Source organism: Oncorhynchus nerka, linkage group LG4 (genome assembly GCF_034236695.1).
Source record: "Oncorhynchus nerka isolate Pitt River linkage group LG4, Oner_Uvic_2.0, whole genome shotgun sequence".
In the NCBI taxonomy this organism is placed as follows: Eukaryota; Metazoa; Chordata; class Actinopteri; order Salmoniformes; family Salmonidae; genus Oncorhynchus; species Oncorhynchus nerka.
In genome coordinates this window covers 59,237,461-59,381,639 of record NC_088399.1, presented here as the reverse complement: position 1 = coordinate 59,381,639, position 144,179 = coordinate 59,237,461, and the positions used below count along the sequence as shown (strand labels likewise).

Sequence of the window (144,179 nt, the reverse complement as noted above, 5' to 3'; positions counted from 1 at the left end):
GGCTTTACCTAGCAAAGACTTATAGATGACCTGGAGCCAGTGGGTTTGGCGTCGAATATGAAGCGAGGGCCAGCCAACGAGTGCATACAGGTTGCAGTGGTGGGTGGTATATGGGGATTTGGTGACAAAACGGATGGCACTGTGATAGACTACATCTAATTTGCTGAGTAGAGTGTTGGAGACTATTTTGTAAATGACATCGCCAAATTCAAGGATCGGTAGAATTGTCAGTACAACCTCATGCTAATCGCATTAGCCTACATTAGCTCAACCATCCCGCAGGGGACACACCACTGCTGAAGAAGTTTTAACTCTGGACACATGAAAGGTGGAGTGTATACGAAGTGTACGGGGCAACAGAAGACAAACAGCAGAGGGGCTAATGATTTTAGAAAGGGGAAACGGGCCGATAAACCGGGGGGAGAGTTTGCGGGATTCCACCCGGAGGGACAGATGGTGGATAGCCATACCTTCTGCCTGAGACAATACCGGGGAGCCAGGGTTCGCTAGAATCCTGTGTTTCAGACATAAGGAAGTGGATGGCTGCAAACGTTATACTTTTACACTCGGACAAAACAGAGATGTTTGTTCTATGTCCCAAGAAACAAAGAGATCTTCTGTTGAATCTGACAATTAATCTTAATGGTTGTACAGTCGTCTCAAATAAAACTGTGAAGGACCTTGGCGTTACTCTGGACCCTGATCTCTCTTTTGACGAACATATCAAAACTGTTTCAAGGACAGCTTTTTTCCATCTACGTAACATTGCAAAAATCAGAAACTTTCTGTCCAAAAATGATGCAGAAAACTGTATCCATGCTTTTGTTACTTCTATGTTAGACTACTGCAATGTTCTACTTTCCGGCTACCCAGATAAAGCACTAAATACACTTCAGTTAGTACTAAATATGGCTGCTAGAATCATGACTAGAACCAAAAAAATGTGATCATATTACTCCAGTGCTAGCCTCCCTACACTGGCTTCCTGTCAAGGCAAGGGCTGATTTCAAGGTTTTACTGCTAACCTACAAAGCATTACATGGGCTTGCTCCTACCCATCTCTCTGATTTGGTCCTGCCGTACATACCTACACGTACGCTACGGTCACGTAATTTTCCCTAGAATTTCTAAGCAAACAGCTGGAGGCAGGGCTTTCTCCTATAGAGCTCCATTTTTATGTAATGGTCTGCCTACCCATGTGAGAGACGCAAACTCGGCCTCAACCTTTAAGTCTTTACTGAAGACTCATCTCTTCAGTGGGTCATATGATTGAGTGTAGTCTGGCCCAGGAGTGTGAAGGTGAACGGAAATGCTCTGGAGCAACGAACAGCCCTTGCTGTCTCTGCCTGGCTGGTTCCCCTCTTTCCACTGGGATTATCTGCCTCTAACCCTATTACAGGGGCTGAGTCACTGGCTTACTGGTGCTCTTTCATGCCGTCCCTAGGAGGGGTGCGTCACTTGAGTGGGTTGAGTCACTGATGTGATCTTCCTGTCTGGGTTGGCGCCCCCCCTTGGGTTGTGCCGTGGCGGAGATCTTTGTGGGCTATACTCGGCCTTGTCTCTGGATGGTGGTTGAAGATATTCCTCTAGTGGTGTGGGGGCTGTGCTTTGACAAAGAGGGTGGGGTTATATCCTTCCTGTTTGGCCCTGTCCGGGGGTATCATCGGATGGGCCACAGTGTCTCCTGACCCTCCTGTCTCAGCCTCCAGTATTTATGCTGCAGTAGTTTATGTGTCGGGGGCTAGGGTCAGTTTGTTATATCTGGAGTACTTCTCCTGTCTTATCCGGTGTCCTGTGTGAATTCAAGTATGCTCTCTCTAATTCTCTCTTTCTCTCTCTCTTTCTCGGAGGACATGAGCCCTAGGACCATACCTCAGGACTACCTGGCATGATGACTCCTTGCTGTCCCCTGTCCACCAACTGCTGCTCCAGTTTCAACTGTTCCTGACCTGTTCACCAGACATGCTACCTGTCCCAGACCTATTATTTGACCATGCTGGTCATTTATGAACATTCAAACATCTTGGCCATGTTCTGTTATAATCTCCACCCGGCACAGCCAGAAGAGGACTGGCCACCCCTCATAGCCTGGTTCCTCTCTAGGTTTCATCCTAGGTTTTGGCCTTTCTATGGAGTTTTTCCTAGCCAACGTGCTTCAACACCTGCATTGCTTGCTGTTGGGGTTTTAGGCTGGGTTTCTGTATAGCACTTTGAGATATCAGCTGATGTACGAAGGGCTATATAAATATATTTGATTTGATTTGATTTGATAGCTTGTTGTCGATACATGGAGGTCGTCTTGAGGAGGGCCAACCGGACTCTCCTCCAGGTACACCGGCGGTCAAACATCTGGGCAGAAGGTATGCCAACCTCTTCTTCCTGCTCAGGGAAGAGCGGGGCCTGAAACCCCAGGGAACACTCAAATGGCAATAGGCCCATGGCAGAGCAGGGAAGGGTGTTGCGGGCGTATTCCACCCACACAAGCTGCTGGCTCCAGATGGTGGGGTTGGTGGAGACCAGGCAGGGCAGAGTAGTCTCAAGGTCCTGGTTAGCTCGCTCCGACTGGCCATCGAACCAGGGGTGGAACCCAGAGGACAGGCTGGCTGACGACCCAATGAAGGTGCAGAACGCCTTCCACAACCGGGACGAGAACTGAGGGCCCCTGTCGGAGACCATGTCCACGGATAGTCCATGGATTCAGAAGATGTGCTGCACCATGAGCTGTGCAGTCTCCTTGGCCGAGGGTAGTTTGGGGAGAGGAATGAAGTGGGTGGCTTTGGAAAACCGTTCGACCACAGTCAGGATGGCAGAGTTGCCCTCAGATGGGAGGAGACCCGTGATGAAATCCAGGGATATGTGGGTCCAGGGACGATGAGGGACAGGCAGTGGTTGCAGAAGACCAGCCAGAACTTGCCAAGGAGTCTTGTTCTGAGCACAGACCGTGCAGGCGGTGACAAACACGGTGACATCTGGAACCATAGTAGGCCTCCAAAAGCGTTGTTGCACGAAGGCCAGGGTCCAACGGGATCTCGGGTGCACGGCAAGCCTGGAGGAATGGGCCCACTCCAGGACCGCGGAGAGGACAGTGTTAGGCACAAACATACGGTTACCTGGGCCCCCCACCCAGGGTTCGGCTGGGACCACTGCACCTCCCGGACCTGGTTCCCTATACCCCAGCTGAGTGCCGTCACCGGGAACGAGGTGGGAAGGACTGTCTCGGACTCTGGGGTGGTAACCGTGGGGCTATATCGGCGAGACAGGGCATCCAGGTTGACATTCTTGGACCCCGGCCGGTAATAGAGGGAAAAGTTTAACCCGGTAAACAGCAGAGCCCACCTCGCTTGCCTGGAGTTGAGGCGCATGGCAGTGTGAAGATGCTCCAGGTTTTTGTGGTTGGTCCACACAATGAACAGATGTTCCGCCCCTTCCAGCCAGTGCCTCCATTCCTCCAATGCCATCTTCACCATGGCATTGAGGCGGTGGGAGAAGAAGGCGCAGGGATGCAGCTTAAGGATGAACCAAGAAAGTAGCAGTGGTGAAGCGGTGTTTGAGGTCCTGGAACGCCTGGTCAGCGGCAGAGGACCACATGAACGGAACCTTGGTCGAGGTGAGTGTAGACATGGGGGAAGCCAGGGTGCTGTAACCCTGGATAAAGCGGCGATAAAAGTTGGTGAACCCCAGGAAACGTTGCAGCTGCACCCTGGACATAGGCTGAGGCTAATCCACCACCGCTCTCACCTTCCCGGGATCCATCTGGACACTCCCAGCAGAGATGATGTAACCCAGAAAGGGGATGGTGGAGCGATGGAACTCGTACTTTCCGCCTTCACAAACAGCTGATTCTCCAGAAGGCGTTGAAGAACCTGCCAGGACGTGGAGCACGTGTTCTTGGGGGGAGGATGTCATCAATGTAGACAAAGATGAACCAGTTCAACGTGTCGTGGAGAACATAATTTACCAGAGCCTGGAACACAGTAGGGGCGTTGTTGAGGCCAAAATGCATGACCAGATACTCGTGGTGGACGCTGGCCATGTTGAAGGTGGTATTCCACTCGTCCCCCTCTTGTATCCGCACCAGGTGGTAGGCGTCCCCACAATCATGTCCACATCACTAAGGCATTATCTTGGTCCACACACACCAACAGAGTCATGAAGAAGGCAGCACAACATCTATTCCCCCTCAGGAGGTTAAAAAGATTTGGCATGGGCCCTCAGATCCTCAAAAACTTCATCAGCTGCACTATTGATGGCAACTGCTTGGAATCCGCCCGCAAAGCGCTTACATAGGGTAGAGCGTACGTCCCAGTACATCACTGGGACCAAGTTCCCTGCCAACCAGGACCTCTATTACCAGGCAGTGTCAGAGGAAGGCCCTACTAGAGCCACCCAAGTCATAGACTGTTCTCTGCTATCACATGGCAAGCGGTACCGATGCACCAAGTCTGGAACCAACAGAACTCTGACCGGCTTCTACCCCCAAGCCATATGACTGCTAAATAGTTCGTCTGGGTACCTATTGGTTAACTATTTAACTACAGTGCATTCAGAAAGTATTACGACCCGTTGACTTTTTCCACATTTTGTTACATTACAGCCTTATTCTAAAATGGATTAAGTTTTTTCCTATCTACACACAATACCCCATGATTTTTTATTAAAAACAGAAATACCTTCTTTACATAAAAATTCAGACCCTTTGCTATGAGACTCGAAATTGAGCTCAGGTGCATCCTGTTTCCATTGATCATCTGTCATGAGTTTACTTTCATTAATCTGATGACTGTTATTTATCGAATCAACTAACTATGTTTAATAGTTACCCGATTAAATGAATCATGTAACAATTAACTCATTAGGAATTTGGGATATTTTGGGATGAGTCGGACCACAGAGTGAAGGAAAAGCAGCCAACAGGTGCTCAGCATATGTGGGAACTCCTTCAAGACTGTTGGAAAAGCATTCTGTTGGGGATGAATCAGAATAGATGGGTAACATAGATAAGATGTTTTATTTTCATTATATGCTTGTGAGTTACTTCTCATTTAGAATGTATCTTGTTGTACTATAGTGGTGGCCATTTGCAGTTATCCTTTCTCTGTCCTGGGTTCAGTTACTTGGGCCGCGGAGAGGGGAGAGGTCAAGCTTGTCTTCATATGTAAACATATCTTTTAAACCATGCGAAGGGGTGATTGAGGGGGAACCAATTATTTCTTGGCTCCACAATGTCTGTGTGCCAGTCACTGTGTCTCTGTGATCTTGTCCAGGAGGGGTGTATTTGATATATGCTAGTGGATGAGGTTTTGTTTTTGGTCCTGAGTGGTACCAAGAGCGAAATAAGAACATAGTTTAGGAGACAAAGCTGAACGATAATTTATAGCCAATGCTGTCTGGCTATGTGTGTCTTTGCTATAAAGGATCTCAGTTGCAATGTGTAAGCACTCTCAGAGAATTCATTTATAGACACTGAATTAATCTGAGAGTCACAGGGTTGTGATGAGGCTCATATAATTAAAGATGGACTTTATGATAACTCTGACTTGTGTGTGGTTTGCTCTCATGATTTGGTAATACAGGAAATTTCCACTACAATTCCAGGTAAAGATGGTTGAGAGAATGCCAAGAGTGTGCAAAGCTGTCATCAAGGTAAAGGGTGGCTATTTGAAGAATCTCAAATATAACATATATTTAGATTTGTTTAACACTTTTTCGTTACTACATGATTCCATGTGTTATTTCATAGTTTTGATGTCTTCACTATTATTCTACAATGAGAAAATAGCAAAAATGACAAAAAACCCTTGAATGAGTGGGTGTTCAAAAACTTTTGGCATGTAGTGTATATAAGGTCCCACAGCTGACATTGCATGTCAGTGCAAAAGCCAAGCCATGAGGTCGAAGGGATTGTCCGTAGAGCTCTGAGACAGGATTGTGTCCAGGCACAGACCTGGGGAAAGATACCAAAAAATGTCTGTAGCACTGAAGGTCCCCAAGAACACAGTGGCCTCCATCATTCTTTATTTGTTTTGATTTAGAATGGACCATTATCATGCACCTGTCTCGAAACTCATTAAATTCATAAAAAATCCTACAATGTGATTTTCTGGATTTTTTTTCTCATTTTGTCTGTCATAGTTGAAGTGTACCTATGATGAAAATTACAGGCCTCTCTCATCTTTAAAGTGGGAGAACTTGCACAATTGGTGGCTGACTAAATACTTTTTTGCCCCACTGTATATGGGGCGGCAGGGTAGCCTAGTTAGAGCATTGGACTAGTAACCGGAAGGTTGCAAGTTCAAACCCCTGAGCTGACAAGGTACAAATCTGTCGTTCTGCCCCTGAACAGGCAGTTAACCCACTGTTCCTAGGCTGTCATTGAAAATAAGAATTTGTTCTTAACTGACTTGCCTAGTTAAATAAAGGTTAAATAAATATGCACTTAAATAGCAAATGGAGGATGCATTTCACGTGGTTTATTTTTATGACAGCCGGGTAGGCTGTACTCCTGTTGTAAAGACAAACAATGTGCTTAATATCAGGAAGGTTGATAAATAAATATAGTCGGCCTAACCTATAGAAAGCTGATGGGATCCTCCTCTTTTTAATAGAAGCAATCATTCTGTTTTCTCACGCAATTGCATAGCCTATAAAAATGTTGGGCATGAGCTCATGGGCTCTCATTAAGTGTTTGATTAGATTTGACGATCACATTTGCATTGCTATCAGAGTGATTAGAAGGACAATAGAGTGCTGAGTACCAGGCAGTTGGCACGTTTGGTAGGCTACTAATGACCATCAGCAGCATCAGAGTTTAGAGAAGCCTAATTACCTTAGTCACGTGGAATTTGACTGCCTTAATGACTCTTGACTGCTGGGTAACAGCCACTCAGTGGTGGTGAGATAAGAGAAATTATATCAGACTCATTTTCAATTGAGTGTCATAGCCCCACATTTAAAAGTATTTGATTGTGAGTTCAGAAATACAGTTATAATGTTTTGAAATGTACTGCCAATTACAAAAGTAAACATTGGCTGTTAATTACATAATCATTTTTTACATGGTTGGGGTCATCAGAATTTCCAGATATCAAAATAGGGCCGTAATCACTGCCAAAGGTGATTCTAACATGTGTTGACTCAGGGGTGTGAATACTTATGTCAATTTATATTTCTGTATTTCGTTTTCAAAATATTTGAAAAAAATTCTAAAAACATGTTTTCACTTTCTCATTATGGTTGTATTGTGTGTAGATGGGTGAGAAGAAAAAAAATATTGAATCCATTTTGAATTCAGGCTGTAACAACAAAATGTGGAGTAAGTTGAGGGGTATGAATACTTTCTAAAGGCTAGCTATTTAAAGGTTAAAAACAGACTTATTTTTAGATTAATTTTTATTTAAACTTAGTGCATGTTTTATTTTTTTCTAACACAAGTCACTGTTTTAATAGGCCTATTTTAAATATGGAGGATGTATTATATTTCTGCACTTACGGTACTTTCTAGTTTTTACATTGACGAAGGTCTCATGAGTTTCTAAAGGGAAAACAGACAAGTTGAATGTATTTCATTGTGGTTTTTCATACAGTATATGTGAATTTGTATTAGAATATTGGAATAGTAATTTGTACACGTTATTTTTTTGTAAAGAAGATATGATTGAGTGCTTTATCAAATGAAAAAATTAGAAACACTAGAGAAAGACGTCTGTGACAATTTTAACCATTTCCTCCTGTCTCCCTTTTATTTCTTGTGTTAAACAGAAAACACAAAATGATTTATACATTAGTCCCCACCACCTGGGACCTGTAACACATGCTTGGGTTTTGTTTTGTTTCCAAATGCATTTATGGCACAATTCCAATGCATGTCATGGTATGGCTCCGTATGCATATTAACAAATTGACGCTCTCCTACATATGGCAACCACTTATCAGATTCAAGGTCACTGAAGAGAGGAGAGGACGGACTTTTTGAGAATTTCCCCATGGTGAGGGTTGAACCGTGATATGGACATGAAGCTAGGGTTTGGGTTGTGGTTAATGCTTGGGTTATGGTTGCACAAGGATGTGGACATGAAGCTACAGTATGGTTAGAGATAGTGTTAAAGTTTGAGTGAGAGTTGAACCGGGATGTGGGCATGAAGGTCAGGTTGGGATAGTGTTAGGGTTAGTGTCACGGATCCCCCGGTACTGCTGCTCATTCCGTTCACCAGCTCCGGAGGTCTACGTCACCGGCCTTCTAGCCATCACTGAACTGGATTCACTACCACCAATCCCGTCTGTTTTATATGTGCCCTCTGTTCCCCATTGTCCTTGTCGGTTATTGTTACCATGACCGTTGTTCTAGTGAGTACCTGTGCTGTTGTATCGGCTTCCATACTACGTGTTATTGTGCACTTGATTTCCAGGTCTCGTCCAGTGTATGTGTGTTTTACACCTCTCTTTTTTATTTGGGTGGATAACTATAAAACTATATCATATTCCTGCGCCTGTCTCCAATCATTATACAACGTGGCAGAATAACCAACCCACTAAATGGTAAATGGAGACAGCAGGAAAGACCGAACTGTTGACCATCGTAAAGACAGTCCAGCATCAATTGGACTGTCTCTCCAGACTCGGCAGTGCCATGGACAGCGTGTTGGCAACCATCCTGCGTTTGGAGGGGAATGTGCAGTCCCTCCAGTCTCCAGCACCGGTTCCGGCACCAGCCCCCACACGACTACCTGCCTCCATCCCATCTGAGCCTGTCCGCGGAATACCCCTGGCCCTCCTGGAGCGCTTTGACTGAGCGCCAGCGAGATGCAAGGGATTCCTTCTGCAATGTGACCTGTACCTCGCTTGTTACGACAACAGCCTCGGAGAGACAGGGAGAGACAGGGATGCCACCGTCATCTCGGCACTGACTGGACGGGCCCTGGACTGGGGTGCCGTGGTCTGGGAAACGGGCAGACCCGAGGTAGAGTCCTACGAGCGATTCCCTCTCCTTTTCCGCTCTGCGTTTGAACATCCTGTGGAGGGCCGAGAGGGGGGTGAGCACCTACTATGACTACGCCAGAGATCAAGGACTTGCCTTGGAGTTCGCCCTGGAGTTCCAGACCATTGCGGGCCTCCCCCGGATGGAATGAGTCAGCTCTGGTCACCGTGTTCCGCAGTGGACTGAGGGAGGAGGCACAGATGGAGTTAACCTGTCATGATGACAACCTGTCACTCGATCAGCTCATCAGCATGGCGATTCGTTTGGACAACCTCCTGCTGTCTCGATGAAGACCTGCGCGGAATCCGGAGCCCATGGCTACACCTGTTCCGTGGCCAGAGCCGATGGAGGTGGGCTCTGCATGTTTGCCAGAGGCAGAGCATAGGACAAGGAGAAATCTGGGCCTCTGCTCCTATTGTGGAGAAAGGGGTCATTTCTCCCTGACCTGGCCTCTATCTACTAATAGAAGAGGGGGTGACAAGCCAGGGAATTCTCCTGCTCCAGCCAAGTTAGGATGTAAGATTTCCCTTCCTTTTCTGTCAACTCAACCAGTGTGTTTTCCCATTAAATTCCCAGAATACCCTAGCCCCTCACTTCCGTTAGCTCTGATTTATTCCAGAGCTGCCGGGAATCTCTTAGATAGCGCACTGGCCCCTGCATTACGCAATTCCTTTCGTTCCCCTACAGTCACCCATTCCGGTCCAATAGGGACAGGGCTCGAACATCACATCACTATTCTCTGCTGACCCATGACACCCATTTATAACAGATCACCTTTTTGATTATAGACACCCCCACCCCACGCACCCCATTGTTTTAGGTCTCCCCTGGTTGAGTTGGCATAACCCCGTCATTTCCTGGTCTGAGAGGAGACTGCTGGGTTGGTCGCAGGAGTGTCAGGGGTGGTGTCTCGCAGTGTCTGTCAACACAACTACGGTGGAAAGGCCGGACCACACACCTCAAGTGGAGTTACCAGAGGAATACCAGGATCTGCACCAGGTTTTCTCTAAGGCCCAGGCTACACACCTGCCTCCTCATCGCCCCTGGGACTGTGCCATTGTCCTGCTGTCTGACGCTGCCCTCCAGAGAAGACACGTCTATCCCCTCCTATGCGGAGACCAAGGCCATGGAGACCTACGTACAGGAGAGCCTCCAGCAGAGTTTTATCCGCCCCTCTACGTCACCATCCTCCTCAAGCTTCTTTTTGTTAAAAAGAAAGATGGGTACTAATGCCAATCTTAGGCAAAGCCATACTATAAAGCTAACAGAAATATTGCTAGCGATTGCCAAGAAATGTACTGCCTTGAAATGGAAATCGGATTCCCCCTGCCAGTTGCAATGTGGCTATCGGAAGTTAGTAGTTGTATCCCATTGGAGAAAATCACTTACTGCTTGAGGAATAAGCGACATTTTACAGAATTTTTTATTGACTATCAGAACCTTTTATTGACTATATGGAAAATCTCCCCTCATTTCACATTGATCCTTATATAACGTTTCACACATAATGTATAATATGTAGCTTACGGCAGGTGACCATTTGATCCAATGTCTCATTATTATTATTATTATTTATTTTAATCTTTATTATGACTTATTTATTGTATGCTTGAGCGTCTGCTAAATGACTTAAATGTAAATGTAATATCTTTTTACTTTTGTTTTGAATGTTCTTAATTGGAAAATGCAAAAATAAAATATATATACAAATTTAAAAAAGAAAGATGGGGGACTGTGCCCTTGCATTGATTATGGAACTCTGAATAATCCTAACTATCATTGAACAAATGCACGGTGCGGTGCGCAGTACTTCATGAAGCTGGACTTGAGGAGCGCCTACAGTCTGGTGCGCATTTGTGCAGGCGACAAATAGAAAACAGCCTTTTCCATGTGTAACAGTATAACTTTCATCTGTCCCCTCGCCCCGACCGGACCCGGGCTCGAACCAGGGACCTTCTGCACACATCAACAACTGCCTCCCACAAAGCATATTTACCCACCGCGCCACAAAAGCCACGGGCCTTGCAGAGCAAGGGGAACTACTTCAGGTCTCAGAGTGACGTCACCGACTGAAACGCTATTAGAGCGCACAACCGCTAACTAGCTAGCCATTTCACATCGGTTACACATGACCACGGGCCATTACGAGTATCTCGTAATGCCTTTTGGCCTGCCTAATGCTCCTTCAGTCTTCCAGGCCTTTATTAAACAAAGTGTTTCGGGACACGCTGGGAAGGGGCGTAATGGTTTATATAAACGACATTTTGGTCTATTCTGCTGAATGCGCCCAGGCATGTCTTGTTAGGCAGGTCTTTGCAGGAAGACTGTTGGAGCATGATATGTTAAACAAGAGAAGTGTTTGTTTTTCCAGTGTTCCGTGTCCTTTCTGGGCTACATCATATCCACGGAGGCAGTGGAGGTGGAGGAGCAACGAGTCAGCACAGTCAGGTCATGGCCCATCCCCAACTCTGTGAAAGAAGTCCAGTGATTCCTGGGGTTTGCCAACTATTTCCGGAGGTTCATCCAGGGCTTCAGTAATGGTGGTCGTGCCTCTTACCTCCCTGCTGAGAGCAGGTCCCCAGCGGCTTCGTTGGACAGCAGAGGCGGAGAGGACGTTTGAGACACTGAAGACCTGCTTCACCACAGCTCCCGTGCTGGCACATCCCGACCCCTTCACTTCATCGTTGAGGTGGATGCCTCCGAAGTAGGAGTCGGGGCAGTACTGTACCAGTGCACCGGAACCACTCCAAAGCTGCGGCCCTGCGCCTTCTACTCCAAGCAGCTGAGCCCCTCCCAGAGGAACTACTACGTAGGGGACCGGGAACTCTTGGCAGTCAAGAAGGCTCTGAAGGCGTGGAGGCACTGGCTGGAGGTGTCCAAGCACCCTTTCCTGGTGTGGACGGACCACTGCAACCTGGAGTACATCAGGGCAGCGAAGAGGTTAAACCCGAGACAGGCCAGGTGGCCTCTATTCTTCGCCAGGTTCCAATTCATGCATTCTTATAGGCCAGTCTCAAAGAACGTGAAGACGGCCGCCCTGTCTCGCCTCTATGACGCAGAGGAGAGGGAGGGAGAGGAGAACCCCATCATCCCTCCGTCCCGTATCATCACGCCAGTGGTGTGGGATGTGGACACCGACATACAGGCCCTGCGCACGGAACCCGCACCTGCACAGTGCCCGGATCACCACGTCTATGTGCCCACAGCTGTGCGGGACCGCCTCCTTACATGGGCGTACACGGCGCCTGTGTCGATTCATCCTTGGATAAGCCGTACCATCGCCTGCCTGACTGAGAAGTACTGGCCCACCTTGGCTAGGGACGGAAAGGTTTATGTCTCTTTCTGCTCCAGCTGTGCCCAGTTTAAGACACCCAGACACCTCCCTTATCGAAAGCTCCTTCCCTTGCCGGTTACACAATAACCCTGGTCTCACCTCTCGGTGGACTTTGTCACTCCCAGCGGAACACCACTGTTCTTGTCGGTTCCCCGGTACTGCTGCTCAATTCATTCACCAGCTCCGTGGATTCACTACCACCAACCCCAGACTGTCTTGTCTCATTACGCACACCTAGTTCCCATTCCCCTGATTAGTATGTGTATATATGTGACCTCTGTTCCCCATTGTCCTTGTCGGTTATTGTTACCATGTCCATTGTTCTAGTGAGTACCTGTGATGTAGTATCCGCTTCCATGCTACGTGTTATTGTGCACTTGATTTACGGGGTTTCGTCCCGTGTATTACTTAGAGGTTTACACTTTGCTCTTTTATTAGGGTGGAGAAAATTTCAAAAACTAATTCGTATTCCTGAGCCTGTCTCCAATCATTATACAACGTGACAGTTCGAGTTGAACTGGGAATGTGGACACCAAGCTACGGTTAGGGTTACTGCTGTAAATACAGTGTAATAATAATGAGTCCTTACAAAAAAAGAAAAGTATGACATAAGCTTATAGATCATTTGCTAAGCTTCTGTATATACTGCAGGGTCTGAATTATTGATACCCTTGATAAAAATGAGCAGTAATGACTGTAAAAAAATTAATCATTCAAATACTGAGCTATATTGTATGCAACAAAAATATACTAATACAAATGCTCAGAGAAAGAGTTTTTGTTTAACAATTACTAAATATTTTTCTCAAAAAAGGTAAGGCTCAAAATTATTGACACCTCTAAAGATTGTTATAAATAAAGTAGTCAAAAGGTTTTGTATTTGATCCCATATTCCTAGCACGCATTAACTACATCAAGCTTGTGAAGCTACACACTTGGATGCATTTGCAGTTCGTTTTGGTTGTGTTTCAGATTATTTTGTGCCCAATTGAAATGAATGGTAAATAATGCATTGTGTCATTTTGGAGTCACTTTCATTGTAAGTAAGAAAATGTGGATGCTAGCATGTTACCATGACTACAGATCATCCTGAATGAATTGTGAATAATAATGATTGAGTAAATTACAGATGGTCAAAGATCATACCCCCAAGACATAACCTCCCCTGTTATTGGTAATGTATGCTACACTACATGACCAAAAGCATGTGGACATCTGCTTGTCGAACATCTCATTCCAAAATCACGGGCATTAATATGGAGTTGGTCCCCCCTTTGCTGCTATAACTGCCTCTACTCTTCTGAGAAGGCTTTCCACTAGATGTTGGAACATCTGCGGCTGCGGGACTCAGCCACAAGAGCATTAGTAAAGCAGGCCACTGATGTTGGGCGATTAGGCCTTGGCTTGCAGTCGGCGTTCCAATTCATCCCAAAGGTGTTCTTCCACACCGATTTTGACAAACCATGGACCTTGCTTTGTGCACGGGGGAATTGTCATGCTGAAACAGGAAAGGATCTTACCCGAACTGTTGCAGCAAAGTTGGAAGCACAGAATTGTCTATAATGTAATCTTATGTTGTAGCGTTAAAATTTCCCTTCATTGGAACTAAGGGGCCCGAACCATGAAAAACAGCCCCAGACCATTATTCCTCCTCCACCAAACTTTACAGTTGGCACTATGCACTTGGGCAGGTAAAGTTCTCCTGGCATCCGGCAAACCCAGATTTGTCCATCTGACTGCCAGATGGTGAAGCGTGACTCCAGAGAACGTGTTTCCTCTGCTGCAGAGGCCAATGGCGGCAAGCTTTACACCACTTCAACCGACACTTGGCATTGCGCATGGTGATCTTAGGCTTGTGTGCGGCTGCTCGGCCATGGAAACCCATTTCATTTTGCTCCCAACTAACAGTTTCTGTGATGACGTTGCTTCCAGGGGCAGTTTGGAACTCTGTAGTGAGTGTTGCAACTGAGGCCAGACGAGATTTTTACGAGCTACAGCACTCGGTGGTCCCGTTCTGTGAGTTTGTGTGGCCTACCACTTTGTTGCTGAGCTGTTGTTGGTCCTAGATGTTTCCACTTCACAAAAACAGCACTTACAGTTGACCAGGGCAACTCTAACAGGGCAGAAATTTGATGAACTGACTTGTTGGAATGGTGGCATCCTATGACTGCCACGTTGAAAGTCACTGAGCTCTTCAGTACTACTGCCAAAGTTTGTCTATGGAGATTCCATGGCTGTGTGCTCGATTTTATATAGCTGAATCCACTATTTTGAAGGGGTGTCCACAGACTTTTGGACATACAGTGTATATAAAGCCTTTATAAATTGTAGTTCGTTGAATGAAATGGAACCAGAATTTTTATTTTCCTGTGTGTAAAGCAAGAAATGACCAAAAGGTGGCGATAAAACTCTTCAGTACTCTCACCAAGCAAGCGTTCTGCTGTCTGCAGCTAGACTCTACTACTCCTCAAGATCCTAGTCATTTCTGTCAGATTAGATGGGAGAACCAGGGTCTTAACATTTCAATAGATCCTGTTCACCAGTGCAGGACCACAGCTTTAGTTTAATCAAACAGAATCCCTTGTATCCTGTAAAACTGTAGGCTATCTTGTTATATATTATATATATCCTATATTACCTAGGATAGGATAAAGTAATCCCTCTCACCCCCCCTCCCCCTGAAAAGATTTAGATGCACTACTGTTCCACTGGAGGTCATAAGGTGAATGCACCAATTTGTAAGTCGCTCTGGATAAGAGCGTCTGCTAAATGACTTAAATGTAAATGTAAATGTATATCCTGTATTTGTTCTGTAAGAGTCCAGAACAGAGTTAAGGAACACATTTGAGGGCATGGGGGTGGGGTTTCAAAATGGTTCAGTGACTTGCAATAGCTTAGTTCTTCATATTACACAATATGTCCCTGGTGATCTCACATTCACATTGTAGTGACAACACCTACCAACCTTATCAAGAGGTTGGAGCCTCTTGGTGTAATGGGTAAAAGGTGTTGGACTGACAGTCAGTCAGGAGTGGGATGGTCTATCATCTCATATCTGAACAACGGTACATCTGCCTCATGTTACTCACAAGAAAATGTTTACTTTTTTTAGTCTGGAGATGCCTATGTTGTTTGATGGTCTACAAGTGTAGTGAATGCAATTCTAAGTATAGGTGCAGACATGTCAAAAAATATTTTTGTCAATTTGTCTGGATTTGCAGCTTTGTTTGTAAGGGTTGCTAGCTACGTCTGTGTGTGTGTGTGTGTGTGTGTGTGTGTGTGTGTGTGTGTGTGTGTGTGTGTGTGTGTGTGTGCGCGTGCGTGCCTCCTTTTTCTCCTCCTCCTCCTTCTTCCTCCTCCATAGGTGGAGTGTGTGTGTTAAAAAGAGACCCTCAAATGATAAACAAGCTCTGGTCAAAGAGCTGACATCACTCCTGCTGCATCATACTAACACATGACTGACAGCACTCCACTGTCCCACAGAGGAGGGGGAGGAAAACAGAGGAGAACCTCTTAAGTTTCCAGTCCAGTACAGAACTACCACTGATATGAGAGAGGACACAAGGAAGTGAGAGCAGTGAAGCAGAAAGAGAAGAATTCTCCAGAAAACGCTGTGTCTTGCTACAGCCGAGAGAAGCTTAGACCAAACATAGATTCTATAGGGACACTGATTGTATTTTAGCTCAGATTGTAGAACTTGAAGCCTATCATGATGGAAGTGGTTCTGACTAGACTGAGAGATTTCTCCTCTAAGGACGCCACCTTTGATGCCTGTAAGTCAGCCGGGCCCGTTGTGTCCAGGGACCCACGGACCACCAGAGACCCCTGCCTGGAGATGGAGGGCTGCATTCCCGGAGAAGAGGGCAGCTGCCCCTACATTGGCGAGGGCCATTTAGTCCCTCGCCAGTGCCTCGTCATGGCAACCAAGTGTCCCGAGCACACAAAACACACCAAACCTCTGCGTCAGACGGGACAAAGACACACTGGTTAAGGGAGAGAGCTGAAGACTATAGGCTACTTTACTGGCATAGCTCTGGCTTAATTGATTCAACAGAATAGGCATTGGACTACAAAACATACAGTACGGTGCATGGACAACATATTTTACATTTGAGTCATTTAGCAGATTCTCTTATCCTGAGTGACGTACGGGAGTTTTTAGAGTTAAGTACAGCACATTGACAGATTGTTCACCTAGTCAGCTCTGGGATTTGAACCATCAACCTTCTGGTTACTGGCCCACTGCTCTTAATCGCTAGGCTACCTGCTGCCCAATGGCCAAAACATTTTATATAGATCCACTGGTCCATAAAGAGACCATGTTATGAAACCATCTACACTGTCAGATCCACTGCAGGTCTTCGTCCTCTTTTCATTTTCAGACCACCAACACATAAGACACCCACGTAAAGTCTATCCAATTACTTCCACCTCCCAGTGACCAATGATTGCTGGCCTTTGATGTCATGAGACGATGGTTTGTGCAGATGCAGTGGGACCGGCCCAGTTCCAGTCCCTGTGTCCAGTATTCAGACAATAATTGTGCCATAGCTGCAACACAGCACAAATAGAAGTGACCTCCACCAATTATAACCCTCGCCTCTCATCAAGTTTCATGACCCAATATTCAGCGGTTGTCATAAAAGAAAAGGCAAGAACTCCAGCAGGAACAAGCGCTTGTTTACTGTGTATCCTCCATGGGATATTAGGCATACTTTGATCTGCTGCAATGGCTGGAATACACAGAAAACACACACACGTCAAGGGGGATATCATCCCACAGGGAGCCCACTGTTCATACTTCACTCAAAGGAAATGTTTCTTTTTCTAAAGTGTTTCAAGCCACATCACATCCTTTCAGTCGGAGCCCAATCCCAGTCTGATGCTGTAATTAACAGAGAAAGAAATGCAGATCTGATCATGGTCGGTTTTTGTTTGAACATTCCGCTCCCTGGGACAAACTTGGACTTGGCGATTCAGGGGAATTCCCGAATATTCTATTCTCACAATGAGGGCAATTAGACTGGTTTTCATGAATAGAGAAGAGAGGGGGGGGGGGGAAGCATTTGCATCTGAAAGAGGCAGCGCTCAACTGAAATGGTTTGACCAGGCCTCATGTCAGGGAAAGGACATGAACTTCATTAGCTAAAAGAGACTAGAGGAAGCCGCAGCGCTGTTCGAAAAGAGAGATTTAGGCCTGTAAATCAGTAGCTTACAGATGTGTCCTGCACTGGTTATTTTTGTTACGTGACATTTGGTTCTGTCTTTTGAACAATTTTTCTATACTACTTGGCAATTGTTTCTGCTATCTATTTCTTTCTCTGTAATAGTTAGTATTTGCCTGTGAATACTATATGTCACAGCCGACTAACAGTATTTGCTTGTGTCTGTTTCAGTGTATGTTACGTCTGTGTCTGTCGTTCTCTTTTATGTCTATTCTTATTTCTTTATTTGATGTGTCTGTGTCTTTGTCTCTCTGTTTAAAATCCTAACACTTTTGTGCAGATGGAGATGCAATCTCAGGACCAGGCCTTGATTACAACAGCTGATGGACCGCCAGGAAGAAGAGGAGGAGAAGGAGGAGTAGGAAGAAAAGGAAAAGGAGGATGAGGAGACAGAGGAAGATAGGAGCTGGGACTTTGAGAGCGAGGCAGGGGGCAGTGGTAGTAGTGTTTACTCCAGCTCAGGGGAAGTGTGTTTTTCCATATTCTGCCTGTCCACTAGAATGACACCATCTCTACCAAAAATGACTTTCAGCAGAAGAAGCTCTGTGCCTTAATAAAACTACAAAAAGTATTATCTTATGGACTGACCACATAGTCAATGTTAATTGGACAAAATCGTTTTCTTTGTATCTTTTAGTTGTCACAAGCATAGGTTATTTGAGGATGTTGAAATGTTGAAGATGAAATGGTGCTGGAATAGTGAAGGTAGCTCCTGTTTTATTTGCGACTTGCATTAACTCTCTGTGGTTCTAAATCAATATGTTTAGTGGGTCGAAAATGTCGGAAACTTGCTTGACTATGCTGTAGGTTATGTAACTTGTTTGTTACAGTCAATATATGCTTTGTGGACTGGTTTATGGACTGACAGAGGTTGCTCTATGGTTTTGTGATGAAACAAAGGTGTGGTTGAATTTATTCTGCCATTATGTCTTCTTATCGTCTTGACCTTTAGGCCTATACTGTATATCATGGTCGCAAGGCATATGAACTAACAGGTTAAAGAGCAAACAACGAAATTATCACAATACATAGGTTGTAATTGTAACGGTTTTCTTGACTTGAAGGAGAGGCGGACCAAAGCGCAGCGTGGTTATTTTGATTCATGTTTAATAAAGCACTTCACATGAACAAACTAACAAAAACAAGAAACGTGAAAACCCAAAACAGCCCTTTCTGGTGCAAACACAGAGACAGGAACAATCACCCACAAACACACAGTGAAACCCAGGCTACCTAAGTATGATTCTCAATCAGAGACAACTAATGACACCTGCCTCTGATTGAGAACCATACTAGGCCGAAACATAGAAATACCCAAATCATAGAAAAACAAACATAGACTGCCCACCCCAACTCACGCCCTGACCATACTAAATAATGACAAAACAAAGGAAATAAAGGTCAGAACGTGACAGTAATATGGCTTTTTTCTGGCTCCCCCAGTGATTTTACCAACACACTACTACCGGTCTATAGTAAACACTGTGCAATACTGTATAATAATATAGATCAATACGGACCTACAGTATCAGCCTCATATACTATGTGAAGCGCCATTGGTAAAGAATGGCGCCGGAGAGGATGGCTGCCGTTTTACTGTCTCTTAACCAACTGTGTTATTATTTTTTTTTCACATTGTTTGTAACTAATTTTGTACATAATGTTGCTGCTACCGTCTCTTATGACCGAAAAGAGCTTCTAGACATCATAACAGCAATTACTCACCACTAATAATTTTTCTTTAATGAGTCAGACGGGAAGGATATACTCCAAACACCTGAAAAGGCCCTCATCCCCGTAATTTGCAGGAGAAAGAAACTGAGATTTTGCAGAAAGAGATTGGGGTGCCTTGTGAGGATCTGGCAATCAGTGGCTAATCTGTCTTGGCCATCCGTATTGTTAGCCAACGTTCAATCGCTGGAAAATAAATGGGATGAACTGAAAGCACGTATATCCTACCAACGGGACATTAAAAACTGTCATATCTTCTGTTTCACCAAGTCGTGGCTGAACAACGACATTAATAACATATAGCTGGCGGGTTATACACTCTATCGGCAGGGTATAACAGCAGCATCTGGTAAAACACGGGGCGGCGGCCTATGTAAACAACAGCTGGTGCACGATATCTAAGGAAGTTTCAAGATTTTGCTCACCTGAGGTAGAGTATCTCATGATAAGCTGTAGACCACACTATCTACCTAGAGAGTTTTCATCTGTATTTTCCGTAGCTGTCTACATACCACCACAGACCGCACTCAATCAGCTGCATACCGCCATAAGCAAACAGGAAAACACTCATCCGGAGGCGGCGCTCCTAGTGGCCGGGGACTTTAATACAGGGAAACTTAAATCAGTTTTACCTAATTTCTATCAGCATGTTAAATGTGCAACCAGTGGGGAAAAAACTCTAGACCACCTTTACTCCACACACAGAGATGCGTACAAAGTCACTCTCCATTTGGCAAATCTGACCATAATTCTATCCTCCTGATTCTTGCTTACAAGCTAAAATTAAAGCAGGAAGCACCAGTGACTCGGTCTATAAAAAAGTGATCAGATGAAGCAGATGCTAAACTACAGGACTGTTTTGCTAGCACAGACTGGAATATGTTCTGGGATTCTTCTGATGGCATTGAGGAGTACACTGGCTTCATCAATAAGTGCATTGATGACGTCGTCCCCACAGTGACTGTACGTACATACCCCAACCAGATGCCATGGAATACAGGCAACATTTGCACTGAGCTAAAGGGTAAAGCTGCCGCTTTCAAAGAGAGGGACACTAACTCGGAAGCTTACCAGATGAGCTAAATATCACTTATATGCTTGCTTCGAGGCAAGTAACACTGAAACATGCTTGAGAGCATCTGCTGTTCTGGACAACTGTGTGATCACGCTCTCCGCAGCCAATGTGAGTAAGACCTTTAAACAGGTCAACATTCACAAAGCCAGATGGATTACCAGAACGTGTACTATGAGCATGCGCTGACCAACTGGCAAGTGTCTTCACTGACATTTTCAACCTCTCCCTGTCTGAGTCTGTAATACCAACATGTTTCAAGCAGACCACCATAGTCCCTGTGCCCAAGCACACTAAGGTAACCTGCCTAACGTCTCCAGCCATGAAATGCTCAAATCAACACCATTTTCCCAGAAACCCTAGACCCACTCCAATTTGCATACCGCCCCAACGGATCTGCAGATGATGCAATCTCTATTACACTCCACACTGCCCTTTCCCACCTGGAAAAAAGGAACACCTATGTAAGAATGCTATTCATTGACTACAGCTCAGCGTTCAACACCATAGTGCCCTCAAAGCTCATCACCAAGCTAAGGACCCTGGGACTAAACACCTCCCTCTGCAACTGGATCCTGGACTTCCTGCTCCCAGGTGGTAAGGGTAGGCAACAACACATCTACCACGCTGATCCTCAACAGGAGGCCCCTCAGGGGTGCGTGCTCAGTCCCCTCATGTACTCCCTGTTCACTCATGACTGCATGTTCAGGCACGACTCCAACACCATCATTAAGTTTGCAGATGACCAACAGTGGCAGGCCTGATCACGACAACGATGAGACAGCCTATAGGGAGGAGGACCGAGCACGTCCCCATTCTCATCGACGGGGCTGCAATGGAGCAGGATGAGAGCTTCAAGTTCCTTGGCGTCCACATCACCAACAAACTGACATGGTCCAAGCACACCAAGACAGTCGTAAAGAGGGCACGACAAAACCTATTCCCCCTCAGGAGACTGAAAATATTTGTCACAGCTCCTCAGACCCTCAAAAGATTTTACAGCTGCACCATCGAGAGCATCCTGACGGGTTGCATCATTGCCTGGTATGGCAACTGCTCGGCCTCCGACCACAAGGCACTACAGAGGGTGGTGCGTACGTCCCAGTACATCACTGGGGCCAAGCTTCCTGCCATCCAGATCCTCTATACCAGGCGGTGTCAGAGGAAGGTCCTAAAAAAGGACAAAACCCAAATGAGATAGCACAAGCCAAACCGAGTGGGGAGACAGCAGAGCACCCAGATGGAGAGGCTATCTAGCTAGCTTCTCGAGGATATTGAATAGGTGCGGGTATACTTCTGTGCTTAAATTTTCTAGCCCAATGACCTCTGAAGGCCTGAAAACTAGCACCCAAAAAATGTTTGTAGCAAGAGAAGAGTTGCCACATTTATCCATGAAACTCTTTTTCCATAACATTATCAAGCGAATTAAGAAGGAATACTGATAGTCAGAAGCAGCAGGTTACAGTTAATATATATATCAGTGGAGGCTCCTCAGAGGAGGAAGGAGAGGACATCCTCCTCAGTGAATTCCATAAAAGTAAAAATGGTAAACATTTAAAAATGTATGCTTTTTAGCTAACACTACACTAAATATAATCAAGTCACCAAATAATTGATTAAAACTCTCTTGTGACTTGACTTCTAACATTAATTTGAAGACTGTTATTTATCAATTCAACCTAAATATGTTTAATTGTTTCCCAATTAAATTAATCATGTAACAATTAACTAATTGGGATGTGGGGCACCATGAGAGAGGTTCTTTAAAGAGTTACCATCTCCTGAATTAAACTCTAAAGGTCTTTACCTATCACATCCATAAACAGTCAACTTATTAATCAAAACCTTGTATCATATCATCATTCTGAACAGTCGTAATGTCACGCCCTGACCTTAGTATTCTTTATTTTCTTTATAATTTTGCTGAGGTCAGGGTATGACATGGGTGATGTATGTGTTTTTGACCCTGTCTAGGGGCTTTGTATGTCTATGGGTGTTTACTAGTCTAGGTGTTATGTATGTCTATGGTTGCCTAGATAGGTTCTCAATTAGAGGCAGCTGTTTATCGTTGTCTCTGATTGGGAACCATATTTAGGCAGCCATATTCCTTGGGTATTTCGTGGGTTATTGTCTATGGTTAGTTGCCTGTGTCTGCACTTGTTTATATATCTAAAAGCGACACACACATATATATATGTCGCTTTTGTTTAGTTTGTTTAGTGTTTCTTCGTTAATAAATAGAAGAATGTTGTCACGCCCTGGTCGAAGTATTTTGTGTTTATCTTTATTTATTTGGTCAGGCCAGGGTGTGGCATGGGTTTTTGTATGTGGTGTGTATATATGGGGGATTGTAGCTAGTGGGGTGTTCTAGATAAGTCTATGGCTGTCTGAAGTGGTTCTCAATCAGAGGCAGGTGTTTATCGTTGTCTCTGATTGGGAACCATATTTAGGCAGCCATATTCTTTGGTTGTATTGTGGGTGATTGTCCTGTGTGTCTTGATGTCCTTGTTAGAGGTTAGTAGACACTTGTATAGGCTGTTTTCGGTTTTCGTTTCGTTTCGTTTATTGTTTTGTAGTGTTAGTGTTTTGTCGTGTGTTACGTTTGTTTATTAAAGATGAATCGAAATAGACACGCTGCAGTTTGGTCCGACTCTCCTTCACCATTAGAAAGCCGTTACAAATGTATTCACATCTGCTGCGCCTTGGTCTCCTCCATTCAACGAACGTGACACGTAACCTCCTTGCATCTGCAAAAACCTGAGCCTTACTTGTGATTCAGTACTACACATAGGCTCTGAATGTCCAAAAGGGGTTCCTCTGTTGTTCTCCTCTGCAGTCGTCCGGTATCCGTGATTTTGTTGTGTAGTCCTGAACAGAACTACAGAGTTTATTCTACTTCCATGAAATGAATAGCAATTAATGTAATTGCTTCTTTGAAGATAGGCTAGCCAGCAGAGTAGCGTAATATGATGGTTTGAAAACAAATAGAATGGTTCCACTTAAATTCACTTTCTTAGATACTTTACTTCGGACAGCTAATCAGCCGTACCAGTGATTGTCCAGGAGGTGACTTTATCATCGCTACCTTGTGTTGAGATTCATAGTTCAAACTACTTTAAACGTGAGCTGCAACTCTACATCCCTCTGGTCTAATATGTTAATTCTTAACCTCGGATGGGGCCACAGTGTCTCCTGACCCCTCCTGTCTCAGCCTCCAGTATTTATGCTGCAGTAGTTTATGTGTCGGGGGGCTGGGGTCAGTTTGTTATATCTGGAGTACTTCTCCTGTCCTATTCGGTGTCCTGTGTGAATCTAAGTGTGCGTTCTCTAATTCTCTCCTTCTCTCTTTCTTTCTCTCTCTCGGAGGACCTGAGCCCTAGGACCATGCCCCAGGACTACCTGACATGATGACTCCTTGCTGTCCCCAGTCCACCTGGCCATGCTGCTGCTCCAGTTTCAACTTCCACCTGACTGTGCTGCTGCTCCAGTTTCAACTGTTCTGCCTTATTTATTATTGCAGTTTGGACCATGCTGTATTCACATCTGCGCCTTGGTCCCTAACCACTGAGGACCTGAGTGTGATTCAGTACTACACAGTTCCAAAAGGGGTTCCTCTGCAGTCGTCCAGCCCAGTCAAAACTGTTAATATGATGGTTTGAAAACAGAAATAGAATGGTTCCACTTAAATTGCTTAGATACTTTCTGGCCCCCAATCATCGCTACCTGTGGAACAAACTCAGTAGTTTTGTGTCCTCAGTTTGTTATATCGACTGTCCTACGGTGTCCAGGACAGCGGCTCAGTTTCAACTTCTCCACCTGACTGTGCTGCTGTCACTGTTCTGCCTTATTATTATTCGACCATGAACATTTGAACATCTTGGCCATGTTCTGTTATAATTCCACCCGGCACAGCCAGAAGAGGACTACCACCTTCCGGAGACACCTGAAACCCCACCTCTTTCAGGAATACCTAGGCTGAGTTTCTGTACAGCACTTTGAGATATAGGATATACAGTTTGTTCCATCAAGTAATCCTTCTCACCAGACTCATCTGCACTCCATCCTTAAAATAGTGTTTCTTGTTTTGTATTATTTAGATGCACTGGAGGAACGACGAGCCGCTACAGGATCTTGTCAGACAGATCGCCAGGTGCCTCCGCCAGCTGTTCCACTGGATGTCTTAAGGTGAACGACAGGTTCCCAAGTATCAAGGGGTTTGTGAAAGTCTGGTGTCCTGTCTGGACTAAGAGCGTCTGCTAAATGACTTAAATGTAATGTAAATATGGTCATTTATGAACATTTGAACATCTTGGCCATGTTCTGTTATAATCTCCACCGGCACAGCCAGAAGAGGACTGGCTCATCTGCACCCATCACTTCCCTGATTCCTTCCCTATTGGTTTCTTCCTAGGTTTCAGGCCTGTTCTAGGAGTTTATTTTACTAAAGCCACCGTGCTTTCTACACCTGCATTGCTTGCTATATATAAATTATAAATTTATTTATATAGCCCTTCGTACATCAGCTGATATCTCAAAGTGCTGTACAGAAACCCAGCCTAAAACCCCAAACAGCAAACAATGCAGGTGTAAAAGCACGGTGCCTAGGAAAAACTCCCTAGAAAGGCCAAAACCTAGGAAGAAACCTAGAGAGGAACCAGGCTATGTGGGGTGGCCAGTCCTCTTCTGGCTGTGCCGGGTAGAGATTATAACAGAACATGACCAAGATGTTCAAATGTTCATAAATGACCAGCATGGTCGAATAATAAGGCAGAACAGTTCTAAAATATATTCTAAAATAACATCCCTCTCTCAAAAAAATACTTACATAATTTTTCAATATAGCATGCACATTCCAGAGAATGGAAACTTTGTACATGTAGTGTGTATACTTTTCAAGTTACAGTATTTCCTTAATAGCATTTTTAATGACCTCACAAAATGACACCCAAAACGACATTAGTGTTCTTTTAGGTCGTCTCTGACCATTCCCCAATAAATATTGTTCCAGTAGTCATATTTAAACATGTTAGAGTTTCAGCGAGAAAAGTATTCTTAAAACAAAACACATGGGTGAATGGAATATGAATGACAGTCATCCTACATGCTGTAATAGAAATAAGGCCATGCTCATGAAATGTTTTTTGTTGCTGTCCTCCCTTATCTTAAACAGCACTGACCGCCACTGATATACAGTCCCAGTCAAAAGTTCGGACATACTTACTCAGGGTTTTTACTTTATTTTGACTATTTTTTACATTGATTGTTTAATAATAGTGAAGACATCAAGCTATGAAATAACACATATGGAACCATGAAGTAACCAAAAAAGTGTTAAACATCTCAAAATATATTTTTTATATTTGAGATTCTTCAAAGTAAGCCACCCTTTGCCTTGATTACAGTTTTGCACACTCTTGGCATTCTCCCAACCAGCTTCATGAGGTAGTCACCTGGAATGCATTTCAAGTAACAGCTGAACCTTGTTAAATTAATTTGTGGAATGTCTTTCCCTCTTGATGCGTTTGAGCCAATCAGTTGTGTTGTGACAAGGTAGGGGTGGTATACACAAATATTTGGTACAAGAGTCCATATTATGGCAAGAACAACTCAAATAAGCAAAGAGAAACAACAGTCCATCATTATTTTAAGACATGAAGGTCAGTCAATATGGAAAATTTCAAGAACTTTGAAAGTTTCTTCAAGTGCAGTCGCAAAAACCATCAAGCGCTATGAGGAAACTGGCTCTCATGAGGATCACCACAGGAAAGGAAGACCCAGAGTTACCTCTGCTGCAAAGGATAAGTGCATTAGAATTACCAGCCTCAGAAATTGCAGCCCAAATAAATGCTTCAGAGTTCAAGTAACAGACACATCTTAACATCAACTGTTCAGAGGAGACTACATAAATTAGGCCTTTGTGATCGAATTGCTGCAAAGAAATCACTACTAAAGGACACCAATAAGAAGAAGAGACTTGTTTGGGCCAAGAAACACGAGCAATGGACATTAGACAGGTGGAAATCTGTCCTTTGGTATGATGATATTATCGGTTCCAACCGTCGTGTCTTTGTGAGACGCAGAGTAGTTGAACAGATTATCTCTGCATGTGTGGTTCCCACCATGAAGCATGGAGGAGGTGTGATGGTGCTTTGCTGGTGACATTGTCAGTGATTTATTTAGAATTCAAGGCACACTTAACCAGCATGGTTGGCGATACGCCAATGACCCAACACACCTCCAGCTATTCTGCAGCGATACGCCATCCTATCTGGTTTGCGCTTCGTGGTACTATCATTTGTTTTTCAACAGGACAATGACCCAACACACCTACAGGCTGTGTTGGGACTATTTGACCAAGGAGAGTGATGGGGTGGGCAGGTAGCCTAGTGGTTAGAGCATTGGACTAGTAACCGAAAGGTTGCAAGATGGAATCCCTGAGCTGACAAGGTAAAAATCTGCCGTTCTGCCCCTAAACAAGGCAATTAACCCATTGTTCCTAGGCCGTCATTGAAAATAAGAATTTGTTCTTTAGCTGACTTGCCTAATTAAATATTGGTAAAATTTAAAAATTAAATGGAGTGCTGCATCAGATGACCTGTCCTCCACAATCACCTGCCATCCACCCAATTGAGATGGTTTGAGATTAGTTGGACCACAGAGTGAAAGAAAAGCAGCCAAGAAGTGTTCAGCATATGTGGGAACATCTTCAAGACTGTTGGAAAAGCATTCCAGGTGAAGCTGGTTGAGAGAATGCCAAGAGCGTGCAAAGATGTATCTGCGGCTATGTGATATAGTATGTCATTTTCAGGCAGGCACTTTTGGCTTGTGAGTGATACTTTCTAAAAAGTACAACCAAGTTCAGAGAATCTCTTTAACATTTTGGTCAAAAAAGAAATACAAGTATTATCAGAGTCTTCAAGGGTGGAGGACCACTGAGACTGTCCAAAATGTGCTACCATTACGTAGCACTATTTTGGATCACTCTAACATGGCATTCCTCCGCACAGCAGGATAGATTCCGAGAAGGATTTCAGATTAGTCTCGTGTACATTGTAGTGCTGATGCTGCCGCTGCACTACTTCCACCTCCTAGTTTTGGTGAGAAAAGTTGTGTGTGTCAACTGTAGGGGTGCTCATGTTGCTGGGGATTGGAGGTGTCCGGTGCGTGAGGCAGGTTGAGGTGGCCAGGTCAGAGTAGTGTCGAAGGTGTCATAAGCTTGGCTTCTTAGCATTCATAGCAATGGTTGTCAACTGTACCACAGAGATGGAACATCAGTCAGAGAAAATTGATTTATGTAGAGTAGGGTGGATCAAAGGTGAGGGATTCTGAGAGGATCCCTGTGAGTAGTAGATCTGTGCCAGAGCAGAGGGATAGACCAATGAGTAATATATGTTTCCGTAAGCTTGGCTTCTTAGCATTCATAGCAATGGTTGTCAACTGTACCACAGAGATGGAACATCAGTCACAGAAAATTGATTTAGTGGTGGCAGCTGCAGAGAAGTACTTGGGGGTATGAGATTTGACTTCAGAAGAATTACAGCGTGTGTTGAGTGGTAATGTCCAGTCCTATCAGGCTGTTCGCCTGTGGTAGGAACAGATAGGGATAAGCTCCACCGAAGAAGAGGCAGACTTCCACCTCTTCAAGGATGACATATTTCTCTTAAAATGTATATACAGTTCCAGTCAAAAGTTTGGACACACCTACACATTGAAGTTTAAAAATAATAATTTTTATAGCTATTTTCTACATTGTAGAATAATAGAGAAGACATCAAAACTATGAAATAACACATATGGAATAATGTAGGAACCAAAATTTTAATCAAATCAAAATATATAAGTAGCCACCTAAAAACCCTCACAAACCTTTACAGATGCACAATTGAGAGCATCCTGTTGGGCTGCATCACCGCCTGGTACGGCAACTGCATCGTCCATAACTGCAGGGCTCTCTAGAGGGTGGTGCGTTCTGCACAACGCATCACCGGGGGCAAACTACCTGCCCTCCAGGACACCTACAGCACCCGATGTCACAGGAAGGCCAAAAAGATCATCAAGGACAACAACCACCCACTGCCACCCACACACTGCCTGTTCACCCCACTACCATCCAGAAGGCGAGGTCAGTACAAGTGCATCAAAGCAGAGATCTTCTAGCTTCTATCTCAAGGCCATCAGACTGTTAATATATCAGACTGCCTATTACAGACTTGAAATCATTGGCCACTTTAATAATGCCACTTTAATAATGTTTACACATCTTGCATTACTCATCTAATATGTATATACTGTATTTTTTACAATCTATTGCATCTTGCCTATGCCACTCGGTCATTGCTCATCCATATGTTTATGTATATATTCTTATTCCATTCCTTTACTTAGATTTGTGTGTGTTAGATAGTTGTTTTGGAATTGTTAGATTACTTGTTAGATATTGCTGCACTGTCGGAACTAGAAGCACAAGCGTTTCCCTACACTCGCAATGACATCTGCTAACCATGTGTATGTGGCCAATTTGATTTGAGTATGTGCACTATGTCATTGCTCTGTCTCGTGCTCGCTCTTTCTTCTTCTTCTTCTTCTTTAAAGTTTTAAGGCAGACTATACCTATTGGTGTACTGCCACCACCTACTGTACGGGGTATTGAAACAAAACAAAAATAATATATTCAATTGCAGGAAGGTGGGTCGATCCGAGATAATACAAAATTAAATCAATCAACCATCCCACTCCTCCAGTCACATTCAAATCACATCCCTACTACAAAGGCTCATATTGTACGAGCTTTCATTGTCTGCTTATATATTTGGGTTCCCGATTGGCGCAGCGGTCTAAGACACTGCATCTCAGTGCTAGAGGTGTCACTACAGACCCTGGTTCAATTCCAGGCTGTAGGGAGTCCCATAGGGTGGTGCACAATTGGCCCAGTGTCGTTAGGGTTTGGATGGGGTAGGCCATCATTTTAAATAAGAATTTGTTCATAACGGACTTGCCTAGTTAAATAAAGGTTAAACAAAAATATACCCCCTTTATTTATCCTACGCTTCTGACTTGGTGTACAAGGAAAATACTGTAAGAAAGGCCCATGTTCTGAATTGTGTCGCTGTACATTTCAAAAGTGCTGAACAAATAGTTATATTGACTACATCCGTCCTAGCTTGCTGTCTTAATCGAAATTGCGGATTGCCACTTACCCGCTCATCGTCCTCTTATGACATAGTTTGTACATCTCAATTGTCAGTAGAAACCATATTTGTTTAAGCAAGTCAGCCATATCAGCTATGTTTTTTTTAAAGGAAGGTCAATTTTAAAGGTAAATTAGGCTTAATGAACTGTTTCGCTGCCAGATAAGGCTCTGCTATTAGCCAGGTGTAAGCAGTGGTAAGGATTCACTCCATGGTGCTGAAAAGAAAGCTCTGCTGTTAGAACAGCTTTATGTAGGGCCAAACAGTTAGTCACCGTTGTAGTGTAATTAATATATTGTTCAGTGGCTTTGCTGGCATGCATCTAAATACAATTTTAAAAAATGAGTTTTCCCCACCAAGATTTACATGCTAAAATCGGCAATGGCCACAGATAGACCAAGGAAACAGATATTTCACCGGATGTAGACATGTGAAGCAACTGCATGGAGTTTCCACTACCTATCAAATATGGTAGTGAGAGGAAGTCCAGTGGCCAGGAGATGGACTTTGAGTGACATTCTGCAAATGTTCTCATCCGATTAAACATTTTATCTCAATACGGTTTTCTGTTCCCACAACTAGAATATGTTTTGAACAGAGTGGACTAAGTTTTGTAGACTTAATTATTTGCCAAAGTTTAAAAATATCGTTAGCTCGTGTTTTGGCTCTGCCTACCATGACTCATTTGTTCCGGTTGGAAACGACAGGTTTTGTTTGATCTTGGTTAAGATATTTAAAAAAAAAATCGCTATTGCCTGACCCCACCCGCTTACTTGAGTCGTCACTAGTAACCACAGCCACAAAGTCATAAACCCCGCCTATTTCAGAAATATATCTGATTAAAATGTGATTTAAAACCTAACCACATAGTAAGACCTAAAAACTCATTTTTGTTTTCATACATTTTTACCAAATATACCATTTTGACTTCGTGGCGGTAACTAGTAGAAACCGCTGACGGTCTTGTAAACATCCTGTGGATTTGAAAATAATCTTTGGGCGGGCGGAAGAAACTAAAAAGTCAGCGCCATTATGTTTGTTTTTAGTGGGAGGATGAGTGGAAAAAAGTAAACTACGGCCGCCAACAAAAAAAAACTACAATTGGAGCGTAATTGGTGAGTTGTTTACATTTTAAATATATTTTCATGTACTGGAATGAAGCAACATTTTTTGCATGTTAGATTCCGATTTTGTAGACACTAACCAACAAAAATCATATCACAATACGCGCTCTGTTTTGGAAATGACAGGAGGTTGTTGATTACTGTACGTTGCACACAGTGTCACCGGTCGATAACATTAGTTAGCATATTATGCTAACTACCTACCTGTTATACTGTGGGTATTTAGCTACAGTACATTCACATTGGTTTATTAAACTGGAACGCTATACTGTACCAATATGTATCGAAATTAATTCGGATCACTGTGGCGTGCGCGTCTCCTGCAAAACCTCAAAAGATTGCTGGTTACGGTTAGCTAGTTGGGTTCGCGCCGAGGTCCCGGATCTTTTATTTTTCTTTATAATTCAAACTATTGGCTTCCTAACTAATTTAAGTAGGTACTCGAGTTTTTTATTATCATTTTTGACAACTGAGCTAGTTGTCCATTGTTAATAAATGTTCCGATGTGTTTAAATACAGTATGTGGTTCAATTTACGAAAACCAGCTCTGTGCCAACCTACGCCCCCCTCCACATGGACGGTGTTAAGATAATGGGCATGATGCCAACCCAGATGGCGTTAGGGGGGCACCTATTTAGGATATATAAACAGGTGCATTATGAGTGTCTGATTAGGATGTTGTGCCCTGTAACATGTTATTCCAGAGTAAAGGATTATGCTTGAACTTTACCAAACTCTCCGACGTGAGTTATGCACATAAGAACAATATGCTACCAGTTCGACACGAGGACAAGGGCTAACATAAGATCGCCCCTGCGGTATGGGGACTATGTCCCCTAAGAGATGGACAATCATGTTCACTGTGGAATTAAAATGGTATGAAGTGCTCAAGCTAATTCTATATGAAAATGAAGATGTTAAGATAATAGGCATAATGCCAACCCAGCGAGTAGTATAGTGGGGCACCTATTTAGGCTATATAAACCGGTGCATCAAGAATGTCTGATTAAAACAAACAGTAACCGAGTCAAGATCAGGACAGCGCTCATATTGGGCCTCAGTCGCTAACGTAAACTCGTACATCGCCTTGGTCCGTACAATTACCCTTATTTTAGCCCCCAAAAAACGTAATACTTCCAGATCAACTGTAATGTCAATACCATTGTAAAGCACAATTTCTCCCCTTTCCAACGGAATAAATTACATGACCTAAACGCTGCCCGTTTCTGCATAATTCAAGCAGGCAATGAGCCCCGTCGGGACTTTAAAAAAATGGCGGGTGGGGAAGCGAAACTAATGCGCGATAGTGAGAAGGAGAGATGTTGTGTGGGAAAATTGCTTTTTTTTCACTCGATCTGCCCAACTTATCACCTTATCGCCTCTAAAATGTAAATAAAACACTATAAAGAGTTTATATAATGTATCATTACATACCCGTTTGAAGGATTGTGTCGAATTTGAATCGGGTTTTTAGGGCGGTGCTAAAGTGATCTTAGAAGTAAAACAGCAGCTTTGAGAATGATGATCGCATGCAATAATGACTAGGTATCCCCCCCTCCTTACCCCCATCACTGTCCATTTCTTGTTTTTAAAGGATGATAGAAGTGCTACACCTGGTGGAGAGAGATTGTAAGACATAAATAGTTGCTTTATGCATGCTGTATGTTACGACATGACACGTCAAGATGTAACGAAGGGTCAGTTTTATCAACTTTTCTCCAATACTATAGAGCCATTATCATGTCGATCAACGCTTGAATAGAAACCTAGTTCACACCCCCGATTTTGACGTCAACACAGTCGCTACAGTGCCATTAGTTTTCTTTGTAGCCTCGTTTGAATGTTGCGGTTGCGCACATTTGTATGGAATGGGGTGAGTTTACGTTAACTAGTTAGCTTGAGTAAAGAAATTACAAAATTACCCAATTGTTATTGGTTTAATTACTTCATTTAATTTCTTAGTATTCAATCATTATTTGTTCATTTTATTAGCATTTATCCACAACGCACTTTCCTCATGCAATGTAGTGTGAGTTTTTTTGGTCTGCCAGCAGAGAGGACTGATAACACAGTCAAATTGACTAATGCAAAGTGTAAATAAATCAAATGTATTTCTCAAAGTTCAATCTTTCCTTATTCAATATGACCATCAAAGTGTATCACTTCTTGTGATTGGATGTTTTTTTCTAACCTTTGTCCCTGCAGGTTGGTGTCCCCCCCTCACCCTTAGGTGAGAAGGTGCTGGGACAATGTTTTATGCTCACTTTGTCCTCAGCAAACGTGGGCCGCTGGCCAAGATCTGGCTAGCGGCCCACTGGGATAAGAAGCTCACCAAGGCTCATGTGTTTGAATGCAACCTGGAGAGCAGTGTGGAGAGCATCATCTGCCCCAAGGTAAACAAGTGATCATTGATACAGGGCTTCTATTATGTGTTTGTCATGTGTCTAGTCTCTATTAAAGTAATGCTGCCGTAAGGGTAGTGTTGTGTAAACCAGTAGATGAGGGTCAATTTTCAACTTGCTGGCTGTGGGTCAAGACCAGAGGTCGACCGATTAATCGTAATGGTCGATTAATTGGGGCCGATTTCAAGTTTTCATAACTATCGGTAATCTGCATTTTTGGACACCGATCATGGCCGATTACATTGCACTCCACGAGGAGACTGCGTGGCAGGCTGTCACGAACCGGCTCAAAGCCCGTAACAAAGGGAGACAACGTGGAGATAAGGAGTAGCAAAATATATATTTATTAACTAAAGCAACTAAGTATAATATACAATGGTGTGTGTAATCAGTAATCAGTAGTGTAAGTGAGTGTTTTGCATGCATGAATGTGATAATGCAGGGTGTTGAAAGGTGCCAAAGCAAACAAACAAAAGGCCACCAAGAACCACAACACAATCTACAAAAGGTGTCTGCATGGAGAGAGTCTCCTCCATGAATGTGGAAGAGGTCTATTTATCCTGGGAGACACCTGGCCCAGGTGTTTCCCATGTAGCTGACGACCCTCTCAACTCCGCCCACCGGCATCCTAATAAGGAAACAAGAACAAAGACAGAATACGGCAGACAGAGTGGGAGGGTCGTCACATTCCCCCCCATAAAACCGGGGACCAACAAGGACCCCGGAACAACATACTGGCCTCCCGCGTCCCAAATTGACACAGGCCTCTGCGTCCCAAATTGACACAGGCCTCTGCGTCCCAAATTGACACAGGCCTCTGCGTCCCAAATTGACGAGGGGTTATGTGTTCACACCTCCACCTGCACCAACCAACCTCCCCAGACCTCAGCAACCTTTGTGCATAGGAAGCAATATTTTAAGAGGAAAGAAGAACACAAGACCAGGAGGGAACAGACAGGAAAGATAGAACATGACAACCCGAAACAATGGTCAGTCATGTAAACATTCAGGAACATGGCACAAAAGACCAACAGCTACAAGCTCCAACGAAAAGAACATCAGGGTCCTTCTTAATTTTTACAACTCACAACGATTCATAGTCACTTCCAGCGATTCATAGTCACTTCCAACGATTCATAGATTTCACGTGCCCTACTCGTCAGTGGCACCTGCCAATAGCCTTTTAACAGGTCAAATTTGCTCACAAACTTAGCTGCACCGACTTGATCAACACAGTCCTCCATCCGAGGAAGAGGAAATGAATCTGGCTTTGTGACACTGTTTATCTTACGGTAGTCCGTACAAAAACGGTTTGTTCCATCCGGTTTCCTGATCAAGATACAGGGAGAAGCCCAACTGGAGAAAGAAGGCTCTGCTATCTTACTCTCCAGCATGTACTTGACCTCAGCATCCAGACAACGTAGTTTCTCTGAAGAAACTATAGAACCGCTGAAGAATGGGGTCAGCACCTCCAATGTCAATATCATGTTCTATTAAGTTTGTACGTGTAGGTGTATCAGAAAACAAACCTGGAAATCTCTGAATCAGACCAACCATCTCTTTCCGCCCATCAACAGGTAGGTGAGTGAGAAGACTGTCTAAAATATCCAGTGTTTCTGAATTTTTCAATCTACCCTGCAATATACAATCGTCAGGACCAGGAACATCTTCCTCCTCATGCACAGATCTAGCACGACAAGAACCCAAGGAAACAACGGTATCAGCCAAAAGAACAGGTTTACCGTCCTCTGTAGAATCCCACTGTTCAGTCTCAGAGGAACGTGCATAATAGGGTTTTAACAGATTTACATGGCACAGCTGGTGTGCTTTCCTCCGTTCTGGAGTGGCAACTAGATAATTTTGCTCAGTGTACTGGCGCACCACTGTATATGGACCTTGAAACTTGGCTTGAAAAGGAGAACCAACAATTGGCAGCAGAGCAAGAACCTGGTCACCTGGACTAAAGTGACGAGGCTCAGTTCGGCGATCAAATATGCCCTTCATCCTCTCCTGTGAAGATGATAACTTCTCTTTAGCCATTTCACCAGCGGTGTACAGCCGTCGCCGGAAATCACACACATACGATAACAGGGACTGAGGAGGCTCGGGAGACTTCCAGTCATCCTGGAGAACAGATAAAAGTCCACGCACCCTATGTCCAAACACAAGGTCATTTGGACTGAAACCTGTGCTCTCCTGTGAAACTTCCCTAGCGGCTAACAGTAAACAAGGCAACCCCTCCTCCCAATCCTTATCCATCTCAGTACAATAAGCTCTCAACAAAGACTTAAGTGTTTGATGGAAACGTTCCAGTGCTCCTTGACTTTGCGCGTGATAGGCGCTAGACAAATTGTGTTTAATATGGAGCTGTTGAAGAACCTGACCAAACAGATTAGAGGTAAAATTAGATCCTTGATCACTGACCTTTGGGATTCCAAACAATGAGAGAAACTGAGTCAAAGCTTTTAACACCGATTTAGTCGTGATAGATCGGAGAGGATAGGCAGCAGGAAACCTAGTGGTCTGACACATCACAGTGAACAGGTAACTGCTACCCTTTTTAGAACGAGGCAGAGGACCCACACAGTCAATAATCAGATACTCAAAAGGTTGGCTGAGTACAGGAATAGGAAATAATGGTACTGGTTTAATAGCTTGATTAGGCTTACCAGTTAATTTACAGGTGTGACAAGTTTTGATAAAATCAGAAACATCCCTCTTTAATCTAGGCCAAAAGAAATGTCTTAATATGCGATTGTAGGTTTTCCTCACCCCCATATGTCCAGCAACGTCGCTGTGAGAAGTTTCCAACACCAACTCATGAAGCTTAACTGGTACAACAACCTGACTAATTGCCTCCCCCAGAAAAACACTATCATGAGACACCCACTTTCTCATCAGGACATCCTCTTGGAAAAAATAGCCATGGGCGACATCTCCCAACTGTTCTATAGGCACAATTTGATCACGCAACTCTTCCAACGTGGGGTCATCCCGTTGCGCATTGATTAGATCTGAGCGGGTTACAGATAACGGGATAGCAGGGAAAACAGTGACATACTTTGTATTATTATCATTAGTCGGCGCAGTGACCAGTTCGCCACGGCTCATAGAACGTGTCACTGCACACGCAGAGAACACCTCTGGGAAACTCTGTACACTCTCATCAGGAATCCCAACAAATGACGGCTTAGTGGAAACCACTGGAGATGGAAACACGACAGGCCATACACGCTCACCAGCCAAGTTATTCCCAAGGATAACATCGATACCCTCAATAGGCAACGAAGGACGCACACCCACAACAACTTCACCCTTCACCAGCCCACAATCCAACATCAGTTTATGCAATGGAACTGACAGAGTGTTCAAACCTATTCCCCTAATTAGAACACTATTCCCCGAATCAGTCTCAGCAGAAAAGGGTAACACAGACTCCAACACAAATGATTCAGAGGCACCTGTGTCTCTCAGGATCTTCACTGGCACAAGGTCTTTACTTCCTAACATAGACACAAAACCTTCCGTAATGAAAGGTAAATAGTCTGGATCAATATGGACTTTCACATTCTCCTGGGCCTGAGGAAATGAGTCATGAATGAACTGATGTGGAACAGGTGCAGCTAACGCAGTAGGCTTAGATTTAGCGTAAGCACCCCTTGACCTGAGAAGTGGACATTTGTTTTTCCAATGACCTGAACCTTGACAGTAGTGACACTCCTGCCCAAAGTCAGCTTTACCATGGGAGTCAGGTTCAACCCTAGTTGAATAGAACTCTGCCCGAGAACCAAAGTATCTCGGTGAGCGAAGCCCAAATCTATCCGAACGCCCCCACTCTTTCCGAATACGGGGTTCTGCAAAGACACTTTTGTGAGTCAACACATACTCGTCTGCCAAAACTGCAGCTTCAGCAACATTCTTTACTTTCTGTTCATTAATATACGTGGCAATACGATCAGGAATTGTGTCCTTAAATTGCTCTAACATAATCAGATCACACAGCCCTTGGAAAGTCACAACTGCAGAGGCGGAACACCAGTGATTAAACTGTAAAGACAACTGTCGCGCAAACTCAACATGAGTTTGGTTATCATCCCTTTTAAAGTTCTAAATCGTTGGCGGTAAGCCTCAGGGACCAATTCATAAATCTGTAACACAGCTGTTTTAACTTTATCATAACTGGCACTATCGTGTACACTAAGAGCTGAATATGCTTCCTGCGCTTTACCAGTCAGCACACACTGCAACATTAAAGTGCGGTCAGAATCAGGCCAACTCCTAGCGTCAGCAACCCGCTCAAACAACGAAAAGAATGTCTCGGGGTCCCTTTCATTAAACCGAGGCAATAACCGTAAGTTCCCAACAATATCAAATGTCTCTGGGGCACGACCAAAAGCGGAACTACCCCTAGGTAAATCTGGGTCACCTTCCCAAAACAAACTCTCCCCTGAGATCTTTCCTTCCCTAACCAACTTTATACGTTCTTGTTGCAATTTGATTTTAGCACGCTCCATATCTTGTTTAAATGCCAATTCCTTTTCATATTTTACACGATCATGCTCTAGCTTCTCACGATCATGCTGCCGATCATGTTCTAGCTTCTCACGATCATGCTGCCGATCATGCTCTCTCTTCTCACGATCATGCTCCAGCTGTAACAAAAGCAGTTCTTTCTGCTGTTCAAAAGAAGGCTACTAGGACTAACCGATGGAATGTCCATTGTAACGTTATGGGGAGACGACAAATCCTCAGCAGAGGCTGGCCCAGTGGTAACTTCAAGAATACCACTCTCCATCAGATTGGCCTTCAATATCAACCTAATAGAATTCTTTAGACGTTTATCACTAATCTCAACCTTGTAGTGTTCCGCGACCTTCAACAGCTGTTCTTTATTACCTAAATCTAACAATTCCTCTGATGGAGAGCGAATGAACTTATCTACATAAGACGCCATAATCACAAAAAAAAAATTCTCGCTCTTCCCTTCTGCTGAGCACACCAGACCACAACCCGAGAATTGACAATCACCCTGAGTACCACAGAAGAGAGATGAGATACGGAGCTTCCCCAAAACCTACAATAACTCAACCCTAGTCTTCGTGCAGATTTGCGGTGGGAATTTACGCACTGTAGCCCGCTGGCAAGGAAATAGAACTCCCCAGCATGCTGGCAAATTCCACCAAGCCACGGATGTGCCCCCGAGACAACTGCTCAGTCCACAGACACCACACAAAAATAACAAACATTAACCATGCCCAACATATTCCAAAAAATGAAACACGTCGCTAAACCTATCAGGGGAAAAAGGCTATAGCTCCGGGTAGCAAGTTTCACTACCCTACACAATCTCCTACCGAGGTACACAGCCGATTTACTCACCTCCTCAGACTGACTTCCCAACAGAAAGTAGAACAAGAGTTTCCAGGCTACGCAAGGCCTGGAAACTAACCATTATACTCTCTCCAACGCAGCACACAAACCAAACAACAAAGGCAACCAATACTGGGCCGATCACACTCAAACACCATATTCAAACCAAACACGTACCTCCACGGTCTCCCAAACCAATAGTTCAAAGATCCCGGACGAGCCCCCACTTGTCACAAACCGGCTCAAAGCCCGTAACAAAGGGAGACAACGTGGAGATAAGGAGTAGCAAAATATATATTTATTAACTAAAGCAACTAAGTATAATATACAATGGTGTGTGTAATCAGTAGTGTAAGTGAGTGTTTTGCATGCATGAATGTGATAATGCAGGGTGTTGAAAGGTGCCAAAGCAAACAAACAAAAGGCCACCAAGAACCACAACACAATCTACAAAAGGTGTCTGCATGGAGAGAGTCTCCTCCATGAATGTGGAAGAGGTCTATTTATCCTGGGAGACACCTGGCCCAGGTGTTTCCCATGTAGCTGACGACCCTCTCAACTCCGCCCACCGGCATCCTAATAAGGAAACAAGAACAAAGACAGAATACGGCAGACAGAGTGGGAGGGTCGTCACACAGGCTGACTACCTGTTATGAGAGTGCAGCAAGGATCCAAGGTAAGGTGCTAGCTAGCATTTAACGTATCTTATAAAAACAATCAATCTTAACATAATCACTAGTTAACTACACATGGTTGATTATATTACTAGTTTATCTAGCTTGTCCTGCATTGCATATAATCAATGCGGTGCCTGTTAATTTATCATTGAATCACAGCCTACTTCGCCAAACGGGTGATTTAACAATCGCATTCGCGAAAAAAGCACTGTAGTTGCACCAATGTGTACCTAACCATAAACACCAATGCCGTTCTTAAAACCGATACACAAGTATATATTTTTAAACCTGCATATTTAGCTAATATTGCCTGCTAACATGAATTTCTTTTAACTAGGAAAATTGTGTCACTTCTCTTGCGTTCTGTGCAACAGAGTCAGGGTATATACAGCAGTTTGGGCCGCCTGGCTCGTTGCGAACTGTGTGAAGACCATTTCTTCAAAGACAGCCAACTTTGTCAAACGGGGGATGATTTAACAAAAGCACATTTGCGAAGAAAGCCCAATCGTTGCAGGAATGTACCTAACCATAAACGCCTTTCTTAAAATCAATACACAGAAGTATATATTTTTAAACCTGCATATTTAGTTAAAATAAATTCATGTTAGCAGGCAATATTAAACTAGGGAAATTGTCACTTCTCTTGCGTTCATTGCACGCAGAGTCAGGGTATATGCAACAGTTTGGGCCACCTGGCTCGTTGCGAACTAATTTGCCAGAATTTTACATAATTCTGACATAACATTGAAGGTTGTGCAATGTAACAGCAATATTTAGACTTATGGATGCCACCCGTTAGATAAAATACGGAACGGTTCCGTATTTCACTGAAAGAATAAACGTTTTGTTTTCGAAATGACACTTTCCAGATTTGACCATATTAATGACCTAAGGCTCGTATTTCTGTGTGTTATTATAATTAAGTCTATGATTTGATAGAGCAGTCTGACTGAGCGGTGGTAGGCAGCAGCAGGCTCGTAAGCATTCATTTAAACAGCACTTTACTGTGTTTGCCAGCAGCTCTTCGCAATGCTTCAAGTTTATGTTTATGACTTCAAGCCTATCAACTCCCGATATTAGGCTGGCAATACTAAACTACCTATTAGAACATCCAATAGTCAAAGGTATATGAAATACAAATGGTATAGAGAGAAGTAGTCCTATAACTACAACCTAAAACTTCTTAACTGGGAATATTGAAGACTCATGTTAAAAGGTTTCATATGTTCTCATGTTCTGAGCAAGGAACTTAAACGTTAGCTTTTCTACTTTCTTCTCCAACACTTTGTTTTTGCATTATTTAAACCAAATTGAACATGTTTCATAATTTATTTGAGACTAAATAGATTTTTATTGATGTATTATATTAAGTAAAAATAAGTGTTCATTCAGTATTGTTGTGATTGTTAGATATCGGTATCGTCTTTTTTTGGTCCTCCAATAATCGGTATCTGTGTTGAAAAATCATAATCGGTCGACCTCTTTCTGGACACAGTGTTCTTTCTTATTCTTTAATTGTCCAGGTGAAAATGGCCCTGCGTACATCAGGTCATCTGCTCCTGGGGGTGGTAAGGATCTACAACAGGAAAGCCAAGTACTTGTTGGCTGACTGTAATGAGGCATTCATCAAGATCAAGATGGCCTTCAGACCAGGTAATGTATTGTCTAGGGGGCTTGACTGGTCCAACATATTCTTAGTTTTTTTTACATTCAAGACTCCGAGTTACAGTTTGGCTCAACCTCCATCTCATTTAAATCTTGATTTTGCTGTTTATATTTGGCATTTTCATACACTGTTGAATGAACTGAAATTGGGGGCTCCTGAAAGAGTCCCAATATGAAACTTGTAAGAGGCACACTGGGCTGCTAGACTGTACTGACATTGTAGGACGATGTTATGGTTGTGTATTATGTGGGTCTGTGCTAGCCTGACCCCTGTCTCCATCCCTGCCCTCTCAGGTGTGGTGGATCTACCAGAGGAGAACAGAGAAGCTGCCTACAACGCCATTACCATGCCAGAAGAGTTCCACGACTTCGACCAGCCACTACCAGACCTAGAGTGAGTCCTGCATGTCATCAAAGGAAATGTGTTTTTTGAGATTTTGCATGTAGCATCGACGAGTTCTCTGTCTCCATTGATGTATATGTTCTGTATGCTCTTACGAGTATTGATTTGCTTGTATCAAGTGCATTAGATGTTCCTTCATTCGGTGTTAGTGATTTATGTTGTCTTTGCAGCGATATCGATGTCACCAAGCAATTCACATTGAACCAGAGTCGAGTGGAAGAGATCACCATGAGGGAGGAGGTGGGCAACCTGAGCCTGCTGCAGGAGAATGACTTCGGTACATAGCAGGCCTCCTAGGCCAATCCTTTCACCACCGCACTCCTCAAATTAAACCTTGGCTGCATCTCAATAGTCTGTAGTGGCTTCCTTTCTTCAACTCCTTCACCTCATCCGCATTGATCTGGATAGGTGATAGCAAATGCTTGGTAGTGGTCTACCATGTTTTTACCGTGGTTTCATATCCAGGCAGATGCTTGAAATGCACCCATACTCCAGCCTATCTGCTCCCTTCCTAGTGCGACAAACACTGCCACTCATTACCGCTGTATGTACACTTGCAAAAATGCATTCTAAACATACTCAATGTTCTCCCCCTTCAGCTGACTTTGGAATGGATGACCGGGAGATGATGCGTGAGGAGAATGCCTTCGAGGTGGACATCATCCACGGGGCGTCAGCCTCTAACCTGCTCCTAGACCCAGAGACCTCGGTTGCCCAGATCCCAGACAACTCCAACCACCTGGAATACGACGACCAGTACAAAGATGACTTCGGAGAGGACCCCATGGCTGAGAGCGAGGGAGGCATGCTGGGTAAGAAGGAAGGATATCCTGGGTTGTGATATGTCAAAATTATGTTACAAGCTTTTCTTTCCTTGTCTCTTGTGTGTGTCCCAATAATATATCCTTCCTCCTGAAGTGTGCCCAGGTGTGGGAGGAAGGAGATGTAATTGGGACTAATGTGGCCAATTAATTGTTTACATTAATGAATGTGTCTGGTGTAAAAACCCTGTTTGCTAAGGTTTTAACTCCTGCTGAGCATTGCTACTCCTGTCTGTCTCTAGTTGACAAGCTCCTCAGTAACGAGGATGGGGATGGCATTTTCGACGACCCTCCCGTCATCACCGAGAGCGTGCTGAGACTGCAGGACCACGATGACGAAGATGACTTTGATGCCCTCTCACGTGAGTTGCAACACTTACCATTTGCTGTTCCCAAAAGTGACTTTAAATTTTCAAGCTGCAATATGTAACGTTTTCAAATGGACATAGAAATGTGTGTTACAGCTGTCGTTCTCATTGAAAGCAAGTCTAAGAAGTGGTGGATATATTCTATGTGCGCTATTTCTATGCTTTCTGTACTTAAATTTCGTACACCAGCTTCAAACAGCTAAAAACACTTTGTGGTTATGGAAAATATATTTCACACCGATATTTAGATGGTACAAAAAGGTCACCAACCTTTTTTGAGTCAAGATAACTTTGTGTCAAACTGCAAGCTGAGATCTACTGTTCAGATTTTTAAAACATGACTTAAAAAATGTGAGCCTATGCAACATTAACCTATTAAAAACAGTACTGTAGTAATGAGGTTTGTGCAGTAGGCTATAGGCCCAAAACATCATTGCATATGGTCTTTGCTTGTCTTGCCAATGCATTGTTCTTCTCAGAATAATTTTTGAGGTAGGCTATATGATCAGTTGTTGTATTACTTGTTATGCACAGCTGAGTGTGCATACATTTTTTATAATTAGCTTATTTATTTTACTGGGCTGATGAAGCCTGCATCAGATGGTCTGTCTCGGCAAAGGGAGCAGACAGGGTCCGCCTCTCATCGTCCCTCCACTGATACTGACCGAAAAGGGACACCGTCTTCCAGCTGATGGCGAAACTCGAGTTGCACCGCATTATTTCTGCCTCATGCACAAATTGATGATGTTACTCCTATGACCAGAGAAAGTGAAATGTTCATATATGTATGTATTTATATATGTGTGTGTGTATATGTGTGTGTGTGTGTGTGTATGTATATATATATATATATATATATATATTACACACACACCTGATCAAAAGTTTGGGGTCACTTAGAAATGGTTTGTTTTTGAAAGAAAAGCTATTTTTTTTGTCCATTTTAAAATAACTTCAAATTGATCAGAAATACAGTGTAGATATTGTTAATGTTCTAAATGACTTCAGTAGCTGGAAACGGCTGATTTTTAAATGGAATATCTACATGGGTGTAAGAAGCGATAAAACTGGCCTTCTTTAGCCTTCATTTCTCAGAACAAGAATAGACTGACGAGTTTCAGAAGAAAGGTCTTTGTTTCTGGCCATTTTGAGCCTGTAATCGAACCCACAAATGCTGATGCTCCAGATACTCAACTAGTCCAATGAAGGCCAGTTTTATTGCTTCTTTAATCATCAGGACAACAGTTTTCAGCTGTGCTAACATAATTGCAAAAGGGTTTTCTAATGATCAATTAGCCTTTTAAAATGATGTGCCATTGGAACACAGGAGTGATGGTTGCTTTTATAAATCTGCCGTTTCCAGCTACAATAGTCATTTGCAACATTAACAATGTCTACACTGTATTTCTGATCAATTTGATGTTATTTTAATGGAGGGAAAAAGTGCTTTTCTTTCAAAAACAAGGACATTTCTGAGTGACCCCAAACTTTGAACGGTCGTGTACATATAAAAAAGACCCACTCCGCTAATAATAACACAAGCCTATCAATACACTTTCCTACGCATTCATTACCGCTGCAGTGCTGGTTTGTAGGTAGAATGTGGCTTTTTTTTATGGCTTGTAAGTTTTGACTAGAAAGTGTTGACAGTACTGAGTAAAACTTAAACATGAACTTACTCATAAAAACAGTCTCCTCCCCCTCATCTACGTTTCTTATGTTTTGTACACTGTGTGTGTGTGTGTGTGCAGCGGGAGGTCCAGACAGCCCAGACTCAGGCCCAGCGGAGCTCCTGCCCGCCATGCAGGACCAGACAGAGCAGACCACGCTGGTACACAACGAGGAGGAGGCCTTCGCCCTGGAGCCCATCGACATCACAGGTCTGCGCACAACCTCAATAAATATTGATATTCATGTTATGTCTGTCACTACATCAGATAGGCCTGTGCCATAACATACTCAATTAGTAGCATCACTGCTCTTCTTTGAGTTTAGCAGCACTCGAGACATTTTCAACACTTTGAGGTCTGCTCGTCTTTCAAGGCATCCCTTTCACCCTGGATCCTACTTCTGCCACCAAATGTCAATATTCACTTAAGTTATCTTTCTCTTTACAACTCACAGTGAAGGAAACCAAAGCCAAGAGGAAGAGGAAGCTAATTGTGGACAACCTGAAGGAGCTGGACAGCAAGACCATCCGTGCCCAGCTCAGCGACTACTCTGACATCGTCACCACGCTGGACCTTGCGCCGCCCACCAAGAAGCTGATGATGTGGAAAGAGACTGGAGGCGTGGAGAAGCTTTTCTCCCTGCCAGCACAGCCCCTCTGGAACAGCAGGGTTCTCAAGGTAACCCAGCAACTGGTCTGGTAGTTAGACAAACAAGGGCTGTTTACTGTGTTATTGTTCTCAATCCAGCACCTGGAAATGGCTTTCTGGTTTCCCCCCAGATGTGTGCATGTTAGTTCCTGAACCTCTTTCATTAGAGCTTTTCTAGATATGTTTCTATTCTCAACAATTAGTTTGAGGTCAATGTAGCCACTACTTTTAGGGGCTTGTGCATGTTGTTGCTACCTCGCCTCTTCATGTTTTCAGCACTGACTCTATCCTCTCTTTCTCCCCCTCTCACTCTCTGTCCCTTTCTTTCTGTAGATGTTCACCCGCACCCTGACCCCCCTGGTGCCAGACGAAATGAGGAAGAGGAGGAAGGGAGGTGAGGCAGACAGCCTGGATGAGTTCCTAAAGGACTTGGAGAATCCTGAGGTGCCCAGAGAGGAGGCTATGCAGAGGGACATCATCGGTGAGATACTCCGTTCAGTTAACGCACTACTGAATGACAACAGTTCAATCCTCTACATTGGATGCCATTATAGGCTAGAGGGCCAACTCTCATCATGGATATAATATCAAGATATAGGATACTATTCAAAGTAGACACATGGATAAATTCAAAGTAGTAGACACATTCAAAGTTGTACACTTGGGTAGAGACCTACGCCCAATCTGACACAAGCACCTCATCCATAACAGTCATGTACTTGTACTCAATTGCCCTTGTTTGGTATAGTTTTTAATGTTCTTTCTGTGTGTAATTGTATGTGCTCCAGACCAGACCATCCTGGAGGAGCCCAGTGTGCTGCAGGCATCAGCCATGGAGGGCAGCAGGACCACCCTGGACGAGTCAGTCATGCCCCTACCCTCCTCCACGCACGGCCAGAAACGCAAGGCACAGGACACAGAGCCAGGCTTGCCCGTAAATGCCTTGTTGCTCCTCTCTTCGCTCAGGCCGTTTAACCATGGCTAGGGAAACTTTAAAGACTGGCTTTTGGGATTTGATATTGTATGTACTGAGAGATCTCATTAGTGGTTTTTGATAGTAGAAGTTTGACCTGCTTTTACCTTTTTGCCCATACTCAACCCCCTACTCAATCACTCACTTAAACATGCTTCCTCTCTCCATCCAGATGGGTACTCTGGAACAGGCCACCAACCATTCAGGCGTGTCCCAGCAGTTGGACATAACAGTGTCGCTGCCCCCCGAGGACAGCACCAACCTCAGCCAGTTCCCCGAGCTCGACCTGATAGAGGAGAAGAAGGACAAGGAGGACGGCTCAGACGAGGTGAGATAGACACAAAGATTTTCCAGAGGTCACCGCCAACCCTGGTCCTGGAGAGCTACAGGGTGTGCAAGCTCGTGTTCCAAGCACTAAACAGCTGATGGGATTGCGTGCGCTAGTATAGGGCTGGAGGAATAGCCTGGAAACTGGCTTTCTTGGGACCATGGCTGGTGATCACTGACCTATTCTGTCTTATGTTCCTTTGGAAGCTAAATATGTAGGCCTACTTCCGGTCTTGTGTCGCTTGTACATTGGCTAATGTGTATGTAGAGTTAATGTTATGTGTGTTCAATGACAGGATGAGGAGGGTCAGGCCGGTGACCAGGACCGAGAGGAGAGGAGGTGGAACAAGAGAACCCAGCAGATGCTCCACGGCCTGCAGGTATGTCATAGGAGAGCTTTTACGAGAGAACTTGACTAAACGTTGTGACACACCAAGTGAACAACCCCTACATTACTAACCAGAACCAGGTCTTACGCCATGCCCAAACCGGACGACATTGTGCGCAAATTGATTTTGTCCCCCCACACCAAACGCGATAACAACACGCATGTTGAAATATCAAAACAAACTGAACCAATTATATTAATTTGGGAACAGGTCAAAAAGCTTTATACATTTATGGCGATTTAGCTAGCTAGCTTGCTGTTGCTAGCTAATTTGTCCTGGGATTTTACCTGAAATGCACAAGATCCTCTACTCCGACAATTAATCCAAACATAAAACGGTCAAATTAATCGTTTCTAGTCATCTCTCCTCCTTCCAGGCTTCTTTTTCGTCTTTGGACTTTATATGGCGATTGGCAGTTAACTTTCATAAGGTGCATTACTACAACCGACCTCAGTTCATCTTTCAATCACCCACGTGGGTATATGCTTCTAAAAACCAATGGGGAGAGGCAGGATTTACAGCGCTTTCTGTGTCACAAATTCAATCAACTTCCATTTTATCGACTGGCAATGCAGATGCTCACGAGCAGTGCGGGTGCAATGATTGAAAAACATGTGTCAATTTATTTTTGCAACGCACGTGACCGGTGTGGTCAGCATGTTAGCTGTGACCTAACAGTTCTCTCCCTCCCTTCAGAGGGTGATGGCCAAGACAGGAGCCCAGCAAATTAGCCTGCTGGATTTGTGCAGGAACAACAACAAGAAGCAGGCTGCCGCCAAGTTCTACAGTTTCCTGGTTCTGAAAAAGCAGCAGGCGGTGGAGTTCAACCAGACCGAGCCATACAGCGACATCATCGCCACCCCCGGAGCCCGCTTCCACCTCATCTAGAGACTCAACACTGGCTGCTTTTACTCTGAAACTTTTTTATTTTTATCCTCTTACCTATGTGTTTTTGTCTTTCTTGAGATAAGAATGTTTTTTTAAAGGTCAAGTGTGGGGATGAGGTCTCTGAATCATGAATGGTGGGATTGTAATTCTGTGTATTTTGGGCTTTTATCCAATGAAAGCGCTTTGTGTTTTGCTAGAATGTGAGAGTGTTAATCCAATCATGTTGCTTTCCAAGGTTCTATTTCTCTCCCATTAAAAAAGTTATGTTTTATACCCTTTAGCTAAAAGGAGCATGTAGTATTGAGCAAGTTTCTGAAACACTCGACTGAATTGCATCCACCAGCAATCTTATTTTGAAGACCAATAGTATTTTAGTAGCTTCAAGCATTCCAATGGGTTTGTTCTTAATTCTGCTTTTACAGTCCTTGACTGTAATTTGTTTTTATATCGGCAGACATTTAGGTCTCCATTGTTGTGGGATTTGAAAATGGGCTCCAGAGTGGCGCAAGGCACTGCATCTCAGTGCAAGAGGCGTCACTACAGTCCCTGGCTCGAATCCAGGCTGTATCACATCCGGCTGCGATTGGGAATCCCATAGGGCGGCGCACAATTGGCCGTCATTGTAAAGAAGAATTTGTTAACTACTTGCCTAATTACAGGTTTAAATCATGAAGATTTTTTAAAATAGAAACTGTCTACCCTCATTGCCTGCTCCAGTTTCAAATATTTTTTATTCCAAGTAATTCCTCCTGAATTGCATTTTATGGTATTACTTGAATAATTCCCTTTTAAGTCACATACTGTGTCAATGAAAATACTTGTATCTATGTTAATGGTTTGACCAGAATAAGACTTTTTTCACATCAGATATTTTAAGCTATTTAACAAAATCTAAATTTCAATTGTGGGTGTCCAGAAATGACATTTCATTCATCAACTCTTTGATGCAGCTCAATGTCAAGTAATCTCTGGCAACTAGAGAAACTTTTATTTGGTATTAATAATCTAAAAGATAGTTGATGCAATGATAACTACTGGGAAGTCTTAATTCACTTATGTGCTTAGGTGTTGTGAGAGTCATTCTTCGAAAGCTCGAATACGATATTGCTCATCTTATGGTTCATAGCTACAAATGCATTGTTTTGATACCCACAAACTTCTGAAATTGTATATCATGTAATGTTTCAGCTCATCCCTTTAACTGCACCGGTAAACTTGCATTCTCCTTTTTGTAGAAAACCCAAAATGACACCTCTTGTAGATACTGTTGCTGAAGTGTATTATGATGCCATGCCTGTAGTCCTGAGGCCCACCAACTTGTTACTTTTCTAATAAAATGAATACTGTTTCAACAGTTTCATGTCAATGAATCCTTTTCATAGCTGGTTCATTGAGCCAGTGAATTGGGTGTAATTGCTATGGACTTACTATAATGACTTAGATCAATACCTTTGATGTTCAACAAACAAGATTGAACTGTTTAAGGATACATTTTTTTAGAAGCATGCTGACATGGCTGTGTGCTTCTGCAAAATATGTTCTCCAGACATTGAATTGGGATACCTTTAAACTGGCAAATAGAGGAGCAAATTGGTTTAGTAGAGATTATGTATATATATATATATATATATATATATAAAAAGATGTCTTTCTTTTATTCAGTTCAACTTTTGGAGAGGGAAAAACATTGGTTATATCCTGCCCTCAAAACATACATCTCTTCCTACCACTAGGGGTTTGGGGTTGGTTTTAGGGATGGACCCTCCCTCTGGCTTGCAACTTTCCTTTGCCGACTCTTCTTTTTACCCTCAGTCTTAAGCAGCTGTGTCTGTCTGTTTTTTCTTCTTCAGACAGCTGAGCGGGTTGGGGTTGGAGATTTTCCTCTTACGCTTCTTGCCCTGGCGCTCTCCATCCTGCCCAATCCCCTGCACCTCCTTCAGGTTGTTGATGCTCTGCTGCTGGGCTGGGGTGACCATCTTTCTCAGAGCCACAGTCTGCACATGGTTCACAGAGCATAGGCTGGGCTTGTCCAACACTGGTGTTGAGGATGATATACAGGAGTGGCACGTCTGGGATCTTCTTCAGGCCTGATGTCACCTCTTGGTCCTGAAATGTAAACATTAGACAAGAAGAGATGACTCAATGCATCTGGTATAAACTGGATGCATGCAGCTAGATAGGGGGCACTATTGGTTGTTGATGCTGACGAGACAAGTGTCTAGCACAAGGATAATCAACTAGATTCAGCGGCGGGACAATTTTTTCTTGAGCGGTTGGAACATAATTACAAATCATTTATAGACTGCAAATTGACCACAAAAAGCCCAAACATAGAATATTAGACTAAAACAATAACTTTAATCCTTGCTTACATGAGTCTCTCTTATACGTTGGAACAGATTTTCAAAATTAAAATGACTTGTTCAAAACTTGGGGGGGCCAAATAAAACCACCCGGGGAGCAAATTCAGCCCGCAAGTTGGGGAACCCTGGTCTAGGACATTGGCCGTGTTCCTCTGCTCAAGCGTTGCTGACGCATACCAGGTCTCAACGCCTGGATAGGTATTTCACGTAGCAGCTAACCACATGGTTGCGTTCCCCTGCTCAGATGTTGCATGCATCAACCAATGGTTGCTTGCCACGTCATCAATTGTGCCATTGGGCACCAGATTGCTATAACATATGTGGTTAGCTGATACCTATCCAGGGTTGTAAGATCTGGCATGTGTCAACAACATCTGAGCAGAGGAACACAAGCCCGTGTTATAGCAATCTGGTGCCCAACTACAGTCAATTGAGGTAGCACACAACCATTGGTTGATGCATGCAACATCTAAGCAGGGAAACTCCATCATTGATTGACCCAGGTACATAAAGAGAAGATATAACACATACCTGTGTGACAACAAAGTAGTGGTGAGGATTAGTCCCTTCCAGCATTGACAGCTGACACAGAGACGGGGTTCTTGAAATGCTTGCAGTTCCTAACCTGATACCGCTGCAGGATGAGTTTGGCACCAGAGGTCCTTCGTTGATTCAAGTTCCTTCAGAGCACAACTGTATGACATAAAAACACATATTTAAACTGAATAGTAAAAAAAAAGTAATTGGGTAAAACTCATGACAGTGTGATATTGACTAACACAACAGGAACCCCCACTCACTTTGTAGTACAAAGTTGCACCTCTCCCATGAGGTATTTCGGCATCTGTTCTTTGATTTGGATCTTATTCTTCAGTGCCGCCTGGCAAAACGTCCCGTCGATCAGAATTTGAAAGGGCTCTCTAAAACTGAAGTTGTGTTTGTAGAAATTAGTGTTTTTTTTGGCTTGCTTTTGTCGTTTGATCTTCATTGTAACTAACGTAGCTTGCTAGCCCAATAGTGAGCTTTTTCTGACAGGATTAACGTTACTTGCTGAAAAATCCCACTCAAATTAACGCAATTGCATATTGGGGAGCATTATCTATATTCTGTAAAGGTTCGTCAGTAGCGGTTTACTAGTACACACTATTCGCGGATTCATAACAAATCAAGCAGCATGGAAAATATAAACACACGTTTGCTCGATTGAGTAACAGCTAAATATGCCGTCTGGAAACAGAACGTCAGAAGCAAGACTTTCGTTGCTGTCTCAAAGCCAGTTCCGTTATGTGCTGTGATACCACGTTCACAAACTAGTCAGAACTAGGAAACTGACATTTCTGATTTGCTAAATGGTGTAGTTATACACGTGCGGCGTTCAACCAATTAGTAAGTTGGACATTTCCGAGTTTCGACTAGTAGAAGAACGCGGCATCTAGTACTGATGATTAAATATGCCTATATGAAATAAAAACATTATTTTGTGAAACGTAACTTTTAAAAATCGAATCTTATGGAGAATAACATTTTACACAATTAATACATTATTACCTCACTGAGCTACATGGGTGTGAAAAGACCCTTCATCCAACTTTGTAAATAACATAAATAAATAAATACTGTATGAAAATACTTCTGCCATTTGTAATCATGTCTAACCATTCAAACCATTGTGTCGGCAAATTATTATGTGCAAAGGTAGATGGCAGCCTGGCAGCCATGTGGGCTATCAGTGACTTTGTCAGAGCTAGATATGGCTCTGTACATCCATCCCTTTGATGCATAGACCAGTCCTGTACCACCCTTTATTTTCACAAGCATCTGTACCACCCTTTATTTTCACAAGCATCCATGTCAGTAGCATTGCCTGTCTCAGTCAGTAGTTGGCTTAATGATGTAATAGTACTGGATTGCTAACTGTAAATAGTTGTTTTAAGCACTGTTTAGGGAAGGTATTCCCAAACTGGGGTGCAATGCCGTCGGGGTACGACAAATAAAAAGTATTCACATTTTTTTTCACATTTTTTTCCTTCACATTTTCAAACGGTTCATTTATATTTTCTAACGGGGTTATACATTTGAGTGAGGTTTTTTTCTCGCCTGAGAATCCTCGTTTCACTGCAAAAAATAATATTTAACCATCTAGTGTTCAGCGAAATAACAACACAATGTCAAATACAGGTAGCCTAGTCAAATAATTAACATCCAATCACATTAACTGTTACGCTCTCATGGGAATTCCACTAAAGGTCCGTATGTAGCCAAACGTAGCTGCTGCTCATGTTGGTATCTGTACTGATGGTGCAAAAGCCATGACAGGGAGACAGTGGAGTGGGTACACGCGTGCAAGCAGTTGCTCCCGACGCCACTTGGGTACACTGCAGCATCCACCCACTTGGGTATACTGTAGCATCCACCAAGAGGCTCTTGCTGCCAAGGGAATGCCTGACAGCTTGAAAGACGTTTTGGAAACTACAGTGAAAATGGTTATCTTTGTTAAAGCAAGGCCCCTGAACTCTCGTGTATTTCCTTCACTATGCAATGATATGGGCAGCAACCATGTAACACTTTTACAACATACAGAAAGAAGTGTGCTGGTTATCAAGGGGCAAAATGTTGACACATTTGTTTTTAAATTGAGAAATGAGTTTAAAGTTTTCTTTACTGACCATCATTTTCACTTGTCTGACCGCTTGGGAATCTCATGATGACGAGTTTCTCACACAACTGGCCTATCTGGGTGATGTTTTTTCTCAGCTGAATGATCTGAATCTAGGATTACAGGGACTCTCCGCAACTATATTCAATGTGCGGGACAAAATTGAGGCTATGATTAAGAAGTTGGAGCTCTTCTCTGTCTGCATTAACAAGGACAACACACAAGTCTTTCCATCATTGCATGATTTTTGTTGTGTGCAAATGAACTGAAGTTTATCGACATGCTCAAATGTGATATAGCGAAGCACGTGAGTTGGGTGCGCAACTACGTAGGTATTTTCCCGAGCCACTGCCAGATTTCTGGATTGGGCTGCGCTCAAAGTATCCTGCCTTGGCAAATCGAGCTGATGCCTTTTCAAATCACATTCCTATGTGAGAGTGGATTCTCGGCCCTCATTAGCATGAAAACTAAATACAGGCACAGACTGTGTGTGGAAAATGATTTAAGACTGAGACTCTCTCACCCAACATTGCAGAGTTATGTGCATCTTTTCAAGCACACCCCCTTCTCATTAACCTGTGGTGAGTTATTCACAATTTTTGACGAACGAGTAAGGTTTTATATGTAAGATGGTGAAATAAAGAGCAAAACTATTGATTATTAATATATTATTACTTGTGCCCTGGACCTATAAAAGCTCTTTGTCACTTCCCACGAGCCGGGTTGTGACAAAAACTCACTCATTCTTATGTTGAATAAATGTATCGTATAGTGTGTGTGCTTACAATGATGGTAAAAAGCAACACGTGAGAGTACGCTGACCCTGGTGCTAGAGGGGGTTTGCAGCTGGAGGTTAAATGTTTGAAGGGTTACAGGACTATAAAAAGTTTGGGAACCACTGGTGTAGGAGAAGTGGAATTTAGATAGCATCCACTTCGTCGGCAATAACAAAGGCGAATGCCATTGTCTGCCATTGTCGCATTTCATAGAAACAGCAGAAGTTGTCCGACTTTTTATATTATATTCTTTATTTATTTTTTCTTTGTTTAATTTAGGGGGTAGGCCAGCTTTGTCGTGGAAATGTTCACTCAATCACATTTCCCAGATCCCGGAATTTGTGAATTCAAATATACTTTATATTCAGTGCCTTGCGAAAGTATTCGGCCCCCTTGAACTTTGCGACCTTTTGCCACATTTCAGGCTTCAAACATAAAGATATAAAACTGTATTTTTTTGTGAAGAATCAACAACAAGTGGGACACAATCATGAAGTGGAACGACATTTATTGGATATTTCAAACTTTTTTAACAAATCAAAAACTGAAAAATTGGGCGTGCAAAATTATTCAGCCCCTTTACTTTCAGTGCAGCAAACTCTCTCCAGAAGTTCAGTGAGGATCTCTGAATGATCCAATGTTGACCTAAATAACTAATGATAAATACAATCCACCTGTGTGTAATCAAGTCTCCGTATAAATGCACCTGCACTGTGATAGTCTCAGAGGTCCGTTAAAAGCGCAGAGAGCATCATGAAGAAGAAGGAACACACCAAGCAGGTCCGAGATACTGTTGTGAAGAAGTTTAAAGCCGGATTGGGATAAAAAAAGATTTCCCAAGCTTTAAAAATCCCAAGGAGCACTGTGCAAGCGATAATATTGAAATGGAAGGAGTATCAGACCACTGCAAATCTACCAAGACCTGGCCGTCCCTCTAAACTTTCAGCTCATACAAGGAGAAGACTGATCAGAGATGCAGCCAAGAGGCCCATGATCACTCTGGAGGAACTGCAGTGATCTACAGCTGAGGTGGGAGACTCTGTCCATAGGACAACAATCAGTCGTATATTGCACAAATCAGGCCTTTATGGAAGAGTGGCAAGAAGAAAGCCATTTCTTAAAGATATCCATAAAAAGTGTTGTTTAAAGTTTGCCACAAGCCACCTGGGAGACACACCAAACATGTGGAAGAAGGTGCTCTGGTCAGATGAAACCAAAATTGAACTTTTTGGCAACAATGCAAAACGTTATGTTTGGCGTAAAAGCAACACAGCTCATCACCCTGAACACACCATCCCCACTGTCAAACATGGTGGTGGCAGCATCATGGTTTGGGCCTGCTTTTCTTCAGCAGGGACAGGGAAGATGGTTAAAATTGATGGGAAGATGGATGGAGCCAAATACAGGACCATTCTGGAAGAAAACCTGATGGAGTCTGCAAAAGACCTGAGACTGGGACGGAGATTTGTCTTCCAACAAGACAATGATCCAAAACATAAAGCAACATCTACAATGGAATGGTTCAAAAATAAACATATCCAGGTGTTAGAGTGGCCAAGTCAAAGTCCAGACCTGAATCCAATGGAGAATCTGTGGAAAGAACTGAAAACTGCTGTTCACAAATGCTCTCCATCCAACCTCACTGAGCTCGAGCTGTTTTGCAAGGAGGAATGGGAAAGAATTTCAGTCTCTCAATGTGCAAAACTGTGCAAAAAAAATAGAGACATACCCCAAGCGACTTACAGCTGTAATCGCAGCAAAAGGTGGCGCTACAAAGTATTAATTTAAGGGGGCTGAATAATTTTGCACGCCCAATTTTTCAGTTTTTGATTTGTTAAAAAAGTTTGAAATATCCAATAAATGTCGTTCCACTTCATGATTGTGTCCCACTTGTTGTTGATTCTTCACAAAAAAATACAGTTTTATATCTTTATGTTTGAAGCCTGAAATGTGGCAAAAGGTCGCAAAGTTCAAGGGGGCCGAATACTTTCGCAAAGCACTGTAAAGTAACAAGCCGAGCTGGCCTACAAGTTTCATAGTCCCTCCACTTTATGCTAATAACCATATCCCCTCGGCTTTACTCCACCATTGTTTCCAAATCAAAGTTATTTCCTCTAGGCGGGGTTTCACCTTCCTAGTTCCTTGGATCAATTATATTGATGACGCACCTATACATTATTTCCAGAAAATAATAAGTACAGATTACTATAGGCAATTATAAGATTGCTACATGCCATTATCGGACTATAATATTACTACGGGCCATTCTAGGATTAAGTACAGATAACTATAGGCCATTATAGAATTATACCAATAAATACACTTAATCCCAGGATTACACATAGGGCCTTTGCTTACTCCCTTTAGTGCTATTTAGTCTTTTAACAAGAAACACATTCTCTTAACAGAAAACACCCATAGCTTTAATATTGCAGATAGATTGTAGCTTCCATCAATGTAATTGTCTGCATCACTTCCAATCCCCCATATATTTTTTTGCAAATATAAATATATATATACATACATACATATCTTTAAAAATATATATATATTTCCTTTATTACCCAACCACCCTACCCCCAATTGGAGCAAACTAGTGAACAACAACGCTTAGGCCTGTATTTCCAGCTTATACATGCTATATACATTTTATGGACACAGTCTATTTTACAATAGTTTTATTTGGTTTGTTTTTAAGTCTTGTCCTTCCTCCACCCTCAACCTCTCCCATACATGTATGATGTCCCTCCGGTTTGATTTCTATTTGCTATATCTTTCAAACAGTTCGCTTTCAAAAAAGTTCTTAACCTATATACGTATTACGGGCACAGCATGTTTTATATGAGTTATCTTGTTGTTATTAGTCGTTATTAGTCCCAACCTTCACCTGTTAACACCATCCATATTGGATTTCTATTTGCCATATATTTTTCAACTGTGCTGTGATGTTTCACAAAAGTTCTGAACCTTTCTATTCTCATTCTTTTTACAGATTGTAAATTGAAAATGTAATTTTTTGCTAAAATAATTATTATATTATTGATCGATTGACTATGACTTTTTAGATCGCCCAGTAGTGCTATCTGCAGGGTTAACTGCAGGTAAATATTGCAATTCTTCAGCCATTCCTGGACCTGTGACCAAAACAAAGCTACATGTGGACTGTACCAAAACAAAACAAATGAAGTTGTCCGACTTACTGTCGGTGCATATGTAGGCTACTTCCCCCGACTTTCGTCTACAGTCGGCTACTTTCTCCTTACCACTGAAACGCGCCAGTGTCTTTCTCCCGCTTCTCAAGTACTGAGGTCCCGCAATTGTGTGGGAAGTACCTGGGCTAGTTGGTGCTTTCAAGACAACTGAGATCTCGAAAAAAAACGAGGTCAAATCATGACGTCAGTGATTTTCAGGCCGAAAAGTCAAAGCTCGAGAAAGATGCACAAGACTCAGACTCGTCCTCTGGCTCCAAAACATTAAGTACAACTCTAGTGGTAGTTAAACTGTAGATCTCGTCTGTAGCTGTAGGCTATTCCATCTAGTCACAAACTTTAAAGGTCATGAACAGTGAAAATCATGTTTTTCATGAAATTGGATGATATTTGGACGAAACCAGATTAAAGTATGATGATCAAAGTATGAAGAATACTGTTGCTTCTACATTTTTTAAAGTTTGATCATAAAGTTACTGGTCCTCTCCATGTTAAACATTTGGATACATTTTTAAGAGTAAAGGGTGACATCACCCTAACTCTCATTTTAATACACCAATGGTAACATGATGATATTCTCTTACCTAATTTTAATAAGTACTGTCTTGAAACCTTGAAACATCGGAGAAGGTGTGTTTGCAAAAAAATGGATGTAGGGTGTCGGCAAATATAATAAAACGTTTACACTATTCATCTATGGCAAAGATACTGATATATTTCTCCTTTCTAGGGGCTCCCAAGAGGCGTCACTGCAGTACCTTGTTCGAATCCAGGCTGCATCGCATCCGGCCGTGAATGGGAGTCCCACAGGGCGGCACAATTGGCCCAGCGTCGTCCGAGTTTGGCCTGTGTAGACCGTCATTGTAAATAAGAATTTGTTCTTAACTGACTTGCCTAGTTAAATAAAATAAAAATGTGTCTGGCTAGCTAGGTCTTCAACCAGCAAGGACCAAACGGGAAAGGGGGTCGTTTATAACAATAATGCAGTTGGTATGTCAACACATCAGTCAGCACTTCTGTGAATCGCATCACAAGAGACATGCCAAATGGGAGATTTGCAATTTCAATGTTGTGTGAGTTGCTTTGTGTATTAATGCAACACTGCTCACTGCATCATTCACATAGGCGTTTCATAGGGTTGCCAGTCATCAATATAAGCCCACTCACCCACTCAGCCTGTTTTTAAAACTTTCTGGTAGTTAGCCACGGGAGAAAAAGCACGTTTTCTTATATTTTTAGCATTTCTATCCCCCCACAATATTATAGGTGATATTTCAGTCACAAACGTCTATTTTACATGGGAATCCGAATGACTGATCAGGACCTTTAAACTCCTCCCAGTTGTTTATTTTTTTTACGGAAACGGGCGGGGTGGTGCACAGGTACGGTGAAATCTCGAAGCTAGCTCTCGTCTGGCGGAGTTATTACTTTTTCAGTAAACAATTATGGCGGCCGCGGATCCCTGGTCCTCGAGTGACGGCGGGCCTGCAAGCAGAGGAGGGTTCCCGGATGGTGAGAACAGCAACGAGCGAGATGGCCCGGGAGGAAGCGGCGGAGAGACAGAACGCAAGCCAGATCGGGCCACATTCGAATGCAACATTTGTTTGGACACAGCAAGGGACGCTGTCATCAGTTTGTGCGGGCACTTGTTCTGGTACGAGGCGGGGATCCTTTTGATCAATCGTCGAGTAGGGAATGTTATATGCTGCTAGCAGCTTGCTTACATACCTAGTCATCTGGCATTGCCTTGTTTATCTTTTCTAACAAATTCCAGCTAGCCAGTTTCTCTACGATAACAAGCTGGTGGTTTGTTGGTTCACACCCATACTTCGATGACAAATGCATACACAAGGCTTATTTTTTATATAGTTAAATGTTAGCTAGCTAGAAAGCAAGATGGCTAACTTGGAGGTCTAGTTAATAGCGAACGTTAATCATGAATGAGTGTTGTTGGTCGGCTGAGCTTCATACATTAGCCAACCCGTCGAAATAAAGTGGATTTGACAATGGTGTATGCTCATCACCTCATGCCTTTACAAAAATGTTCGCACATTTTATTAATATTAATTCAATGTACAGTTTGTTACATTTGATGTTTTTTTGTGTGATATGAAAGTAGAGTGTTTTATGTTTCTAGAACATTACCGCAATTGAGAATCGATTCACTTTTAGATGGAGTATTTAGCTGTTTTGGCTTCCAGAATTTATTCGCTTTTCTGAGGGCCAGTCTCTTTATCTTACGTTCCACTCCTTGCCATCGGCACATGACATGGAGTACACGGAGTGGATTAGCTAAAGAGACTAGTACCCAGGCTACCAATTCGCCGCTAAACAGAATATGTAACGTCATTGGTCTATAAGGAGTAACGTTAGGCTTTTTTAGTCCATTATTGGAAGTTGCTTAGCCATCAGCATCTTGCCAAAATCATTCTTATGGAATTTGATTCATGTCCCATTCCAGCTTCACCTGTGCTACACCAACATTGTATCAATCTGACGTTTGCAATGTAACAGTGAATGCCTCTCTGGTACACACCTGGTTGCTGCATGGAACTCAAGTCAGTGTTTGAGTTTCTGCGTTGGGTGTATAAATAGCTATTAGACACTGCGCAATGGATAACTTTGGTGACTCACACTAAACAATCATTGATTTTTACTAAGCACGTGTCATCACTGGTTTAGATTTTCCCAATATTGCCACCTGAATCATGTATTACAAACGGCAGGCGTTGACCTTCAAATTTCTGCAAAGTTGTTGGCTACAGTTGCATTGTTTGTAATGTAAACATGCATGCATTGACTCATTCGTGTGGAGTTCAGTTACATCTCCGGGGTTAAGAGTGGGATTGGTGTCAGAGGCACTGTCACTATAGAGGAGTAAGAATAGACTGTCCTCGACAGAAAAAACTCCAGTTCAGATGATGAATGAGACTTGATGGAACACATATTACTGAACTGAAAAATATAACTAGATATTTTATGTATACTGAACAAAATATAAACGCAACAATTTCAATGATTTTACTGAGTTAGTTCATATAAGGAAATCAGTCGATTTAAATCAATTCATTATGCTCTAATCTATGGATTTCAAATGACTGGGCAGGGGTGCAGCCGTGGGTGTTTCTGGGAGGACATAGGCCCACCAACTGGGGAGCCTAGCCCAGCCAATCAGAATGAGTTTTTCCCCACAAAAGGGTTTTATTCCAGCCAGAAATACTCCTCAGTTTCATCAGCTGTCGGGTTGACTAGTCTCAGACGATCCTGCAGGTGAAGAAGCCAGAAGTGGAGGTCCTGGGCTGGCGTGGTTACACGTGGTCTGCGGTTGTGAGACCGATTGGACGTACTTCCAAATTCTTTAAAATAATGTTGGAGGCAATTTATGGTAGAGAAATGAACATTTGATTCTCTGACAACTCTGGTGGACAGTCTTACATGCCAATTGCACGCTCCCTCAACTTGAGACATCTGTGGCGTTGTGTGACATAACTGCAATTTTTAGAGTGGCCTTTTATTTTCCCCAGCACAAGGTGCACATGTGTAATGATCATGCTTTTTAAAATCAGCTTCTTGATATGCCACACCTGTGCCGTGTTACTGTACATGTACCATCCTTCTCTTCCACAATGCATTATTCTGGCCAGCAGCGAGGTGAGACTGTGCTAACGAGCGATGACCAATGGAGCTAATTAACATTAGCGATGGGGAGCCCGGATGATTTTAATCACTCACATCGTTAAGGTCAGAACAGGGTAACCAGATGCATCCTGTAGGTGGGGGGGCCTACTGGAAAATAAGGTGAATATGGATTCCAAAATCTAGCACACTAACTAGGCCTATGGGAGAGTTTCAATTGCATACTCCTTGTGTCTTCTCTCCTCACCACCTTCTCAAAAACCATTGGTCAGAGGGGCAGGACCTCAGCTTTCTCATCCAATGGGTTTTGAGAAGGAGGCGAGTATGCAATTGAGAATCTCTGTGTATCAATTCAGACTCGATGAAGTAGGCTGCTAGGAGGTTGCTCCAAATGTCACCATGTTTCTAGGTGACGCCATTCATAATACCCACACTAATCTTTCTCCTCTCTTTCACAGCTGGCCCTGCCTTCATCAAGTAAGTATGCCATTTTAAAGGTGTTGTCTTTAGTTTCACAGTGGTGGTAAATATTAGGCTACACTTTTTCTACTGGTTGAAACCAGCTCCAGGTCCGATGACATGACCTGAGACCACCTTGGTCAGTCAGTTGACTCAGTGCAGCTTAAAGTTGATAATGTTCTCAAGCTCCCATTCATTACACCAGTGTTTTATGTGAACCCCCTTTTTGTCTTTGCGGTGCTTTAGATTATAGCACTAGCTGTAACGTACATTTCACCATGCATAGTATTGCATATTCTTCTCCTTTGAGAATCAATGTTTTTCGTTCATTAGTTACTGCGCTAACTCTGTTAGAATAGTGTCAACATTACTTCAGTGCCTTGTGTTCCCAGCTGTTTGTATTTGACACTGTTTTGTGCTATATTGCACAACTCTCTTATATTACCGACACAAAGTGCATGGTATAATGTGGGGGGTTTTCTCCCCCAATTTGTTTTTTTTTAAATAAATATTTCTACTACAGTATATTGACTCATAACATAACACATACATAACACAGAACAGCACGTAGATCTACCCTGTGTGTGGCACGTTGCAGTAAGTCAGTGCAAGCCAATAGACTGACGGAATTGAACAGACGGTACGGTATGGCGTCTGTCTCACCTGTCATATGATCTCTCTTTCTCTCCCTCCTCGGTCTGTGTCAGTGGTTGGAGACGCGACCCAGCCAACAGCAGTGTCCTGTGTGTAAAGCAGGCATCAGCAGAGAGAAAGTCATCCCCCTCTATGGCAGAGGGAGCTCCAGCCAAGAGGACCCCAGGTACACTGTGTGGTTTTTGTCTGTGTGTCATTATTTGTGAATGTGTGACACTGAGAAACTGCATTGGTTAACTGGTGTTTCGTCCTCCAGGTTGAAAACCCCGCCTCGTCCTCCGGGACAGAGAACAGAGCCAGAGAGCAGAGGGGTGAGTCTTCCTCTCCTCTTCATCGCTTAGATTTTAATTGATGTTTAAAGGGATACTTCTGTATTTTATCATTCTAGCAGATACTCAGAGACTTCCAGTCATTGCACTGACGCTAGATAGCATTGGCTTTCAAAACTACATCTAACGTCCTTCATACTGGACAAAGAGACATAAAAATGGTATCCAAGAGTTCATCGGACTCTGGGGAAATAGATACAGGGCCTCATTGCCAAAATCCCGAAGTATCCTTTTAATATGTTTATTTTCTGTGTTTACTCTATTTGTAATGAGAGACCACTATTCCTTTCTGTCCTCTTCTTGCAGCCCTTCCAGGGGTTCGGGGACAATGGCTTCCACATGTCCTTTGGGATCGGTGCTTTCCCTTTCGGCTTCTTCACCACAGTCTTCAACACCAATGACCCCTACCACAGAGCAGGTACACACACACAACCATCCATTTATTCCTTAGCTGTTGACTAGTCATTGCAATGTTATCACTGTTCCCCCAGACGCATATGCAGCCGATCACCAAGGCAACGGCAACGGCAACAACTGGCAGGACTCTCTCTTCCTGTTCGTGGCCATATTCTTCTTCTTCTGGCTGCTGAGCGTGTAAGGGAGAGGGAGGGAAAGGAAAGGTGCTCACACTCATACACACATCAAAACACCAGAAATTACCCACTTACTCAATAGTGGCTGAGTGTCTGTGGGTTTATGCTCTTCCTTTGTACGTGATTGATGGATTAAGGTCACTAATTAGGAAATAACTCCCCACACCTGCTGTCTAGGTCTTTATTTAAAGGAAAAAACACAAACCCGAAGACACCAGGCCCTCCATGAAATATTTGACACCTCTGCTTTAGACTATAGATGGGTGGTGGTGGGATGACTGGCAGTTCTCTTAGCAAGAGATATATAGTTCAGGAAACACAAACCAGTCAAAGATTTGTGTATCCAAATTATTTACGAGATTCACTTGGATAGGGAGAGTACACAGACACCACTCTGGTGGTGGATGATACCCAAGCGTGAGGGTGAGTAAAACGAAGACACTATCGCCCTCTTTCTGTGGAATTTGTACATAAATGCACACACACACAGGGGTGGGGGCTGGCTGACTTTTTTTTAGGGATGGGACTAGTGGATAGTCAAAATTAAATGATTGGAATGATTTAATAGTAAATTAGGGGATGATCTAAGTAATTTTACTGCACCACAAAACCTATGTAACATGTGGTTAACGTAGAACTATTTAGACAAAATGGAATTACTTGTTTTTGCCCCTTGAAGGAATTTCAGGTTTAATTCCCCAAATATTAGAGCTTGTTTGAGTTGTAAGGGAGGGTGAGAATGGGATTTACCTGATAACATCGATGTTTTTCTTTAATCACTATAGCCACTTTTTTTCCAAGCCAAAGAGTAACGTATCACTGTCAAGTACAATTTGAAGAAAATGTATTTGGATATTCCTGTTTACAATTTAACAGATTTAATAATTTGTCCGTAGATTTACGAACCAAATTTATGAATATTCTTTAGACTAGTGTACAGATGGATACACTAACAACTTTATATATAATCTTAACAAACTGCCATTGCACTGTGAAGTCATATAGAGAAGACAGACCTAATAATGTGGATTAGAGCTACAGTGTATTCAGGCCCCTTCACCTTTTCCACAATTTGTTAGCCTTGTTCTAAAATATTCAATTATTTTTCTCAATCTACAGTCCTGGCCAAATGTTTTGAGAATGACACAATTATTAATTTTCAAAGTTTACTGTTTTCTTTAGATATTTTTTGTCAGATGTTACTATGGAATACTGAAGTATAATTACAAGCATTTCATAAGTGTCAAAGGCTTTTATTGACAATTATATGAAGTTGATGCAAAGAGTCAATATTTGCAGTGTTGACCCTTTTCCAAACCTCTGAAATCCGCCCTGGCATGCTATCAATTAACTTCTGGGCCACATCCTGACTGATGGCAGCCCATTCTTGCATAATCAATGCGTGGGGTTTTGTTTGTCCACCCGCCTCTTGATGATTGACCACAACTTCTAAATGGGATTAAGGTCTGGGGAGTTTCCTGGCCATGGACCCAAAATATCATATGTTTTGTTACCCAAGCCACTTAGTTATCACTTCTGCATTATGACAAGGTGCTCCATCATGCTGGAAAAGGCATTGTTCGTCACTAAACTGTTCCTGGATGGTTGGGGGAAATTGCTCTCGGAGGATGGGATGGTACCATTCTTTATTCATGGCTGTGTTCTTAGGCAAAATTGTGAGTGAGCCCACTCCCTTGGCTGAGAAGCAACCCCACACATGAATGGTCTCAGGATGTTTTACTTTTGGCATGACACAGGACAGATGGTAGCGCTCACCTTGTTTTCTCCGGACAAGCTTTTTTCAGGATGCCCAAAAAAAAATCGGAAAGGGGATTCAGAGAAAATTACTTTACCCCAGTCCTCAGCAGTCCAATCCCTGTACCTTTTGCAGAATATCAGTCTGTCCCTGATTTTTTTCCCTGGAGAGAAGTGGCTTCTTTACTGCCCTTCTTGACACCAGGCCATCCTCCAAAAGTCTTCGCCTCACTGTGCGTGCAGATGCACTCACACCTGCCTGCTGCCATTCCTTAGCAAGCTCTGCACTGGTGGTGCCCCGATCCCGCAGCTGAATCAACTTTAGGAGACGGTCCTGGCGCTTGCTGGACTTTCTTGGGCACCCTGAAGCCTTCTTCACAACAATTGAACCACTCTCCTTGAAGTTCTTCATGATCCGATAAATGGTTGATTTAGGTGCAATCTTACTGGCAGCAATATTCTTGCCTGTGAAGCACTTTTTGTGCAAAGCAATGAGGACGGCACGTGTTTCCTTGCAGGTAACCATGATTGACAGAGGAAGAACAATGATTCCAAGCACCACCTTCCTTTTGAAGCTTCCAGTCTGTTATTCAAACTCAATCAGCATGACAAAGTGATCTCCAGCCTTGTCCTCGTCAACACTCACACCTGTGTTAACGAGAGAATCACTGACATGATGTCAGCTGGTCCTTTTGTGGCAGGGCTGAAATGCAGTGGAAAAGTTTTTGGGGGATGCTGTTTATTTGCATTGCAATTCATCTGATCACTCTTCATAACATTCTGGAGGATATGCAAATTGCCATCATGCAGACTGAAAATTAATGTCATTCTCAAAAGTTTTGGCCACTACTGTACACACATTACTCCATAATGACAAAGCAAAAACATTTTAGAAATGTTTGCAAATTTATTAAAGAAAAAAAGTATTACATTTACATAAGTATTCAGACCCTTTACTCAGTAGTTTGTTGAAGCACCATGGAATATTTGACACCTCTTGTGTTTTGTCCATCATATTAAAGGGATACTTCGAGTGTTCTTGGGTATGACGCTACAAGCTTGGCACACCTGTATTTGGGGATTCTTCTCTGCAGATCCTTTCAAGATCCAGGTTGGATGGGGCGCATCGCTGCACAGCTATTTTCTGGTCTCCAGAATTGCTCGATCAGGCTCAAGTCAGGGTTCTGGCTGGGCAACTCAAGGACATTCAGAGACTTGTCCCAAAGCCAGTCCTGCATTGTCTTGGCTTTGTGCTTAGGGTTGTTGGCCTGTTGTAAGGTGATCCTTTGCCCCAGTCGGAGGTCCTGAGCGCTCTGGAGCAGGTTTTCATCAAGGATCTCTGTACTTTGCTCTGTTCATCTTTCCCTCGATCCTGACCAGTATCTCGGTCCCTGATGCTGAAAAATATTACCACAGCATGATGCTGCCACCACCATGCTTCACCGTAGGGATGGTGCAAGGTTTCCTCCAGACATGTCGCTTGGCATTCAGGCCAGAGAGTTCAATCTTGGTTTCATCAGACCAGAGAATCTTGTTTCTCATGGTCGGTCTGAGGTGCCTTTTTGGCAAACTCCAAACGGGCTGTCCTGTGCCTTTTTCTGAGGAGTGGCTTCCGTCTGGCCACTCTACCATAAAGGCCTGATTGGTTGAGTGCTGCAAGGATGGGAGACCCTTCCAGAAGGACAACCATCTGCACAGAGGAACTCGGGAGCTCTGTCGGTGACCATCGGGTTCTTGGTCTCCTCCCTGACCAAGGCCCTTCTCGCCCCATTGCTTAGTTTGGTGACAAGCTCTAGGAAGAGTCTTGGTGGTTCCAAACTTCCATTTAAGAATGATGAAGGCCACTGTGTTCTTGAGGACCTTCAATGCTGCAGACATGTTTTGGTACCCTTCACCAGATCTGTGCCTCGACACAATCCTGTTTCGGCGCTCCACGGGCAATTCCTTCAACCTCTTGACTTTGTTTTTGCTCTGACATGTACTGTCAACTGTGGGACCTTTTTATATAGACAGATGTGTGCCTTTCCAAATCATGTCCAATCAATTGAATTTACCACAGGTGGACTCCAATCAAGTTGTAGAAACAAAGGATGATCAATGATTAGAGTCTCATAGCAAAGGGTTTGAATACGTTTTTTGGTTTTATTGAATACAGTTGCCAAAATTTCTAAACCTGTTTTTGCTTTGTCATGGGTTATTGTGTGTAGATGAGGAAAATGTAATTTTTTATCAATTTTAGAATAAGGCTGTAACAAAATGTGGAAAAGGGGAAGGGGTCTGAATATTTTCCAAATGCACTGTATAGTGGATATAATCATATGATTTAAGAGTTCTTTATCATATAGGTTAAGACAAACTATTGTATAGAGTCATGAGGATAGTGTATGGGAAGGCTGGAGTGGGCAATATTGTGTACAGTTGTGCTTTGTGGAGAATTGGCCACATATGAGCAAATTTGTAACATTTAAATCTACAAAGCAAAATGAGCTGAACACACAGGATCATTCAATGTGGATTAAGTGTTCTGAAAAACTGGCCCTGGGGGTTTTGTTGCTGGGCACTGTGCTGCACAGGAAAAGATGACAGCAGGGTCACGTTCATTAAAAAAACATTTTGCAACGTGTTTTTTGGACAAATTCAGACCGTTTCCGTTTTGTGCCTACTGAACACGGCCCAGGTGCAGAAGTTAATACAGTGTTTGCCAGAGCCTTTTTGACTCAAGTCAGAATGAGTATTTGTCATTATCTGCAGCCAAGAAAATAACATGCGGTGAGAAACAAACTGTTCCCAATGTGACATGGACTATTATCATATTTCTATTGCAATGAGTGTTTCTCTTGATTGTGTTTGTATCGGTCTGTGTATACATTTGTATATATGAATATTGTAAATGCTGTTTTTTCCTTTTTCTGAACGACCAGCCATGGGATTGAGACAAATGTGAGAGACCTCGGGTTTAACCAGGCAACCTGACATGTGGCGGAGTCCCCCTCTTCCACTAGTGAAAGACAAGTTACTCTTTTGTACCATTCAGTGAGCATTGTACAACTACCCATTTAATTATGATAAACTCCTGTGAAGTATATGAAATGGGCTCAAGAGTCCAAGAACTCTGTAGCACCTTACTAAACAACACCAGCCATGCAAGGGGTTGAGGAAAGGAAGGGCACAAGTTGTCATTTCTTGCATATCACTGTCTGATCAAGCTAAGCATTTGTATTAGGAGTTTATTTTTGAAATGACATTTGTATTGAGTCTTGTGCAAGACAACAGTGAGACATTGTGCAAAACCAAATGGTCACAGCAGGAAAACAATTTCCAAAGCTCTGTCTGAATAAATAGTTGTTTAATACATTTAATGTGGCCGGTGTTGTCTGTTTATGAAATGTCCAAATATGCTGAATTGTTAAAGGCAATGGGTGAGGCAGAGATGGGATTCATTCAACCACAAAGAACACTAGATCCATGTCAAGAATAAAATAATTACTCAGCTTCATTGTAACCTAAATTAGCTGGATCAGGTGTAGCCCATCTAGTAATATGATTGCAGTCGAGATGATCATATGGTTGCACAGGTTGTTTACCCCCAACTGTTCTAGTAGCATTACAGCAATGTAATGCTACTAGAATTTGGCTCAACAGTAGAGGCACTTGCTCTTGTACTGGACTGTTGAATGATCACGTGATTAGTCTCTCCTTTAGTAGATCACATGATTGCTGACTCCCACATGCATTCCCTCTCTGGGTCTCAGGAGACAAGATGTTGAGGAATGTAGTGAGATTATGACATATTGGGTAGTACAGTATGTGAGGTAAATGAACATTGATACTTGACAACTGAAAGTACTCTGTGTTGAGTGCATGCAGCCAAATGGATGGATGTGCTCACTCTAGACTGAATTTGATTTGTTCCAGGGTCCATACTTAATAACAAGAGAAATATAGGGGACTAGACGTAATATAGTAAACTTACATCCGGGACACTTAAATTAGTATGATATATTATATTTGTTATGGTTACATAAGACAGAAGGTTACTTAAGGCAAAAATAGGGTGGGTGGGCGTATAACGTGAACGTCTAGCAAACCAAAGGTTGCGTGTTCGAATTTCATTACGGACAAGTAACATTTTAGCTAATTAGCATGTTAGCTAACCCTTTAACCTAACCTTATCCACTAGAGATAGCTGACGTTAGCATTAGCCACCTAAACATTAGCACCAACAAATTGGAATTCGTAACATATTGTACATTTTTCAACATCTACTAATTGGATGTAAGCGAGCCACAAATAAACACATACCATTCACTAAATGGAGTGTCTCGGATTTACGTACAGAATAATAGGAAATGCTCAGATCACGTTGAGACACCTCATACCTGACTTGCTATTAGTTCTGCTAAACAGAGCTGTGTCTTCAGCTCCCATGTACAAGGGGCTGCAGCCTGCAAGTGTCTCAAGAGTTTCAGAATATTTCAGAAGGTCACATGCACCACTGATTCAAGCTGTGTGAAATAAACCAGAGGTATATTCCTGTAGAGCAAGGCAAAAAATTGTAATAGTTAGATAAAAATTTAAAAAAAATATCTACAATATTACATATAAAAAAAAAAAGACCTTAAACTGAAACAATATACAGAATACTGAGGATCATTAAAAAAAAGTATTTAAAACAGTTATGGCGGTGATTTCTGTATCTAATAAATCATTTGCTCACTTGAGAAAAAGGTATATTTTTTAAAAACAAATAAGCACTGGGAGAGAATAAACATTTGGTTTTGGTTAGAGTAATAAAAAGCCCTAGTTTTGGTAAATTAAAATTGTTAGCAGTAGCTGGAATTTAAGAAAATATCTAATCACACTTATAAGCGTGGACACATGTTATCTCAAGTTGAAAGTACATTATGGGTCAACTTTGACATGTCAGAAGGAGAGAAGGCTGAAAGATCTGAAAGGAAAAACATGTCATTTATAGGATGTTTCTAGGATATTGAAAGTAACTGTGGTTCTAATTCGTCTAAAGGCACTACTTCATCAATCCTTTCCTTTGCCATTTTTAGGTCCCCTGTTCTTTTTATTGAGGATTTTCATCAGGTTCTTGGACATGTAATATGGCTTCTGCATCGTTCCATCATGTCGCTCCAAGTCCTCCACTGTGAGAAAGGGAGAGAAAATCAACAGGCATGTTGGGGAAAAAAATGTTGTGCAATGAAGCAAGATATGTAACAATGTAATGCATGAGTGTTCAGTATTTGATACAGTAATATTTGTTGCTGGAGGTGCTCTACTCACAGAAGCAGAGGAAAAGTGTGTCCACACACATGCTGTACACACTGAAGAATCCATGAGCAATGAGGTATGCTCCCACCACAACCACCTGTTACCACAAAGACATACACACCACTGTCAATTTCTTTCTCTAACACACATTTAATTACCTGTATATATGACTGTCACTTACAATAATGGGCATCCAGTAATAGTTGAGCATTTCAGTATGGAAATTGCTGCCTGGTAGTCTTATTCTGCCAGAGAAGAAAAAGAAGGCCAGGACACCTGAGAAGAGAAGAGTAGAGTAGAGTAGAGGATTGGTTAAATATTAGATTAATTTAGACCGGTTATTCAATCACTTCTGGACTGTAAAATGCACCAAAGGAGCTCCCATTCATTCAGAACTACCACCAATGATAACACAATAATTATGTTGTCCTCTTACCTACTCCTCCCACCACTAGCATCTTCCCAAAGAACAGCAGCAGGTCCGTCACTTTATCTAGCACCACCACCCTGAGTGGAGATGCACAGTCAGGAAAACACGTCCCCACCACTCAGCTTTGGTTCCACAGCAGTCAATCAAATCCATGCAAAATGTTCTTATGTAAGAGGGAAAAAAACATGTCTACACCTTCCCACAGGCATACCAACCATTACTAGAGCACATACTGTACCTGACAATGTTCCTCATTAGAAGCATGAATGCGTTTTTAGCGGAGACACAGAAGTTTTTTCCATATACGGCAATCTGTGGGAAAAAAAGAGGAGTGTGTATTAGACATTGCCTACCAGAAATATTCTACACTGGGGAACTGAGGGAGCAAGATTGACTGCCAGGGACTTTGAGTTAACAGGTATTAGTGATGATGTTATGGTGACGTAGTGGAGACTGACCATGATGTAGGCGTTTCTATTGAGGAACTTTATGAACTTCTCCAAACACCAGAAGCAACACTTCAGACAGCACATGAGGAACCGAGAACAGGGGTTTTGAGCCGCTAGAGAGAAAAGACACATGCATACATACATAATAGATTGATAATAATAACAGTTTAAGGGAAGTCCAAGGCGGCCTCCAGCCTTACCTCTGGTCTTGTGGTCCAGGTACTCCAGGATGATCCGGATTATCTGGATGAGGGTGAGGATCAGAGCACCAAATGCCAGGGAGCCAACATGGTATCTAAGAGACACAAGAAAGAAAAAAGACATAGGGGGAGAGATTGAGTTAATTGGAAATGGAAAGCAAAATACAACATTTGATTCTGGCTCAGATTATAGAGTGTACAAAATATTAGGAACACCTGTTCTTTCCATGACAGACTGACCAGGTGAATCCAGGTAAAAGCTTTGATAATAAGGGATTATTGATGTCACTTGTTAAATCCACTTCAAATCAGTGTAGATGAAGTGGAGGAGACAGGTTAAATAAGCATTTGTAAGCCTTGAAACATGGATTGTGTACGTCCGCCGTTCAGAGTGTGAATGTGGAAGACAAAATATTTAAATGCCTTTGAACGCGGTATGGTAGTAGGTGCCAGGCACACCGGTTTGAGTGTGTCAAAAAGTGGTTAGAGCGTTGGGCCAGTAACCGAAAGGTTGCTGGATCGAATCCCCGAGCTGACAAGGTAAACATCTGTTGTTCTGCCCCTGAACAAGGCAGTTAACCCATTGTTCCCCAGTAGGCCATCATTGTAAATAACAATTTGTTCTTAACTGACTTGCCTAGTTAAATAAAGGTTAAATAAAAAGAACTGCAACGATCAACAGTTTCCCGTGTGTATCAAAAATGGTCCACCACCCAAAAGGACATCCAGCCAACTTGGAGCATTGGAGTTAACATGGGCCAGCATCCCTGTGGAACACTGACAGGTTGTAGAGTCCATGCACTGACAAAGTGAGGCTGTTCTGAGGACAAAAGGGGGTGCAACTCAATATTATGAAGGTGTTTATAATGTTTGTACACTCAGTATATGGTCTGTGGACACTAGTGGCCAGGCAAGGAAAGGCACCACCACACCCCTACTGTTGAAGCGTTGGTCTACTCCCTTACCGTATTGTGCGGATGAAGGCCTGGGACAGCGGGAAGGTGGGGATGTCCGAGGGCTTGTTTAAGGACCAGTAGTAGGAGGCGAAGGCCCCGGACAGACTGCACTGGCCCATGGCGATGACAAAGTTGACGCACCACAGGAAGGCCACCACGTTGTAGATCTGCAGGTTGAACAGGTTTCTCTGCAGCAGGCCCTCGTTGTTGTACTTGATGAAGATGCAGCGCACCGATCGGCACCACGAGTAGTCTGTAGAGTTGTAGAATGTCTGAGGGAAAGATAAGGGGGAGAGATGAAAGGATGAGATATGAATAGAGAGATGGAAAGGGGTCAAACCTTTTTTTTCTTCTCCCTTTTAAGTAGACGGCTGAACTAAGTAGACACATTTTCTGTGTATTTCTGAGTTGGGCTTTCTGCATGTATCTCTATGGGGTCAAAGTTAATCAGGGACACTTACCTGTGGGTCACAGGTCTCATTGCCGCTGATTTGACCACAGTTATCCTGAGTAGAGTTGAGAGCCACCACTTTGTACACTGGAATACCTGAAGTGGCCAGATACCTAAACAACCTCTGTTAAGTGGGTCAACCATACTGTGGAGTCTTTGTAGATGCGGAAAACAGATACAAAACAGACCTTTTGTCATAAAACTATAATAGGCACTGTAAATACCCACAAATATTTAAATGACAGAGGATACAGAGCAGTGATGCCCCAATAGGTCACACACACCACCAAGAGAACAAAGGTGATGAGAGGGTAGAACAGCGTAGACATCATGTGACTGACAGCCCTGTGATAGAGAACGACAGTTACAGGACGTGTGCTGAAAAGTTAGGTTGTATCGCAATATTGGTAGAATATTTGTCACAAAACATGGTTGTGTGTAAGTATGGGCCAGTATGTGTAATCCTGGCTCATATATCTAACATGACTCACTTGCTGGACTCCTGGATGAGAGCGATGGCGATGAGGATTCTGGTCCGCAGAAAGATCAAGGTCAGGAGAAGAATGCCTTCTACTACAGACAGGATTATCACTGAGCGATAAAGAGAGAGAGAAAGATGTAGGGTGGAAGTAGATGGGTCAACAATGGTACAAAGTTGTCATCAGAAAAGAATGTCTGTCAGTCTGTGTACAGAAGAAAACAGAGACATAAAATGAGCATGTGTAATATCAGACTCACAGAAGGCCAGCCAGGTCTCCTTGACATGAAGGTAGACCTTGAAGTCGGTGGTGAAGCCTATGTCAGTGATGGAGACAGCCGACTTTCTGTAGTTGTCGTACTCCCACCAGCAGTGATATATGCCTACAGATAGTCAGGCAGAGTGCGAGGGAGAAAAAAAAATGCTTTAACCACCCTGAAAAGTCCATGTTCTTAAACCAATGTGAACTACATACACTATATATACACAAAAGTATGATGACACAACTTCATATTAGTGGATTCAGTTTTTCAGCCCCATTCATTGCTGGCAGGTGTATAAAATTGAGCACACAACCATGCAGTCTCCATAGACAAACATTGGCAATAGAATGGCCTTTCGAGGACCAACGACGGCTCAGACGTGAAGTGGTAGTCCACACAAGCTCACAGAACGAGACCGCCGCGTGCTGAAGTGCATAGCATGCAAAAATAGTCTGTCCTCGGTTGTAACACTCACTACCGAGTTCCAAACAGCCTCTGGAAGCAACATCAGCACAATAACTGTTTGTCGGGAGATTTATGAAATGGGTTTCCACAGCCGAGTAGCCGCACACAAGCCTAAGATCACCATGTGCAATGCCAAGCGTAGGCTGGAGTGGTGTAAAGCTCGCCGCCATTGGACTCTGGAGTGATAGATCACACTATACCATCTGGCAGCCCGACGGGCGAATCTGGGTTTGGCAGATGCCTGGAGAACGCTACCTGCCCCAATACATAGTGCCAACTGTAAAGTTTAGTGGAGAAGGAATAATAGTCTGGGTCTGTTATTCATGGTTCCGGCTAGGCCCCTTAGTTCCAGTGAAGGGAAATCTTAACGCTAGAGCATTCAATGACATTCTGTTCTTCCAACTTTGTGGCAACAGTTTGGGGAACATCTTTTCCTATTTCAGCATGACAATGCCCCCGTGCACAAAGCAAGGTCCATACAGAAATGGTTTGTCGAGATCGGTGTGGAAGAACTTGACTGGCCTGCACAGAGCCATGACCTCAACCCTATCGAACACCTTTGGGATGAATCGGAACACCGACTGCGAGCCAGGCCTAATTGCCCAACATCAGTGCCCGACCTCACTAATGCTGTTGTGGCTGAATGGAAGTAAGTCCCTGCATTAATGTTCCAACTTCTAGTGGAAAGCCTTCCCAGAAGAGGGGAGGCTGTTTTGGCAGCAAAGGGGGGGGACCAACTCCACATTAATGCCCATGATTTTGGAATGAGATTTTCAAAGAGCAGGTGTCCACATACTTTTGGTCATGTGTGTTTAGACCTACTAGAGAGAGTACACGACATACATGCTAGTAGACATATTATTACCACACCTGTTATTATCAATGGACTTACCATAGGCACCTACTGCCAACACTCCAAATATAAGGACCCAGACCATAACAGGGGCAATAAACCGCAACAGAAGGAGGAACAGAAAACTGACCACCATGGCTATGACCAGTGCACTGACGGAGGAGAGGAGAGAGGAACACAGCAGGGCAAGAGAGTGGATTGGAAGAGCGGAGAGAGAATAAAGTTAAAAGGAGGTGGAGGAGAACAAAAATTTGAAAGAGACATTTCTGGTCATTATTAAAATATAAGGCCGGTGTCACAGATGAAGGATTATTACATAATTGACTTGTAAATATGATTTGTAAATATGTATCAAGCCACCGGATATACATGTCAAAGCCATGTATATAAAGATATGGGTCTGATACAGGTGAAACACATACTTTGACACCTACAGGTTTGTCCAGTTTTATAAGCACTTAAGCATTAGGGCTGTGACGATACCAGTATCGCAATATTATTTTCTTGGCAAAAATGAAAACACGAAGCAGCCCAAGCTCGTCGGTCCTTTAAAAACCGGCTGTATGTAAAATATTGTTTGCTGTAGCTTGAAAAATATATAAAATCTGACTAGATGACATGTTTGTTTCCAACATTAGGGCAGTTTCCTAAAGTGAAATCCGCTTCGTGTTTTGTTTCCTTGAAGTAATACTGGTATCGTCCCAGCCCCAATAAGCATTTCTTATCAATGTTTGCTGCAGAAAGAAGCTCTCTCATATTTAATAAGTTAAATAAATTAAGTGTAACATGAAATATAGCGCGACCATGCAAACTTCTCTGGTTTCTCCTGATCTAATACCACAGCACACTGGAAATTGTGCATTGACAAGTAACTGGCAGTAGGGGGTGGTCTGATGAGAGGTGAAAATGAACTCACGCTATGATCCACTGCCATGACGACGCAAAGTCCTCAAAGATTCTCACTCCAATCTCCTTGGCATTGAAGCCGTTTACTATGTCACTACAAGACACACAGGGAAAAGACATGTTAATGCTAGTAATTACTGACAATGTCTTTGAAACAAAACAGCAAAGAGTCCTACAGGATAAATTAAGATAAAAGCAGAGACGATTTAGAAATAGAGAAGGAGATACAAGGAACAAAGAAAGAAATGTGAAGTTTGTTTTGTAATAGTACATTCCTGAATTGGTGGCATTTACAGAGCTCAATAGAAAGAGAGGGTAACATTAGAAGCTTTCTTTGACTGCTGGTATTCAGTAGCAGTAAGTGTATTGATTACTACAGCACATTGAGGGATAATTTGAGAGGTTGTACAACAGCTCACTGACAGTTCCTTGGGTTGTTTGTGTATAAAATACTAACTATTACACCTGTTTATGTGTCAAAGGATGAACATAAAAGTCTAAGCCTAGTCATCTAGTTGTCTTATTCCTAGTTTATTACATTTAAAAAATGACCACTCAGGTCTGGACATACCCGTAATTACAAAACACAAACAGGTTTAGAATTGTTTACTCATTTATATCTACAAAAACTGAAATATCACATTTACATAAGTATTCAGACCCTTTACTCAGTACTTTGTTGTGTACTTGTCCCGAAGCCACTCCTGCATTGTCTTGGCTGTGTGCTTTGGGTTGTTGTTATGTTGGAAGCTGAACCTTCGCCCCAGTCTGAGGTCGTGAGCGCTCTGGAGCAGGTTTTCATCAAGGATATCTCTGTACTTTGCTCCGTTCATCTTTACCTCAATCCTGACTAGTCTCCCTGCCACTGAAAAACATCCCCACAGCATGAGGTTGCCACCACCATGCTTCACCGTAGGGATGGTGCCAGGTTTCCTCTAGATGTGACGCTTGGCATTCAGGCTAAAAAGTTCAATCTTGGTTACATCAGACAAGAGAATCTTGTTTCTCATGGTCTGAGAGTCTTTAGGTGCCTTTTGGAAAACTCCAAGCGGGCAGTCATGTGCCTTTTACTGAGGAGTGGATTCCGTCTGGCCACTCTACCATAAAGGCCTGATTGGTAGGGTGTTGCAGAGATGGTTGTAATTCTGGAAGGTTCTCCCATCTCCACAGAGGAACTCTGGAGCTCTTTCAGAGTGACCATCGGGCTCTGGTCACCTCCCTGACCAAGGCCCTTCTCCCCCGATTGCTCAGTTTGCCAGGGCGACCAGCCTTAGGAAGAGTCTTTGTGGTTCCTAACTTCTCATACTTAAGAATGATCGAGGCAACTGTGTTATTGAGGACCTTCAATGCTGCAGACATTTTTTAGTACCCATCCCCAGATCTTTGCCTCGACACAATCCTGTCTCGGAGTTCTACAGAAAATTCCTTCAGAAAATTCCTTCAACGTCATGGCTTGGTTTTTGCTCTGACATGCACAGTCAACTGTGGAAACTTATATTGACAGTTGTGTGCCTTTCCAAATCGTGTTCAATTAATTTAATTTACCACAGGTGGACTCCAATCAAGTTATAGAAACATGATCAATGGAAATAGGATGCACCTGAGCTAAGTTTCTTCAAGTGCAGTAAATAAGGTATGTGTTCTGTATTTTTTTAAATAAATTTGGAAAACATAAACTTTTCGCTTTGCCATTATGGGGTATTGTGTGTAGGTTGCTGAGAATGTTGTTTTTTAATCCATTTTCGATTACGCCTGTAACATAACAATATGTGGAAAAAGTAAAATGGTCTGAAGACTTTCTGAAGGCACTGTATATACAGTACCAGTCAAAAGTTTGACACCTACTCAAGGGTTTTTCTTTATTTAGACTATTTTCTACATTGTAGAATAATACTACAGACATCAAAACTATGAAATAACACATTGTATCAAGTAGTAACCAAAAAAATCAAAATATATTTAACATTTGAGATTCTTCAAAGTAGCCACCCTTTGCCTTGACAGCTTTGCACACTCTTGGCATTCTCTCAACCAGCCTCACGAGGTAGTCACCTGGAATGCATTTCAATTAACAGTTAAAAGTTAATTTGTGGAATTTCTTTCCTTCTTAATGCATTTGAGTCAATCAGTTGTGTTGTGACAAGGTAGGGGTGGTATACAGAAGATAGCCATATTTGGTAGAAGACCAAGTCCAAATTATGGCAAGAACAGCTCAAATAAGCAAAGAGAAATGATGGTCCACCGTTACCTTAAGACATTGAAGGTCAGTCAATCTGGAAAATTTCAAGAACTTTGAACATTTCTTCAAGTGCAGTCACAACAGCTGGTCCACGAAATCTAAGTATCTAGATTTTGCTCACCTGAAGTAGAGTATATTATGATAAATTGCAGGCCACACTACTTGCCTAGAGAGTTCTCAGCTATACTTTTCGTGGCTGTTTTATTTACCACCACAGACAGATGCCGGCACTAAGACCACACTCAGCCAGATGGATATGGAAATAAGCAAACAGGAAACCACTCACCCAGAGGCGGCGCTCCTTAAGGTCTAGTGGCCAGAGACTAATGCAGGGAAACTTAAATCAGTTCTACCAAATCTCTATCAACATGTTAAATGTGCAACCAGAGAGAAAAAAATTCTAGATCACCTGTACTCCACACACAGAGATGCGTACAGAGCTCTCCGTCGCCCTCCATTTGGTAAATCCGACCACAACTCTATCCTCCTGATTCCTGCTTACAAGCCCAAATTAAAGCAGGAAGCACCAGTGACTCGGTCTATAAAAAAAAATGGTCAGATGAAGCAGATGCTAAACTACAGGACTGTTTTGCTATCACAGACTGGAACATGTTCTGTGATTCTTCCGATGACATTGAGGAATACACCACATCAGTCACTGGCTTTATCAATAAGTGCATTGAGGACGTCGTCCCCACAGTGACTGTACGTACATACCCCAACCAGAAGCCATCGATTACAGGCAACATTCGCACTGAGCTAAAGAGTAGAGCTGCCGCTTTCAAGGTGCGGGACTCTAACCCGGAAGCTTACAAGAAATCCCGCTACACACTGCGACGAACCATCAAACAGGCAAAGCGTCAATACAGGTCTAAGATTGAGTCATACTACACCGGCTCCGACGCTCGTCGGATGTGGCAGGGCTTGCAAACTATTACAGACTACAAAGGGAAGCACAGCCGAGAGCTGCCCAGTGACACGAGCCTACCAGACAAGCTAAATCACTTCTATGCTCACTTCGAGGCAAGCAACACTGATGCATGCATGAGAGCATCAGCTGTTCCCCGGATGACTGTGTGATCACGCTCTCTGTAGCCGACGTGAGTAAGACCTTGAAACAGGTCAACATTCACAAGGCTACGGAGCCAGATGGATTACCAGAATGTGTGCTCCGGGCATGTGCTGACCAACTGGCAGGGGTCTTCACTGACATGTTCAACATGTCCCTGATTGAGTCTAATACCAACATGCTTCAAGCAGACCACCATAGTTCCTGTGCCCAAGAACACAAAGGCAACCTGCCTAAATGACTACAGACCCGTGGCACTCACATCCGTAGTCATGAAGTGCTTTGAAAGGCTGGTAATGGCTCACATCAACACCATTATCCCAGAAACCCTAGACCCACTCCAATTTGCATACCGCCCAAATAGATCCACAGATGATGCAATCTCTATTGCACTCCACACTGCCCTTTCCCACCTGGACAAAAGGAACACCTATGTGAGAATGCTATTCATTGACTACAGCTCAGCGTTCAACACCATAGTACCCTCAAAGCTCATCACTAAGCTAAGGAACCTGGGACTAAACACCTACAACTGGATCCTGGACTTCCTGACGGGCCACCCCCAGGTGGTGAGGGTAGGTAGCAACACATCTGCCACGCTGATCCTCAACACTGGAGCTCCCCAGGGGTGCGTGCGCAGTCCCCTCCTATACTCCCTGTTCACCCACGACTGCATGTTCAGGCATGACTCCAACACCATCATTAAGTTTGCTGACGACAACAGTGGTAGGCCTGATCACCGACAACAAGACAGCCTATAGGGAGGTGGTCAGAGACCTGGCCGGGTGGTGCCAGAATAACAACCTATCCCTCAACGTAACCAAGACTAAGGAGATGATTGCGGACTACAGGAAAAGGCGCACCGAGCACGTCCCCATTCTCATCGACTGGGCTGTAGTGGAGCAGGTTGAGAGCTTCAAATTCCTTGGTGTCCACATCCACAACAAACTAGATTGGTCCAAACACACCAAGACAGTCGTGAAGAGGGCATGACAAAGCCTATTCCCCCTCAGGAAACTAAAAAGATTTGGCATCACTGCCTGGTACGGCAATTGCTCGGACTCCGACAGCAAGGCACTTCAGAGGGCAGTGCGTACGGCCCAGTACATCACTGGGGCTAAGCTGCCTGCCATCCAGGACCTCTACACCAGGCGGTGTCAGAGGAAGGCCATGAAAATTGTCATAGACCCCGGCCATAGACTGTTCTCTCTACTACCGCATGGCAAGCAGTACCGGAGTGCCAAGTCTAGGACAAAAGGCTTCTCAACAGTTTTTACCCGCAAGCCATAAGACTCCTGAACAGGTAACCAAATGGTTACCCGGACTATTTGCATTGTGTGCCACCCCAACCCCTCTCTTACGCTGCTGCCACTCTGTTTATCGTATATGCAGTCACTTTAACTATACATTCATGTACATACTACCTCAATTGGCCCGACCAACCAGTAGTTCTCCCGCACATTGGCTAACCGGGCTATCGGCATTGTGTCCCACCACCCGCCAACCCCTCTTTTTACGTTACTGCTACTCTCTGTTCATCAAATATGCATAGTCACTTTAACCATACCCACATGTACATACTACCTCAATAAGCCTGACTAACCAGTGTCTGTATATAGCCTTGCTACTCTTATTTTCAAATTCCTTTTTACTGTTGTTTGATTTCTTTACTTACCTACACACACACTTTTTTTTCTCCGCACTATTGGTTAGAGCCTGTAAGTAAGCATTTCACTGTAAGGTCTACACCGGTTGTATTCGGCGCACGTGACAAATAAACTTTGATTTAAGATTGAAAAACAATCAAGCGCTATGATGAAACTGGCTCTCACGAGGACCGCCACTGGAAAGGAAGACCCAGAGTTACCTCTGCTGCAGAGGATAAGTGCATTTGAGTAAACTGCACCTCAGATTGCAGCCCAAATAAATTCAGAGTTCAAGTAACAGATACATCTCAACATCAACTGTTCAAAGACTGTGAGAGGCCTTCATGGTTGAATTGCTGCAAAGAAACCACTACTAAAGGACACCAATAATAAGAAGAGACTTGCTTGGGACAAGAAACACGAGCAATGGACACTAGACTGGTGGAAATCTGTCCTTAGTCTGGAGTCCAAGTTGGAGATGTTTGGTTCCAACTGCCGTATCTTTGTGAGACACAGAGTAGGTGACCAGATGATCGCCGCATGTGTGGTTCCCACCGTGAAGCATGGAGGTGATGATGCTTTGCTGGTGACACTGTCTGATTAACTTAGAATTTAAGGCACACAACCAGCATGGCTACCACAGCATTCTGCAGCGATACACCATCCCATCTGGTTTGCACTTCGTGGGACTAGCATTTGTTTTTCAACAAGACAATAACCCAACACACCACCAAGCTGTGTAAGGACTATTTGACCAAGGAAAGTGATGTGATGGAGTGCTGCATCAGATGACCTGGCCTTCACAATCACCTGACCTCAACCCAACTGAGATGATTTTGGATGAGTTGGACCGCAGAGTGAAGGGAAAGCAGCCAACAAGTGCTCAGCATATGTGGGATCTCTTTCAAGACTGTTGGAAAAGCATTCCTCATGAAGCTGGTTGAGATAATGCCAAGAGTGTGCAATGCTGTCATCAAGGCAAAGGGTGGCTACTTTGAAGAATCTCAAATGTTAAATATATTTGATTTGTTTAACACCTTTTTGGTTACTACATGATTCTATATGTGTTATTTCATAGTTTTAATGTCTTTACTACTATTCTACAATGTAGAAAATAATAAAAATAAAACCATTGATAGTAGCTTTGTCCTGTAAATATAAATAAAATATATTGCCCTTTAATATTTTCCCCGAACCCTGATTTATATTTGCCATATATTTTGACTGTGCTGTGATGTTTAAAAAATAAAAAAAACAATCTTGAATGGAGTAGGTGTATCTAAACTTTTGACACACACAGAAACACCCCCTACCCTTTTGCGTTCCTGATGCCATTGACTGTATCATTGATGCTTGATGGCAAGCCCCACGTATTGGCAAAGTCATTAGGAATATTTTTCAGAGCGGTAACATCAGGTAGGCATCTTCCCAGCACTAAAGGAAAACATAAAAAGAAAACATAATTCATTTGAAATGTTTATATTTAACGACTTCTCGATACAGTGCATTCTGAAAATATTCAGACACGTTGACTTTTTCCACATTCTGTTACAGCCTTATTTTAAAATGGATTAAATAGTCCCCCCCCCCCCACTTCAATCTACACACAATACCCCATAATGAAAAAACAAACAGGTTTTTAGAAATGTTAGCAAATTCATAAAATAATCTAAAACTGAAATATCACATTTACATAAGTATCCAAACGCTTTACTCAGTACTTTGTTAAAGTGCCTTTGGCAGCGATTACAGCCTCGAGTCTTCTTGGGTATGATGCTACACGCTTGGCACACCTGAATTTGGGGAGTTTCTCCCATTCTTCTCTGCAGATCCTCTCAAGCTCTGTCTGGTCGAATGAGGCGCGTCGGTGCACAGCTATTTTCACGTCTCTCCAGAGTAGAGGTCGACCGATTATGACTTTTCAACGCAGATACAGATTATTGGAGGACCAAAAAAGCCGATATCGATTAAATAGGCCGATTTAAAAAAAGATATGCATTTGTAATAATGACAATTACAACAATACTGAACACTTATTTTAACTTAATATAATACATCAATAAAATCAATTTAGCCTCAAGTAGATAATGAAACATGTTCAATTTGGTTTAAATCATGCAAAAAGTGTTGGAGAAGAACGTAAAAGTGCAATATGTGCTATGTAAGAAAGCTAACGTTTCAGTTCCTTTCTCAGAACATGAGAACATATGAAAGCTGGTGGTTCCTTTTAACATGAGTCTTCAATATTCCCAGGTAAGACATTTTAGGTTGTAGTTATTATAGGACTATTTCCCTCTATACCATTTGTATTTCATTAACCTTTGACTATTGGATGTTCTTATAGGCTCTTTAGTATTGCCAGTGTAACAGTATAGCTTCCGTCCCTCTCCTCGCTCCTCCCTGGGCTCGAACCAGCAACACAACAACAACAGCCACCACATCAAAGCAGCGTTACCCATGCAGAGCAAGGGAAACAACCACCCCAAGGCTCAGAGCGAGTGAAGTTTGAAAAGCTATTAGTGCGCGCTAACTAGCCAGCCATTTCACTTCGGTCACACCAGTCTCATCTCGGGAGTTGATAGGCTTGAAGTCATATACAGCGCAATGCTTGACGCACAACGAAGAGCTGCTGGCAAAACGCACGAAAGTGGTGTTTGAATTCATGTTTACGCGCCTGCTTTTGCCTACCACCTCTCAGTCAAGATACTTGTATGCTCAGTCAGATTATATGCAACACAGGACACGCTAGATAATATGTAGTAATATCAACCATGTGTAGTTAACTAGTGATTATGATTAATTGTTTTTCATAAGATAAGTTTAATGCTAGCTAGCAACTTACCTTGGCTTACTGCATTTGCGTAACAGGCAGTCTCCTTGTGGAGTGCAACGAGAGAGAGGCAGGTCGACTAGTTAACTGTAAGGTTGCAAGTTTGGATCCCTCGAGCTGACAAGATGAAAAATCTGTCTTTCTGCCCCTGAACGAGGCAGTTAACCCACCGTTCCTAGGCCGTCATTGAAAATAAGAATGTGTTCTTAACTGACTTGCCTAGTTAAATAAAGATGATATATATATATATAATAATAATAATAATAATAATAATAATAATAAATAATAATACGGCAAATCGGCGCCCAAAAATACCGATTTCCGAGTGTTATGAAAACTTGAAATCGGCCCTAATTAATCAGCCATTCCAATTAAATCGGTCAACCTCTACTCCAGAGATGTGATCAGGGTTTAAGTCCGGGCTCTAGCTGGCCACTCAAGGACATTCAGAGACTTGTCCCGATGCCACTCCTGCGTGGTCTTGGGTGTGTGCTTAGGGTTGTTGTCCTGTTGGAAGGTGAACCTTCGCCACAGGCTTAGGCCTGAGTACTCTGGAGCAGGTTTTCATCAAGGATCTCTCTGTACTTTGCTCCGTTCATCTTTCCCTCGATCCTGACTAGTCTCCCAGTCCCTGACGCTGAAAACCATCCCCACAGCATGATGCTGCCCCCACCATGCTTCACCATAGGGATGGTTCCAGGTTTCCTCCACATGTGATGCTTGGCATTCAGGCCAAAGAGTTCAATCTTGGTTTCGTCAGACCAGAGAATCTTGTTTCCTTTAGGTGGCTTTGTCAAATTCCAAGCGGGGTGTCATGTGCCTTTTACTGACTAGTGGATTCCATCTGGCCACTCTACCATAAAGGCCTTATTGGTGGAGGGCTGCAGAGATGGTTGTCCTTCTGGAAGGTTCTTCCATCTCCACAGAGGAGATTTACCAAATCATGAGAGCAAACCACACACAAGTCAGAGTTAGTTATAATTAAAGATGGACTTTGTGATATGAGCTCTATCACAACCCTGTGACTCTCAGATCAATTCAGTGTCTATCAATGAATTCTCTGGGAGTCCCTTACACATTGCAACTGAGATCCTTTCATAGCAGAGACACACATATCCAGACAGCATAGGCATAATTTATCGTTCAGCTTTGTCTCCTAAACTATGTTATTTTCTCAAACTCAGAACCATAAACAAATCCTCCATGTCAACAGCCATATATCAAATCCATCCTATCTTGACAAGATCACAGACACACTGACTGGCACACAGACATTGTGGAGCCAAGAGATACACGCTTGACCTCTCCCCTCTCTCCGGCCCAAGCAACTTAGTCTTGACATAGAACAGATACTGCAACCCCGCCACAGTATTATACAAAAATAACATTCTGATGAGAAGTAACTTACAAACATATGATGAATATAAAACATCTTACCTATGTTACCAACCAATTCTGATTATTCCCCAACACTACCAAGGCCCTCCTCCCCCAACTGCTCAGTTTGGCTGGGCAGCAAGCTCTAGGAAGAGTCTTGCTGGTTTCAAACTTCTTCCATTTAAGAATGATGGAGGCCACTGTGTCCTTGGGGACCTACAATGCTGCAGAAATGTTTTGGTACCCTTCCCCAAATCTTTGCCTTGACACAATCCTGTCTCGGAGCTCTATGGACAATTCCTTTGACCTTATGGCTTGATATATGCTCTGACATGCACAGTCAACTGTGGGACCTTATATAGACAGGTGTGTGCCTTTCCAAATCATGTCCTATCAATTGAATTTACCACAGGTGTACTCTAATCAAGTTGTAGAAACATCAAGGATGATCATTGGGAACAGGATGCACCTGAGCTCAATTTCGAGTGTCATAGCAAAGGGTCTGAATACTTACGTCAATAAGGTATCTGTTTTATATTTTTAATACAATTGCAAACATTTCTAAAAACCTGTTTTTGCTTTGTCAACATGGGTTATTGTGTGTAGATTGATGAGGATGTTTATTTTATTTAATCCATTTTAGAATAAGGCTGTAACATAACAAAATGTGGAAAAAGTCAATGGGACTGAAAACTTTCGAATGCACTGTATGTAATTATGAAAGTGAATATAAAAAAAGCAAGGGTCACTCACCAGAGATAGTAGGAGTGTAGAAGAACGGACACAGCTCTTGATCCACAATTTCCTTAACTTTCTGTGGTAAAGAAAAAAAGGTAAAACTACTAATTTTGTCTATTCAGAGTAAAAAAACAACTAGGAAAACCCTCCAGTTAAATCGATTTCCAAAAGACAGTCCAAATGCTTTGAGGAGTCACTGAAAACCATGATCAATGAAAGTCTATTTGAAAAAAAATTGAATTTACAAACCTCTGTAGTTACAGGTTATAGTTATAGGACAAATTAATGAGGCAGATCAGCTATAATATTGCAGATAGATTGTTTCCATCAATGTAATTGTCCGCATAATTTCCAATCTCCGATATATACACGAGTGTGTGTGTGTGCATGTATGTATGTATGTATGTATGTATGTATGTATGTATGTATGTATGTATGTATGTATGTATGTATGTATACACATACATACCACACACACAGTACCAGTCAAAAGTCGACACCTACTCATTCAAGGTTTTTATTTTTTTACTATTTTTGACATTTTTTAAAATGTATTTTATTTCACCTTTATTTAACCAGGTAGGCAAGTTGAGAACAAGTTCTCATTTACAATTGCGACCTGGCCAAGATAAAGCAAAGCAGTTCGACACATACAACGACACAGAGTTACACATGGAGTAAAACAAACATACAGTCAATAATACAGTATAAACAAGTCTATATACAATGTGAGCAAATTAGGTGAGAAGGGAGGTAAAGGCAAAAAAGGCCATGGTGGCAAAGTAAATACAATATAGCAAGTAAAACACTGGAATGGTAGTTTTGCAATGGAAGAATGTGCAAAGTAGAAATAAAAATAATGGGGTGCAAAGGAGCAAAATAAATTAATTAATTAAATACAGTTGGGAAAGAGGTAGTTGTTAGGGATAAATTATAGGTGGGCTATGTACAGGTGCAGTAATCTGTGAGCTGCTCTGACAGTTGGTGCTTAAAGCTAGTGAGGGAGATAAGTGTTTCCAGTTTCAGAGAATTTTGTAGTTCGTTCCAGTCATTGGCAGCAGAGAACTGGAAGGAGAGGCGGCCAAAGAAAGAATTGGTTTTGGGGGTGACTAGAGAGATATACCTGCTGGAGCGTGTGCTACAGGTGGGAGATGCTATGGTGACCAGCGAGCTGAGATAAGGGGGGACTTTACCTAGCAGGGTCTTGTAGATGACATGGAGCCAGTGGGTTTGGCGACGAGTATGAAGCGAGGGCCAGCCAACGAGAGCGTACAGGTCGCAATGGTGGGTAGTATATGGGGCTTTGGTGACAAAACGGATTGCACTGTGATAGACTGCATCCAATTTGTTGAGTAGGGTATTAGAGGCTATTTTGTAAATGACATCGCCAAAGTCGAGGATTGGTAGGATGGTCAGTTTTACAAGGGTATGTTTGGCAGCATGAGTGAAGGATGCTTTGTTGCGAAATAGGAAGCCAATTCTAGATTTAACTTTGGATTGGAGATGTTTGATATGGGTCTGGAAGGAGAGTTTACAGTCTAACCAGACACCTAAGTATTTGTAGTTGTCCACGTATTCTAAGTCAGAGCCGTCCAGAGTAGTGATGTTGGACAGGCGGGTAGGTGCAGGTAGCGATCGGTTGAAGAGCATGCATTTAGTTTGACTTGTATTTAAGAGCAATTGGAGGCCACGGAAGGAGAGTTGTATGGCATTGAAGCTTGCCTGGAGGGTTGTTAACACAGTGTCCAAAGAAGGGCCGGAAGTATACAGAATGGTGTCGTCTGCGTAGAGGTGGATCAGAGACTCACCAGCAGCAAGAGCGACCTCATTGATGTATACAGAGAAGAGAGTCGGTCCAAGAATTGAACCCTGTGGCACCCCCATAGAGACTGCCAGAGGTCCGGACAGCAGACCCTCCGATTTGACACACTGAACTCTATCAGAGAAGTAGTTGGTGAACCAGGCGAGGCAATCATTTGAGAAACCAAGGCTGTCGAGTCTGCCGATGAGGATGTGGTGATTGACAGAGTCGAAAGCCTTGGCCAGATCAATGGATACGGCTGCACAGTAATGTTTCTTATCGATGGCGGTTAAGATATCGTTTAGGACCTTGAGCGTGGCTGAGGTGCACCCATGACCAGCTCTGAAACCAGATTGCATAGCAGAGAAGGTATGGTGAGATTCGAAATGGTCAGTAATCTGTTTGTTGACTTGGCTTTCGAAGACCTTAGAAAGGCATGGTAGGATAGATATAGGTCTGTAGCAGTTTGGGTCAAGAGTGTCCCCCCTTTGAAGAGGGGGATGACCGCAGCTGCTTTCCAATCTTTGGGAATCTCAGACGACACGAAAGAGAGGTTGAACAGGCTAGTAATAGGGGTGGCAACAATTTCGGCAGATCATTTTAGAAAGAAAGGGTCCAGATTGTCTAGCCCGGCTGATTTGTAGGGGTCCAGATTTTGCAGCTCTTTCAGAACATCAGCTGAATGGATTTGGGAGAAGGAGGAATAGGGAAGGCTTGGGCGAGATGCTGTTGGGGGTGCAGTGCTGTTGACCGGGGTAGGAGTAGCCAGGTGGAAAACATGGCCAGCCGTAGAAAAATGCTTATTGAAATTCTCAATTATGGTGGATTTATCAGTGGTGACAGTATTTCCTATCTTCAGTGCAGTGGGCAGCTGGGAGGAGGTGTTCTTATTCTCCATGGACTTTATAGTGTCCCAGAACTTTTTTGAGTTAGTGTTGCAGGAAGCAAATTTCTGCTTGAAAAAGCTAGCCTTGGCTTTTCTAACTGCCTGTGTATAATGGTTTCTAGCTTCCCTGAACAGCTGCATATCACGGGGGGCTGTTCGATGCTAATGCAGAACGCCATAGAATGTTTTTGTGTTGGTTAAGGGCAGTCAGGTCTGGGGAGAACCAAGGGCTATATCTGTTCCTGGTTCTAAATTTCTTGAATGGGGCATGTTTATTTAAGATGGTTAGGAAGGCATTTAAAAAAATATCCAGGCATCCTCTACTGACGGGATGAGATCAATATCCTTCCAGGATACCCCGGCCAGGTCGATTAGAAAGGCCTGCTCGCTGAAGTGTTTCAGGGAGCGTTTTACAGTGATGAGTGGAGGTCGTTTGACCGCTGACCCATTACGTATGCAGGCAATGAGGCAGTGATCGCTGAGATCTTGGTTGAAGACAGCAGAGGTGTATTTAGAGGGGAAGTTGGTTAGGATGATATCTATGAGGGTGCCCGTGTTTAAGGCTTTGGGGAGGTACCTGGTAGGTTCATTGATAATTTGTGTGAGATTGAGGGCATCAAGTTTAGATTGTAGGATGGCTGGGGTATTAAGCATGTTCCAGTTTAGGTCGCCTAGCAGCACGAGCTCTGAAGATAGATGTGGGGCAATCAGTTCACATATGGTGTCCAGAGCACAGCTGGGGGCAGAGGGTGGTCTATTGCAGGCGGCAACGGTGAGAGACTTGTTTTTAGAGAGGTGGATTTTTAAAAGTAGAAGTTCAAATTGTTTGGGTACAGACCTGGATAGTAGGACAGAACTCTGCAGGCTATCTTTGCAGTAGATTGCAACACCGCCCCCTTCGGCAGTTCTATCTTGTCTGAAAATGTTGTAGTTTGGAATTAAAATTTCAGAATTTTTGGTGGTCTTCCTAAGCCAGGATTCAGACACAGCTAGAACATCCGGGTTGGCAGAGTGTGCTAAAGCAGTGAATAGAACAAACTTAGGGAGGAGGCTTCTAATGTTAACATGCATGAAACCAAGGCTATTACGGTTACAGAAGTCGTCAAAAGAGAGCGCCTGGGGAATAGGAGTGGAGCTAGGCACTGCAGGGCCTGGATTCACCTCTACATCGCCAGAGGAACATAGGAGGAGTAGAATAAGGGTGCGGCTAAAAGCAATAAGAATTGGTCGTCTAGAACGTCTGGAACAGAGAGTAAAAGGAGATTTCTGGGGGTGATAAAATAGCATCAAGGTATAATGTACAGACAAAGGTATGGTAGGATGTGAATACAGTGGAGGTAAACCTAGGTATTGAGTGATGAAGAGAGAGATATTGTCTCTAGAAACATCATTGAAACCAGGAGATGTCATTGCATGTGTGGGTGGTGGAACTAATAGGTTGGATAAGGTATAGTGAGCAGGACTAGAGGCTCTACAGTGAAATAAGCCAATAAACACTAACCAGAACAGCAATGGACAAGACATATTGACATTAAGGAGAGGCATGCTTAGTCGAGTGATCAAAAGGGTCCAGTGAGTGGAGAGGTTGGTTGGGTGTCACGGCGATTTAGACAGCTAGCCAGGCCATCGGTAGCAAGCTAGCATAAGATGGAGGTCTGTTGTTAGCCACCTCTTGCGTTCCGTCAGTAGATTAGTGGGGTTCCGTGTGGTAGAGGGGATTAATCCAAATCACACAACAACAAAAACAATAGATATAGTTATAGAGGCCCAAGAAGAAAAAAAATAATAATAAAAAAAAAAAAAATTGTCCGATTGTCTATTCAGATAGCAGCCGGTAAGACAGCTAACGGTTAGCAGGCCGCAGATGGGCGTTCAGGTAACGTCGTGACGAAGGAGCCAGCCAGATCTCCTTCGGGTAGATAACGTCGGCAGTCCATTTGTGAAGGCCCGGTGGGGCTCCGCGTAGGCAGTAAAACGGGTCCGGATAGGTGACTGTAGCCCAGGAGTGATTGATGGAACTCAGGAGTGATTGACGGAGCTGGCTAGCTCCGGAATAATTGATGTTTGCTCCGGAATCGACGAAAGCCGATAGTTACACGGATAGCAGCTAGCTAGCTGTGAGATCCGGGTATGAATGTCCAGAGAGCAGTTGAAATCCAGGGACATGGAGAGAAAAATTGGTCCGGTATGTTCCGAGCCGCGCTGCGCCGTACAAAACTGGCGATAGATTTTCGAGCTAAAGGATAGCTGATGACCACAAGCCGTGGTTAGCTGAATACTAACGATTTGCCAGTAAAGAAGCTAACTAGCTTCTGAACTAGCTTTTGGGCTTGGGCTAGTTTCTGGCTAGCTTCTTGGAGGATTACAGATTTGAGGTAAATAATACTTTTTTATAAATATAAATTGGTGAGGCGGGTTGCAGGAGAGTGTTTTGAAGATGAGTTGATGGAAAATAAAAATAAAATGTTCTTTAACTGACTTGCCTAGTTAAATAAAAAATTAAATAAATGTTTCTGAATCTTTCTATTCTCATAGATTCTACATATGTAAATAGTTATTTTTTTGCTAAGAGTATTATTAATCAATTGACTGACTTTTTATAATCACCCAGCAGTGTAATTAGCAGAGTTAGCTCCAAGCAAATGGATGGGACTTACCAGTGTAGTTCTTGCTAGATCAAAGGATGGCACGCAGAGTGATTGGTTGAAGTAGTCTTGTGGCTTGGCATTCGGTAAGTAGGCAATAGGATTGAGAGCCCAGAACACATCTGGGCACTTTTCCACACACACCTGCAGGGTGAGGAATGAAGAGGTATTCACATTGTGACTGAAACCTGATGCCTGTCCCAGATATGCAGATACACATGACATTTTGGGATGTAGAGACCATAAGAAAAAGGCCTCATACAAATAAACATTTAATAAAAGATAACTTGTATGAACGGGTTGGTGAAGACATTACATATAAATACAATTTGACCCAGGAACACACACAATGGGACATTGCAGATGTGCACAGAGTTCCTTATTACTATTAGCCTTAGAAACTAGAACATTATGGTGTGATGTTAATGTACCTGTGTGGTGGGGCACTGTAACCCATTAAGGGTGGCGGCCATGATGTTGATTGATGTGACACATTTCAGTATGTCAAAGTAGAACACACTGGGTTGAGCTCTGGGAAAGGACAATGTAACAGTTTGTATTGTACTCACAGAATCCTAACTATGCATTGTGAATTAAATATATAATATGACAGTTCAATATACTGTATAGTGAGGCATGCCAAGACTGAATTATTAACCCAGATGACATGTCTGACTGGATTGGCCAGATTTTCCACTTTTATCCATTGCATTTATGGCAAAAATGCATGATTAGTAAATTCACATTACATAGCCTCAATTCTTCTAAACTTCTGAATAAAATTATACTTGGTTCATAAAGGATTTCAAGTTCAAACACATCACGGACCCCAGAGAGGTCCTTACTTATTGGGCCCGATGCCACAGAACATTCCAGTAGAGTTCCGTGGGTAGAGGACATGTCGGGGATCACCATAAAGCCAGGCTGGTGGAAATATAAATCAAAACATCAATATCTAAGCAGAGTGGTGGGGACCCCAATACATTTACCACAGTCAAAGAATACAAGGGCAAATGACCCATACATTTGTCAAAGGCAACCAAATTAACAATACACTACCGTTCAAAAGTTTGGGGTCACTTAGAAATGTCCTTGTTTTTGAAAGAAAAGCTTTTTTTTGTCCATTAAACTAATTGATAATTAGAAAACCATTTTGCAATTATTTTAACGCAGCTGAAAACTGACATTCAAAACTGGCCTTCTTTGGACTAGTTGAGTATCTGGAGCATCAGCATTTGTGGGTTCAATTACAGGCTCAAAATAGCCAGAAACAAAGACCTTTGTTCTGAAAATCATCAGTCTATTCTTGTTCTGAGAAATGAAGGCTATTCCATGCGAGAAATTGCCAAGAAACTGAAGATCTCATACAACGCTGTGTACTACTCCCTTCACAGAACAGCGCAAACTGGCTCTAACTAGAATAGAAAGATGGAGGTCCCAGTGCACAACTGAGCAAGAGGACAAGTACATTAGCGTCTAGTTTGAAAAACATACGCCTCACAAGTCCTCAACTGGCAGTTTCATTAAATAGTACCCGCAAAACATCAACGTCAACAGTGAAGAGGCGACTCCGGGATGCTGGTCTTCTAGGCTGAGTTGCAAAGAAAAAGCCATATCTCAGACTGGCCAATAAAAAAGATGGGCAAAAGAACAGACACTGGACAGAGAAAGATTGGAAAAAAGTGTTATGGACAGACAAATCTAAGTTTCAAGTGTTCGGATCACAAAGAAGAACATTCGTGAGATGCAGAAAAAATTAAAAGATGCTGGAGGAGTGCTTGACGCCATCTGTCAAGCATGGTAGAGGCAATGTGATGGTCTGGGCATGCTTTGATGGTGGTAAAGTGGGAGATTTGTAAAGGGTAAAAGGGATCTTGAAGGAGGAAGGCTATCAGTCCATTTTGCAACGCCATGCCATACCCTGTGGACGGCGCTTAATTGGAGCCAATTTCTTCCTACAACAGAACAATGACCCAAAGCACAGCTCCAAACTATGCAATAACTATTTAGGGAAGAAGCAGTCAGCTGGTATTTTGTCTATAATGGAGTGGCCAGCACAGTCACCGGATCTCAACCCTTTTGAGCTGTTGTGGAAGCAGCTTGACTGTATGGTACGCAAATAAGTGCCCATCAAGCCAATCCAATTTGTGGGAGATGCTTCAGGAAACACTGGGTGAAATCTCTTCAGATTATCTCAACAAATTGACAACTAGAATGCCAAAGGTCTGCAGGGCTTCTTCATTTGGTTTTATATACTAAACCACTACTACCCTCCTTTCAATAAAAGGCCTACTGTATATCCGATCAATGCACAAAATCCTTCCCCATTAATCAGATACTAAGCGATTGACATTGGCAATATATTCATATGACCTCCTTATCAGGCAGCTCTATTGACTCAAGAAAAAGTAGAGTGAGTGCCTGCTGGAATGTGTTTGATGACAGGTCATGGATGTTGAGGGTGAGCTTCTGCTTTGGAATTTCTCTCTGGAACCACTCTGGGTGGGAGTCAGAGGAGAGAGAGGCCTTTCGACCGAAAGACAAAAAGGAGTAGAATATCAAGGCCATAGAGATACCTTATAATTATAGAGAAAGGTGAGGGTATAGACTTTGAAGAGGGGAGAAGTCAGAAAATCATAGAACCAATGACAAGCTTATGTTACCAGCGCACTCTCGATAATGGAGGTGCTGTTCTCACTTGTGAGTGGCGATTTGACGAGCTGTTGGAATTCAGGAAGGGATGATTATGTCACTGGGGTGATTACGTCACTGTTGTTTTGTTTAGCCAGCATGGCCGGACTGTGCGTTCTGCCTGCAAATACTACATTTACATAAGGCATTATGGCGAGGACACCTGAGTTTCAAAAGGGATGTAAGAGTCATAAAGAGAGATTGACAGCCAGAGAGATAATGCCAGGAATCAGACGTCATCTAATAGTGAGAGAAAAAGAGAGAGAGCAAAAGAGGCTGAGCGAGAGAAAAAAAAAATACAGCAACACATACAGAATGAGTATGTGTGTGTGAGAGAAAATGTGAGAGGTGGGAGGTGCGTAGAAGGCCCATCTTACCCAAAATCCCAACCGCCATGTAGCCAAGGATAACGACAATGAAGAGAACACAGCAGATGATGTCAGTGCAGCCTCTGAGGGAGAATGGAAATACAATGACACACATAGTGATTTTGAGCATTGATGTGGCATAGATGCCCCCAGGCTGAAAAATGTGTGCCCACGAAAGGCACTTGAGACATACAGTGGATCATTTGCACACAAAGATAGTGGTAGTTGGGGCTTTGTAGCTTGGTAGGCTCTGTAGGCCTTGTGGAGAGCAAGAGACAAAATTATTGAGAGAGAGAGGTAGTGAGCGCAGGGGCTCCTGAGTTCTTCTGCAAAAAGATAGAATTATAGTTGGATAAATTTAGATAAACTTGCATTTTTTTTCTTCCACAAGGACTAACCTCAACATCAAAACCGTCAATCCAAATTCCATACATAAAACCTTGATTTTGGACAAAATTACCTGAATGGACTATTACTACCAAGGACTATCGAGAAAAAAAAAAAACTTCTAACAAACCAAAACCTGCAGAAGAAACACAGCGGAACCTGGAAATACCGTCCAACACAAAACAGAGCGAGTAATATTCAGTCTGAAGCTACTTTGAAGCCAAAAAGTAAATGACAATAATCTATAGGTAATTTTGTTATATAAAACTAAGTAAATAAGTATACTAAGCTACCAAGCTGCTAGGACAGAATAGACCAGGCTGCATCTTCAATTAGCACTGAAGTGTGAAGTCAGATGTGTGAAAACTCTTGAGCCCAACAATGGCAGGAGTTTCACAGCCCAGGACACTCCCCCAGAGAAGCCAGCAGAACAGCCCACCTCAGACACGGACCATAACGGGACAGACAACACAGGACCCACCAACCCAACAGACAACCCAACCCTCCTATCAGCCCCCCTGTCAGCTCCCCTGATAGCCCTCTTGACAAACCCCCACACATCCACTAAGAACACAAAGCTGGAGATTGTGCTCCTCATTGACTCAAAATGGCAAATACATTCAAGAGGACAAACTTTTTCCCAAACACAAAGTGGCTAAACTCTGGTGCCCGAACACTAGGCATGCCCTGGAGCTGTCAGAGAACAGATTAGGGTTGAAAAAGCTTCTTCCACTTTCCCCAACACACAAGTGGTGATCTCCTCCCTGCTACCTTGAAAAAACATTCAGCCTGCCATCCTACAGCGAGTGAATGCAAGCATTTTGCGAGACTGTGCCTCAAAAGCTAATGTCTAACTGGCACACCACTCCACCCTAGCCTTTACAACCAGGTCCACCTCTACAAGGCAGCAATCTCAACTTTTGCCAGGACCCTGAAGGATGTCACCCTCGAACCATAGCCCCAGCATCACACACATGAGCAACGGACACCCTGTCCAGACCGGCAAGACTCCCTCCCGAAGGACCTGCACCGAGAGAACCGACACCAAGAGGACCTACACCCAGACCACAGCATCCCATCCACCAAACTACCAGGTGTGAAACAGGGAAGAGACTCATGGGGTATGGTCATTTGGTATAGAGCAGACCTAACCCACTCAAATTAAAATAGTCAAAACAGGAACATTTTACATCTGGCTAGAAATGATCTCAGAGAGAGAAAAAAATGTCCTTGTGTGCTACCTATATCCCCCTAATAGAATCCCCATACTTTAACAATGACAGCTTCTCTATCCTAGAGGGGGAGATCAACAATTTCCAGGCCCAGGGACATGTACTAGTCTGTGGCGACCTAAATGCCAGAAATGGACAAAAACCTGACACCCTTAGCACACAGGGGGACAAACACCTACCTGGAGGTGACAGCATTCCCTCCCCCATATACAGTGGGGCAAAAAAAGTATTTAGTCAGCCACCAATTGTGCAAGTTCTCCCACTTAAAAAGATGAGGCCTGTAATTTTCATCATAGGTACACTTAAACTATGACAGACAAAATGAGGGGAAAAAATCCAGAAAATCACATTGTAGGATTTTTAATGAATTTATTTGCAAATAATGGTGGAAAATAAGTATTTTGTCACCTACAAACAAGCAATATTTCTGGCTCTCACAGACTGTAACTTCTTCTTTAAGAGGCTCCTCCGTCCTCCACTCGTTACCTGTATTAATGGCACCTGTTTGAACTTGTTATCAGTATAAAAGACACCTGTCCACAACCTCAAACAGTCACTCTCCAAACTCCACTATGGCCAAGACCAAAGAGCTGTCAAAGGACACCAGAAACAAAATTGTAGACCTGCACCAGGCTGGGAAGACTGAATCTGCAATAGGTAAGCAGCTTGGTTTGAAGAAATCAACTGTGGGAGCAATTATTAGGAAATGGAAGACATACAAGACCACTGATAATCTCCCTCGATCTAGGGCTCAACGCAAGATCTCACCCCGTGGGGTCAAAAAGATCACAAGAACGGTGAGCAAAAATCCCAGAACCACACGGTGGGAACTAGTGAATGACCTGCAGAGAGCTGGGACCAAAGTAACAAAGACTACCATCAGTAACACACTACGCCGCCAGGGACTCAAATCCTGCAGTTCCAGACGTGTCCCCCTGCTTAAGCCAGTACATGTCCAGGCCCGTCTGAAGTTTGCTAGAGAGCATTTTGATGATCCAGAAGAAGATTGGGAGAATGTCATATGGTCAGATGAAACCAAAATATAACTTTTTGGTAAAAACTCAACTCGTTGTGTTTGGAGGACAAAGAATGCTGAGTTGCATCCAAAGAACACCATACCTACTGTGAAGCATGGGGGTGGAAACATCATGCTTTGGGGCTGTTCTTCTGCAAAGGGACCAGGACGACTGATCCGTGTAAAGGAAAGAATGAATGGGGCCATGTATCGTGAGATTTTGAGTGAAAACCTCCTTCCATCAGCAAGGGCATTGAAGATGAAACGTGGCTGGGTCTTTCAGCATGACAATGATCCCAAACACACCGCCCGGGCAATGAAGGTGTGGCTTCGTAAGAAGCATTTCAAGGTCCTGGAGTGGCCTAGCCAGTCTGCAGATCTCAACCCCATAGAAAATCTTTGGAGGGAGTTGAAAGTCCGTGTTGCCCAGCAACAGCCCCAAAACGTCACTGCTCTAGAGGAGATCTGCAAGGAGGAATGGGCCAAAATACCAGCGACAGTGTGTGAAAACCTTGTGAAGACAGAAAACGTTTGACCTCTGTCATTGCCAACAAAGGGTATATAACAAAGTATTGAGATAAACTTTTGTTATTGACCAAATACTTATTTTCCACCATAATTTGCAAATTCATTAAAAATCCTACAATGTGATTTTCTGGATTTTTTCATTTTGTCTGTCATAGTTGAAGTGTACCTATGATGAAAATTACAGGCCTCTCATATTTTTAAAGTGGGAGAACTTGCACAATTGGTGGCTGACTAAATACTTTTTTGCCCCACTGTACCTCCCTAGACAACTACGACAATATAACCAGCAAAAAATGGGTCACAACTCCTGTAGCTCTGTCGGACGCTGGGTATCTACATAGTCAATGGTAGGCTTCGAGAGGACTTCTATGGTAGGTACACCTATAGCTCATCTCTTCGCAGTAGTATCGTAGACTATTTTATCAGACCTCAACCCAGAGTCTCAGATCACAGAAAAATCACAGTCCTTGAACAAAGCTATGCTGAATCATGATGCATCAAAGCAAATGGAAATTTATAATATTAAGAAATGCTATAGATGGAAGTAGTGTGAAAATCTACCAAAAAACTATTAGGCAAAAACAAATTCAATCCCTTCTAGACAATTTCCTAGACAAAATGTTTCACTGTAATAGTGAAGGTATACATTTGGAGGTAGAAAACCTAAACAGGTTTTGACCTCTCAGCTTCTCTATCAAATCTAAAAATGTAATTGCTCAATGTAATTGAAGAATCCATAGAATTGGAAAACTCTAAAAAAACACGAAGACTTATCAATCCAAAACTGAGCTGTATGGATAAACCACTTCTCCGATAATTTTGTATAACAAAGAACAAACAGCAAAAACATATACATGATCAAATACAAATATTAGAATCAACTATTAACCTCTCTAGGCGGGGGGTGGTATTTTCACGTCCGGATGAAAAGCATGCCCAAAGTAAACTGCTAGGATATGCATAGTATTAGTAGATTTGTATAGAAAACACTGAAGTTTCTAAAACTGTTTGAATGATGTCTGTGAGTATAAGACCTTATTTGGCAGGTGAAACCCCGAGGACAAACCATCCAGGATTTTTTTGTTTTGTTGAGGTGACAGTGTTTTCAATGGGTTTTCTATGTGGATGTAGATTTCTAAGACACTTGCTTGCAGTTCCTATCGCTTCCACTGGATGTCAGTCTTCAGAAACTTGATGTTTTTCCTTTGAGAAATGAAGAAGTAGGGTTGTTCAGAACGAGGGTCGAGTCTAGAGTGCTGTTGTGGTTGGGGCGCACGACCTGAAAGCTCGCTCCACTTCGTTTTTATCCGCTAATGAACGCAGTTTATCCAGTCTTAAATTTTATCGATTATTTACGTTAAAAAATACCTAAAGTTGTATTAGGAAAGTTGTTTTAAATGTTTGGACAAAGATTACAGGTAACTTATTAGATATTTTGTAGTCATGTTGCGCGAGTTGGAACCAGTGTTTTTCTGGATCAAATGCACCAAATAAATTGACATTTTGGAGATATAACGACAGAATGAATCGAACAAAAGGACCATTTGTGATGTTTATGGGACATATTGGAGTGCCAACAGAAGAAGCTCTTCAAAGGCATGAATTATATAGTTATTTCTGAGTTTTGTGTCGCGCCTGGCGGGATGAAATATGATTGTCTGTGTTTGTTTGATGGTTTGCTTTCACAGTAAATCCTTTTTGAAAATCTGACACCATGGCTGGATTAAGAAGTTAAGCTTTATTTTAACATATTACATGTGCATTTTCAAGAATGTTAAATATTTATAATTCTGTAGTTTGAATTTGGCGCCCTGCGCTTTCACTGAATGTTGGTCAGATGGGACGGTAGCGTCCCATCAAGCCTAGAGAGATTAAAGACTACCAGAACCCACTGGATTCTCCAATGACATTGAATGAACAAAACAAAATATAGAGCAAAATATAAACCCTCCAATCCAAAAAGGCCTGTGGGGTTGATGGCATCCTAAATGAAATGATAAAATATACAGACTACAAATTCCAATTGGCTATACTTAAACTCTTTAACATCATCCTCAGCTTTGGCATATTCCCCAACATTTGGAACCAAGGACTGGTCATCCCAATCCACAAAAGTGGAGACAAATTTGACCCCAATAACTACCGTGGGATATGCGTCAACAGCAACCCTGGGAAAATCCTCTGCATTAACAGCAGACAGTTCCTCAGCGAAAACAATGTACTGAGCAAATGTCAAATTGGCTTTTTACCAAATTACCGTTCGACAGACCACGTATTCACCTTGCACACCCTAATTGACAAAAACAAACCAAAACAAAGGCAGTCTCATGCTTTGTTGATTTCAATTTGGCATGAGGGTCTGCTATACAAATGAATGGAAAGTGGTGTTGGGTGAAAAACATACATTATAAAAGTAATATACACAAACAACAAGTGTCAGGTTAAAATTGGCAAAAACACACATTTCTTTCCACATTGCCGGGGGTGAGACAGGGATGCAGCTTAAGCCCCACCCTCTTCAGCATATACATTAACGAATTGGTGAGGGCACTAGAACAGTGCAGCACATGGCCTTACCTTACTATATAAAATCTGATGTCTACTGTTTGCTGATGATCTAATGCTTCTGTCCCCAACCAAGGAGGGCCTACAGCAGCACCTAGATCTTCTGCACAGATTCTGTCAGACCTGGGCCCTGACAGTAAATCTCAGTAAGATAAAAATAATGGTGTTCCAAAAAAGGTCCAGTTGCCAGGACCATTAATACAAATTCCATCTAGACACCGTTTCTCTAGAGCACACAGAAAACGATACATAGCTCGGCCTAAACATCAGCGCCACAGGGAACGTCCACAAAGCTGTGAACAATCTGAGAGACAAGGCAATAAGTGCCTTCTATACCATCAAAAGGAACATCAAATCTGATATACCAATCTTGCTAAAAAATACTTGAATTTAATTTCAGTTATAGAACCCATTGCCCATTATAGTTGAGGTCTGGGATCCGATCACCAACCAAGAATTCACAAAATGGAACAAACACCAAATTGAGACTGCATGCAGAATTCTGCAAAAATATCCTCTGTGTACAACATAAAACACCAAATAATGCATTCAGAGAAGAACGCCGATCACCCGCTAATGATCCAAATCCAGAAAAGCGCCGTTAAATTCTACACTCACCTAAAAGGAAGCGATTTCCAAACATTCCATAACAAAGCCCTCACCTACAGAGCAATTAACCTGGCGAAGAACCCCTGAGCAAGCTGGTCCTGGGGCTTTGTTCACAAACACAAAAAGACCCCACAGAGCCCCAGGACAGCAACACAATTAGACCCAACCAAATCATGAGAAAACAAAGAGAGAATTACTTGACACATTGGAAAGATTTCGCAAAAAAAAAGAGCAAACTAGAAGACTATTTGGCCCTGAACAGAGAGTACACAGTGGCAGAATACCTGACTTCTGTGACTGACCCAAAATTAAGGAAATCTTTGACTATGTATAGACTCAGTGAGCATAGCCTTGCTATTGAGAATGGCAGCCGAAGGCAGACCTGGCTCTCAAGAGAAGACAGGCCATGTGCACACTGCCCACAAAATTAGGTGGAAACTGAGTTGCACTTCCTGACCTCCTGCCAAATGTATGACCATAGTCACATATTTCCCTCAGATTACACAGACCCGCAAAGAATTTGAAAACAAATCCAATTTTGATAAACTCTCATCTCTATTGGGTGAAATACCAGTGTGCAATCACAGCAACAAGATGTGTGACTTGTTGCCACAAGAAAAGGGCAACTAACGAAGAACAAACACCATTGTAAATACAACCTAGATTTATGTTTATTTATTTTCCCTTTTGTACTTTAACTATTTGCACATAATGACATTTGAAATGTTTTTATTCTTTTGGAACTTTTGTGAGTGTAATGTTTAATGTTATTTTTATTGTTTATTTCACTTTTGTTTATAAATAATAAAATGGCGCCGGAGAAGAAGGCAGACGTTATACGTGTCCCCAAACAACTGTTTTTTGTTTGTAACTTATTTTTTATTATTTTGTACATAATGCTGCTGCTACCTTCTCTTATGACCGAAAATAACGTCTGGACATCCGGACTGCGATTACTCACCACCGACTGGCAGAATCCTTTTTTTCCTTTAACGAGTCTGACCAGCCCAACGCGAACGATATACTGCTTTCTCGGGAACAGGCCCAGATCCCAGTGATTTGCGTGAAGAGAAGGCAGAGAAAAAGGGGCCAGACGGTGGACTGCTATCTGTGAATTCGTAGGCGATCGAATAAACTCCCACTTCCATCCATTCTGCTAGCAAACGTGCGATCTTTGAAGAATAAATCGATGACCTACGCAGAAGATTAAACTACCAACGGGACATTCAAAACTAATATCCTATGCTTCAAGGAGCTGTGGCTGAATGACGGCATTATGAACATACAGCTGGCTGGTTATAAGCTGTACCGGCAGGATAGCACAGCAGCCTCTGGTAAGACAAAGGGCGGTGGACTATGTATTTTTGTAAATAACAGCCGGTACACGATATCTAAGAAAGTCTCGAGCTATTGCTCGTCTGATGTAGAGTATCTCATGATAAACTGTAGACCACAATATCTACCTACCTATTTTAGCTGTTCACATACCACCACATTCAGAGGCTGGCACAAAGACAGCATTGAATGAGCTGTATTCCGCCATAGGCAAACTAGAAAACACTCACCCAGAGGCGGCGCTCCTAGTAGCCGGAGACTTTAATGCAGGGAAACTTAAATCCGTTTTACCAAATTTCTACCAGCATGTTAAATGTGCAACCAGAGGGGAAAAACAACTCTGTACCACCTATACTCCACACACAGATGCATACAAAGCTCTCCCTCACCCTACATTTGGCAAATCTGACCATAATTCTATCCTCCTGATTCCTCCTTACAAGCAAAATTAAAGAAGAAAGAACCAGTGACGATATCAATAAAAAAGTGGTCAGATGAAGCAGCTGCTAAACTACAGGACTTTTGCTAGCACAGACTGGAATATGTTCCGGGATTCCTCCAATGGCATTGAAGAGTACACCACATCAGTCATTGGCTTCATCAATAAGTGCATCAATGACGTTGTCCCCACAGTGACCGTAAGTACAAACCCCAACCAGAAGCCATGGATTACAGGCAACATCTGCACTTAGCTAAAGGCAAGAGCTGCCACTTTCAAGAAGTGGGACTCTAACCCAGACTCTAACCCAGCTTATAAGCTTATAAGAAATCCTGCTATGCCCGCCGACGAACCATCAAACAGGCAAAGTGTCAATACAGGACCAAGATCGAATCGTACTACACAGGCTCTGACGCTCATCGGATGTGGCAGGGCTTGCAAACCATTACAAACTACAAAGAGAAGCACAGCCGAGAGCTGCCCAGTGACACAAGCCTACCAGATGAGCTCAAATATTATTATTATTATTTTTTTTTAAATACTTATATTTTAGCTCGTCTATTTTAGCTCGAGGCAAATAACACTGAAACATGCATGAGAGCATCAGCTGTTCCGGACGACTGTGTGATCACGCTCTCCGTAGCCGGTGTGATTAAGACCTTTAAACAGGTCAACATTCACAAGGCCGCAGGGCCAGATGGATTACCAGGACGTGTACTGCGAGCACACGCTGACCAACTGGCAAGTGTCTTCACTGACATTTTCAACCTCTCCCTGTTCGAGTCTGTAATACCAACATGTTTAAGTAGACCACCATAGTGCCTGTGCACGAAGGTAACCTGCCAAAATGACTACCGACACGTAGCACTCACATCTGTAGCCATGAAGTGCTTTGAAAGGCAGGTCATGGCTCATATCAATGCCATTATCCCAGAAACACTAGACACACTTCAATTTGCATACCGCCCTAACAGATCCGCAGATTATGCCATCTCTATTTCACTATTGCACCCTTTCCCAACTGGACAAAAGGAACACCTATGTGTGAACGCTATTAATTGACTACAGCTTAGCCTTCAACACCATAATGCCCTCAAAACTCATAAATAAGCTAAGGACCCTGAGATTAAACACCTCCCTCTGCAACTGGATCCTGGACTTCCTGACAGGCCACCCCCAGGTGTAAGGGTAGATATCAACACATTGACCACGCTGATCCTCAACACAGGGGCCCCTCAGGGGTGCGTGCTCAGTCCCCTTCTGTACTCCCTGTTCACTCATGACTGCACGGCCAGGCACAGCTCCAACACCATCATTAAGTTTTCCGATGACACAACAATGGTAGGCCTGATCACTGACAACGATGAGACAGGGCAGAGACCTGGCCATGTGGTGCCAGGACAAAAACCTCTCCCTCAACGTCATCAAGACAAAGGAGATTGTGGACTACAGGAAAAAGAGGACCGAGCACACCCCCATTCTCATCGACGGGGCTGTAGTGGAGCAGGTTGAGAGCTTCAAGTTCCTTGGTGTCCACATCACCAACAAATTAACATGGTCCAAGCACACCAAGATAGTCGTAAAGAGTGCACGACAAAACCTATTCCCCCTCAAGAGACTGAAAAGATTTGGCATGGATCCTCAGATCCTCAAAAGGATCTACAGCTGCACCATCGAGAGCATCACTGCCTGGTATGGCAACTGCTCGGCCTCCGACCGCAAGGCACTACAGAGGGTAGTGTGAACAGCCCAGTACATCATTGGGGCCAAGCTTCCTGCCATCCAGGACCGCTATACCAGGCGGTGTGAGAGGAAGGACCTACAAATTGTCAAAGACTCCAGCCACCCAAGTCATAGACAGTTCTCTCTGCTACCGTACAGCAAGCGGTACCAGAGCACCAAGTCTAGGTCCAAGAGACATCTAAATAGCTTCTACCCCCAAGCCATAAGACTCCTGAACACTTAATCAAATGGCTACCCAGATTATTTGCATTGACCCCCCCCCCCCCCATATTACCTCAACTAACCGGTAGACTCTGTACTGTGTCGCTATTGTTATTTTTCTGCTACTCTTTAATTACTTGTTACTTTTATTTCTTATTCTTATCCATATTTTTTTTAACTGCATTGTTGGTTAGGGGCTCATAAGTAAGCATTTGTGAATAAAATGTGATTTATTTCACTTGCTTTAGCAATGAAAACATGTTTCCCATGCCAATACAGCCCCTTAAATTGAAATTGAATTGAAAAGAGAATTAGTGGAAAAGGCTACCTTTTCTGAACAGGTCCATTGAAGGTGGGGTCATACTGAGCAGGTTCCCCTGAAAAGAAAAGGCAGTGAGATAATGGATCAATAACAGAATTGAAATATCTTTCCTGAAGGTATTTACAATGACTTAACACAAACACCTGATAGCAGTGTGTAATGGTGTTAGTTCCTTGTTTACACATTACACAGATCAGATCAGATCGAATACATAGGGAAAACATCTCTCGGTAATGGCAATTTGCATTGATATTCAAAAGAGCTCCACTGTGCATGAGAGTCTATGGAGAGAAATGAGTGTCTGAGTTTGAGGGTTCATTGAGGGGGGGGGGGGGGGGTGTTGCTATGCAGCAACAGTGGTGGCCTTTGTTAGTATGCAACTCATCGTGTTGAAGAGCGACAGTCTTCCGCTTGAGGAGGAGGAAATGTAGCAAAAACAATAAGACCTTGACACATCTTTATAGGTCGAACAATCTGGAGAGTTTTGGGGGTGATGATGATTGGGTTACGGGAATTACATTGCTTAGAGTCACTTTCTGGAACACTAGGGCAACTGTTAAGAGTTGGCCAATGAAGAAAAATAGAGAGCAAAATATGGTGAAATAGAATTATTAAGATATACATCTTTCATCATTCTTCTCTTTTAATCTCTACATTCCATAAATCAATATTTTTATGGCAAATTTGACAGTTTACGCACCCTTAAAAGTAAGGTAGCCTTAAACTAAAAAGAATGGGCAGTATGTGATAAGGGAGATTTGAATTGAATTTGAATTCAAAGATGGAGGGACTAGGCTCAAAGCAGAGCAGTGACTTTTGAAAGGGATCTCCCAAAAATATTCCATCAGACATTTTCCACTGAAACCCTGTGTGTCATGGTCACTCACAACTAGGGCCGGGACAAAACCAGTATCGCTTTGCACGTTAGTATCGTGGCAAGGAACCAAAACAGCCCTAATGTTGGAAACAAAGATCATTATGTTGTCATCCAGAGTCACATTTATTTATAGGGCTCCGAGTGGCGCAGCGGTCTAAACACTGCATCTCAGTACTAGAGGTGTCACTACACCTCCAGACTGTACCACAACCGGCCGCGATCGGGAGTCCCATAGGGCGGTGCACAATTGGCCCAGCGTCGTTAGGGTTTGGGTGGGGTAGGCCGTCATTGTAAATAAGAATTTGTTCTTAACTGACTTGCCTAGTTAAATGTTTTATTTTAATGTCTTTATTTTCCAAGCTATAGAACACAATATTTACATACAGCAGGTATTTAAAAAAAGGACCACAAGAGTTGGATCTGCTTCGTGTTTTCATTTTTGCAACGGAAAAATTATTATGATACTGATATCGTCAAAGCCCTACTCAAAATGGACAACATTCCCCTTATCACAGTAAGCAATTACCTTTGCTTGGTTTATATTCTACTTAGCAAGCCAAACATTTCTAAGAGATGTTGTTCTTGGTCTCATGGACTCCTCACAATAAACCAATCGAAATCCCAGAATAAAATACCTTCATAAAAAGACAAATTAAAGATAAAGCACATGTTGAACCTTGCACTTCTGTCCAAGGAATATGCAGTTGAGCGTGCTGTTTATTTTTTAAATTTCAATTAGGCTACAATAGGATAAAGTATCAGCCCAAGTCTAGTTGGACATTACACCATTCACTGATTGGAAGCATGTCTACAAAGAAGTCAGCATCTATGGCTTAGAGTTAGTGAAATTACATTACAATGTAGGCCTGTTCATTAGGTCCATGGCCTACAATGTCACACACTGCGGTATAATCTAAAAAGCACGAAAATATCAAATAAATGAATCATGCTTAATTGACTTAATATATTCCCTATTAACTATTAGCGGACATAACCTTTACATCCTATATACCTACTAATCCTGATTTATGGAAGCTCAATGTTTATGGAAGCTCAATGTTGGCTTCCAACTGACAGAATACACATAACCATAAAGATCCAATAGAATATTCAATATAGCATCCACTGCATTTTCAGCTAAGCCTTGTACACGGAGTCAGAGACTCGATTTGCTTGCCGCCAAACAAAGAAACCTGTTCCTCTGCCTCATTGCCGGCTGTAAATGAATATCAGATTACAGTAGAATACAAGGCTGTCTGTTTAGGGCAAATCACAACCTGGAAACTGACTGGCAGTGACCCTTTCCTGATGTTGTGTTTATACTCCCTGTTTTTTTACCACCGTCTGATCCCATAAAGAATAGAAATGTTTGGACCCTACAAAACTTGAACCTCAGTCGTAAGGGCATTTTTACTAATACTAAAGGCCCAAACAATGTGTATGTCTGTAGGTGATTTCAATTCATTTGGCTTGACTTTGGAAAGAGTGGTGATAAAAGAATCACCACATTTTTTTGGTCCAATTTAGAGCCTGACAGGTATATCGGTTCACCGATATTATCGTCAAATATTATTAGCCTTTCACCATTATAAAAATCGGTACCTGCAGATAACCTGATATTCAATAAATAGGGAATCTCATGCTTATTTGAACATTTGCGGGCATTTTCGTGATGCCATTATTGTCAATGTAAGAAATCAACATTGAAGCATATTTCTTGGACAGTTGCTCTTTCGGATGACAATTTATGAGAACTCTTTGTGGAAAAATGACACTTTAATTTTCCCTTTGTAAAACAGTATATCGGCAGATACTTTTGTATATATAGTGTATGTGGACACTCCTTCATATTAGTGGATTCAGCTATTTAAGCCACACCTGTTGCTGACAGGTGTATAAAATTGAGCACACAGCCATGCAATCTCCATAGACAAACATTGGCAGTTTTAATAGCCTTTCTGAAGAGCTCAGTGACTTTCAACGTGGCAGCGTCATAGGATGCCATCTTTCCAACAAGTAGAATGTCTGCTCTGCTAGAGCTGCCCTGGTCAAATGTAAGTGCTGTTATGCGAAGTGGAAACGTCTAGAAGCAACAATGGCTCAGCCGCTAAGTGGTAGTCCACACAAGCGCTCAGAACGGGACTGCCTAGTACTGAAGCGCATAGAGCAAAATCGTCTGTCCTCGGTTGCAACACTCACTACTGAGTTCCAAACAACCTCTGGAAGCAACGTCAGCACAAGAATTGTTCGTCGGGAGCTTCATGAAATTAGTTTCCATGGCCGAGCAGCCGCACACAACCCTAAGATCATGCACAATGCCAATCGTCGGCTGGAGTGGTGTAAAGCTCGCCACCATCAGACTCTGAAGCAGTGGAAACGTGTTCTCTGGAGTGATGAATCACGCTTCACCATTTGTAAGTCTGACGGACGCATCTGGGTTTGCCGGAGGCCAGGAAACCGCTACTGTCGGGATAGGGTTCGGGATAGGCCCCTTCGTTCGAGTGACGGGAAATCTTAACACTACAGCATACAATGACATTCTAGACGATTCTGTGCTTCAAACTTCCAAACATTTTCCTGTTTCAGCATGACAATGCCCCTGCGCACAAAGCGAGGTCCATCCAGAAATGGTTTGTCGAGATCGGTGTGGAAGTACTTGACTGGCCTACACAGAGCCCTGATCTCAACCCCAATCGAACACCTTTGGGATGAATTGGAATGCCGACTGCGAGCCAGGCCTAATCGCCCAACATCAGTGCTCGACCTAACTAATGTTCATGGCTGAATGGAAGCAAGTCCCTGCAGCAATGTTCCAACATCTAGTGAAAAGCCTTCCCAGAAGAGTGAAGGCTATTATAGCAGCAAAGGGAGGACCAACTCCATATTAATGCCCATGATTCTGCCAGGTGTCCACATATCGATAAACACTATATGACCAAAAATAAGTTGTCCCCCCCAAAAAACAGGGACAGTGTCGGACCCCCAAAAAACATATTGGTCAGACTCCAATTAGAGATACTGATGTATGGGTTATGATGTAGCGTTGTGATTATTTTTTGAGAGGGTATATTAGACTGCATAGTTAGTTAGTTATGTACATGTATGTGCGTGTGTGTGTGCATGTGTGTGCATGTGTGTGCGTGCGTGTGTGCGTGCGTGCGTGCGTGCGTGCGTGCGCATACCAGTGCCTATGAGGAAAGAGTGCATTGGGCTGTCAAGGCCAGCATAAGTCAACCAATTAAGTGATGAACTTTTACTGTGAGACTTAAGGTAGGCCTACACACACCACCCTCTTCTAATGCAGAAATGGAGGCTTGAGGAAAGGATGTAGGGCGGCCCAACCCCCGAAGTGACTCTTATGAACTGTTTGCAACGATTCCTCTGTGTTGTCTTAGGAATTCAAAATTCTCTGTGTTGATCTCACCAACCCCCATTGTCACACCTCTGGGTTCATTCATTTTTACAATATAATTAAATATCTGCCTTTAATATAGACAATTCCTTGATCTGTCAGCTAAACGCATAATACTTGATTGCACGGGGTTTAACCGTAGTCTCTGGCATATTGCTGTATTATTTTATGGAATCAGATAAGATTAAGCAATTAGCCATCGAATGAATTATCACATGCATATAAAATATGCATACATATTAGGGCTAACCCCATTTAATTGACTGGGACAATAGGCTGTTGGTCAACCGAGATTTATTTACACATTTCAAATAGGCTCGCGATAACTCCTGATAAAGTTGGATAGCTGATATTCAAGACTTAAATAGCCAAATTGATTAGTCATAGGAATCAGGACTAATAAAGCCAATGCAATAGCCTGTTTTACAAATGGTGGGCCTACCACATGGAATGGCATTCATAAAATTCCATTGCGGGCCAACATGGTAGGCTACACCCAAGTAAGTACAAGCAGACTTCTTTTGGTCCTGTTCGGATGTAATTTTTTGGTGTTTTACGAACAGTAGGCTTACCACATAAGCCTACCGTTCGGTAAGATGGCACCAACAGAGAGGGTCGCCTCGCTTCTAGTCCTTAGGGAACTATGCAGTATTTAGTTTATGTATTATTTCTTACATGTTAGCCCAGAAATTCTTAAGTGTTATTACATACAGCCGGGAAGAACTATTGGATATCAGAGCAACGTCAACTTATGACCAGGAATATGACTTTCCTGAAGCAGATCCCTTGTTCACACCACCACCCAGAGCATTTGATCTGATCCTAGAGGCTGACCCAAAACAACGTCGCCGCAGAAGAAGTAGACGGAGCGGCCTCCTGGTCAAACTTGAGGCGTGCACACTACCCACCTCTTCCAAGTACATTACTCGTCAATGTCCAGTCTCTAGAAAACAAGGTAGACGAAACTAGGGCAAGGATTGCAACATACTCTGTTTCACGGAAACATGGCTCTCTCAGGATATGTTGTCGGAGTCGGTACAGCCACCTGGATTCTTTGTGTCGTGCCTACAGAAATAAACATTACTCTGGGAAGAAGGGCGGGGGTGTATGCTTCATGATTATATGGTGTGATCATAACAACATACAGGAACTCAAGTACTTTTGTTCACCTGATCTTCCTCGCAATCAAATGTTGACCATATTATTTCCCAAAAGAATTCTCATCAGTTATTGTCACAGGCATGTATATCCCCCCTCAAGCCGATAACATGACGGCTCTCACGGAACTTCACTGGACTCGATGTAAACTGGAAACCATATATCCTGAGGCAGCATTTATTGTAGCTACTGATTTTAACAAAGCAAATTTGAGAACAAGGCTACCTAAATTATATCAGCATATTGATTGTGGCACTCGTGCGGGCAATACACTGGATCACTGCTACTCCAACTTCCACAATGCATACAAGGCCTTCCACCGCCTTCCCTTCGGCAAATCTGACCACGACTCCATTTTGCTCCTCCCGTCCTATAGGCAGAATTGGTCGAAAGAAATGAGGACTCTTTATGGACCAAGATTTTTGGGGGTCGGGGACAGCCCTAATATGAACTCAGCAAAAAAAGAAACATCCCTTTTCAGGACCCGGTCTTTCAAAGATAAGTCATAAAAATCCAAATAACTTCACAGATGTTCATTGTAAAGGGTTTAAACACCGTTTCCCATGCTTGTTCAAATGAACATGCACCTGTGGAACGATCTTTAAGACACTAACAGCTTACAGACGGTAGGAAATTAAGGTCACAGTAATGAAAACTTAGGACACTAGAGGCCTTTCTACGGACTCTGAAAAACAACAAAAGAAAGATGCTCAGGGTCCCTGCTCATTTGCGTGAACGTGCCTTAGGCATGCTGCAAGGAGGCACGAGGACTGCAGATGTGGCCAGGGCAATAAATTGCAATGTCCGTACTGTGAGACGCCCAAGACAGCGCTACAGGGAGACAGGACGGACAGCTGATCGTCTTCGCAGTGGCAGACCACGTGTAACAAGGATCCTGCACAGGATCGGTACATCCGAACAACTACGGGACAGGTACAGGATGGCAACAACAACTGCCCGAGTTACACCAGGAACGCACAATCCCTCCATCAGTGCTCAGACTGTCTGCAATAGGCTGAGAGGCTGGACTGAGGGCTTGTAGGCCTGTTGTAAGGCAGGTCCTCACCAGACATCACCAGCAACAACGTCGCCTATGGGCACAAAACACTGTCGACACTGGACCAGACAGGATTGACAAAAAGTGCTCTTCACTGACGAGCCGCGGTTTTGTCTTACCAGGCGTGATGGTCGGATTCGCGTTTATCGTCGAAGGAATAAGCATTACAGCGAGGCCTGTACTCTGGAGCGGGATCGATTTAGAGGTGGAGTGTCCGTCATGGTCTGGGGCAGTCGGTCACAGCATCATCGGACTGAGCCTGTTGTCATTGCGGGCAATCTCAACGCTGTGCGTTACAGGGAAGACATCCTTCTCCCTCATGTGGTACCATTCCTGCAGGCTCATCCTGACATGACCCTCCAGCATGACAATGCCACCAGCCATACTGCTCGTTCTGTGTGTGATTTCCTGCAAGACAGGAATGTCAGTGTTCTGCCATGGCCAGCGAAGAGCCCGGATCTCAATCCCATTGAGCACATCTGGGACCTGTTGGATCGGAGGGTGAGAGCTAGGGCCATTCCCCCCCCAGAAATGTCCGGAAAATTGCAGGTGCCTTGGTGGATTCCACGTACCTATATGCCGCCTAAGGGTTATGCCCGGCTCGCCGACCCTCTGTCTACACGCAAATACACCTCGCTTGCAATATGGTTTTGGGAACATAACTTTAATATAAGAGAATTGTTCAAATACAAAAGATACACATAGCAGATTCGCACCCAGCTGTGTTTTGACAAACGCGAGCTTCCAGCTGAAAATATGAAATGGAATTGTCCAATGGAAATGTGAGCACAAGGTGACATACCTCTGGAGGTTGTAATTGAAAACAGCCTGGTGCAACTTTTCTCACCTGCATACATAGACTAGACAAACATTCCCATCTGGTTAACTTCGCCGGATCTCTGTAATCGACAATAACGGAAGAATCTACAATGAATAAGGACCTCCAACAGCCGAAGCTAAGTAGTAACATTAACATGATGCCTTCTAATTGCAGTCGCTGTACTCGCCTTACGGCGAGGATAGCTGTGCTACAAGCCCAGCTTCAGACGCAATCGTTAGGCAATGGTAATTTCAGTGTAGGAAAGGATGAAACAGCGTCTGTCCCACCAGTAAGTACAGATAGTAGTATAAATCCCCTGGCACAGTCCCCGCAGCCGGACAACTTTCTCACGGTTTCTGGAAGGAAATGCTGTAGGAACGCTCAACCGGTGTCGCTCATTCAGCCGACAAACTTTCAACCGGTTTTCCCCATTAAGCAGCGAGTCGGAGTCAGAGGCCGAGTCTTCTCTGGTCTCTACTCCTCCCGTTACGGGGTCTGAGACGCCGAAGCTTCCCTCCATTAGCTCTGGCAAATTGAAAACTCTAGTCATTGGCGACTCCATTACCCGCAGTATTAGACTTAAAACGAATCATCCAGCGATCATACACTGTTTACCCAGGGGCAGGGCAACCGACGTTAAGGCTAATCTGAAGATGGTGCTGGCTAAAGCTAAAACTGGCGAGAGTAGAGATATTGTTATCCACGTCGGCACCAACGATGTTAGGATGAAACAGTCAGAGATCACCAAGCGCAACATAGCTTCTGCGTGTAAATCAGATAGAAAGATGTGTCGGCATCGAGTAATTATCTCTGGCCCCCTCCCAGTTAGGGGGAGTGATGAGCTCTACAGCAGTCTCACAACTCAATCGCTGGTTGAAAACTGTTTTCTGCCCCTCCCAAAAGATAGAATTTGTAGATAATTGGCCCTCTTTCTGGGACTCACCCACAAACAGGACCAAGCTTGACGCGCTGAGCAGTGACAGACTCCGTCCTAGCTGGAGGGGTGCTCTCATCTTATCTACCAACATAGACAGGGCTCTAACTCCTCTAGCTCCACAATGAAATAGGGTGCAGGCCAGGCAGCAGGCTGTTAGCCAGCCTGCCAGCATAGTGGAGTCTGCCACTAGCACAGTCAGTGTAGTCAGCTCAGCTTTCACCATTGAGACCGTGTCTGTGCCTCGACCTAGGTTGGGCAAAACTAAACATGGCGGTGTTCGCCTTAGCAATCTCACTAGGATAAAGACCACCTCCATTCCTGTCATTATTGAAAGAGATCATGATACCTCACATCTCAAAATAGGGCTACTTAATGTTAGATCCCTTACTTCAAAGGCAATTATAGTCAATAAACTAATCACTGAGCATAATCTTAATGTGATTGGCCTGACTGAAACATGGCTTAAGCCTGATGAATTTACTGTGTTAAATGAGGCCTCACTTCCTGGCTACACTAGTGACCATATCCCCCGTGCATCCCGCAAAGGCGGAGGTGTTGCTAACATTTACGATAGCAAATTTCAATTTACAAAAAAAAAAAAGACGTTTTCGTCTTTTGAGCTTCTAGTCATGAAATCTATGCAGCCTACTCAATCACTTTTTATAGCTACTGTTTACAGGCCTCCTGGGCCATATACAGCGTTCCTCACTGAGTTCCCTGAATTCCTATCGGACCTTGTAGTCATAGCAGATAATATTCTAATCTTTGGTGACTTTAATATTCACATGGAAAAGTCCACAGACCCACTCCAAAAGGCTTTCGGAGCCATCATCGACTCAGTGGGTTTTGTCCAACATGTCTCTGGACCCACTCACTGTCACAGTCATACGCTGGACCTAGTTTTGTCCCATGGAATAAATGTTGTGGATCTTAATGTTTTTCCTCATAATCCTGGACTATCGGACCACCATTTTATTACGTTTGCAATTGCAACAAATAATCTGCTCAGACCCCAACCAAGGAACATGACAAAAGTCATGCTATAAATTCACAGGCAACACAAAGATTCCTTGATGTCCTTCCAGATTCCCTCTGTCTACCCAAGGACGCCAGAGGACAAAAATCAGTTAACCACCTAACTGAGGAACTCAATTTAACCTTGCGCAATACCCTAGATGCAGTTGCACCCCTAAAAACTAAAAACATTTCTCATAAGAAACTAGCTCCCTGGTACACAGAAAATACCCGAGCTCTGAAGCAAGCTTCCAGAAAATTGGAACGGAAATGGCGCCACACCAAACTGGAAGTCTTCCGACTAGCTTGGAAAGACAGTACCGTGCAGTACCGAAGAGCCCTTACTGCTGCTCGATCATCCTATTTTTCTAACTTAATTGAGGAAAATAAGAACAATCCGAAATTCCTTTTTGATACTGTCGCAAAGCCAACTAAAAAGCAGCATTCCCCAAGAGAGGATGACTTTCACTTTAGCAGTGATAAAATCATGAACTTCTTTGAGGAAAAGATTATGATTATTAGAAGGCAAATTATGGACTCCTCTTTAAATCTGCGTATTCCTTCAAAGCTCAGTTGTCTTGAGTCTGCACAACTCTCCCAGGACCTAGGATCAAGAGAGACGCTCAAGTGTTTTAGTATTTTATCTCTTGACACAATGATGAAAATAATCATGGCCTCTAAACCTTCAAGCTGCATACTGGACCCTATTCCAACTAAACTACTGAAAGAGCTGCTTCCTGTGCTTGGCCCTCCTATGTTGAACATAATAAACGGCTCTCTATCCACCGGATGTGTACCAAAACTCACTAAAAGTGGCAGTAATAAAGCCTCTCTTGAAAAAGCCAAACCTTGACCCAGAAAATATAAAAAACTATTGGCCTATATCGAATCTTCCATTCCTCTCAAAACTTTAGAAAAGGCTGTTACGCAGCAACTCACTGCCTTCCTGAAGACAAACAATGTATACGAAATGCTTCAGTCTGGTTTTAGAACCCATCATAGCACTGAGACGGCACTTGTGAAGGTGGTAAATGACATTTTAATGGCATCGGACCGAGGCTCTGCATCTGTCCTCGTGCTCCTAGACCTTAGTGCTGCTTTTGATACCATTGATCACCACATTCTTTTGAGAGATTGGAAACCCAAATTGGTCTACACGGACAAGTTCTGGCCTGGTTTAGATCTTATCTGTCGGAAAGATATCAGTTTGTCTCTGTGAATGGTTTGTCCTCTGACAAATCAACTGTACATTTCGGTGTTCCTCAAGGTTCCGTTTTAGGACCACTATTGTTTTCACTATATAATTTTACCTCTTGGGGATGTTATTCGAAAACATAATGTTAACTTTACTGCTATGCGGATGACACACAGCTGTACATTTCAATGAAACATGGTGAAGCCCTAAAATTGCCCTTGCTAGAAGCATGTGTTTCAGACATAAGGAAGTGGATGGCTGCAAACTTTCTACAAAACAGAGATGCTTGTTATAGGTCCCAAGAAACAAAGAGATCTTCTGTTGAATCTGACAATTAATCTTGATGGTTGTACAGTCGTCTCAAATAAAACTGAAGGACCTCGGCGTTACTCTGGACCCTGATCTCTCTTTTGAAGAACATATCAAGACCATTTCAAGGACAGCTTTTTTCCATCTACGTAACATTGCAAAAATCAGAAACTTCTGTCCAAAAATGATGCAGAAAAATTAATCCATGCTTGTGTCACTTCTAGGTTAGACTACTGCAATGCTCTACTTTCCGGCTACCCGGATAAAGCACTAAATAAACTTCAGTTAGTGCTAAATACGGCTGCTAGAATCCTGACTAGAACCAAAAAATTGGATCATATTACTCCAGTGCTAGCCTCTCTACACTGGCTTCCTGTCAAAGCAAGGGCTGATTTCAAGGTTTTACTGCTAACCTACAAAGCATTACATGGGCTTGCTCCTACCTATCTCTCTGATTTGGTCCTGCCGTACATACCTACACGTACGCTACGGTCACAAGACGCAGGCCTCCTAATTGTCCCTATAATTTCTTAGCAAACAGCTGGAGGCAGGGCTTTCTCCTATAGAGCTCCATTTTTATGGAACGGTCTGCCTACCCATGTCAGAGACGCAAACTCGGTCTCAACCTTTAAGTCTTTACTGAAGACTCATCTCTTCAGTGGGTCGTACGATTGAGTGTAGTCTGGCCCAGGAGTGGGAAGGTGAACGGAAAGGCTCTGGAGCAACGAACCGCCCTTGCTGTCTCTGCCTGGCCGATTCCCCTCTTTCCACTGGGATTCTCTGCCTCTAACCCTATTACAGGGGCTGAGTCACTGGCTTGCTTGGGCTCTCTCACGCCATCCCTGGAAGGGGTGCGTCACCTGAGTGGGTTGATTCACTGATGTGGTCATCCTGTCTGGGTTGGCGCCCCCCCTTGGGTTGTGCCATGGCGGAGATCTTTGTGGGCTATACTCAGCCTTGTTTCAGGATGGTAAGTTGGTGGTTGAAGATATCCCTCTAGTGGTGTGGGGCTGTGCTTTGGCAAAGTGGGTGGGGTTATATCCTTCCTGTTTGGCCCTGTCCGGGGGTGTCCTCGGATGGGGCCACAGTGTCTCCTGACCCCTCCTGTCTCAGCCTCCAGTATTTATGCTGCAGTAGTTTATGTGTCAGGGGGCTAGGGTCAGTTTGTTATATCTGGAGTACTTCTCCTGTCCTAGTCGTTGGCCTGTGTGAATCTAAGTGTGCGTTCTCTAATTCTCTCCTTCTCTCTCTCTCTCTCTCTCTCGGAGGACCTGAGCCCTAGGACCATGCCCCAGGACTACCTGACATGATGACTCCTTGCTGTCCCCAGTCCACCTGACCGTGCTGCTGCTCCAGTTTCAACTGTTCTGCCTTATTATTATTTGACCATGCTGGTCATTTATGAACATTTGAACATCTTGGCCATGTTCTGTTATAATCTCCACCCGGCACAGCCAGAAGAGGACTGGCCACCCCACATAGCCTGGTTCCTCTCTAGGTTTCTTCCTAGGTTTTGGCCTTACTAGGGAGTTTTTCCTAGCCACCGTGCTTCTACACCTGCATTGCTTGCTGTTTGGGGTTTTAGGCTGGGTTTCTGTACAGCACTTTGAGATATCAGCTGATGTACAAAGGGCTATATAAATAAATTTGATTTGATTTGATTTTGGAAGAGCGGGGTAGCATCTCACAGCAAGAACTGGCAAATCTGGTGCAGTCCATGAGGAGGAGATGCACTGCAGTACTTAATGCAGTTGGTGGCCACACCAGATGCTGACTGTTACTTTTGAACCCCCCTTTGTTCAGGGACACATTATTCAATTTATGTTAGTCACATGTCTGGGGAACTTGTTCAGTTTATGTCTTAGTTGTTGAATCTTGTTATGTTCATACAAATATTTACACATGTTAAGTTTGCTGAAAATAAACCAAGTTCACAGTGCGAGGACATTTATTTTTTTGCTGAGTTTAGTTTTGATGTCTCACTATTATACTACAATGTAGAAAATAGTAAATATAAAGAAATATAGTAAACATAACATAGTAAATATAAAAAAAAAACAGGAATGAGTAGGTGTCCAAACTTTTGACTTACTGTATATGGTAGAATAATGCTTTTTTTAATGTCAGTATTGCCTTGTAAATTAAGCTTTATGCCTTATGTGAATTAATTAATTTTACAATGAAATATCTGCCTTTGATATGTAAAAATATCATGACCCTGATCAGCTAAACGCATAATATCTGATGAACCATAAATCTGACATATTGCTGTATTATCTTTTGGAGTCAGATAATTCATTTAATGGGCTAATTGCTTAGATCACATGTGAGGTCTATATAATATGCATACATATCAAATATGTATCCCACTACAAGGATATACAGTAGCTAGCCTCATCTTCCATCACCCATTCCTTCTCACAGTTCACTATTTTGTGGAGATGTAGCTAAATATTACTAATAAATAATTATAACCTGATAGCACCTCTAAAAAAATAGATGACACAGGTGACCTCAGAGACATGTTGTTCCAACAGTATCTCACATGAACAAAAACCAGACTAGGTCCAGCACCTTTGTAACTATATTCCTAAAAGCAGCAGAAGTGTTCAATCTAGTGGTCTTTGTGTAGTTGAATCATTGCCTTTCAAACTTGGTTCTCCAATGTTCTTTGCGCTTAGGCCTGGCTCACCTCACACTAATGACTGGTCAATGATTAGCAGGCCATTATTGTAGGCTTTTCAGTATTAACCACACAGTCTAGAGCAGGGGTGTCAAACATAACAAACAGGATGGACAGAGTGGACACTGGGACCTTTACTTATCCAAGAGGCAGCTGAATTTACATAGAGTGGCTTTTTGAATACCAGGGTCTAGGATAAGTTTAGCCTCAGACATTTTGTGGATATGGGCCTGGCCTTTACTTTGGTTTACCTGCTGCTCATTTACCCATGACGTTTACTCTCCTGCCTCCTATTGCTCTCTACGCAAACTTAATTTGTGTACACAAGCATCCCCGTACTGTTTCAAAACTCCCAGACTGTCAATAGAATCCATTCATCTCGTGCAAAAAACTGGAGTATGTCCCAAACGGCCCTATGGGTCCTGGTCAAAAGCAGTACACCATAAAGGGTGCAATTTGCAGTACACCATAAAGGGTGCAATTTGGGATACAACCCTTGAGTAAGGTGGACAGGTAATAAGACACACTAAGGCAGGGAGCCTTTATACACAGGCACTCCCAGAGATGGACATATGCAAAACGTGGTTCCGTAGGAACACCACAACTCACAGAAGACTGACAGAGAATGAATGCCTCACAACAAAACAGATTTTTCATACAATGAATATTCAAACTTCCTCCTCTAAATTTCCCTATTTAATGCAAAAACCTACATGAAAGCAATGGCATGCAAAAGAATATCAGTGCCCTTCCGTTGTATTCAGCTGAGTTAGAAAGTTGATGTGATGTAGCCTGTAATGCTTGTAATGAAAATTGATTTTAAATCACAGATTGAAATGTAAAATTCTAAATGGAGAGGTAGGCCTAATAGGGGTCACCACTCATAAGGAACTGGAAAAACGCAAATAGGCTAGGCTAGTGACAAATAAACATTTTTCATTTAACAAAAATATGACACTATTCTGTGAGGTTAGACAAATACTAATCCAGGTAATGTAACGGGCGATGTGAAATGAACTCACCATATTCCGACGACTCCGAGTTCTCTTCCTTTAGGTTTTTACCCATTTTCAATCCTTCCCTCCACCTCTACTAGTTTATAATCGTGTAAAACGTCTAAATTGCCAGGTATATCAAGTCGAAGTTTAATAATTTAAAAAAAGTATAAAACAACGTTTTAAAGAGGTGTTACCTACACTTAATGCACAGAAAAAGCAAACTTGCGTTGAATAAATCTTTCTCCCTCGAGCTCCAGTAACTAGGGTTGTGACATCACGAACGCACCTGTTGTGTGACGCGCACCTGCCTGCACGCGCGGTGTAGCATTCCCGCCCCTTGACCTCCCTTTACTAAATGCCCCCAGGCTGTTTGATGGGCCTGCATGTAGTAAATGAAATTGCTTTTTTTCCTGATTATTTGGCTGTATGCCTATATAATATATTGATATTTAAAATACCTGAACAAACACATCTGATGACATTTCAGTTCAAAATGATCAAATTGTGTATGATAATGTTTGAGACATACAGTGGCAAGAAAAAGTATGTGAGCCCTTTGGAATTAATTGGATTTCTGTATAAATTGGCAGTAAAATTAGATTTGATCTTCATCTAAGTCACAACAACAAACACAGTCTGCTTAAACTAATAACACACAAATGGTAATGTTCTTGTCTATATTGAATACATCATTTAAACATTCACAGTGTAGGTTGGAAAAAATGTGAACCCCTAGGCTAATAACTTCTCTAAAAGCTAATTGGAGTCAGGATTCAGCTAACAATCAATGAGACAAGATTAGAGATGTTGGTTAGAGCTGCCCTGCCCTATAAAAAGCTCACACAAAGTTTAAGTTTGCTATTCACAAGAAGCATTGCCTGGGTCTCAGAAGACCCAAGATTAAGAATTGTTGACATGCATAAAGCTGGAAAGGGTTACAATGGTATATCTAAAAGCCTTGAAGTTCATCAGTCCACAGTAAGACAAATTGTCTATAAATGGAGAAAGTTCAATACTGTTGCTACTCTCTGTAGGAGTGGCCATCCTGCAAAGATGACTGCAAGAGCACAGCGCAGAATGCTCAATGAGGTTAAGAAGAATCTTGGAGTGTCAGCTAAAGACATGCCAACATCTCTGATGAGTCTGCGATATGTAAAACACTTAACAAGAATGGTGTTCATGGGAGGACACCATGGAAAAAACATTGCTGCACGTCTGAAGTTCGCAAAAGAGCATCTGGATGTTCCACAGCGCTACTGGCAAAATATTCTGTGGAAAGATTTAACTAAGTTGAGTTGTTTGGAAGGAACACAAAACACCATGTGTGGAGAATAAAAAGGCACAGCACACCAACATCAACCTCATCCCAACTGTAAAGTATGGTGAAGGGAACATCATGGTTTGGAGCTTCTTTGCTGCCTCAGGAACTGGACAGCTTGCTCTGACGGAAAAATGAATTCCCAAGTTTATCAAGACATTTTGCAGGAGAATGTAAGGCTCCGTCCACCAATTGAAGCTCAACAGGACAACTCCTCACAACACAGAAGTAAGTCAACAGAAAGGAAAATATGTTCTTCTGGAGTGGCCCAGTCAGAGTCCTGACCTCAACCCGATTGAGATGCTGTGGTATGACCTCAAGAGAGCCATTCACACCAGAAATCAAGAATATTGTTGAACTTGAAGTTTTGCAGAGGAATGGTCCAAAATTCGTCCTGACCGTTGTGCAGGTCTGATCCACAACTACAGAAAACATTTGATTGAGGTTATTGCTGCCAAAGTAGGGTCAACCAGTTATTAAAACCAAGGGTTCACATACTTTTCCCACCCTACACTGAATGTTCACACAGTGTGTTATTAGTTTAAGCAGACTGAATGGTCATAGATTAAGATCAGAACAAATTGTAAGTCACAACAGACAATGAGGAAGTCCAAGTAATTCCAAAGGGTTCACATTTCTTGCCACTCTACAAAAACATTTTATTTAGATTTGAGGGAGTGACTTTTCCCATCATCACACGAAGAGCCCTTCCTTATTGCTTTGGAAATGTTTAATGTCTCACCCATGTTCTTCAGTTCACAACATGAAACCTGGCACAACCCAACCAGATAGTGATTAACATAAGTCAATTTGACAGCCTTCTTTTTCTGTCAGTATTACTGAATATGTTATAAAAGCAGAGCTCATGCTCCCTTTCCCATCATGAGTTGTAGAAGATAGCAATAACCATGAATTGGGCCTGGGGAAGGAAAGCATGGTTGAATAGTTAACTAGTCAACAAGTCCCAAGAACTCTGCCAAAGACCAGATTAAGGTTCAAACTCAAATAAAGACACAAATGGAATGTTATATTAAATCACTAAAACTTTTTAGCAATCTATGCCAAAATTGGAACCACATTCTCTGGTGTGTCTGGGCTGCTTGATATTCATTGAGTTGTAGGAAAAGCAACCCTGCTGAAACAAATGACAGTGGATCCATTTGTAAAAGTTTAATAAATTGTATAAAATGACAAAACAACGTACATTTTGTATAAAAGCAGACTTCAATACTACTCGGAAGTCAGCTGTCGGTAACTTTTTCAATTACTTAACAAGTAGACAGTATCATGGTAGAGTACTGTGAAATTAATTGTTCAGTATGTATTTGGCACAGCATGTGGTGAGCGTAACTGGCATTTCATAGCATGCTGTAGTGCCACTGATGTCTCATGGCAAAGTGGCATAGCAATATTATAGTTTAAAAAAATACTGTATGTATGGGTCTTACACAGAAGACACCTTTATCAGTCATTTATATCAGATACGTGGACAAAGTTAAGGCTTGATTACCACACAAACAATAACTGCACAAATTCATACGAAATGTAAGAGTGAGTGTAGAAACAGAGAAATACATGCACCAAGCCGCAGGGGAAGCCTAGAAGTTTCCTAGCATGGCAAACCCAGGGTCAGTATCCAATTCTGGGCAGGTCTCCAGTCGAGCAAGCCTGCTCTGCTCCAAGGCGATGGCCTCCGCTGAGTGTTTGCATTTCTCTGATCCACACTGGCAGGTGAAGTATTTACTCTTGATGTCCCAGAAGCGGTCTCCATAATCAAACCTGTGCAAACAGAACATTGTAATTCTAGGCTGAGAATTTAATCAATGTACGTCAATATCATAAATCAGTGGAATAAACAATATACTCAGGCAATTTTGTTTCTGGTGCAAGAGAAGTGATACATGGAATAGATGCTACGGGTACTGAAAAAGTAGTGCCAAATCATGTTCCACTCTGCTTTCCTAAGGCAGCATCAACACCACTCCACTGGGCGTCCATTTTGTGTCTGTGGCTCAGATCCAAAGTGTGTGGGGGTGAATCCTCTCACCCAAGCTCTTGTCCTGTCAGTATGTCTCGGGAGCTGAAGAAGGCGATGCGGGGGAAGCGCAGGTCCTGGTGCAGCATGAACACCCGCACTGGGATGATGTTGGGGTCGCACAGGTGGTTGATGAAGCGGCTGATGTTACCGTAGTAACGGGCATCGATGCAGTACACCTCCCCGTCCTTTAGAGGGAAGGAGAGAGAGAGGGATGGTGATGTGCTTAGTTGCATTGGTAAATCAGTGGTCTGTTTAAACTTCTGTGTCTAAATGACAGTAAATCAAAAACCTGTTGTATTCAGTGCATGTGATAAATACAATTTCATGTTTTTCTTTTTTTCATGTGTAATCCCTATGGGAGAAAAAACAGATGAGGTACCTTGTTGTCCAGGTCAAAGAGGTAGGAGTCATCTTCCCTTACATCTGCCTCTGCATCAGAGATCAGTTCTCCTACATATCTGTGTGGAGAGATATGTTACTTCCAACAAGACAATTAACTAATTGATAGAACTGGCAAGACACATTAGATTGGCTAATCATACTAATTTCCTTTAAATAACCATACACACACTTACTCGCAGATGAAGCTGCCTTGGGGAATGTCCTGTAGAGCCCGAACTCCCCATCCCATCTTCTCTGTTCGGTACAACTGGAGACGCACCCTAAGACCGAGATAGTATACAAGTGAGATTGTACCAGGACCCAGACAGTAAGATTAACATTTGAGTCATTTAGCAGACACTCTTATCCAGAGTGACTTACAGTAGAAAGTGCTTACATTTTTCATACCAGAGTGCGCATACAGTTTCACACTGGACCCCTGTGGGAATCGAACTCACAACCCAGGCATTGAATGCATCATGCCGTACAAACTGAGCTACACGGGACAATGTAAATGTCGACCACAACAGCAGACAATGTCATGAAGCAGCATTACCCAAACTCAGTGCAGGGGACCCGAAGGGGTGCACGTTTAGTTTTTTTGCCCTAGCATTACACCGCTGATTCAAATAAATCAAAGCTTGATGATTAGTTGGTTATTTAAAAAAACAGCTATATAGTGCTAGGGCAAAAAACAAAACTTGCCCCCCTTGGGGTCCCCAGGGCAGCGTTTGTGAAACCCTTTCATAAGGTCTGCAGAGATAAACCAAAAGAAAAGTGTTTGAGTAAGAGATGAGGGTAGTCATAGTGCCTTCAGAAAGTATTCAGACCCCTTGACTTATTCCACATGTTGTTACATCCTGAATTAAAAATGGATAAAAAAATGTTTTATTCCCCCTCACCCATCGTCACACAATACCCTTTAATGACAAAGTGAAAACAGGTTCAGAGATATTTTGAAAATGTATTAAATTATAGAAATCTCTCATTTACAAAAAGTATTCACACACCCCTTTGCCATGACACTCAAAACTGAGCTCAGGTGCATCCAATTTCCTTAGATCATCCTTGAGATGTCACTACAACTTGATTGGAGTACACCTGTGGCCAATTGATTTTTTTGGACCCGATTTAGAAACATACTCATCTATACAAAAAAACTATACCATGAAGTCCAAGGAACTGGCCGTAGATCTCCAAGATAGGGTTATATGTCTCATCACAATTCTTTAAAGAGAGTTTAACGTTTCCAAGAGCACAGAGGTCTCCATCATTGGGAAATAGAAAAAATATGGAACTACCCAGGCTCTGCCTAGAGCTGGCCGTCCGATCAAACTGAGCAACCGGGCAAGAAGTACCTTGGTCAGAGAGGTGACCAAGAACCCAATGACCACTGACAGAACTACAGAGTTCTCTACAGCACTTCCCCAATCTTGGCTTTACGGGAGAGTGACCAAACGGAAGCCACTCCTGAGGAAAAGGCACACGACAGCACAACTGGAGTTTGCAAAAAGGCACGTGAACGACTCAGATCATAAGGCAAAATATTCTGTGATCTGATGAGACAAATCTAACTTTTGTCACAAAGCGCTGTCTGTAGAAAACCAGGCACAGCTCATCACCCGTCTAACACCATCCCTACTGTGAAGCATGGTGGTGGCATCATCATGCTATGGGGATGCTTTTCAGCAGAAGGGACTGGGAGACTGGTAAGGAGAGAGGGAACAATGAATGAGGCCAAATCCTTGATGAGAACCTGCTTCAGAGTGCAAATGACATTCGACTTGAGCAAAGATCTACGTTCCAACAGGAACCCCAACCATAAAGCCAAAGAAACACTGCAATTGCATCTGAACAAGAAAGTCCTTGAGTTGCCCTGCCAAAGCCCAGACTTGAATCCCATTGAAAATATGTGGAAAGACTTGAAGATTGCTGTTCACCGCCACTCCCCGTCAAATGTTTTTAATTTTATTTATTATATTTCGTCTGACCGCTGCAACTCCCCAACAGGCTCGGCAGAGGTGAAGGTGGAGTCATGCGTTCTCCGAAATATGACCCGCCTCATCGCGCTCCTTAACACCCGCCAGCTTAACCCGGAAGCCAGCCGCACCAATGTGTCGGCGGAAACACCATTCAACTGGTGACCGGGGTCAGCCCACAGGCACCCGGCCCGCCACAAGCAGTCGATAGAGCGTGATGAGCCAAGTAAAGCCCCACCGACTAAACCCTCCCCTAATCCGGATGAGGTTGGGCCAATTGTGCGCCATCCTATGGGACTCCCGGCCACGGCCAGTTGTGGCACAGCCCGGTAATGAAACCAGTTCTGTAGTAACGCCTCTGGCACTGTAATGCCAGTGCCTTAGAACGCTGCGCCACTCCCCATCTAATTTAACAGAGCTTGAGAAATTCTGCAAGGAAGAATGGGAGAAAATCTACAAATCCAGATGTGCCAAGCTGATACAGACATACCCAAGACGATTAAAAGTTGTAATCACCAGAGCTTTGAAAATAATAAATGGGCAAATGTACAATCTAGGTGTGGAAAGCTCCTACTTACCAAGAAAGACTCACAGCTGTAATCGCTACCAAACTCAGGGGTGTAAATACTTATGTAAATTAGATAACCGTATTTCATTTTCAATGATGGGGTAGTGTGTGTACATTGGTGAGAAAAAAAAGTATTTAATCCATTTTGAATCCCGGCTGTAACAACAAAATGTGGAATAAGTCACGAGGTATGAATAATTTCTGAAGGCACTGTATCTAAAATAGTTCTAATTTGATTTCCAAGTGTACAGTGGTGTAGTAACAGCTCTTACTTGATGCCCGCCTGCACCACTCTGTTCTTGCAGGTGCGGTAGCAGGAGCAAGCCAGGTTACATTCAAATATGAGAGGCGGTTCGATCTTATTGAACTCCTGGAGCAACCGGTGGTCCTGGTAAACACAGAAAACACATAGCATCTTATGTTTGTCTTTCACCTGACGAACTCGATACTTAAAAACTATAAACATGTCCCCCACAAATGGTAGTGTCCCCCCTTGGGACAATTAGTGAAAACAAATGTGTGACTACCGTACGTACGGAGACAGATCCATAGTCCCCCCCAACGATTATTGTAGGGGACAAAAATGATGTTTTAGCCTTCCACCGTGAAATTAGAAATAAACTAAAGACAAAAAGGACAGAGCCCCCCAAATTACCTCGCCAGTCTTTCGAGAGAGATGGCTTGGTGACCGCTTGGAAAGTAAATTCTATCTCGTATGACTGCTGGGTGTATCACTAACCATGATCAAAAAAGGCAACAGTAAACAGTAAGCATGTAGTCCCCCACAAATAATGCAGTTCCCCCCTTGGGCCAATCAGTGTAGTTTTGTAAATGCCAGATGTCTATGGCAAGACACATCATTCACCCAAGTTCTGTTAAAAAAAATAAAGTGGTGTCTGAAACATCACGTGGGTTAGCTAGACTCATAACCCTGAGCATGTGACACAAATTTCAGCACTGAGTCAAACAGATCAAGAGAGAAACATGTGTCCGTTAAAGAGCCACCATGTGGTCTATATGAATGCTCGTGCACATGTTGACAGTGTTCGCAACTTATACTAAATTGTGTTACAATACGAATATCCTATGAGTGATTTATATGCATTTGTGTGCCAGGCCACGCTCATGTGAATGTTTATTGGTCCATAGCAGCCATGTTGTTTTAGGTACTCTAAAGAAAATTGCATTGTGAGACCTTTGTCAATGGAGGCCACATACTTTTGTATATATAGTGTATGTGGACACCCCTTCCAATTAGTGGATTCAGCCATTTCAGCCAGCCCTGTTGCTGACAGCTGTATAAAATCGAGCACACCACCATGCAATCTCCATAGACAAACATTGGCAGTAGAATGGCCTTACTGAAGAGTTCAGTGACTTTCAACATGGCACTGCCACCTTTCCAACAAGTGAGTTGGTCAAATTTCTGCCCTGCTAGAGCTGTCCCGGTCAACTGTAAGTGCTGTTATTGTGAAGTGGAAGCGTCTAGGACCAACAATGGCTAAGCCACAAAGTGCTAGGCCACACAGGCCAGAACGGGACCGCCGAGTGCTGAAGTGCGTAGGATGTAATAGTAATCTGTCCTCGGTTACTACACTCACTAGCAAGTTCCAAGCTGCCTCTGGAAGCAACGTCTGCACAATAACTATTCGTCGTCAGCTTCATGAAATGGGTTTCCATCGGCTGGAGTGGTGTAAAGCTCGCCACCATTGGACTCTGAAGCAGTGGAAACGTGATCTCTGGAGTGATGGATCATGTTTCACCATTTGGAAGTCTGATGGACGCATCTGGATTTGGCAGATGCCAGGAGAACGCTACCTGCTCCAATACATAGTGCCAACTGTAAAGTTTGGTGGAGGAGGAATAATGGTCAAGGCTGTTTTTCATGGTTCGGGCTAGGCCCCTTGGTTCCATTGAAGGGAAATCTTAACGCTACAGCATACAATGACATTTCAGATTAATCTGTGCTTGCAACTTTGTGGCAAAAGTTTTGGGAAGGCCCTTTCCTGTTTCAGCATGACAATGCCCCAGTGCACGAAGCGAGGTCCATACAGAAATGGTTTGTCGCGATCGATACGGAAGAACTTGACTGGCCTGCACAGAGCCCTGACCTCAACCCCATCGAACACTTTTAGGATGAATTGGAACGCAGACTGCAAGCCAAGCCTAATCGCCCAACATCAGTGCCTGACCTCACTAATGCTCGTGGATGAATGGAAGAAATTCCCCACAGCAATGTTCCAACATCTAGTGGAAAGCCTTCCCAGAAGAGGGGAGGCTGTTACAGCAGAAAAGGGGGACCAACTCTATATGAACGCCCATGATTTTGGAATGAGATTTTCAACGAGCATGTGTCCACATACTTTTGGTCGTGTAGTGTATCAAGTTTCGTGCAGATCGGTCATTCAGTGCCAGAAGAGTAGCATTTAAGAATTTTCACAAAATTCAAAATGGGGGAAGATCTATCATGGTGGACCATATGGGTCCCTGAGGCAAATGTGCTCCTTGTGAGGAGAGGGACCTATGTACTGAATTTCGTGACTTTAGTTCAAACAGAATAAGGGGCGTGACCTTTAAAAGTTAGCATTTTCAATCTCTTGTTATAGCCCCACCATCTGGCCAATCAGTGTAATTTTGTAAATTCCAGATCTCTGTGGCAAGACGCATCATTCAAAGTTTCGTTAAAGTCAGGCAAGTGCTGTCTGAGATATCGCGTGTGACTAATGTACGAGCGTAGAGACGGAGACAGTTCAACAAACTATCCACAGTTCAATAATATCTGAAATTTGAGAAATGAGAGCAAACTCTCTCTGAAAACCCAGGATATTTACAAGGTTCTAGTTCTTATCAGTTTCCTTAATCAAATATACAACTTTAACACCAAAGTTCACAGCTAGAATGGCTGAATACTTTTATATCCAAATAAAGTGGGATATAAAATAAATAATTTGTCACTAACCTTGTCGTACCAGCAGCGGATACTGAGCTGACCACACAGACAGTTGCTGGAGGAGCAGTCCTCTGTGCAGCTGCAGTGCTGAGGGACAGACACAGATTTATAGAAAGGCAAGATGCATGTATGATCAATGATAATTGTCATGTGTATCATCTAAAGGTGTGTGTTGTTACTGTATGTACCTGTAAGTGTGTGATGTTGCGGTCGATGTTCATGGCTGAAGTCTCACAGTTCTCGGAAACATACTTGTAGTCTGAGGGACATCCCTCATCATCAACTGCGTTCACACAGGGGATAGGCACGTTCTCATACCCCTGGGCTACGTCACTGCTGATGATCTTCTCTGTACGAAGCATACGATTGGCTATCCCCCTCCGCAGCTTCCTGTTTATCTGGAGTGACACCCAGACGGGCGAATCGGAACGCGCCAGAGAAAGAGGGGTGTCCCCTTCCCTGTTCATGATGTCGATGTCTGCCCCCCTAGAGAGGAAGAGCCTGTAGAGAGGGAATAAGCAAACAAAGGTGTTAAAGTTGCCGTTAGGCACAGATTACCCTTCCCATATCCTTACAACCATCATGGGCGCAAAATGCTCAAATGACTTTAGATCAATACCTATGGACAAATTCCTTCTATTCGAAATTACCAGACTATAGGAGTAGCAGTCAACCAGTGATTTTCAAGCAAATAACTGCTGGTCTCACAGTAATTGACCATTAATTAACAAAACACATTTAGCATCTCCTGACTTCCACACACAGCCTAAAAGCTGATGCAGAACTTTCGAACATCTATATATTAAAAAGTCTAATAAATCCATGTAATATAGCCAACATCACAATTAAAATCGGCAGGTAGCCTAGTGGTTAGAGCGTTGGGCCAGTAACCGAAAAGTTTCTAGTTCAAATTCCCGAGCTGACAAGGTAAAAATCTGTCATTCTGCCCCTGAACAAGGCAGTTAACCCACTGTAAATAAGAATTGGTTCTTAACCGACTTGCCTAAAAGGTAAAATAAATAAAAATAGATTATTTATTTTAGACAGGTCTAAACAAAATGTAGTTTTTTTCCGAAGAACAGAATAGCATACACTGTTATCCTTGCGTTAGGCCCTGATCTGGCTACAAATGAAGACAGACACATTGGGGACTTAACTGCGCAAGTCCTTATCCAATTCCGAGGCGCATATTGAAGATATCGGAACAACTTTCCACATTTATGTCAGTCAACATGAGCAGGCCTAACAAACAGCAAAAGCACAAGCCTATGTCAACCTACTATTACCCATAGTACAAAAGTTGACCTATTCTATTCAGTGCAATAAATAAATATTTTAAACATAGTCCGGGGTCAGTTGTGGGATGCGATAGATCCCAAATGAATACAACCACTAGCATAAAAAAAAACTGTTTTAAGCATTGAGCCTGACCCAACAGATGAGAACGTTGATCTTAAAATGTTGATTGCAGCCTCCCTGGTGGCGCAGTGGTCTAAGGCACTGCAGTGCTATCTGTGCCACTAACGATTCTGTGTTCGAGTCCAGGCTCTGTCGCATCCGGCCATGACCGGGAGGCCCATGGGGCGGCGCACAATTGGCCCAGCATCGTCCAGGTTAGAGAGGGTTTGGCCGGCAGGGATATCCTTGTCTCATCACGCACTAGCGACTCCTGTGGCGGGCCGGGCGCAGTGCATGCTGACACAGTCGCCAGGTGTACGGTGCTTCCGGGTTGGATGGGCATTGTGTCAAGAAGCAGTGCAGCTTGGTTGGGTTGTGTTGTGTTTTGGAGGACACATGGCTCTCGACTGTCGCCTCTCCCGAGTCCGTACGGGAGTTGCAGCGATGAGACAACAATTGGATACCACGAAATCGGGGTGAAAAAAAAAGGGGTGAAAAAAAATAATAAATTGATAAACTATTAGGCGATCACATTATAAGCGCAGCAATGCGCACACGGAAGTTGGCTATAAGCGCAAATGTTCCATTAGCAGGAAACCACCATTATCAAAAGTGATTGCAAAGGCAATTAAGCATGTAATGCTTTTATTATAAAAAGTCACATTTTTATGGGGAAAATAATCTTCCCCAAACTTGAAACTCACGCACTGCTTATATTTGCCAGATAATCCGCTTTACAGTGGGTGTATAGCCTAATGTGCTTAATTTTAAGAAGTTAATTGGCCACTTTAGTTGTGATAAACTTTACCAAAAAATATAGGCTATGGGCTAGGCTACAAGAGGTATGCAACTATGATTTGAAAAAGTTACCAAAAAAGCATGAGCTGTTTGCCTTAAGCTGGTCATCATTCACAAGTGACTTGGCTCTGTCATAACCTCACATGGTCTCTCCTATCATTGCTATGCAGACGACACACAATTCATCTTCTCCTTTCCCCCCTCTGATGACCAGGTGGCGAATCGCATCTCTGCATGTCTGGCAGACATATCAGTGTGGATGACGGATCACCACCTCAAGCTGAACCTCGGCAAGACGGAGCTGCTCTTCCTCCCGGGGAAGGACTGCCCGTTCCATGATCTCGCCATCACGGTTGACAACTCCATCGTGTCCTCCTCCCAGAGCGCTAAGAACCTTGGCGTGATCCTGGACAACACCCTGTCGTTCTCAACTAACATCAAGGCGGTGGCCCGTTCCTGTAGGTTCATGCTCTACAACATCCGCAGAGTACGACCCTGCCTCACACAGGAAGCGGCGCAGGTCCTAATCCAGGCACTTGTCATCTCCCGTCTGGATTACTGCAACTCGCTGTTGGCTGGGCTCCCTGCCTGTGCCATTAAACCCCTACAACTCATCCAGAACGCCGCAGCCCGTCTGGTGTTCAACCTTCCCAAGTTCTCTCACGTCACCCCGCTCCTCCGCTCTCTCCACTGGCTTCCAGTTGAAGCTCGCATCCGCTACAAGACCATGGTGCTTGCCTACGGAGCTGTGAGGGGAACGGCACCTCAGTACCTCCAGGCTCTGATCAGGCCCTACACCCAAACAAGGGCACTGCGTTCATCCACCTCTGGCCTGCTCGCCTCCCTACCACTGAGGAAGTACAGTTCCCGCTCAGCCCAGTCAAAACTGTTCGCTGCTCTGGCCCCCCAATGGTGGAACAAACTCCCTCACGACGCCAGGACAGCGGAGTCAATCACCACCTTCCGGAGACACCTGAAACCCCACCTCTTTAAGGAATACCTAGGATAGGATAAAGTAATCCTTCTCACCCCCCTTAAAAGACCTAGATGCACTATTGTAAAGTGGCTGTTCCACTGGATGTCATAAGGTGAAAGCACCAATTTGTAAGTCGCTCTGGATAAGAGCGTCTGCTAAATGACTTAAATGTAAATGTGATAGTGTGATGTGTGATTTGCATTGATGTCAGAGTGATTAGAGGGACAATAGAGTGCTGAGTACCAGGCAGTTAGCAAGTTTGGTAGGCTACTAATGACCATCAGCAGCATCAGAGCTTGGAGAGGCTTAATTACCGTGACTAAACGGTCACATGGAATTTGACTGGCATCATGACTCGTGACCGCCAGCGTGGCGGTAATACAGTCACCGTAACAGCCATAGGAGTGACCGATGGATGCGATTGACAGGGTATTGGTCTACTCACGTTACACAATCGAGGAAGCCCTCCCTGGAAGCGATGTGTAGGGGAGTGTCCCCGTGCATGTTGACAGAAGACAGCGGGCAGCCGGCGTTCAGCACCATCTCTGCTATCGTCACACAGCCTGCGAAGGACGCCCAGTGGAGACATGCGTTCATCTCCTAATAGAGAGAGCGAGAAGATAATTTTTATCATCCCAGAGGGACTTGCATCACAATAAATTAATGGATAGAAAGAAAAAGGTATGGATTGGAGTACTTACAACCAAACTGACCTCTACCTTCAATAAATCAAGTATTTTTTTTTTTTTACCTTTATTTAACTAGGCAAGTCAGTTAAGAACAAATTCTTATTTTCAATGACGGCCTAGGAACAGTGGGTTAACTGCCTGTTCAGGGGCAGAACGACAGATTTGTACCTTGTCAGCTCGGGGATTTGAACTTGCAACCTTCCGGTTACTAGTCCAACGCTCTAACCACTAGGCTACAGCAAATGCTCTCGTTTCAATGATTTGTGACTTGCCGTGCCTATAAATCCTCCACATCCTCCTTCAAAATCAGATTGGCCATTGTATGGGCATACGTTGTTATAACCAGGACAGAAAGCCTAACCTTGTCTTTGAGGGTGACGTCAGCCCCCCTGTGAAGCAGTGCTCGGATGACCTTGATGTGCTTGTGCTCTGCAGCCCAGATGATAGGAGTCCAGCCTCCACTATCCTGAGAGGGGAATACAACACATTGACTCAGAGGGTTAGGGGACTGGACTATACAGTGGTACTCAAGCCAAATGCCTAACACAAGTGCTATGGTTCAATACAACGAGAAATTATACATGGGACTGGAAGATAGATTAAAGATACATGTTTATTCTGGTGGTAATAGTTAACTCTGTCTATTGACTAATTAAGAACTACAGGTAACTAGCATTGCCAAGTGACACATGATACAGTATCTGTTATTGAGTACATTGAATGATTACTATACCTACAAAGGAGGGTGTTAGTGCTACGCAGAGTGAAGGGGTACTACACTGTAGAGACCCACATAATATACACAGGGATAGATTTGTAAAAATAAAAAATAAAATAAAAAAACAGAAGGTTACAACTTAATATCAAATAAAGATAATTATATTATCTTCATCTGCGCATGCATAGTCAATCAAAATAAAGATGTTTAATTAGCAGCAAAAAATTTTTAAAGCACTTCTCAGAAAACAGACCATGTGGTCATTGGACATGATGCAGTGTGAAGTATGCAGTCGACAAAGAGTGTCACAGACTGATAAAACACACACTGACTTGTTGGTTGGTGCCACCCTGTCTTAGAGCCCAAGAGTGTTCCTCTCTCGCTCTTCCCCACCTGTGCGTTGATGTCCACCTGTCCCGTCTCCAACAAAAGGGTGACAATGTCCAGACTGCCCAGTTTGGCAGCGTGGTGGAGACCAGTGTAGCCATCTTCTTCCTGGAGAGCAGAGAAGGGGGAGAGGGAAGAGGAAAAGAGTGAGGAAAGGGAGAAAGAAAATGGAAAAAACAGAATAGTTGGCGAGGAGAGGTGAAAAAAATGAATTTGATTGCAATCAAGGTTGCATTAACATGCCACCTACAGGTCCTAGCTCCAGTTACTCTATAATAGATCCTACTGTTGACTTCTGAGGTGACTCAAGGTGATGAACAAATTCTTTCAGGTTTAAATCCTTTACGGCTCATGTTACTAGAGCCGCTACTAGTGTTAGCTGACCAGCTTTGGTGTAGGGGCTGTTTACCAGGCACTCACAATGTGATAGACGCAGGCTCCACTCTGGACCAGGTACCTGGTCACCTCCACATGGTTGTTGACGATGGCCTCCAGAAGAGGGGTCCTCATGGATTTGTCTTGGATGTCCAGTTTCGCACCTGCCTGTAAATAGACAAGAAAATTATTTGAACACTCTGGTGAATAATAACTGTATGAGTGACACACTGATCCATTTTGGGGGGAATAAGAGTAAAAGGAGTCACTTCTATCATTGAACATAAAAATAAAGAGCAGGGTTGTAGTTATTTGGGCACACCGTAGAAAAACATTCGCAACAGAAAATGTAAGCAAGCATTTCTTATTGGACAAGTTCAGGTAGTCCCTCCCCGATTCAGTCGGTTTTCTTCAGTTTGGAGCCTAATGAATATTACCCAGTTGTATTGATTGAAGTGCAAAAGTTGTTCACCTGCACCAGCATGTAGCAGACCTCCAGCAAGCCTCTCTGGGCGGCAACGTGGAGAGCACAGCGTCTGTTCTGAGAGTCAGCCTGGTAGGCTGGGTCTATGCCCTCCACTGAACCAAACAGAGAGAGTAAGTGGAGTTCAGGGGTTATTAGCAGCAGTAGGGGTCAATATCGTCTCATTCCTTCATTTATGTGAAAGAACAGTGGACAACAAGTGTTTCCAGAGCAGATGAAGGAGTGATGGGAGCAAGCCACTTTAGACAAAATATGCAATCAGATCAGGAATGTCTATTTAATCGAACAGTAAAATACGAACAAAGGACTCCTTATGACACTTACTGAGCATGAGCAGAACCCTCTGCACCTCACCCTGCTTGGCAGCTGGATAGAGCTGGCGGGGGTGGAACCTCAGCTTCTTCCTCCTGACCAATCACAACAAAGAATCACCACGTGAGAACAGCTCCTATCAGAACTCTGTGTAAAATGCATCTCTCACTCATTCCTATTCCTTGGACTAATCACTGGATCCAACACCACTAAATACATTTCCCCTACATAGCTTTCCACAATTCAGTCAGTTCAGCAAATTTTGAATTTCAACAAAAGGAGGAAAGATGGATGTATTTTCAAAGCATTCAAACAAGACCCAAGTCTATCCGTAAACAATTCCCATCAATCATTGATTTGGAACAGATAATTCTATTCTATAAGACTTAGACTATTATTAATCTATTTTATTATTTTGTCTCACTTCTCAGTGTCCTGGGTGAGAATGGCTTTCTGCAGCGCCGCCCTACTGGGCCCGGGGGGAAGTGCACTGGGACAGACTGGCTTCCCATTGGGCAGACAGAGGGAGGGTCCCACACTGTCCACTCCCCCCTCGCCTGGGGGGGCTGCGTTGACAGTCCCTGCTGCTAGAGTGGCTTGGGGGGGGCGCTGATCCTGGTCTCTCTTTACCACCCCCCGCATCCTCGCACTGACAGATCAAGAAGACAAAGAGGGAGTAAAAAAAGGCTGCAATGATTAGGGTGGTGTGAATAACCATTATTTCCATACGAGTTATTAAACAATAGACTCACAGGCACAAGCTCAAATCAATCAATTATCCACAAATACACAACAAGCAGAGCAAAACGACCCAATTATTGCACTCCAGCCAACACTTAGTCATTTCACATATCTTTATCTCCCCCTTTCTCCTCACCTGATAAGACCCACCGGCCTCTTCCCGTTCTTCAGCGGCCATGTGGAGGCCACCAGAGAGAGGTCAGAGGGGATGGGGGCTGGGAGGGACAGTGTGGTGGTGGACGAGGCGGAAGTGGTGACCACAGTGGCCATGGATGCTGAGGGGGGGATGGTGACCTCTTGGGCCTCCGAGGCATCCTCGCCACAGTGGGGGCAGAAGAGCATGCCTGTGCCCATGCCCCTGCCCCTTCCAGCCCCCAGCACTGTCACACAGCCCCGGTGGAAGCGGTGGGCGATGCGCTGGTCCGGACAGCACTCTAGGAAGGTCCCCTGGGAAAATCAGAGAGAGGGAGGGGTGTAAGGCCACGTCAAACATATACCGTACACGCACAGACTAATAATGCATCTCAAGTATCTGCAGTGGTCTCTCCGTCTCCTCTCCATCTTTACAGATTTGAAAACACAAGCTAGGTCTAAGGTGAATACAATATGGAAGTTGTCTACTTAGGGCTGTTGCAGTGACCGTATTACTGCCACAATGGCGGTCACGAGTCATGAAGGCAGTCAAATTCTGCTGCTGTTCATTAATAGCCTACCAAACTTGCCTACTGCCTGGTACTCCGCACTCAATCGTCCCTCAAATCTAATCATGAGCTCATGTTGTGCAGCATTTCTATAGGCTATTGTTGGAGAAAACAGAGTGATGGCCTCTATTAAAAAGAGGAGGTTCCCATCAGTTTTCTCAAGGCTAGGTCTACTATGTTTATTTCTCAACTTTCCTCATATTAAGCACAAGTGTAGTCTACCTGGCTGGCATAAAAAAAATAAACCACGAGGAAAAGCATCCTCCATTGGCTATTTAAGTGCATAGATGACATGTATGTTTTCCCGCTGCCCCGGTTTCGATACAGGTACATGAGAATGGTCCATTCTAAATAAATAAAAAATGTCACATATTATTTAGTAAATGTAAAGCCAAGATTAAATCAAGAACAGTCTGATGGGTGACAATATTAGCCCATCACTTGTGAATTATATATTATCACTTGTGAAGTATAAGCCCGGTATAAGAAACAATGCCTTTTTTGCAACTTTTTCAAATCATTGTCACACACATCATTTAGCCTAGCCCATAAGGCTATATGTTTTAATAAGATTTGTATCACAACTAAAGTGGCCAAATAACTTCAGAAAATTAAGCACATTAATCTGCTTTTCAAGGGGTGTAGAGCATAACTGGCATACATTAGCAGTGCGTGAGTTTCAAGTTTGGGGAAGATCATTTTCACCATAAAAAGCACCCTTATAATAAAAGCATTACATGTATAATTGCATTTGCAGTCACTTTTAATTATGCTGTTTTCCACTAATGGAACATTCTCGCTTATAGCTTACTACCATGTGCACATTGCTGCACTTATAATGTGAAGAAATAGCCTAATAGTTTATCAACATTTTAAGCTAAACACTCTGATCTTTTGCATAAGCCACATTGCATTAAGGTTTTTTGATGCTAGTGGTTGTATTCATTTGGGATCTATCGCATCCCACAACTGTCCCAGACTGTTTGGAATATTTATTTCTCGCACAGAATAGGTCAACTTTTGTACTATGGGGGTTAGTAGATTGACATAGGCTAGTGCTTTTGCTGTTCGTTAGGCCTACTCATCTTGTTGGCTGACAAAGTAAATATCTTCAATTGGATAAGAAAGCACACTGTTGCGTCCCCGATGTGTCAGTCTTTACTTGTAGCCTGTGAGAAAGACCCGATCAGTGACAGAGCCATGTGAGTAAGAGGCGCTTCGGATTGCACAGCACACTCAGGGAGAAGGGCACAACGCAGCACGCCGGGCCACAAATGGCATGGATTTTTTTAGGGTGCATTAAGGCCCCAAAGGGGATGCCACCGTGAAATTCAAGGCATTATCAAATTGTGAATCAAGAACAGTCAAATTGTGAATGAGAGACTAGTGGAGTGTTTACAGCTTGCACAAAAAAAAACAAAGCAGAGCTCATGCCTTTCAAGCAACTTTTTTCAAATCATCATTAGCGTCTCATCATGTAGCCTTACAATGTATTTAAAAAATCAAAACATATAGCCCAACGTTTGTAGAACAACTAAAGTTACATTAAAAACTAAATTAAGCATAAGAGTACCTATTTCTTTGTTAACCACTCAACACAGAATAGCCGCATGTGCGCACTCCCTTTACAGCTTTGTTCAATTGTATTCTTCATACTATAAAATAATATAATTCCAGGGAATTATGAACTAATCTTGCCTGCTAAATGAATTTGTGTAGCCCACAGCCATATGGCATAGCCACATCAGGACAACTCAGAGTATGCTATTCTGTTCTTCTGAAATAGACATTTTCTCCATATCATGTTTCTTTAAACCTGTCTAAAATAAATAATGGATTCATTGTGATGGTGTAGGCTATATTACATGGATTTATTATACTTTTTAAAATGGCTTGTAGGCGGTGTGTGGAAACCAGGAGATGCTAAATGTGTTTATGTTAATTAACAGTCAATTACCGTGAGACCGACAGTTATTTGCTTGACAATCACCAGCTGACGAAATTTTGTGACTGCCACAGCCCTATGTCTACTTGGAATTTATTTTCACCTATCCAGTTCTTTGACATCAGATAGTATGTTTGATTGTGGGTGTGGCACAAAACCTTACTGCGATACAGAAGTATCCACATCCAGGGCAGCAGTGATGTTTGACCATATGTGACCGATGGTTTTCGCACAGCACAATGAGGGAAACCCGACTGGACGGCCGCATGGTCTCCCCCTTCTGAATGATATTGGTACAGCCCACCAGCTGTGAAAGACAAGAGGGAGAGGAAAATAAGTAAATAGTGAGTCATATGTTGATTCCAAATGAGATGGAAAAGCTTACCGTGTTGCCCCTATATTCATTTAGCAGCGACTCTCAAAAAATGGCCGCCACACCCAAAGATATGATACATTAGATAAATGGAGCTATATATGTTTTAATAATATAATCTTTGAGAACTAACATTCACCAGAATAAAAACTAGACAGTCAGGGAGAATCTAAATTTCAAAAAAATGTCATGACATTGATTTTGTTATAACATTTGAGTCACTTACATAGCACAAGAACACGGCATAAGCCATAATAAAATGTTCAGAATTGTAGGAAATTAACTTTAAAACAGCAACATTTTGTATCTATTGACAAATCAACTGTAAATTTCAGTGTTCCTCAAGGTTCCGTTTTAGGACCACTATTGTTTTCACTATATATTTTACCTCTTGGGGATGTCATTCGAAAACATAATGTTAACTTTACTGCTATGCAGATGACACACAGCTGTACATTTCAATGAAACATGGTGAAGCCCAAAATTGCCCTCGCTAGAAGACTGTGTTTCAGACATAAGGAAGTGGATGGCTGCAAACTTTCTACAAAACAGAGATGCTTGTTATAGGTCCCAAGAAACAAAGAGATCTTCTGTTGAATCTGACAATTAATCTTGATGGTTGTACAGTCGTCTCAAATAAAACTGAAGGACCTCGGCGTTACTCTGGACCCTGATCTCTCTTTTGAAGAACATATCAAGACCATTTCAAGGACAGCTTTTTTCCATCTACGTAACATTGCAAAAATCAGAAACTTCTGTCCAAAAATGATGCAGAAAAATTAATCCATGCTTGTGTCACTTCTAGGTTAGACTACTGCAATGCTCTACTTTCCGGCTACCCGGATAAAGCACTAAATAAACTTCAGTTGGTGCTAAATACGGCTGCTAGAATCCTGACTAGAACCAAAAAATTTGATCATATTACTCCAGTGCTAGCCTCTCTAAACTGGCTTCCTGTCAAAGCAAGGGCTGATTTCAAGGTTTTACTGCTAACCTACAAAGCATTACATGGGCTTGCTCCTACCCATCTTTCTGATTTGGTCCTGCCATACATACTGTACCTACACGTACGCTACGGTCACAAGACGCAGGCCTCCTTACTGTCCCTAGAATTTCTAAGCAAACAGCTGGAGGCAGGGCTTTCTCCTATAGAGCTCCATTTTTATGGAATGGTCTGCCTACCCATGTGAGAGACGCAGACTCGGTCTCAACCTTTAAGTCTTTACTGAAGACTCATCTCTTCAGTGGGTCGTACGATTGAGTGTAGTCTGGCCCAGGAGTGTGAAGGTGAACGGAAAGGCTCTGGAGCAACGAACCGCCCTTGTTGTCTCTGCCTGGCCGGTTCCCCTCTCTCCACTGGGATTCTCGGCCTCTAACCCTATTACAGGGGCTGAGTCACTGGCTTACTGGTGCTCTTTCATGCCGTCCCTAGGAGGGGTGCGTCACTTGAGTGGGTTGAGTCACTGACGTGATCTTCCTGTCTGGGTTGTGCCGTAGCGGAGATCTTTGTGGGCTATACTCGGCCTTGTCTCAGGATGGTAAGTTGGTAGTTGAAGGTATCCCTCTAGTGGTGTGGGGGCTGTGCTTTGGCAAAGTGGGTGGGGTTATATCCTGCCTGTTTGGCCCTGTCCAGGGTATCATCGGATGGGGCCACAGTGTCTCCTGACCCCTCCCGTCTCAGCATCCAGTATTTATGCTGCAGTAGTTTGTGTGTCGGGGGGCTAGGGTCAGTTTGTTATATCTGGAGTACTTCTCCTGTCTTATCCGGTGTCCTGTGTGAATTCAAGTATGCTCTCTCTAATTTTCTCTTTCTTTCTCTCTCTCGGAGGACATGAGCCCCAGGACAATGCCTCAGGACTACTTGGCATGATGACTCCTTGCTGTCCCCAGTCCACCTGGCCGTGCTGCTGCTCCAGTTTCAACTGTTCTGCCTGCGGCTATGGAACCCTGACCTGTTCACCGGACGCTCTACCTGTCCCAGACCTGCTGTTTTCAACTCTCTAGAGACAGCAGGAGTGGTAGAGATACTCCTAATGATCAGCTATGAAAAGCCAACTGACATTTAATCCTGAGGTGCTGACTTGCTGCACCCTCGACAACTACTGTGATTATTATTATTTGACCATGCTGGTCATTTATGAACATTTGAAGATCTTGGCCATGTTCTGTTATAATCTCCACCCGGCACAGCCAGAAGAGGACTGGCCACCTGTCATAGCCTGGTTCCTCTCTAGGTTTCGGCCTTTCTCTGGAGTTTTTCCTAGCCACCGTGCTTCTACACCTGCATTGCTTGCTGTTTGGGGTTTTAGGCTGGGTTTCTGTACAGCACTTTGAGATATCAGCTGATGTCAGAAGGGCTATAGAAATACATTTGATTTGATTTATGTGCAGTCGGAGCCCCCCTCCACACCAACTTTGCCACCACTGCTGATAGAAATCCTAGGGAAAACACAGCTTCACAGAGTCTACATGTGCATAGCCACACACAAACCTCTCCGTTCACGCTCTCTGTGGCCATGCAGAGTCTGTTGGGCTGTCTGCTGGCGCTGTCTACGCGTGGTGCCTCCATCCTGCAGCTACACAGAGGCAGCTCCTCCAGACGCTCCGTCTCCCCAGCGTCACTGCCTTCTACACAGACATGCAGATATGACATTCCCTCATCGGTGTCATATGGTACTACTCACTGTAGCAGATAATCAGTGCTATTCACTGAGAACCAAATTGTGGCTTTAGTTATGTACGCAAATCATGTGTTCACAAGACCTTAATAGGAGATTTGTGTCAAAGTTACAGGACGCATACGTCAAGCTAGGATTTGACCCTGAGAGACCACTGATAAAGACTTGCAGATTGTGTATTGGGTGCGAATACAGTCTACCCACCGTGGTGAGGTGAGAGTGTTAGGTTGTCTGTTGCCACGATGTCCAGGGAGCCCAAGGCAACCTCTGTGTACTCGCAGGATCCACCAAAAGTAGCTGCTGCCGACACTGCTGGAAGTTACAACAGACATTAATAATTTACAATCAAATAGCCACTGTGATGATAATGATAGTGGCGATAATACGACTATTTATACAAATGAATAGATCTCCCTGTCACTCACCTCTTCCTGCCTCTGCTCCTTCGGCTCTCTCTCTCCCTTTGCCTCGCCCTGGGCGAGTCCATGGCGAATCACTGCTCCCTTCGTTCCTCTGGCCCTGCCTCTGTGGGTCCGACTCTGAGCTCTGAGGACAAAGAGGGTTTGGTTGACCGGCAGAGGAACAATGCTTTGACCAAATAAAATGTTTGTTCCAGCAAGTGAATCTTATGAAACACATGTTGCCTAAAACTGCCTGGTAAATGATTGTAGCTTCCAACTCTGACATAGGACCAGTAAAACTACTCACATGATCTGACATGTTACCAGATGCATCTGCATCTCTTTCATGTAGCCTTTCCTCCAGTCCACCATCTTCAGACTGCAATAGGAAAAATGGAAGGTACAGATATGGAAAAAGAGCAACATACAGTTTCCTTGTATCTATTCAAAACTGTGGCTATTCAGCAATAACCCTTTAACTGGTACACCAAGAGAAAAATATCAGAAAAACATTTTTTCTGCTAAATACTGTATCTATATTTAGCCTCAGTATAGACCATATAGGAAAAATGTGTTTGGATGACCTAAACTTTGATAATTAATGCATCACAAACATCTCAACCAGCCGGTTGCCCAATACTAATTTTGTATTGGAATTTGCAGAGAATTTTAAATAATCTCAAAAATGATACATTATGTCTGCTTCATTTACTTATAAATGGAAGATTGGCCTAGTTAAATGAGGACTTGATATCAAATATTAAAATAATACATTTGTGTGTCAAAATATGAATATTAGAATGCATGTAAATGTATGCATTTATAGTTTATATGCTTAGAGTACCAGTACAATTACATGTACTGAATGATATTCTGAAACATATTGAAGATAACAGGCAGACAGTGAATACTGATATGGATTTGAAAAGGTTTTTGTATTTGAACAGCCTAAAAATCCCATAACAATATTTCTCCACTTTCCATTGTCACAAGTTTTGACTTAATATCATTCCTTTAAAATGGGCCACTCAACTGCTTAATAGAGCATATTTTTTCAAGAGTTCCTTAAATAAAAACATAGTAATTTAATCATTCTTAACTTATGTTTTAGAGGTAAATAACATTTTATGTTGTAATTTCACATTTTATACACAATTAGTACCAAAAATTATGGTAAATGAGGTTCAGTTCAGCTCACGTTTACATCCTGGTTTTCAACCATCTTTGAACGCGTGTTTCAAAAAACATGGCAGTCCGATAATGAAAACCACACGATTTTACTAAATGGCATTGGTTGAGATGATAAAACATGCCTAACAAAATAAATATGTTACACTTAAGTTTAAAATTGGTTGTCAAAAGGACCTCGCCTGGTTGAGCTGCCTGTTAAAGGGTTAATTAGCCTCGGACCTTGCAGTCGGAGAAGGCTGGGTCCGTGTCATCTCTTGCATAGGGGTTATAGAGAAGAAATTCGTTCTCATCTGCATCCTCCAGCCAACTGTCACGCCGTCTCGCCGCCTCTCGGAGTACATGATCTGCCTGAAATTCAAGTAACAATAAAAAACGTTTGGTCAGGGTCACTACTAAATATCTCAGCATGAGACCCATTATAAGCAACCATTATCTTCATTCTCTAATAAAGCACTGACACACCCCTGCCCAGTCTTTACCTTCTGCTTTGTGCCTATAGCGCTTTCTGCCTGGACCAACCTTCTCCTTTTTGCTGCTGCCGAGTAAGAGACAAAAATAACGTGACAGGATTCAAACTCAACAGTAAGTAATCTTACATACAAACATTAAAAAAAGATTCACCCATTTTAAAATGTTCTATTATATTTGTGCATCTCTGATTCTCTGGGAAAAACACATCGTACCGGCTATATTTCTGCCTGCTTAAACGGTGAATAGCTCAGATACACATGAAATGACCCTGGGAATCAATAGAACATCGCTCAAATATGATATAACATTCAAAATGGGTAAATCTTTCATTCAAGTCTATCTAAATGTATACAATATTTCAACATTGACCAGTATCACTGTCTGTCGCGAAGCTGGTCGTGGGGTCTGTGGGGTTGACTGGCACGATTGGTGACTCGATGCACCTCATCTGAAAGGCAATAACTCAATGGATCAGATGGTCATGAAGGGGATAATGTGACAGGAATAAAATTACTTCCGAATGGTAAAATACTCAGATTTTCAACATACTAACTCAAACATAAGATATGCCTTTTTTGATTGAGATCAATGTATAAGTGGCTATCCTAAAAAATATAGCACTACTACCAGCCATCGTCTTAGAAGACTCACCTGTGTTGGGGGAGGTCTGTTCATAGTCTTGCGAGCACGGTGTATCTTTACTGTCTGGACAGGGACAGGAGGCGGAGAGGAGGATGAGGGAGGTGGCAGGAGAGCTTTACTTCCAGGACCAAAAACACTCATCTTTGCTTTGCCAGAAGGAGAGGAAGTGGAGGAGGAGATTGAAGAGGAAGATGTGGATGGAAGGCTCTTCGCTGCATGTCCTGTGGGGGGGATAAACGAAGGAATAGATTAAAACAAATTATGAAAACGAAGGAAGAGAGAGAAAGAACTGACAAAGAGATCAATCTTTACCTGCAAGGGTTCTGACTGACACAGAAGAGGATGTTGTTGATAGTCGTTCGCTCTCCTCCCCGTTTTTCGAACCATCTCCCTGAATCTCCTGAAATAGCGCCTGTGACAGCCTCCCACCCATGGGCTCAGTCTCCTTGGTAACCACTGCTGTGTCAGTACTTGCATCACCTAGGAAAGATTCAAAGCCTCTGCATCAATATGCACAGCATAAACAGGGTTTCTATAAAAGTTGTGTATATGTCTGTATGTATGATTATAGTCAGATATGTCTAAATCTATACATTCTCAATGTACATCCATACCTTCATCCGACTGGCTTGAGAGTCTCACTTCAGGATCAGTTTCCAATGCATCACTTTCAGACAACTCCTAACATTTGGAAAACAAATACCAGAGCAGAGCCACATATATCATGCAGATGAAGAAGAATTTTGAATTTATTTGATGTGCAAAAGTTGCAGATCACATTCCAAATCATATACTGAATTAATTAATGCAACCGTAACGAGATTTTAATATCCACAATAGTTAGAAGTGTTGTCTATATCCTCCAGAGGTTGTGTTGACATTGTAGTGAGTGACACTGGAAAATGCACGCACGCGTAGAAATTAAACTATTCCTATTGTATGCACGAGCCTAATAGCTGGCTACTGAAGTTGAATGTGAAATATTTTAGGACCAAATGTTGGACACTCAATCTCCACAAAACAAATTGCAAAATGTAGGAATATTTGCGATTAATATTTAATTGTGACCCTTTACCTAATCTTTCAGAGCCCCTTTCTAGCTATGTGGCTAGCTAGCTAATTGTTCAAGGAGGGCTGCCTTTATGCTAGCAGAATGCAAGGAACAAGACTTTGCTAGCAAAACAACAAACAAATTGCTTGTAAAGATCGCATTTCAGGTATGCATCTTCAAGGTATTGAATAACTGGCAAATATGCAAAGTCCATAGCCATTGTAAACTAGCTAGTTAGCTAAATAAAGCTAATATTTCTTTACCTTGGACGTTTTCTCAGATGCCGACATGTTTCCAATAAAATTTGACGTATTTTACGTGGTGTGCGTAAACGTCCTTTCTCCGCCCCTTGGTTCACTGATTGGCGGAGCTGACTGAACAAGATCCAAGTCAGTTTGCCAAACTCGTAAAAGGGATGCTTACTGGGAAAGTATGGAGCCAGATTCCTGCCAAAAGGTTGAACGTGCGGATCGTAAGAAACAAACACCATGTTACGATTACAGACAACATTTTAGACTTGAGCAAATATTGTGTTGCAATTTTGATGTACAATAATACCTTTCAGAGTTTTGGCAGTTTCATCTCACCAACAAACAAAAAAACATACACCAAACGGTTCGGTAGCTAATATAATGGATTTGTTTGCCAGCGGCAAGTCTAGATAGCACTAGCTGTATTATGCCTACAACAGTGAAATTTCAGTTCGCTAGTTGTATCTCTACAGCAAGAACATATCACTGGGTGACGTGGATATCCCCATGCATGCACGACTAATTCAATTTGCACCATTCCATTCTCTGGGCTCTGTCTGCAATCATAACCAGTATTATATACCAGGAATAATGAAACATAGAATAATATATGTTTGGTGAATCTATGAATTGTGTTAGCCACTCAAAATATGTTGATATTTCTTTCATCACTCTTGCCAAATCATATTCTGTAGGAGGGGTTATTTTGATATTTCTTTCATCACTCTTGCCAAATCATATTCTGTAGGAGGGGTTATTTTGATATTTCTTTCATCACTCTTGCCAAATCATATTCTGTAGGAGGGGTTATTTTGATATTTCTTTCA

The 144,179-nt window shown here is 43.0% G+C and overlaps 4 protein-coding genes and 1 pseudogene across 8 annotated transcripts; 2 read left to right on the top strand and 3 right to left on the bottom strand.

The window, feature by feature from the left end:
* Window positions 1-30,392: 30,392 nt before the first annotated feature.
* LOC115128288 (double-strand-break repair protein rad21 homolog A-like) lies at window positions 30,393-48,603 on the top strand. Of its 2 annotated transcripts, XM_029658000.2 has the most exons (14): window positions 30,393-30,639; window positions 32,854-33,041; window positions 40,621-40,750; window positions 41,057-41,156; window positions 41,336-41,442; window positions 41,765-41,977; window positions 42,229-42,348; window positions 44,106-44,234; window positions 44,479-44,702; window positions 45,006-45,153; window positions 45,461-45,606; window positions 45,818-45,973; window positions 46,269-46,352; window positions 47,058-48,603. In XM_029658000.2, exons 2-14 carry the CDS (start codon window positions 32,898-32,900, stop codon window positions 47,247-47,249), a joined length of 1,893 nt encoding a protein of 630 aa, XP_029513860.2. In that variant the 5' UTR covers window positions 30,393-30,639; window positions 32,854-32,897; the 3' UTR covers window positions 47,250-48,603. The 2 variants fall into 2 exon arrangements, with proteins under 2 accessions (XP_029513860.2, XP_064873756.1); XM_065017684.1 differs by lacking the exons at window positions 30,393-30,639; window positions 32,854-33,041 and adding an exon at window positions 38,257-39,096.
* Window positions 48,118-51,380, bottom strand: LOC115128289 (rRNA-processing protein UTP23 homolog; annotated as a pseudogene).
* Window positions 51,381-57,449: 6,069 nt separating this feature from the next.
* On the top strand, window positions 57,450-67,033 carry LOC115128287 (E3 ubiquitin-protein ligase RNF5-like). Its single transcript, XM_029657998.2, has 6 exons — window positions 57,450-57,907; window positions 60,348-60,366; window positions 61,056-61,168; window positions 61,259-61,313; window positions 61,638-61,749; window positions 61,823-67,033. The coding sequence occupies exons 1-6, from the start codon at window positions 57,699-57,701 to the stop codon at window positions 61,927-61,929; spliced, it is 615 nt and encodes a 204-aa protein (XP_029513858.1). The 5' UTR covers window positions 57,450-57,698; the 3' UTR covers window positions 61,930-67,033.
* LOC115128286 (choline transporter-like protein 4) lies at window positions 66,316-117,863 on the bottom strand. The gene is made up of 22 exons (XM_029657996.2): window positions 117,561-117,863; window positions 103,083-103,131; window positions 92,710-92,783; window positions 90,487-90,565; window positions 90,073-90,172; window positions 89,654-89,785; window positions 84,325-84,385; window positions 80,678-80,798; window positions 74,421-74,504; window positions 73,544-73,656; window positions 72,184-72,306; window positions 71,937-72,036; window positions 71,698-71,790; window positions 71,456-71,558; window positions 71,004-71,266; window positions 70,039-70,133; window positions 69,848-69,951; window positions 69,628-69,701; window positions 69,396-69,466; window positions 69,141-69,235; window positions 68,972-69,056; window positions 66,316-68,832 (listed from the first exon to the last, which is right to left on the bottom strand). The coding sequence occupies exons 1-22, from the start codon at window positions 117,604-117,606 to the stop codon at window positions 68,714-68,716; spliced, it is 2,184 nt and encodes a 727-aa protein (XP_029513856.2). The 5' UTR covers window positions 117,607-117,863; the 3' UTR covers window positions 66,316-68,713.
* Window positions 117,864-120,009: 2,146 nt separating this feature from the next.
* On the bottom strand, window positions 120,010-143,447 carry LOC115128285 (histone-lysine N-methyltransferase EHMT2-like). 4 transcript variants are annotated; one of them, XM_029657992.2, is made up of 27 exons: window positions 143,365-143,447; window positions 142,665-142,731; window positions 142,363-142,530; window positions 142,060-142,271; window positions 141,778-141,856; window positions 141,417-141,472; window positions 141,157-141,285; window positions 140,054-140,125; window positions 139,771-139,891; window positions 139,550-139,657; window positions 139,159-139,295; window positions 136,458-136,601; window positions 133,785-134,095; window positions 133,332-133,556; window positions 132,920-133,002; window positions 132,584-132,690; window positions 132,157-132,279; window positions 131,743-131,844; window positions 130,993-131,097; window positions 130,388-130,542; window positions 126,959-127,271; window positions 126,780-126,857; window positions 124,093-124,208; window positions 121,468-121,554; window positions 121,272-121,350; window positions 120,902-121,077; window positions 120,010-120,633 (listed from the first exon to the last, which is right to left on the bottom strand). In XM_029657992.2, exons 1-27 carry the CDS (start codon window positions 143,389-143,391, stop codon window positions 120,453-120,455), a joined length of 3,561 nt encoding a protein of 1,186 aa, XP_029513852.2. In that variant the 5' UTR covers window positions 143,392-143,447; the 3' UTR covers window positions 120,010-120,452. The 4 variants fall into 4 exon arrangements, with proteins under 4 accessions (XP_029513852.2, XP_029513855.2, XP_029513854.2 ...); XM_029657995.2 differs by having other exon boundaries at window positions 139,159-139,292; window positions 143,365-143,442; XM_029657994.2 differs by having other exon boundaries at window positions 139,550-139,654; window positions 143,365-143,442.
* Between the last annotated feature and the right edge of the window lie 732 nt (window positions 143,448-144,179).

Bases quoted from the DNA above. Each gene is read 5' to 3' on its own strand.
- LOC115128287 (XM_029657998.2), top strand. From the start codon at position 57,699: ATGGCGGCCGCGGATCCCTGGTCCTCGAGTGACGGCGGGCCTGCAAGC. The intron at 61,169-61,258 runs GTACACTGTGTG...TTCGTCCTCCAG, and splicing joins TCCAGCCAAGAGGACCCCAG to GTTGAAAACCCCGCCTCGTC. The intron at 61,314-61,637 runs GTGAGTCTTCCT...CTCTTCTTGCAG, and splicing joins CAGAGCCAGAGAGCAGAGGG to CCCTTCCAGGGGTTCGGGGA.
- LOC115128288 (XM_029658000.2), top strand. From the start codon at position 32,898: ATGTTTTATGCTCACTTTGTCCTCAGCAAACGTGGGCCGCTGGCCAAG. The intron at 41,443-41,764 runs GTACATAGCAGG...CTCCCCCTTCAG, and splicing joins GCTGCAGGAGAATGACTTCG to CTGACTTTGGAATGGATGAC. The intron at 44,235-44,478 runs GTCTGCGCACAA...TACAACTCACAG, and splicing joins GGAGCCCATCGACATCACAG to TGAAGGAAACCAAAGCCAAG.
- LOC115128285 (XM_029657992.2), bottom strand. From the start codon at position 143,391: ATGTCGGCATCTGAGAAAACGTCCAAG. The intron at 141,857-142,059 runs GTGAGTCTTCTA...ATTGCCTTTCAG, and splicing joins ACAGACCTCCCCCAACACAG to ATGAGGTGCATCGAGTCACC. The intron at 134,096-136,457 runs GTAAGGTTTTGT...TGATTTTCCCAG, and splicing joins GTGGATACTTCTGTATCGCA to GGGACCTTCCTAGAGTGCTG.
- LOC115128286 (XM_029657996.2), bottom strand. From the start codon at position 117,606: ATGGGTAAAAACCTAAAGGAAGAGAACTCGGAGTCGTCGGAATATG. The intron at 72,037-72,183 runs GTGAGTCTGATA...TTTATCGCTCAG, and splicing joins GGAGACCTGGCTGGCCTTCT to TGATAATCCTGTCTGTAGTA. The intron at 69,702-69,847 runs GTCAGTCTCCAC...TTTTTCCCACAG, and splicing joins ATAGAAACGCCTACATCATG to ATTGCCGTATATGGAAAAAA.